Source organism: Heloderma suspectum, chromosome 4 (genome assembly GCF_057233095.1).
Source record: "Heloderma suspectum isolate Gila_16-S chromosome 4, 16-S_ref, whole genome shotgun sequence".
NCBI lineage: Eukaryota > Metazoa > Chordata > Lepidosauria > Squamata > Helodermatidae > Heloderma > Heloderma suspectum.
Genome location: NC_139461.1, coordinates 239,517,860 through 239,662,038, shown reverse-complemented (window position 1 = coordinate 239,662,038; position 144,179 = coordinate 239,517,860). Strand labels below are relative to the sequence as shown.

Genomic DNA, 144,179 nt, shown 5'->3' with positions numbered 1-144,179 from the left:
CATGTAATAACCTCCCCACAAATAGAAGCAACTGCTGGACATTGCCAAAACATATGTTTAAAAGAAGCATTAGCTGTATTGCACCACCAGCGATTAGCTGAATCAGACAATCCCTTGTTAAAGAGACACTGCAGTGTCCAGTAGACACAAAACACAAGATTTTGCTGAATAAGATGCAGCCTAAGATCCATAAACGTGACAGGTAGACCACGAAGTGGCGATCCATGGATTAGGCATTTTGTGGTGATGCCCACAGCAGTTTCTCAAATCCCCAAATGTGCCCACAGGTCCAAAAAGGTTGGGGACGCCTGGTATGGCCAGTGGCAGTGGTTTGTCCTAGAGCAGCCTCCCCCAACCTGGGCACCCCCCAGACGTGTTGGACTACAACTTCCATCATCCGCAACCAGCATTGGCTATGCTGGCTGGGGATGATAGGAGTCATAGTCCAACACATCTGGCAGGCACCAGGTTTGGGAAGGCTGTCCTAGAGCAACCATCTAGTCGCCTAGCATTTTCTCATTCATTCTTTCCTGGTTGCAGAAGTGAACATACAATCTTACCTCCATATGGGCCAGACCATGCCGTTTCAAAGCTACACAGAGCCTGAGAATAAAGGTCAATATATACTGATGGTGATATATCCTGCTGTTCTAGAACTGTAAAGCAGAGGTGGGGGTTGCTTTTTCTGGTAAGGGCTCTATTCCCCTGGGGGTAATCTGTCTGGACCCACATGCTGGTGGTGGGCCAGGCCAGAGCCAAAACTGGGCGGGACCACCTTTTCCTCTCTCACTCTTTATATTAATTAATTAATTAATTAATTAATTGCCCATCTGGCCGGTCACCCAGCCACTCTGGGTGATGTACAAGCATATAATAAAACAGTTTAAAACAATACAATTCTACAATAAAAACATTTTCTAAAATACCCTAACCCACCCCAAATGCCTGCCTGAACAACCACGTTTTTAATGCACGGTGGTAGCTCATTAAAGAGGGGGCATGGCAGAGTTCCCTAGGGAAGGAGTTCCACAGAGTGGGGGCCACCACAGAAAAGGCCCTCTCCCTTGTCCCCACCAGTCTAGCTGTCCTGGCTGATGGGACAGAGAGAAGGCCATCTTGTTAAGCGGCCTGTCTGGTATTGCTGCAGGCGCTCCTTAAGATAGGCTGGGCCAGAACCATATAGGGTTTTAAAGGTCAAACCAACACCTTGAATTTGGCCTGGAAAACAACTGGTAACCAGTGCAACTCCTTCAGAACTGGAGTGATGTGATCTCGCTGGCGGCTGCCTTTAATCAGGTGAGCCGCTGCATTCTGTACCAGCTGCAGCTTCCGAACCATCTTCAAGGGTAACCCCACATAGTGTAAATGAGAGGAGACCAGGGCATGTACTACCGATGGGAGCAGATGGTTGGGAAGGAAGGGGTGCAGCCGCCGTATCAGATGGAGTTGGCCCTTGTACCCTCCCCTTTCCTCTTGGTTTTGCACTCTCATCCTCTTCCTCTCTGCCCAACAGGTTGCCAGGGAAAGGACAGGTTGCTCTTGCCAGAGGTCTGAACTGACTGCTTGTAGAGGACTTCCCCCACTCCTTTCATCACTGTCCATTTTGGTGTTCCGCTCTCCCATTTTTCCTCTTCTGCCCTCCACCTCTCCCTGTAGGCTCCTGCCATATGGATGAAATTAGGCCAAGGCACACATTTGACCCTCAGTCCACAGGTTGCCCACCCCTGCTGTATAGGCCTTCTCCAACCTGCTGTATAGGCTTCATCACAGTTATATTCAGGTCAGACAGCAAAGCCCACTCCATTGGGTCAGCTTGGATCCTCCGCCATTTGGCTTTGTAGTTCCTTCTCAGTGTGGCTATTGCAGCTGAGCAGTTATAAGGCAAGTTCAACTTTATATAACTTTGGTGCCTGAGTTTTCTTGCTTTCCTCTTCCCTCCCCATTCCTTTTTTATATCATGTCTATTAGACTGCAAGCCTGCAGTCAGGGACCATACTGTTTTTTTAAAAAAAATCTCTGTACAGTGCATATATTTTAGGCAATTTATACAACAATAAAATAATCTCCAGCAATGACTTCATAGACTCTGATTCCCCTTCCCTTTCTGAACTAAATGGAAATTTGCTAGAGTTTATAGAATTGCCTTGGCATGGGAGGCAAATCACATTCCAGGAAAGATCTGATTGTGAATTCAGTGTAAATATCTGCTAGCTGGGCTTTGCTGTCTGCTTGTAACACTTTCTCATGCTTTTGTTAACCTGTTAATTGAATTTAGAGCTGGCAAAAAAGCCAATCTGGAAACCTTAGAGGCTGCTTTATAGTGAGAGTAACCTCTCTCTCCCCCCACCAAATCAGGGGCAATTCTAGTGTAAATGTTTTTACTGTTCACTATTTTGTTTTTCAGATATACATTTGTTCACCCAAATAGGTACTCAGTGTGTTTTTCCAGTTACTATGCACATCAAGCTTCACACAATTTATAGTGCAGCCACACACACAAATTGCATGTTGTAATAATTCTAGTTGACCTCCATCCTGCTGTCTAGCTAGGTGTCAAAGTTGGCTTCAAGGTCAGTTAACATCATCCTGGAAGCAAGAGCATCCTGGGAGGGATAATTAGAAGGACCAATGAAGTATCTTTGAATAACCCAAGACTTGTCAGATGGTGACGACATATCCACTAATTTGCCTCGAAGCGACAAACATGGGCCTTGGGCGTAGCCTTCATTTCTAGTTATGTAGCAGTTGTCATGTTCTGGTTTGAATATGCCATTTAACTTATAAGCAGCAATTCACACCATCAAAATGGCATGTTGTGGATGTGAGCAGTGGAGGCTGTTAGCTTCAATTTCAGTGAGGCTATGAATCCATTCTGGGTTTCAGCTAGAACCAGCCAGAACTCTAAAGGAGCTATCCAAATTGCCAAACCCTATCCCCCAAATAGGTTCAGCACCTTGGATAGCTCCATTAGAGTTCCGGCTGGTTCTGACCAAAACCTGGAATGGATTCATAACCCCACTGTCATCGGAGCCACCATACTCCACTGGATGTGAGTTGTGTATGGATTGGTACGGTATTCAAATACATGCAAAAGTAAACGTGTGATTGCTTTACAGCTCAGCCACATGACTCAATCATTCACCTGCTGAATGCTCTGTGCCATTATTCAAACCTCTTTCTGTAGGTTACTGTGTGTGCGTCCTGGAACAAAGACTCTGGCAACAGCACCACTACCACTCTGACAGCTTGCAAGGGGATAACTGCTGACTGAATCTTATATGTGCTGCTTTGCCATCACTCCAGCCAGCGTCGGGAGGGCAATACTCCGGAGGGCAGTATTGTGATTCCCAGCTCAACAGGGATCAGGTGACACAAGGAACCAATTGGGACCTCTCTGACCCTACAGAGTTGCTGACTCGGGTTGGCTTCTCTCAGTCTGAGCAACTTGTTGCTGAACTACAGGCTTGGCTCATGGATCACCTGTTCCTGGCTGAACCACCTGCTTGACCACCTGTGCACCTCCAGCTTCACCACTTTCAGCACCTTTGCAATGGTATAGTAAGCATGGACTGAATTGCAAATTGGGTACAAGGATATGTACTGAATTATGCACAGATCCCTTAGAGTTGCATTCACACATTACACCGCTTTGGCCTTGTGAGTTGGTTTTCATTCTCCCCAACTAAACAATGCATGGAGGATCCAAAGAATGTGACTCCCCCTTCACTGAACAGGTGGTGCAAGATCAGCCTTCTGCACCTCCTTCTGAGGCACTGAGCATTACCATTCATGACACGGGAAGGTTAAAAATACACCAAGGAACTGAGTGTTCATACACCCGCCACTCCTCTCCTGTTGCTGGGGTGGCAGTAGGTTCACCTTCTTCATCTTAGTGGCTGGATGGAACCTGCTAATTCTTTACGAAACCCCCACAATATTAAACTGGATCATGATTTTCTTAAACAACTGAGAGTGTGATTGTCAAGGTTCCCTTATGACCTGGACCCCCTGAGCAACTCCTTAAAGATCCCTTGCCACCTTAAGAGTCCCACCTTCCTTCTTTTACCTTCCTCTTTCCAATAAGGTGGGGTTTAGGCTGTAGGCATGGGGTGATTGACACCCTAGACACAGGGTTTAACCACAACAGTTTACTGGTAAATTAAAGCAAGCAAATACTAAAGGTATTTATACAATAGAGTTGAGTGATACAAAAAGCATTAAGAGAAAATAAAAGTTGCAAAGTGCAAGTTCCTTCACCCTGGCTGTACTTAGACTTCTCCAGGCTTTTTCCTGCTCTCTCTCTCTTCCTGCTCTGGTCCCTTTGACTCTGCTCTCTCTCAGGTCTCCCACTCACTGGCTCTCTCTCCAATTATATCCCCTCCTTCCCACAAACCAAAAGCATTGTTTCAAACCTGGAGAAATGAAACTTAACTCAGGAAAATGAAACCAACCAGGGAAATGAAACTACTCCTCTCAGGGATATGCCCTCCCCACAAAAAACTCCCCAGGCCTCTATGCCTGACCTTATTCTTTTCCTTGCCTCTGTAGGCCTCAAACTTTCACATTGATCTTCAAGAGTCAGCAATCAGAAATATTGTCCAAACTGTTGGAAGAAGAAGCCTGCATCACTCACAGTCTAAACAGCTGTGGTCCAGGAACTGTTGATGGTCATCCATGTCTGCCCATGGCTTTTTATTGACTCTCTGGCAGCCCTCTGATGTTGAGAGGTACTCAAGTTCAGAAAAGACCACTGTAAAAATGTATTTGTGTGTATAACTAGATAGATACATAGACAGACAGACAGACAGACAGACAGATACAGAAAAGAGTTCTAGGAAATATATATTTGTCATATGCAATTGGCTTCACCTTGCAGAAGAGAAGATAGAGTGGAAGGGAGGCAACATGAAGGTGGCAATAAAGAGTAAATAAAACCTAATTTTTCTGCAGCTGGTATCTTTATGAGTACCCCATTTAGACTCAAAATGCTGTGCAAATTATTCTTTGGCATGTGTCATAAGTAAGAAAGCAACTGATCAACTTAGGTGAACCAAGAATAATTGGGGAAACTAGGCTTTTGTCTGGGTGAAGCAATGCTTCCTTGGACACTTCAACCACCAAAATAGCTAAACAGACTGTAGGAGAATATACATGATGACATAGATATAAACCTCATATGGGCCTGTAGACCTGAGATTACTGTGTCTTCCAGTGCAGGCTGTTATTTTAACCCAACTCCCCACTTCCTTCTCAGAAACGTTGTTTAGGTTACCATAAAACATTTGCAATTATGACAATATATAAAGATAAGAACATAACATAAGAAGAGCTGTTCTGGATCAAACCAAAGGCCTACCTAGTCCAGCACTCTGTTCCCACAGTGGCCAACCAGGTGCCTATGGGAAGCCCACAACAGAATATGAATGCAACTCTCCTGCTCGTGTTTCTGAACAACTGATTTTCAGAGGCATACTGCCTCTGAGATTGGAGGCAATATATAGCCATCATGACTAGTAGCCACTGAGAGGCCTTTCCCCCATTAATTTGTCTAATCTCATTTCAAAGCCATCCAAGTTGGCAGCCATCACTACATCTTGTGGTAGTGAATTCCATAGTCTAACTATGCACTGTATGAAGAAGTACTTCCTTTTATCTGTCCTGGATTTCCCATCATTCTGCTTCATTGGATGCCCCTGGGTTATCTATCCACTTTCTTCACACCATGCATAATAGGTTCCTGGGGTTAAAGCACCTCTTATATGAGACCACTCACACTTTGTACAAACAGGATGGCATCTGGAGACTTCTTGGTGCAAAGCATGGCAGTGCCAAACTCTGCATTTTATCGAGATCTGAATCCTACATTTAGGTTAAAGGGAAGTCCTTGACCAAAGCAAACTGGAAGAAATCCAATTCAGTGTGATGATTGCTAAGAACTGAGATGTGTATACTGACCTCTGGTGGCTATACGGTCAGAAGAAATATAGATTTGGTACTCAATTGAAGTAGGAGAGAACATTGTGCTGGAAGCTGCTAGTGCTTTGTTGCTGATTGATTTGTGCATGAATAGGACTTTCCCCAGAATTGTTTGATGCTATCTGGAGCTCCTGGCTTGAGCCATTACTGTCTCCCCTACTTACCTTATAGACTCTGTAATATACACTCTATAATATAGAGCCAGTGGAGTTGGGGATAGTTGCTTGTTTGTAACAATTACTCACCCATCCTGATGTTAGCTCAGAGGGGCAGTTGTTGTTACCTAGGGCAGGATTTCCCATCTCATTGTGGAAGACACAAGCTGAGCATGTCAGTTTATAAGGCTCACATTCCATGATAGTTCAGTAGCCTGGTTTGTGTCAGCAAGAAGAGGATGGAGGGGGTGGGGAAGAGATGGAGTGGGTATATGGGGACACTAGCCTACACTGGCTTAAAACTGGGAAGTCTCTAGGAAGCATTAAAACTGGGAAGTCTCTAGGAAGCATGGATTTTAAGGAGGGCCATTTAAATTTGCCTTGATGATTGAGGGTGAAGCATGGAGCTCTCCCCATGTGCCACTCAAACTGCAGAGATTCGACTTCAGCAGAAAAATAAGATAGGCCATTTCATAGTCTTAGCTCTTGTGACCATGAACTTGTTCAGTTGCCTTGTGAGACAATCCAGGCAGAAGCCTTGCTTGCCAACACATATCTCTCACTCAGGCTCCTGGAGCCAGCTAATGCATGCAACAGAACCAAGTGACAAAGCTTTTGCTGGACTGTATCACTTTAAGCTGGAGATATGTGTCTGTGTGTGGTGGGGAGTTGCATTCTTTAATACTCTCCCATCATCAGCAATAGTTCACTCCTGGCAGCATGATAATTAAAGGTCCAGCTCCACACCCACATCACTAGCTGGCAATGTCTGCAACTACTTTGTAGTTGCTATAGCAAAGCCACGAGCTCTTAGCAACAGAAAGATGTGCCTTAATGTGCCGCTTGGATGTGCTTTCTTTTTGAGTCCTGTAGAGTGTGGATCTGGATGTATGTTTCTTTGCCATATGTTCATTTGATATTTAATATTAAAGTCTGAGATCTTCTGACTTGGCTGCCCTAAGTCTGATCTAAAGCCAGATGTTTTTCGTTGCACTTGCTGAAAGGCTGACAGGACATTGGAAGATGGAGGCTGCATCAAGTAAATGTCTACTGTTCGTTGCAGGCAAAGTTTGCTTTACATTTCAGGTACAGTTTGCTAACTGTACAATTTGCAGACTTCTATAGTTTCCATGAATACAACTGTCTTGGCTAAAAGTAGGAAAACTACCAGTTCAGAAATGGAAACATTTCCTGGGAAGCTCTGAATGTCGAGTCTGCTGTTGGTAGAATTAATTGGGAAAGATTCTTCTCAACTTTTGAAGTGTTCTTTATCTTAAAGGTTAACATAAGGGTCTTCTAGCTGAGGTTTAATAGGTAAAGACTGGGGTCTCCAACATGATGCCCATGGGCACCAATGTGCCCAGGGACACATGTCTTGGTGTGCAGCAGGCTCCTTCCCCTCCTGATATTCAATTTATTTCTTAAGATTTTTTTAATTGGGAGGCTGGTGTGCTGCAAAGTGAAGTTCTGCCCTTCAGCACTGTCTTTATTTGGGTTCAAAAGAGTGGTTTTGTGTTTTGGAGCTCAGATTTTACTTCTGCCTGGCACTTAGGATCTTGGGCAGGTTACATTTCCTTTAGTCTCACCAGTTTGTCTTCTGGGAAATGGGTGTTTTGTGACTGGCCAGGCCCACTGTGGCAGCTGTTTTATGCATGGGCAACCCCCTCATGGTAGCCATTTTGTGAGAGTGCCCATGACATTATCTCATTACAAATGTGCCCACTGACCCAAAAAGGTTGGGGACCCCTGGGCAAAGACAATTTGTTCAACATGGGATATATACACTTCTTGCTCAAGAGCCTGCTAATCAATGAAAAATATTTCATAATCTGTGTTTTCTATGGACCACATGAAATGCTGGAGATAGATGATTCAGTCTTGCATCTCTCTCTCTCTCTCTCTCTCTCTCTCTCTCTCTCCCCCTCTCTCTCTCTTTCTAAATTATTCACCGGGGGTGGGGGGATTTGGATCAGGACACAAAATTGCTATTTGCCTGATTAAGGAAAACATACAGGTACTGTACATTTTCCCATATGAGGTGAACAATGGCTTCGGAAGTGACTGATTTAAATCAGGAAAATGGTGTGGGTGGAGGGTAAAACCCTTCCATCCCAGGAGCCACTGTTTGATACTGGCTTCTGATTCCTGGCTCTCATGTCATTGCTGCTTACAATCCAGCACAGACACTGTGAAAGTGTGTTGCTACAGTCCGTTTTCAATTTTTCACCCCGGGGAGTGAGGCGTCTTCTCAGCTGGGCAGCTGGACACCTCCGCAATCTTCCCAGCAGCAGCAGTGAATGATGATGGGGTAAAATGTCCTCTCTCCAGTTCTTAAATGTTGCTGCTGCTGCTGCTCTTCCAAGCTTCTATAGCAGCCATGGGTAAATAGCCCCTCACCCCAGATGTATGCTATCTAGCAAGCAGAGCCAGGTAGCACTTGATGTTTTTGTCCCTAGGGGGCAGAGTTTCTCCTCACCTGGACAACAGGATGGTTTCTTCCAGCTCTTCCTTGGAATTGCAGTGACTGGCAAAGACACTAGGAGCACTAATTTCTACGTTTCTTCCCTGAATACCTGGATTTTGGAAAGTACACTTCACTGCGTTTAGCTTAATTTGCACAATTTACTCTGCATAATTTATCCAGAATGTAGAATTTGTTTTTTCCTTTAGTGTAGTACTTGCTTTTCTCATCATCTGCATCTATTAGGCCTCAAAGGTTGGCCTGGACAGGGTTACAAGTTACCTTGCAAACTCTGCATTCCAAAACCTCCAAATCTCCATATTGCTACAGCAGAGAGTACAGAATTTGCAGGCAGATGTTCAAAATGTACATCCCCAGAGAGACTGCCAGGTGGAGATGCCTGGGAAGCAGAACTTGTAAGTTCTTTGTTTTACCCCTGGGCCTTTGGCTTTTAGTCTCTCTATATATTTTGGTTTCCCCCATTGTGGCTAGCAAATGATATTAATGGACTGTTATGCATTCAGAAGCAAAAGTGCTATTATTCCTGTCCTAGAGAGGAAAATATTCCTGTCCCAGAGGCAAAGGAAGAAGATAGCCATTCATTAGAATGTATAGGACTGAAATGGCAGAAAGGCTGGAGAAGAAGAAGGGGATGCATAAGAGGTAAATGAAGCATTCTTGAGGAAATCCCTTTCAATCTCTGTCATTCTGGACCACATTGTAGAAGCTCACAGTGAACTGCAAGGCTATAGCTGATACCTGATAGGTTTAAGCTGCCTTGAAAATTCCTTGAACTATAATCTGCAATATAATTTTTAAAATAAATACATAAATCATAAATACCAAGGGCATTTCCACCACAGGCTCTGTTAACTACGAATCCCCTGAATAGTACGTCCTCCAAAACTATGGCAAAGTTTTTTGCTAGTTTTGTGCTCTTTTGTGCCACAAATCCTGAGATTTGTGCCACATCCAAAAGCATGAAAATGTCATACTCTGAGGTGGGTTTCTTGTCGACACTTCACTGGCAGTGGTTCTCTGGGTTTCAGGGAGGATTTTTTCCTGCCCCGACCAGAGATGCCAGGGATAGAACCTGGAATCTTCTACATGCAAAGCATGTGCTCTACCACTGAGCTATGGCCTTCTCCATAAAGATGAAATCCAGGAGTTGTTGTGCAGACTTAATCAGATTAACCTCTGCTAGGTGCTAAACAGAATTTCAAGTTGCACCAAGGGCAACTGGGACAAAAAATAAAAATGGTCAATTCCCCATTTTCTAAGCCTGGTGCCCAGGCTGTGGGGTAGACAGGGAATTTCCTAGGCTAGGCATCTGGTCTTGGAAAGAGGGCCCCCTCTGCCTCTGCCAGGGAGATACTTAGCTGAGAGCCAGAATGGCTCCAGCACTTTCAGATGCTGGCTGAAGAGTGACAGCAGTGGGCGGCAGGGAACATCTGGCGCGGGAGGGGAGCAGCCCTCCTGCTAGCACTGCCTGCCCAGTCTCGCTGGCTCAGCTGAGTGTTAATCAAGCACCAGCTGCTTCAGGAAATGGCAGCCCTGGCAAGCAGCTTATAACACAGACTGGTGCTGGTAGGCCTGCTAAGGATCAGCCGTGGTCCAGGATCAAGGGAAGAGAAAATAGAGGGGAAAGGACTGGGGAGCTGTCTGGCACAACATGGCTTGCTATCACCCAGGCTCCCTTGTTTCACTGAGAAATAAAACAGGGCAAAGGGGTTTCAAGAGCAAAGGAACTCCTGGAGGGGTAGCCAATTGCACTGGTCTTTTGCAGGAAAAAACATGGGCTCTACTCCACAAAAGCTTATGCCAGCCTTCCCCAACATGTTGTCCTCCAGATGTGTTGGACTTCAACTCTCATCATTCCCAGCTAGCATCAATGTGTTGGACTACAACTCACATCATTCCCAGCCAGCATTGATGCTTTGGACTGGAACTCCCATCATTCCCAATGGACATCAGGTTGGAGAAGGCTCGCTTATGCATTACTAAATCTGTTAGTCTTTAAGGATGGGGTCTCCAATAGGTGCCCATGGTGTCTTGGTGCCCACCAGGCTCCTGGCCCTCCTGATTTTCAATTTATTTCTTAAGTTTTTTATGTTGTTTTTTTAATCAGGAGGCTGGTGTGCTGAAAAGTGAGGTTTTGCCCTCCAGCACCAGCTTTATTTTGGTTCAAAGGAGTGGGTTTGTGTTTTGCAGCTCAGATTCCACCTCTGCCTTGTACTTAGGCTCTTGGGCAGGTTATGTTGCATTTTGTCTCACCGGTTTGTCTTCTGGGAAATGGGTATTTCATGACTGGCCAGGCCCACCATGGCAGCCATTTTATGAATGGGCAAGCCCTCATAGCAGCCATTTTGTGAGAGTGCCCATGACATCTCAACATTCCAAATGTGCCCACTGACCCAAAAAAGTTGGGGACCGCTATTTAAGGTCCCACAAGCCTCTTTGTTGTTATTTTTGGTGGGGGGGGGAATTGAATCTCATGATGGTCTCAACACTTGGCCTTCCTTTCCGCTGACTATTTTTAGAAGGTTTAGACATGGGAAAGAGGCAAAAGCTACCTTGGGCAGAGCCAGTATCCAGGTAACAACAGCAATAACAACAATACCATATACATCACTTTTCCAAAGTGCACAAAGGATGCCACATATTATCTCAGTAATCCTTACAAGGTGGGCCAGTATGATGATCCCCATTAGACAATTGGGCGGGCTGAGGCTGAGAGGTCGTGGCTTCACTAATGCCACTTAGTGAGCTTGTGGCTGAAATAAACGGGGCTCTTCCCGCTTGTTGTCATGCTCTTAATTTTAATTTTAAAGCATTAAATCTCCCTCTCTCCCTCTCTCTCTCTCTCTCACACACACACACCCATTGCAAATGAACCATTCCTTGCCCTAGATATTCCCAGCTAGGCTTGCAGATCCTGTCCTAGTAACACCCAGCTTCTGCAGCTGAGCCAGTAGTCTGGAGCTTAGCTCCTTGTGCTGCCAGCGATCTGGCTGAACTGTCCATCACAGGGAGACCACAGATGGCCATCCCAGTGTGTGCATGCCAGCTGCTTAGCAAAAACCAGATGGCTTGTTCGGGGGAAGTGTCCTTTGTGCCCTAGTGGGATATTTGAGGCTCACCAAACAAAAGGGTTCTTCTCTTGCAGGCTCAAGAGAAGCACAGTTCAACTCTTAATCCAAGGCCTGTCTGCAGATCTTGCTGTGTACAGCTCCTGATTCTGGATGAAGAGCCATCTGCAAGCACTGGCTTGAAGAAGGCCCACTACGTTTGGAGCCACAGAAATTAGCCAGCCAAGCACAACTGCTCGAGCTCTACGTTTGGTGGTAGCTGGTGTTGAACAGCTTTTACTTTACTACATCCCCTCATCCTCGTCTTCCTTACCACATGGCTGAAAAATATATTGAGAATGACTTCCTTCTCATATAGCCAAATTTCATCTGTATACGTGATGGTGAGCAATATATTGTGGTGACAAAACAGAGTCAATGTCACCAGTTATGTGAATGCAAATGAAGAAGGCACATAGGAACATAGGAAGCTGCCTTATACTGAGTCAGACCTTTGGTCCATCTAGCCCCGTATTGTCAACACTGATTGGAAGCAGCTCCCTGGGGTTTCAGGCAGGATTATCTCCTAGCCTTACCTGGAGATGCCGGGGATTGAACCTAGAACCTTCTGCATGCAAAGCAGGTGCTCTACCACTGAGCTACAGGCCCTCTAGGGTCACAATGACTAGTTATACTGTCAGAATTCATAGTGTGTATGTGTGTGTGTGTGTATGTATGCCTGAGTATATGACCATCCCAACCACCTGCATGCCCACATGCCTTGCTATCTTTGTAGAGTCTTACAAGCTCTTATGACTTACCTACTTATGGCATTTAAAGAGGCACAACAAGTGATATTGCCATTACAGAAAATTCACTCACCAGATAAGAACATAGTCTGACTGGCAAAGATCAGGCACTTTCTTATAAAAATGCTGTCTATAACTAAAGTACACAGAGAAATTGCCAACAACATCCAGTCTCTAAGAGCAAAGTAGTATTTAATTTTATATAAAATGAAATATCTACATGGTGTTCTGAAAAACTTAAACAAATGGTTCACTAAATTGTTCTCTTCATATCGTGTCACTTCCCAGTTTGTTGTTATTATATTATTTGTGTTATATCTTAAATTTTTAAAAAAAATAAGCTTAAAAGGAGGAAATGTTCTGGTTTAAAGCAGAGCTGAATATATGCCACATCACAGACCACAAGGTTGTCCCTACAGTTATGTTTGAAGAGTTGGCAAGGTTGTCTCCAAGAAAAATATGTTCTGGGAACTTTTCTTCATGGAGTAGTTTTGAGATATGCAGCAAAGAGTACACCTAGCCTCCATAACTCAGGGATATGTGTTGATGTATTCAAGATTATGGAGACCAATGTTATGATTTGTGTCTAGCTTCTCTGACTACAGAAAATAATCCATGTGCTTCTATCTTCTTCTTCAGGACATCTGTCCTTTCCATACCATGCAACTCCTGCAGGACATTGCTTGGAGACATTGGCCTGGTTTGCACATAACACTAAGCCATGGTTTATTTAACCCATGGTTTATTACCCTACCCAGGGCTTGTCTAGCAGATGATCGAACAAACCATGGTTTGTTTTTTCAATTCCTGGATTGTTTGTTTCCTCCTCTTTCGCCTGCTCCCTTCCTGTATCCCAAATGCATTTGCAGCATTGTAGTATTGCCATGTAGACTGGCTGGTGTTTTTTTTTTACCACTCTTGCCTACCTTCTCTGTAGCCTGGCAAAACAACCCATGGTTGTGGATTTACATATAATGACAGCCTGTGGTTTAAACAACCCGGTGTTCACAACCCAACAACAAACCATGGGTTCTCTTTCTGGATTGTTCATGGTTAACAAACCATGGTTTGTTAGCATGGTCACGTTCACACATCACGACAATCCAGAATTCAACAACACATACCTTGGGTTAGCATTATGTGCAAACACCAGCTGAGCATAGTGATATTTATTTGTTCATTCAGTCAGTCATTCTATACCCTGCCTTTTGAGCTACTACTCCCTGATGCAGCTGTATAATGAAATTCAGTTCAAAATTAAAAGCGTTAACAGTGAAATCCTATGCATGTCTACTCAGAAGTACATCCCGCTGAGTCTAGTTGGGCTTCCTCCCCAGTAAGTGTATACTATGATGATCAAATCCAAACTTAAAAGCAGGAGATGATATTAGCTCATATTGCTGCAACTTGCACCCTTTCCTGAATCAGGCCTTTGATCAATCAAAGAAAGGAAAATGTCCCCAAGATATTCTGCCTCCAGAGACTGAAATCCAGAGGTGCTAGCAAGAACATTCCCAAATGGCTTCAGTTCCATTGCTTGGGTTTGTAGTTTATGTACTAATTATGGGAACATTACCCCAGCTAAATCACAATAGTGCTTGCAGTACATTTAATGTTATTTTTATAATGCTAGCAAGGCCTCACAAGACCTTGGTGCACCACCGTGATACATCTGAATGCCAGTGGGAACAATGTTTGTAGATGAGGAGGAACTGGCATATACATCTCTCATAGCATTGCACTATTATTTCCCATGAGGCTAGAACAGCAGAGAGGCATGCTGGAATGGTCCGTTAAATATTATTTGCTCTCCTGTAAAGAAATTCTGGTGACATGTAGCAGGCTTGGGGTGCTGAAACTGCAGCAATGCTGCCCCCTCGTGGCTTCGATAATCAGGTGCAAGGCAAGAAATCTTCGCAGGAGCCTCGCCTAGTCATTTCAAACGCCAGGCATGCCCCTAGAGTTGTGTTTCCTCAAAAGCCCATTCCCAGCCACGTACAATAGGATGGTCGCCCCTCTTATGGAAGATGCGCCATCGCGCATCTGAATATTCCTTGTGTTGGCTCTCAATGGGTGAGAGGATTCATTACAGAGGCAGCCCACTGCTCAGTGGTAGAGCACGTGCTGTGCATGCCAAAGTCCCAGGTTCAACTCAGAGCATCTCTTCCTAAAGGCAGTGGAGGCTGGTGGCTTCTATTTCAGCAGGGCAGTGAATTCCCTCTGGGTTTCAGCCAGAACTCCAAAGCAGCTATCCCAAGTGCTGAACCCTATCCCTGGAATGGGTTCAACACCTTGGATAGCTCCTTTAGAGTTCTGTCTGGTTCTGACAAACCCAGAATAGATTCACCGCCCCACTGAAGCAGGAGCCATCAGCCTCCACCGGCTAAAGGGACGCATGTAACAGAACTAGGAAAGATGCCTGATGCCTGAACCCTCATGGAGTCACCAGCAGCTGATGTAACCAACCCGGTGCTAGATGGGCACAGAAGGCAGTCTCCTATGATGAGATGCTTATGCTGTGATACATGCTTGACTTGGTGGGTGTGCACGTGTGCTTCATACAGTTGGACTGCATACATACATTGCATGTGTATGTCTGAGAAGGGGAGGGGGGAGAGAAATGGGTTCCCTGCATTTTGTTGGAAACCTAAAGAGGAATAACTAAAGAGGAACGGACTGGACCTGGGCAGGAAGATCAAGGAGCAGCTCCTGTTGAAATGATATGGTGTGAGAGGAGGGCAAATATATATAAGTTACAAGCTGACTTGCTGAAGTTAAGCAGGTTTGTGTCTGGTCAGGGCCTGGATGGAACACCACCTGGGAACCACATGTATGGGGAGGGGAACAGATCTACTTAGATGGGGTGATTTAAAAATGGTGTACACATGCACATAAATACACTTTTATCTCCTGCTCGCTAAACCATCAGAGGACCGCCGATCTCACTCTCTTTCTCCACCCCAGTCCCCGTTCCTCCCTGCCACACACTGTTTTTCAGCACCACAAGTGGAACCCAATATAAGATAATAAATGGATAGGTTGCGGGGAGGTATCCAAGAACTCCCAGAGCTCTGACATATTTGTGAGACCCACTTTTAGCTATTCAGAAAGGATGGCCTTGTTCTCATAAGAACACAAGAAGAGCCTTGTTGGATCTACCTCACCTCACTTGGTCACCTCACTCCAGATCATTTATGATCATTAAAAAGCTCTTAGATCCCTTCACTGTGAGAACTATCCATTTATTCCTACTATCTACTTATTTATTTAGTACATTTCTAATCCACCCAATAACTAATGTTCTCTGGGCAGATTACAACCAGTTAAAAAACTAAAATGCCATTTTAAAACACAGTTAAAATATAAAATACAATCCAAATATTTAAAGGAATAAAATACAATATAATAAACAATAAACAGCACAGGAATCAATAAAACAGCCATAATAATCTAGAACTAGGTCTCTAAAATGCTGGAGGGAAAAGAAAGGTCTTTGCCTGGCACCAAAAAGATAACAACGTAGGTGCCAGGCAAACCTCTTTGGGGAGTCTATTCCATAAGTGGGGTGCCACCATTGAGACAGCCCTCTCTCTTATAGCCACCTGCCTAGCTTCCTCAAACTAAGTGTGTTTGTGTGTGTGTGTGTGTGTTGTTGTTGTTGTTGTTTTGCATCATTTATTGTCTGCTTGCATTTCTTTTGCCAAAGTTTGTGTTCCTTGTTCTTATTTGGAGCTGGTTGGCCCCTGTATGAACAGAATGCTGGACTAGATGGACCTTTGGTCTGATCCAGCAGGGCTCTTATGTCCTTATGACAAGACCTCCATTTTCTGAAAGAAGCTTTCTTACCTCTAATAACTTACTTGAGCCTGCTTGTTAAGCATGCTGGCATCCACTTGGACTTGGTAGTATCTTTCCTGATCTGTGGTATTCATTCAAGCTGAGCTTTTATTATTGTGGTTTTGATTAGCCACCAGGAATTCTGGAGAGATTTGACTCCCTTGACTTTCCCTTTCAACTTTCTATGTTTTTATGAATCCCCTCGTTTTTGAGAATTTTCCTCTTGTGAAGTCAAATGTGACTGTGTTGGACTTCCTAAGCTTACAAATGTGAAGAATTTGATAATACCCTTTCCAACTGGTTCAACAACACACCCCACATCAGATGCTGGGCGCCACTTAAGATTAAATGCAGGTTGGCCTCCCCTCTGGTCATTTCGATGAGCATTCTAGGGCAAAGTCATATAGGTTATCTAGACTTTTTACCACTATCCAGCAGAAGAGCTATTACCCTGCGAGTTGGATGCTGCTATTGCATCCTGAGGGCCACATCCACAAATGTCTCTGCCTCTCCCAGCTTTTCAAGGTCAACTAACTTGGGCTCAAAGGAATGAACTTGTTCCCTGAGAGCCAGTAGCTGAATATACTGAGCAAAGATATCAACACCTCCTGTTTAGCAGGCAGATAGTTCATTGTACATGTGACACTCTGTGTAATATACAGGATATCCACCCAACCCCTGCCGGCTTTCTACCTTCATAATGGTTTTTGTAAGATCCAGTGGAGGCTGGTGGCTCTGATGTCAGTGAGGCATTGCATCTGCTCTGGGTTTCAGTCAGAACTCTAAAGGAGCTATCCAAGGTGCTGAACTAGGGTAGCTCCTTTAGAGTTCTGACTGGTTCTGACTGAAATCCAGGGTGGATTATTTATTTATTTATTTATTTATTGCATTTATACCCTGCCTTTTTTCCTCTTGCAAGGAACCCAAGGCGGCTTACATTTTCCTTCTCCTCTCCATTTTATCCTCACAACAACAACCCTGTGAGGTGGGTTGGGCTGAGAGTGTGTGACTGGCCCAAAGTCACCCAGTGAGCTTCCATGGCCGAGTGGGGACTAGAACCCGGATCTCCCAGCTGGCAACATTGGTGTAATGGCAAGATTTACACCAGGGATTTACAGCCCCATGACATTGGAGCCACCAGCCTCCACTGGTAAGATAAAAAAGGGAGAGGATTAACAGCACTACCCTCCTCACCCTCATAGAATCATAGAATAGTAGGATTGGAAGGGGCCTACAAGACCATCGAGTCCGACCCCTTGCTCAATGCAGGAATCCAAGTCAGAGCATCCCTGACAGATGGCTGTCCAGATTCATCTTGAATACCTCCTGTGTGGGAGAGCCCACCACCTCCCAAGGAAATTGGTTCCATTGTCATATTGCTCTAACAGTCAGGAGGTTTTTCCTGATGTTCAGCCGGAATCTGGCTTCCTGTAACTTGAGCCCATTATTCCATGTCCTGCACTCTGGGATGATCGAGAAGAGATCCTGGCCTTCCTCTCTGGGACACCCTTTCAAGCTACTATAACTCCCCTCAGTTTTCTCTTCTCAAGGCTAAACATGCCCAGTTCTTTCAGTCTCTCCTCATAGGGCTTTGTTTCCAGTCCCCTGATCATCTTTATTGCTCTCCTCTGAACTCTCTCCAGTTTCTCTGAATCTCTTTTAAAGTGTGGTGCCCAGAACCGAACACAGTACTCAAGATGAGGCCTAACCAGTGCAGAGTAGAGGGGAACTAGTACTTCAAGGGATTTGGAAGCTATACTTCTATTAATGCAGCCCCAAAGAGCATTTGCCTTTTTTGCAGCCACATCATGTTGCTGGCTCATATTCAGCTTGTGATCTACCACAATTCCAAGATCCTTCTTACTTGTAGTATTGCTGAGCCAAGTATCGCCCATCTTGTAACTGTACATTTGGTTTCTTTTTCCTAGGTGCACAACTTGGCATTTATCCCTATTAAATTTCATTCTGTTGTTTTCTGCCCAGTGCTCCAGCCTATCAAGATCACTTTGAATTTGATCAGCATTCCCTGCACCTCCTCATCCAAGTCATTAATAAAAATGTTGAAGAGCACTGGGCCCAAGGTTGAACCCTGCGGTACCCCACTCGTTGCCTCTCCCCAGTTGGAGAAGATCCCATTGATAAACACTCTTTGAATCAGACTCTGTAGTCAACTGTGGATCCACCGGATCGTTGTTTCATCTAGCCCACTTTGAGCTAGTTTGCTCATCAGGATATCATGGGGCACTTTGTCGAAAGCTTTGCTGAAGTTGAGGTATATTATGTCCACAGCATTCCCACAGTCCACAAGGGAGGTTACTTGATAAAAAATGAGATCAGATTCTTCTGGCAGGATTTGTTCTTGACAAATCCATGTTGGCTTCAAATAATCACTGCATTGTTTTCAAGGTGCTTACAGACTGATTGTTTTATAATCCGCTCCAGAATTTTCCCAGGGATTGATGTCAGACTGACTGGTCTGTAGTTCCCAGGTTCCTCCTTTTTGCCCTTTTTGAAGATAGGGACAACATTAGCCCTCCTCCAATCATCTGGCACTTCACCCATCCTCCATTATTTCTCAAAGAGAATAGACAGTGGTTCTGAGAGTTCTTCTGCCAGTTCCTTTATTACTCTAGGATGCAGTTCATCTGGCCCTGGAGATTTGAACTCATTCAAAGTAATTAGGTGTTCCTTGACCATATGCCTATGGATCTCAAGCTGCAATCCTGCCCCTTCAGCCTGTACTTTGCCTTTGCCAGGGGGGTCATAGACCCTCTTTCGGGAGAAGACTGAGCCAAAGTAGGAATTGAGCACCTCTGCCTTTTCCTTGTCATCTGTTATCATTTTGCCATCCTTATTTAATAGCTGAACCACCATTTATTTCCTCAGTCTTTTACTGTGCACATACCTGAAGAAAGTATTTTTGTTGCTTTTAGCATCCCTCACTAAGCTCCGCTCATTCTCAGCTTTAACCTTCCTGATGCCATCCCTGCCATTCTGTGCTACCTGTCTGTACTCTTCCTTTGTAGTTTGGCCTTCGTTCCACTTCCTATATGTGTACATTTTTGTTTTCAGGTCATCTCTAAGCTTTTTGTGAAGCCACATTGGCTTCTTCTGTTGCCTTTATTTCTTGTTGGAATTGTTAGTAATTGTGCCTTTAGAATTTACTTTTTAAAAAACTCCCACCCATCTTGGACTCCTTTTCTCATTACAGTCACTTGTACAGGACCTTACTTATCATTGTTCTGAGTTTATTAAGATTGGCTTTCCTAAAATCCAGGGTACATGTTTGGCTACACTCAGCTTTTGCTTCCTTTAGAACCAAGAACTCAAGTATAACATGGTTACTTTCCCCCAGAGTTCCCATAACTGCTACTTTATCGACTAAGTCGTCTCTGTTGGTTAGGATCAAGTCAAGGAGATCCAATCCTCTAGTTCCTTCCTCTACTTTCTGTAGGAGGAAATTATCAGTAACACAAGTCAGGAATCTCTTGGAGGGGCCATGTTTTGCAGAAGTTGTCTCCCAACAAATATCGGGGAAATTGAAGTCCCCCATTACTACTACATCATGCTTCCTTGAAACATTGGCAGTATGTTTTCCAAAAGTTTCATCCTCGTCTTCTCCTTGATTGGTACCCAGGAGTAGACTCCAACCACCAGGTTCCTTTTATTCTTTGCTCCATTTATTTTAACCCAGATGCTCTCGATGGGGCTACCAAGCTCATCCTCCTGTCTTTCTGTGCAGAGATACGTATTTTTAACATATAGTGCAACTCCATCTCCCTTTCTGTTCCTTCTGTTCTTTTTAAACAAGTTATATCCTTCAATTGCTGTATTCCAGTCATGGGAGTCATCCCACCAAATTTCAGTTACACCTATCAAGTCATAATTTCCCTCCTGTATTAAGAGTTCAAGTTCATTCTGTTTGTTTCCCATACTCTCAGCATTAGTATATAGACATCGAAGACCATGTACTTTATAGTCTGGCTTTCTTCCTATGTGTTTCTGAAGACTATTATTGGGCTCTATTAGAGCTGTTCTCTCCATTGTGGTGCATGAGCCTTCATCCATTGTTACCCCCAACTTTACATCTCCCTCCCCCTTAGGATTTAAAGTGCTCCTGATGAAGTTCTTTGTGCTGTGGCCAAACACATTCTTCCCAGCCTTCGTGAGGTGCAACCCATCCCTGGAAGTCCATCTTCCAGGAAGTATAGCCCGTGGTCCCAGAATCCAAATCTCTTGCGCCAGCACCACCTTCGTAGCCAGTTGTTCCCCCTGAGTATTTTTCGTTCCCTTTCTATCCCTCTTCTAACTACTGGAAGGATGGATGAGAAAACTATCTGGGCCCCAAAGTACTTGAGTTTCCTGCCCAAAGCTTCAAAGTCTGATGTCATTGTAGCTCCGCTTGGCGGTATCATTTGTTCCCATATGGATGAGAAGAAAGGGATACCTGTCAGTGGGCTTTATGAGTGCAGGCAACCTTTCAGTCACGTCTCTAATCCGTCCTCCTGGGAGACAGCATACCTGGCGAGTCCATGGGTCTTTGCAACATATTTGGGTTTTGACCCCACACAGCAAGGAGTCTCCCACAACTACTACTCTTGTTGTTGTAGGCCTAGGTTTCATCGCCTCTGCTTGACTGATCTTCAGCCTCTTGCTTGCTCTCATGCAGGTTCCCCTGTGATTCTTCCTCTGCAGGCTGTCCTCCAGTCTCATCCTCAAATACCTGGAAACAGTTCCATAGCTCCACTGTTTCCACTGGTGTAGAGTGGCTTCTAGTTCTTCTGCTCCTAACTGTCACCCTTTTCCAAGGAGTATCCTCTACTTCATTTTTCCTCACCTCAGCATTTTCCTCTTCTGCCTCAGCTTGCTGTTGCTCTTCTAGCTTCTGTTCTTCACTTTGCTGCTGCATTTCCACCGTTCTGTCTAAGAACTCTTCGTGTTCTCTTATTCCCTGGAGGGTTGACACTCGCTGCTCCAGTCCTCTTACTTTTTCTTCCAACAGCGTGATCAACTTGCACTTGTTACACGTGTAGGCCGTGTTGATCTCAGGCAAGAAAACAAACATTGCACAGACCTTGCAGGTCACCACCCCTGGAGACTCTTTCCTTCCATAGTCTCTATTCCCTTTATGTTTCTAGCTTTCTGTTTGTACTGGGATAGCCTGTGCTTTGTCCTCTATTCACTGGAGGTTAAAAACACAGTTCCACTGCGATGGAAGTGTGTGTTACCAGAAAAAGAATTTTTTTAAAAATGAAAAAAATGAAAAAAAAATGTTAGGGGCCTCCTCCTTGACCTCCCCTTCCCGCTCTGATCGCTCTCTGGGAGCTTGCTTCCTTGTATAGCCCCTAGACCAGCTGGAACAGCTTCCTCTGCTCCTCTCAGCTAGGAGACAGGAAACAGACTGAAACTTCCTGCCCACACAGATGCTGGGAGTCTTTAGGCCACGCCCCTTCAATTCAATTGGAGCTCTCAGGAGCACATGGTGAGCACACAGCAACTCAGAATGGAAAGTCCCCTGGGCTTACTCCAGCCCTCTCACCACTTTGCCTTTGTCTCCTCTTCCACCGCAACTCCCCTGGCAAACTGCTGTTTGCTCGCCCTGATCGCTCATTCCCTGGGAGCTTGCTTCCTTGTATAGCCCCTAGTCCAGCTGAAGCAGCTTCCTCTGCTCTGCTCAGCTAGGAGACAGGAAACAGACTGAAACTTCCTGCCCACACTATGTTGCTGAACATCGGTGCTTAATTCAATGGCCTACATAACTGTTTCCTTTGACACTCTGTCTCTATGATGGTGGATGATGTATGGCCCTTTAGTCCCTCCACTGCCAGATGTCCCAGCTCAGGTGGAGGGATCACCCAAGTGGCGTCATATGACCCTCTCTTGTGAACTTGCCCTGCTGCTGTGAAACAACAGGAAGAGGTTTTAGAACCCTGAAACATGGAAGTGGCCCTGTAGGGGGCATTTCTACCCATCACTGATTGGCCCAATGAGATCATGTGACCACTGTACAAACTCACCCCATCACAATGGACCAATAGGGAGGGGTTTTAGAGCCCTAAGACACATGGAAATGGGCCCATCCTTCTTTGCATATCCATACACAAAGTGCACAGTAGTGAGAAGTAAGGTAGGATGTAATTACCCCCAAACTGGATCAGTCCATTAGTGGGCAGATTTTATACCTGCCTTCTGTACTGCTTCTCACTCTCTATAAGTGTGGATTCCCTCAAAGTCAAAGTCCTTCCAGCACTAGACAATAAAAAGCTGCTTTTCTCCCCCTGCACCGGCCCTTTCCCCATAAGATACAAAAGATAACATGTATATCAACACAGCTAATAAGAGATAAGGAGCATACAGCCAAGTGGTGCTATTAATGCCCAGGACCAGAATTATTGCCATGACAGGTATTCAGCAGTTGCCTTGGAAACAACAGATGTTAAGTGCTGCACAGACCCTCCAGAGGTAAAAAGATCCATCATTTGTGTTCTCCCACTCCATACAGAATTCTGCAACTGGCTATATCTGGCCTGAGAGGTAGCCCATGCATTCCCACTAAGATGGTAAACCTGTGTCTCTGTACCATTTCTGACTGCAAATGCGGGCCCACTTGACTGAATACTCCTTCCTACAAACACACACACACACAACAGAGAGAAAATTATCATGTTTGGCTAAAACTAGGCTAGAAACCTTCTTGACATCTAAGTCTCACTGGGGTGTTCTAATCCCACACACAATTAGAACTGCTTGAGGAAAAGTAGGCTAGAGGGTACTAGCCCCCCATCCATCACTGTCCTCAGCAGCCTCTATCTCATGGCCAGGCACCTGGGACACCAGACTGAGGAACCAGTGGTGCCCACAAAGGAGGCAACAGGCCCAAGCACCAGTGCAGAACTGGAAACTCCTGAGCTTGAGATACCAGAGCCCTCCGAGCCCAAGACCCCACAAGCCTGGACCAGCCACTGCGCTCCTTGAGCCTAGCTCCAGGACTAAGCCAGGACACTCACCTCCAAGAGTTCCACAATGCGTGGAAATGGTGCGCCAACAAACCTGGCATGAGTTCTTGGAGAGATGGAGGAGTGCTAGGCTCCAGGCCAAAGGTTTGTCCCTTTAAGGCTTCTGCTTTGTGGGAAGGGGCGGAGTCTGAGAAGGGGCTTGTGGGCTGAAGCATAAAAGGTTTCTGACCTCAGGCTTGTTGGAGGAATTTGCTCTTTGGGAGCTGTCCTTGGGGCTGCAACATCTGACCTGCCTTGCTGCCCTAGACCTCATGGGCTCCTGCATCACGCTAGGACGTGACGTGAGTCGGAGGGAGAATGTCTGTGGTAGGGAGCCAGGACCGTGTTGGAGCTGGTGGAGTTAGCACCCATATCCTTGCTCTCCCTTGCACAATTCGGATCGCATCCGGGATTAGAACAGTGGAGGCTGGCGACTCCAATGTCAGTGGGGCAGTGCATCTGCTCCAGGTTTCACTCGGCATTCTAAAGGAGTTATCCAGGCTCTGAAGGTTCTGGCTGGTTCTGACTGAAACTTGGAGCAGATTCACTGCCCCACTGACATCAGAGCCACCAGCCTCCAGTGCCCAAATAGGCCTCTTGTTTTTTGCATGGAGGCTTGTTCCGTGTTGGATTTTTTGTATGGAGTAGAGGTCCTGAGTCCTCACCTGTGTTTTGAACTGGTACAGCCTAGACACAAGTTTATCACCTCAGTGAGAAATACACCATCGACTGTCACTCATCCTCAAGTGGTTTGTTGATGATGCTGTTAAGTTGCTGGTAGAACAAATCCTTCTCTTCTTAGACTGGGGCAAAGTAGTGGACCTTGTGTACCCATAATGTCAATAAAGTCCCCCATGATAAATATTTCCAATGATAGGAAAACATTGAAGTCGGGCTGCTGCTGAATGTTAAACTGCAAAATCTATACAATGTCCACAGTGTTCTTGTACTCAGTCTTTTTTCATGCCAAGACAAATTATAATGCACTGCAACTCTCAGGGACAGCTCGTCTCAGCCGCATGATGGTTCCTTCGAGAGCAGTTACACCAGAGTCAAACTTCTCCATCTCTTTGTTCAAGATGAGTTTGTGTATCATTCAATATGTCTATGAGGTTTGCCCACACATTCCACTAAGAAAATCTGAGGGTGCATCCGTATTACACATCTGTACTATTAACAGCTTCCCTCAAACAAAATCAGTAACTGAAATTTTGTGTTGGTGCTGAGAATGTATTATTAAGAGCAGTATGCCTCTGAATACCAGTTGCTGGGGAACCTGAACAGGAGGGTGTTATTGCCTTCATGCCCAGCTTGTGGGCTTCCCATGGGCTTCTGGATGGCCACTGGGTGAACAGACCGCTAGACTAGATAGGCCTTCTGTCTAATCCAGCATAGCTCTTCTTTTGTTCTTAATTCTTTGTTAGGAATCCTTATGTCCCTTTCACAGAAGCAGAGTTTCTTGGTAGCAAGACCTGACATTTAAAGGGGGTTCAAACTGGTTCACATTGTTAGTGTAGACATGCTCTTATGGAGGGTTACTTGGCTGCTGACATCAATGGAAGCTCCCCTACCATGCCAAATAGCAAAGGAGGAAAGGGCTCCTATACCTTTAATAAGCGCAGCATGGATGGATTTTGTCAGGTGCAAGCTTGTCGTACAGGATTAGGGAAAGCAGCACTTTTGAAATTCCCACTTCTACACATTTATAGGAACCCTGTCTTCCTTCCCCCATGAGGACCCTAATATTGAGGAGCAGTGCTATGCAAGAACATACTGGACCATTTTAGCTTTGGAATCCAGTAGGGCAGGGGTGCAGACTAATTTATGCATGGGTGGCTGGGTGACCCCACCCCCATGGGCTGTAGGATGTCAAGTGGGTGTAGCCACACCCACTTGATGTGATTTGCTTCCCACCTGATGCACTGGGTGGATCCTCCACCCAGAGCTTCATCTGGGGACCAGGCTTTGCTGTGTAAGGGCTTTCCTGTTGAGGATTCACTGTATACTGGCTTTCCCATTGACTCTTCACTGCATACAGACTTTCCCAATGAGGCTCTGCTGCATATGGGCTTTCTGGTTGAGGCTTTGCTGTGTATGGGCTTTCCCTTTGAGGCTTCACTGCATACTGGCTTTCCCATTGAGGCTCTTGAGCTTACAGGCTTTCCCATTGAGGCTTCGCTGAGTATGGGCTTTCGCATTGAGGATGGCAATTTCAGGTCAGCAGTAGAGTATCCAGCAAGATTGAAATGTTCTCCCACTGCTTTCTGAATGTTGCCATTTTGGCGCCAGACTTGTATCTCCATTTATCCTTCTGCATACGGACTGACTTGTTTGTCCTATGTAGAATGCTATAGGGCATTGCTGGCAAATGATGGCATATATCATATTGGAAGATGGGTAGGTGAATGAGTACCTGATGTTGACAGATCTGGCATCTGCGAAAGCATAGTGTAAGAGCTCCCTCCACGGTGGGGCTCAGCTTGGCAAGAGGCAGAGCATTTCTAACCCCTGCCAGAGGCTGGCTGAGGAGGGCTAGGATGGGGGGGAAGTTCTCCTCTGATAGCAAGGTAGCATGTCTGCCCAGAGGCCCCTGCTATGTTCATGGAAAGTTCTGCAGACTTAGACCTACTGTATTGATCTAGGGTTCTGATTCCATCAGGTCCCAGCCAAAGTAGATTACTTTGGTTAAACATGACAGTTTATTTATAGAAAATGGATGCAGAATATCTATAAAAAGAAAGTTCACACCTCTTCCTAGTTAATCAAGCACTCATAGCTGGGTGTCTATTGGAGTCCCCACGATAGACAGAAGCCATCCCTTGGGCCACAATTTCCTCCAGGCTGCCAGTGCGCATGGCCCCCTGGAGCGAGACCAACTTGGCATGCTTTAAACAATGCTTATATACTTTTTCTTCCATACCCTAGTGGATGCAGAAAGCATCACACTCAAGGCAATAAATGGCCTTTTTCAAGAGAAAAAGGCCCCAACAATTGAATCCGGGCTCGGAAGCTTCCCAGCTCTTCATGGAGACATAAACGCTACACTCTTATCTGAGACAGACCAGAGCAACCTGGCAAGAATCAAACAGCTTCACACCTGCAGAACTGGCCTTCCCTGGTACCAGCTTTCCTGTGTGAGGCAGCCTACTTAATTATCTAAAAGCTGCTCTCTATTCTAGGTTAACACAGGCCTCTATGTGACTGCCAACAGCATATAAGACCTCTGAAAAGTCCAATTTTTTTTGCTCACTAACTCACTACACCTACCTCTGCCAGTGTTCCTGCCAACAGAAGGGGCTAAAACAGGGCATTCTAGGGGCAAAGTGGGGGATCTTTTGGGGGTAGCTTTGGATCCACATGGATCCAAAGCTCTCACACTCTCCAAACACTGGATTGGATTCCTTGAGTTTGCATGCTCTGCCTCTTCCAGGTTAGGGGGGACACTGGGGATGCCATGTGCAAGCCCCCCTCCCCCAATCCTGGAGGGACTGCTAAGCTTAATACTAGGGTGGGGGGGGGAGACTCCAAGAAGTTACCATGCCTTTGCTAGAAAAAGGACCCTGATTATTTTCATCAAACTGTGAAGCAGACAATGCTAGAGCTGCTTCTCCTTCAAGTACATCTGCTGCAAGACCAGTCTCTGAAAAATGGCTGGCGCAGCTGATGTACAAGCCAGGATGCCATTGCTATTTGCCAATGGGCAAGCATATAGGTCTCATTTAAAAAAAACAACAAACCACTATCTGTGTATGGATGATAGTTAGCACATCCTCTCCACATGTCCCAAGGAAGAGTTGCTTCTAAATAACCCAACATTTTTGGACAAAAAGAGTGCTTCCACATTGTTCTGATGGATTAGATGTGCTTTTCAATGACAGAGATTAATGTAGGACTAGCATGGTGTATGCAGCTGGCTTCTTGCAATGAGCGTAGGGGTCCTGGTGGAAAGAAGCTCCTTCCATTTCACTGGAACATCTCCCATGCACTACAGTGCCATACCAGTTACTCTTCAGGTGGGATCTAACACAGTAGCTCTTGAAGGTGCAGAAAGTCTGATCCAAAAGATGCCATCTGCAGGGCAAACAAACCCTGCACCAAAACGGGAGCACGGCAAGCCTAATTCCGAAGTGGTGTAACACAACACTAAGCTCTGGTGCCCTCTGCAGTGATAAGGAGGGCAAGGCACGGTCAGCTGTGTGAACACTGACTGCACAAGGAAATCTATGCCCCAAAAGAAAAATCCCTGAATCAGGGAGACCCATTCCCCATCGGGGGCTTCCCTGCGTCTCTCTTTTATTCTCCTCATTAATAGCCATGCTATAACTAGCTCTCTCTGTCCCCTACTACAGTGCCGGGAACACAGTTCATCTGAGGTCCCTCTGTTCTAATCTAGTTTGGAAGGATTTATTTTTGGGCCCTTGTAACCTAGCAATAGGCACACGTGACCAGTAGTGGCTGCAGCATGCATATGCATGGCCTTCTCCAGGCAGAGATCCTCTGCAAACGGATGCTGTGTGTGTTGGCAGCTACAAGGAGGCGAGGCGCACAGCCTCTCTCTCCTATGGTGTCAGCAGCTGCTCAGTGTCTAACCATGTGGGAAGGTATGGCGGAGGAGAGGCTCAAAGCTCAGCAGTCTCTGGCTGGCTACTGCTGTGGGAAACTGGCAGCAGCCCCTGGCTGGTACTATTTTCGTCATCTTAAAATAGATGATGCAGAAGAAAAGAAGGGACAGATATAAATAAACAGCAGCATACATCCCCCTAAATAGCAGCCTCTGTCCCCAGGGGAGTGGCCCTCGCTCAGTGGCACAGGGCATGTTTTGCATGCCGAAGCTTCAGTTCTTGCCAGTTCCTTAAGGAGGAGAGCTGCTGTCAGCCAAAATGCACAGAATCAATAGGATTATGCATATCCTGCAATTTTGTACTCATGCTACGCAGGCACAGAGCTTGGTAATGGTGGGCACAGAATCTCAGCTTTCATTTAATAAACAAAACAAAAACAAGTCTCTAGTCCTTATGGCTGCAGAGTTAGATTTCCAAGTATGTGACAATAACTGGGGATATCTCAGAAGATGACAGTGAACTGAGCAGGATTTCTAGTGGGCAGGAGGCAGAACTCCCACAACAAAGTCTGCACAGGCTCATAGCTTTGCCAATTGTTCAGGGAAATCTAGGCCTTGGACACTGCCACACGTGCCTGTAATTGCACAGGGTTGTATAGTCTTAAAGCTGTATAAATAGGGCATTTTCACACATGAGCCCTAGATTGGTTTTTGTCTAAATCGGCTTGTAATGTGAAGGTGGCCAGAATGTACATATGATTTAAAATCACTTTCTGTTCCACATTAATAGGATTTGCACCCAACACAAATAGTGTGAGAGAGGCTAAAAGGTATTCTGTGGGTGATTGTCATGTATGCATGTTCAGCTTGGGTGGAAACAGTGATACTGTGGGATTTAGGGAGATTACAAGAAACGGTTTTACCCTAAGTATTGTCTAAGCTGAACTTGAGTCTCTTGCACCCAAATCTAGGGTGGAATCCACTGCATCATCCTTGCTCCTCCAGTCAGCATCTTAACAGCTAAATCCTTATCATACAGATTTTCTTATGCCAGAACAATTTTTAAAAAGGTGACCTCAGATGCCAAAGGTACCTGCAGAGCAAGAATAAACTGAGAAAATAAATGATGCATGAGCCAAACCACACATCAGTTAGGGTGGCCAGGTGACCTATTTTTCAGAGGACAGTCCTCTATTTGAAGGTGTCCCCTATTTGATGGGCTGCCCAGTCTAAGCTTGGTTGAAAGTCAAAGAACCATAAGGAGGGACAGCAGCAGGGGCCTTGAAGTTGCCCATCGACAGCCAGCACCTAGACAGCAGATGAGATAGGTCCTTGTCTTCCCCACTATAGTGAGATGTATTGCTTTTCTATTTAAAATACAATTCTTTCTAAATTTGCACCTATACATATAACTTTGCATATACAAATGTTATGCAAATTGGTGTCTTCTTTTGTCCTCTTTTTTGGCAACTCAAGGGGCCACCCTACACACCATTGAGGGAGAGGCACCTGAGGATGATTTGTAGTGGTAAATAGCAGGGGAGGCAAGGATTACATCACCCCAAGTGTTTCCCACTCTACATTTCTCCCTCCCAGAGCTATCTTTTATTTTAAAAAACTGGAGTTGGGACTACATTTCATATATAACATGTGACGAGAAGCCACCATAGGTGAATATCCCCATGGGGTTTCTCGTGGTGCCAGCTGCCATTTTGAAAATCCAAGCTGTGGCAGGGGAACGCCGCAGCTTGTTGTTATGTGCGAACCCGGTGTGGGCGGGTTGTTGGGGTGGTTAACAAGCTACCCACAACTCTACATGAGGCCATGGGTTCTGCGTGGCTTGTTAACCACCCCAACAACCCACCCTTTGCCGGGTTCAGATGAAACAAGCTGTGGTGCACCCTCACCACGGCTTGAATTTTAAAAAAAGTTTTAAATGCACAATGGCAAGCCCCACAGGCCAATTCACCCACGGCGGCTTGCTGTTACGTGTGAACCAGGTCAGAGAGTCAGCTTGGCAGAAGAGGGAATTACTGACCTGCTCTCTGGTATGCTTAGGTACCACCACTACATCTGACCAGGGCCAGACCAAGATATTTTGCTGCCTGAGGCAGAGCAGCAAACAACACCCCTTCCCACCCCCAAGTCAAGGTGCATAGTACCCAAGGCCTGCAGGTTTAGCTTCGGAATGGCTGGAGACAAGCAACTGAGGACATTACTCATCAGTCTGCGTCCAGCCTGGGTCTGGGGCACAGCAGACTGACATGGGAGCTAGCCAAATAGACCTGACAGCATTGGTTTTCTTTGCCTATTCTGTAGATACTACGTTTCCCATTCTGTGTGAACTATTGGCAGCCGTGTTGTAGTGGAGCCGGGGCTCACTGTACTGAAGTGTTGGGTCCTTTTGATTAGTGGGATGATGATGTCATCTGCCACCCATCTCACAGACTTCCACATTCCCTCTGAGCTGAGCTGCAATCCTCACAGTAACTGGTGGGGAAAATGGGTTTTCCCAGCAATAATATGTTGTTGTGAGCTATCCCTGTTGTAATTCAGAGTGCTTTGGGGTGGCTTGATCTTGAATGGGCAACTAAGACCCATGAGCTTGGTTCCTGCCCCAGGTGGACCTGCTCCTGGTGGAGATGAAAACTACTAGAACTGGTTTGTTGATATGGATCAACACAGCTGCCTGAATTTTTGGACTCTCCTTGAGGGCGTGGCTAGGGGGACTGTCATGATGAGCGCCTGTACGTCCAAATTTAGCACTACACACAGATCAGCAGGTAGCATAATGTCTCCACAATGTCTTTAAGACACTTTGACAGGCGAGCTGCTAAAAGAAAGGCAACAAGACTTCAAGCAGAAGCAGTGAAGAAACATCCAAAACATTTTTAGTTTTTTCAGTGTCTCCTGTCTCAGAAAGCATACAACAGGCTGCTGAGAAGACTCTGTATCTCCTCAGGTTTCACCCCTTCGTCCCTCAAAAGCAGGTTTGTGCTGGTGGCCCAGAACTCTCAAATTCCAAAACCACTTCCAAGAGCCTATCGTGGAGTCTAATATACCTGCAGAACATCTCACCCCTGCCACCCTTCTTTATGTGGACAGAAATCCTGCTGAAATGGCCTTCAAAATATACTGAAGAAATCCACATTTCTCTATTAGCAGAGGGTCCCATTTTTTCTGTCTATATATGATTTTTGAAAAGATAATATGCATTTTTAGTTTTTGGTGATGTATTTCCTCATTTTTGGTTATGCTTAAGTAGCTGCTCAAGAAGCAATATTTCTCAACATCCCACATAGCAATGAATGTGCAGCCTGGGGAAAACACAACCCCCACCCCACCCCCCAGATACAACATACTGTTCTTTCAGCACTTGGGAAATAATAACAGAAGTTACTATTAATGGAAAAGGAAGACATGAAGATTGTACGCAGCAAATTAGAAACAAAGGTGCATTTATTGTGAGGATGGTGTAGAAAGGCCCAAGTCATTCTCAGTAAAGTTCCTCCTTCTCCTAAAGCAGGGGTGGACAACTGGTGGCCCTCCAGGTTTTTGGGTCTATAACTCCCATCAGCCCGAGTCAGCATAGCCAATGGTGAGGGATGATGGGAGTTGTAGGCCAAAACATCTGGAGGGCCACAAGTGGCCCACCCTATCCTAAAGCCAGACCTTGTCCTTTCCAGGAGTTTTAGGTTGCAATACTACATACTCTTCCTAGGAAATATGCTTTGCCACATTGAACAGAGTGGACCTATCTCTCAGTAACATGCATAGGATCTTGCTGCTGCACATTTCTGAAGTATATGGTCACATCCTTTCCTTTGGATTTGAGATCTGGTTATGGTTATCAGTCTGTGTTGTTAATGCAAATCTATTTTTCACCTGTTCAAAGGTACTCTCATCTTACATTACCTTTTTCGGGTGGAGCTCTTGTGGTAAGGAGACCAAGTCCTGATGACCCTGGCAAATACACTCTGTTCTCTGCTGCTGCTACTTCCAGAGCTGTTATATTAATGTGCTTTGGCATTTGACCTTGGAAGGGTCCTGGTTCGATGACCTGGCCATATGTCATCTCTTAACTCAAGAGTGCACAACCTGCTGCTTCTGAGTTTGGAGGCTTTTACTGCAGCCCCACAAGGATGCCCTGACCACCCCCCACCCCCAACCACTGCCAATTCCATGCTGCCTGTGTTCTCCACTCCTCCTCCCAGAGATCCTCACACATATTGCTGTTTCCCCGGCACTGCTAGCAGCGAGGGAGGAGCAATCTGTATCACAACCACTGGTGTGTGCATGTCTGTGCGTGCGCATGCACGTGTGTGGCCCCCAACCAGCCAGTCTCAGCCAACGTGTGTAGATTAGTTGCAAATTTGGATGTTCAACTGCCCTGTGTAATCTGTGCTGCAGACAACTGCAATCAATGTGTTGGTGCCTGTACTGTGTCAGGACCAATGTTCTGCAAGACAGCATTGCTCTTTAAATAGGTAATTCTGTACTGGAACAGTTCAGTCCATGACAGCATCAACATGGTTGCAAATGCAGATGTCGCCTTAGAGTGGAAGTGGCACAAGCTGGTATATAATATGGGTGCTGACTCTGCTGAGACCAGGACTGGAAGTACTGTGCAGCAACAGAAACATTTCCTTCAGATACCAGATTCCAGAGGAGGGGCCATTTTCCTGCCTCCAGTTGCCCTCTAAGACAGATGAGTTGTAAACCAAGGCACGGGAATATCATTTTACCTTTTCATTTCAGCCTCTCTTATTCCAAAACCAATTCCAAGAGCCTATCTAGGAGTCTAATATACCTGCAGAACCTTTTCATTTCTGAAACAAAAATGTCCAAGGACTGGCAGAGACTCTGGAGCAGGCGTGCTGAACCTCTTTCAGCCCAAGGCCTGGATTTAATTTTGGAGAAGCTCTCTGGAGCAATGCTCCAGTAGTGGGCGAGGCCAAAGGCAAAAGGGGCTGGGCTAAAATGCCAAAACTATTTTAGCTCAAAGCTCTTACTGCCTGTACTTAAGCCCTAGGAAAGACATTTCAATGTTTTAGAATGGGGGAGAACACACACAAAAGCTGGGAAACCACCAGGCACTTGGCGGACAGGATAACGGGGGTGGGACCAGGGGAAGGGGGTGTGGCCATCTGGGAAACCAGGGAGGGCCATATTGGGAACCTGAGGTTCCGCACCCCTGCACTAGAGGGAACGCGTAGCATTTGCAGTCAGAACACAATCTGTGACTCTTACCTTAAAGGTAGGACATACTACTCTCCTTGGAGGAGGTGCTGTCCTCAGCTGCATGTGCTGGACTGAATGGACCAAAGTGAAAATGGTTCTGATCTACTAAAGGCTTCGAAAGTTTTCTGTTTCTCTTTGCAGAGCAGTCCAGTCATGACTGCCAGGAATGCAGCCATAGAAGGAAGTAACTACTGACTTGGCACATCCTTGGCAGTGCTTATTGATTGATTGATTTGGCCTGATTTGATTTGTACCCCACCTTTCTACCAAGAAAAATGGCACTCAAGGTGGCTTATAATCATATATCAAACTTGATTAAAACAATAATAAAATAAATGCATTAAAACACAGTTAAAAACTCAACAATAACAGAATAAAAGCAGCATCCAACCCAACAGGCCCACTTACATGCCAAAGGCCTGCTTGAATAAAAAGGTCTTTGTCTACCATCGGAAGGACATAGAGGGCTCCTTCACACCAGGCTTTTATCCTGTGAATGAGATTGTTCCTTCACGGAAGTTTGTGGGCTTTTTACATGACATAGTGACCCTGCCATGACCCTCCTGCACTAAATGCCCTTTGTTCTGTTTTTAAATAGATTGTAGATAATGAGCTATCAAATTACCCGGTTGTGTTCCGCTTCACTTTCCGCTGTGAAAAGAGTTAAAGCAGAAAGAAGAGGAGCGAGATCAATGAAAGATGATGGAAGACTCAGATACATGAAAGATGATGGAAGACTCAGAGACAGGGAGAAAGGGGCCGGAGGAAGCGCATGTAAATGGAGTCAGTGGTGATCCTGCATTTAAAACAGAAGCAGAAAGCCCCATTTTAAATGCAGGATTTAACAAACTGTGGCAAATTCTTAAAGTGATGGGAGTACCAGACCACCTTACCTGCCTCCTGAGAAACCTGTACGAGGGTCAAGAAGCAACAGTAAGAACCAGACATGGAACAACCGAGTGGCTCAAAATCGGGAAAGGAGTACGACAAGGCTGCCTATTGTCACCCTGCTTATTTAACTTATATGCAGAGTACATCATGAGAAATGCCGGGTTGGATGAATCAGAGGTCGGAATTAAGATTGCTGGGAGAATTATCAACAACCTCCGATATGCAGACGATACCACCCTAATGGCAGAAAGCGAAGAGGATCTAAAGAGCCTCTTGTTGAGGGTGAAAGAGGAGAGTGCAAAAGCTGGTTTGAAACTCAACATTAAAAAAACTAAGATCATGGCATCTGGCCCTATCACTTCCTGGCATATGGAAGGGGAAGAAATGGAAGCAGTGACAGATTTTACTTTCTTGGGCTCCAAGATCACCGCAGACAGTGACTGCAGCCATGAAATTAAAAGACGCTTGCTCCTTGGGAGGAAAGCTATGGCAAACCTAGACAGCATAGTAAGAAGCAGAGACATCACCTTGCCGACAAAGGTCCGTCTAATCAAAGCTATGGTTTTCCCAGTAGTAATGTATGGCTGTGAGAGCTGGACTATAAGGAAGGCTGAGCGCTGAAGAATCGATGCTTTCGAACTGTGGTGCTGGAGAAGCCTCTTCCCCTGGACTGCAAGGAGGTCAAATCAGTCAATCCTAAAGGAAATCAACCCTGAGTGCTCATTGGAAGGACAGATACTGAAGCTGAAGCTCAAATATTTTGGCCACCTAATGCGAAGAGAAAACTCTCTGGAAAAGACCCTGATGCTGGGAAAGACCGAAGGCAAAAGGAGAAGGGGAGGACAGAGGATGAGATGGCTAGATAGCATCACCGATGCAATGAATATGGACTTGAGCACGCTCCGGGAGAGAGCACAGGACAGGAAGGCCTGGCGTGCTGGTGCATGGGGTCACGAAGAGTCGGACATGACTGAACGACTGAACAACAACAACAACAAGAAATGCCCAGAGAAGGAGCGAACCTAGCCTCCCTTGGCAGGGAGTTCCACAGCTTGGGTGTGGCCACTGAGAAGGTCCTCTTTCGTGTAGCCACCAAATGCACCTGTGAAGGTGGCGGTCTTGAAAGAAGGGCCTCTCCTGAAGACCTGAAAACCCAGGCAAGCTCGTATGGGAGAAGGTGGTCTTTCAGGTAGCCTGGATGACTTTCGTGTGGGTCTTTACAGGTCACAACCAGCACTTTGAATTCTGCTTGGAAAAAAACTGGTAGCCAGTGAAGCAGTTGTAACGAGGGAGTCATGTGCTCCCTTTAACCGGCCCCAGTCAACAATCTGGCCACAGCATTCTGGACCAGCTGAAGTTTCTGAACAGTTGTCGAAGGCAGCCCCACGTAGAGCACATTACAGTAGTCCAAATGGGATGTAACTAAGGCATGTGTGACCATGGCCGGATCATACATCTCTAGAAACATGCTTCACTTGAGTGCCGTGGCCAAAAGATGTAGGGATGTGCTCATGTGAATTACTGCCAGGAAACAGCAACTGTCACTGGTAGGGACAGACCTATGATTCCACTCCCAGAGATGCTTGAGTCAGTCCTCTGTGTGGAGAGGAAACCAGGAACATTTGAAAGAGCCCCTGCTCACAGCTTTAGGCAGTGGTCAAGTGTCCAGACTAGCAACACTCACTTTTTTAGAGCACCAGTCAGCTGCTACATTTTTGTGACTCTTAACTTTAGAAGTAAATCTGTAGCACTCATGGTTTGCAAAGAAGAAGAAAAGCTCTGATAGCCTCTTCTGAGTGTGCTCCTATAATCAAAAGAATGCAGAGAGAGGGAAGCACTACAAAAGTCTTTTAATTCACTATTAGATCAGCGTCATGATTTTTGAGGGCTGCTGCTGAATGGTGGGCTGTTGTTTTTAGCCATCCTGAGTGTTTTTATTAAAGTTTGAACTTTAGATCCTTTCCACCACTTGTGGCATATCAGGCTGTGCACATGGAAAACCTGGGATACTGAGCTGGGAATCAGAAGGGTTCTAGGACCCAGAAGCTGAGACACTCTCCAAGCTTCTGGCTGCCTCTCACCCTTCACTGCAGTGGATCTGTGCATCAGCTAAGGTGGAGGAGAAGCAGTAGAGAGGTACCCAGTATGCTGGAAACCTGCACAGGGAAGGTATGAAGTGAGCTGATGCTTGGATCACAGAGAAGGGGAGGGCCACTTGTGGCCAGGTAGCAGCATGCAGGCTTTCAGGGTAGGATATTGCCAGTGCTTTCCTGTCATCCAGGTGTAGTGTGTGTGTGTGTGTGTGTGTTGATGTGTATGTGTTGATGTGTATGTGTGTGTTGATGGGAGAAAGCACAGAGCCAGTCCCTTCTCCCAAAGAAGCTGAGATGGTTATGGAGATGGGCACCGAGGAATCTAAATATGGGGACCCGAGAATATGCTTTAAAGGAAGAGAGCAATGCAAGCCAGGACTGTGTAGGGAGGATCCTTTTTGCATCTGAAGTGGGGAGTTTATTCACCAGCAGCAGGGCAACGGAATGAGGAGGACCAGCCTGGAGACCCCTCTGCTTTCAAGATCCTTGCTAGTCTCCCCTCCAGAACAAGCTGAGGCCTGCTAGTAGGAGGCTGGGTCTCAAGGCGTTGTACAGGTGGGTAGCACAAGGTAAGGTTCCTGCAATAGGAGCAGGTGGTGGACTGGAGCAGTGGCATCTCTGCCAGGGCAGGAACTGCCCATTTATATTTCCATTAGAAAGGAGCAGTGGAAGAAATTAAAAGTCCAGCACTTGGGAGCTCTTTGTCTTGCTGAGGCTGGGAGGCAGTACAGTGGAATCCCATGTGAGCAGGCACTGGGGAGGAGGGTGTGTGCATATGTGTGTGAGTGGGTCCCTCTTGTAGACAGATCAGGTCCTGTTTACCTGCCTGCACAATCGCTTGTGAATCGGAAGGGTTGCCAGGTAAGAATTTCCGATATTAGAGACATTTTGAAGCTTGTAGTATGTGAAATACGGAGCATATATTTTGTTCTGTGGAAGTGTGAGGAGTGGGGACAAGGGAAATCCATGATGTACAATGATGAGATAAAGGATGACACTTTTAAAAAACAAACAGACAAGGAGCATTCTTTAAATGAACAGTCATCCAGCAATGCTAGCCAGAAGGAAGCTTGTCCATGGTTGGACATAAAGGCGCAATGGGATAGAGCCCCTAGTTTTCATGGTCTGATCAGGGCAGCAGAGGGCATCGCAGCTTCCATTCCTGTTTGCTCTGTGGATAGCAGCTGTTGGGATGAGAGGTGAGGATGAAGAGATTGTAAAAGGGTACAAAGTAGATAACAGACAAGAATCGATCTGATGTTATGTCCCACAAGTGGCCATGGTTGCTGTAGAATGGTTCAGAGGAGCACTGAACTAACGAGCTGGCAGGATATTCTTCTCCTATATGCAGTGTCACCACCAGACATGGTCCTACTTTAGCCATTGTGCCCATATGGGTATAACAGAGCCCAGAAGAACATAGATAGCTGCATTTGCTAACATGATTTGAGGCCAAGTCAAAACTACTATCACCAGACTGTGCTTTGCTTTCTACTTTTCTCCCAGCTATCTGTTTCAAGAATATCTTTGAATTGGTGTTCAGGGGGAGTATCTCCTGGACTGCAACAAGGTCATTTTTGAAGGAAAGATGGTCAGTCAGCAGTTCCCTGCTTCCGTGCAACTCAAGAGGGTAAGTCTTGCACTCTGTGGGTTCTTAAAGGTTGATATGGGCATAGAGAAAACCCAAGTGTGTGTGAGAAGAAAAACTGCTGGGGTCAAATGGAAAAGGAAATTCATGGAGTAGAACTGAAGATGCTTCCCAGTGGAGTGCTCCTAGCATTAACCATCAGGAGGCATTGTGTAGCTCTTCCGTCTTTGCTTCCTTAACGGATTTTCTGCAGTAAGGAAAAAGATAGAACTGATGGAAAAACATGGGAGAATTACAAGTAGAAGATGATATTATCCTGGGTCCCCCATAAAACTCTGTGAATGAGGCAGGGTCATGGTGTGAAAAAAGCCTGGCCTGGAAGCGTCCTGAAGGTAACTAAAGCTCCTCATCACCTCTTGGTCCAGATGCATCTCCTCTCACAATAGTTCTATTCTATAGCAGCTGTCCCCAACCTTTTTGGACCCGTGGACACATTTGGGGATTTGAGAAACTGCTGTGGGCACCACCACAAAATGCCTAATCAGTGGATTGCGGCTTTGGTGTCTATCTGTCATGTCTATGGATCTTAGGCTGCATCTTATTCAGCAAAAACTTTTGTGTCTATTGAACACCACAATGTCTCTTTAATAAGGGATTGTCTGATTCAGCGAATTGCTGCTGGTGCAATACACCTAATGCTTCTTTTAAACATATGTTTTGGCAATGCCCAGTAGTTGCTTCTTTTTGTGGGGAGGTTATTACACAGAAAAAAATTGTACTGGAACAGTCTTTAATATTCACTGATATACAAACTCTTTTAAATTATTTACCTGCTTCATGGAAATGAACAAATGATATTACAACATTGGAAGGATAAACATTTACCTCCTATAATGCAGTGGATTGAGGATGCTTTCAGTATTCAAACAGGTGGCATATAGATGGACACCTTCAAATGGATACGCCTCCCTTGAGGAGGGAGTGATGCCATCAGCCCTCAAGGAGGCAGTGATAAGACCGCTCTTAAAGAAGCCCTCCTTGGATCCCCAAGTTCTGAACAACTTTCGCCCAGTCTCAAATCTGCCATTTTTGGGCAAGGTGATTGAGCGGGTGGTGGCGATGCAGTTGAAGGCACACTTGGAAGAAACCGATTATCTAGACCCATTTCAGTCGGGCTTCAGGCTTGGGCATGGGACAGAAACGGCCTTGGTCGCCTTGGTGGATGATATGAGGAGGGCTCTGGTTAGGGGTGAATGCTCCTTCCTTGTTCTCCTCAACCTCTCAGCGGCTTTTGATACCGTTGACCATGGTATCCTCCTGGACTGCCTGGAGGGGTTGGGCATTGGAGACACCGTATCACGGTGGTTCCAGTCCTTCCTCTCCGGCAGGTACCAGAGGGTAGCACTGGGAGAGGAGGTTTTGGACCCGTGGCCACTCACTTGTGGGGTGCCACAGGGTTCCATCCTCTCTTCGATGCTATTTAACATCTATGTGAAGCTGCTGGGGGCTATCATCAGGAGGTTTGGGGTGCGGTGTCATCAGTATGCGGATGACACGCAGCTCTACCTCTTGTTCAAATCTTCACCAAGGTTGGCCGTAGAATCCCTGACCAAATGTCTGGAGACAGTGAGTGGCTGGATGGGGAGGAATAAGCAGAAGCTGAACCCTGACAAGACCGAGGTACTTTTGGTGGGAAACAAGAGGAGGCTGGGGGATGTTGACCTGGTGTTGAATGGGGTACGGCTACCCTTGAAAGACCAGGTCCTCAGCCTGGGGGTCATTTTGGACTCCCAGCTGTTCATGGAGGCTCAGGTGTCAGCTGTGAGCCGGACAGTGCTGTATCAACTCCATCTGATACGGCGGCTGCGCCCCTTCCTTCCTGACCATCTGCTCCCATCGGTAGTACATGCCCTGGTCTCCTCTTGTTTAGACTACTGTAATGTGCTCTACGTGGGGTTACCCTTGAAGACGGTTCGGAAACTGCAGCTGGTACAGAACGCGGCGGCTCGCCTGATTAAAGGCAGCTGCTGGCGAGATCACATCACTCCAGTGCTGAAGGAGTTGCACTGGTTACCAGTTGTTTTCCGGGCCAAATTCAAGGTGTTGGTTTTGACCTTTAAAACCCTATATGGTTCCAGCCCAGCCTATCTTAAGGCGCGCCTCCAGCAACACCAGACAGGCCGCTTAACAAGATCAGCCTTGGATGGCCTTCTCTCTGTCCCATCAGCCAGGACTGCTAGACTGGTGGGGACGAGGGAGAGGGCCTTTTCTGTGGTGGCCCCCACTCTGTGGAACTCCCTCCCTAGGGAACTCCGTCATGCCCCCTCTTTAATGAGCTTCCGCCGTGCATTAAAAACGTGGTTGTTCAGGCAGGCATTTGGGGTGGCTTAGGGTATTTTAGAAAATGTTTTTATTGTAGAATTGTATTGTTTTAAACTGTTTTATTATACGTTGTACATCACCCAGAGTGGCTGGGTGACCAGCCAGATGGGCGATTAATAAATTTAATAAATACATAGATACATACATACATATTTAGCCCACTTTTGTTGAAGACTATGTATAATTGTTAGAAAATTGTATGCATTTCATATAAATCCATGTATGTATATTGAAAAAATTGGGGAAAAATTAAAAATTCCAGTGCACACAGGTGTCATGGTGCCCACGGGCACTGTGTTGGGAACCCCTGTTCTACAGCAAAGGCAGGAAGAAGGTAGAACATAAGAACATAAGCAGAGCCCTGCTGGATCAGACCAAGGTTCCATCTAGTCCAGTATTCCGTTCACACAGTGGCCAACCAGCTGTCTCCAGATGTTTTGGACATCAACTCCCAGAAGTCCCTGCCAGCATGACCAGTAGCTGGGAATATTGGGAGTTGAAGTACAAAACGTCTGGAGATCTACTTTCTGCCCACCCCTGTTCTATAGTTCTTAACCTGCTAACCATGGCCCGTCCCACAGTCTCACTGCCTTGCTTGGAAACTAACATGATGGAAGTTTGTGATGAGATTGCATCAGCTGACTGACACTATCCACAGGATACTTCCCAATTGCAGATGTTTTTAGAGATACTTTAGATACTTTTATCGTTATTACCAAAGGCAGACTGATCCATAACCTGATTGCACTGAATTATTCCCACTTATTTCAGTGGGGTTAAATTGGCTGAAAACAACACCCTGAATCCTAAGTAGTCTGTGTTTCCATTACTGGCATGCACCAAATTTGTATCTACTACTGGAGCACATCTAATACATTTTTGTGAACCGCCCAGAGAGCTTCAGCTATGGGGCGGTATAGAAATATAATAACTGAAATGAAATGGAGCATATTCTCAAGAAGTAGCTGCTTGCCTAGGAAGAACACTCAGCTTCCTTTTTCTGCTGCTCTTTTCTAACAAACTCACTAGTAGAATATATTTCATTTTGAAATTCTGAAAATTATATTATTTGGGAGTAAATTTGATGATGCATTAACATTAAGGGGCGTGGTACTTAATATAAAAATAATGTGTTTTCTGGGTGATAGGGCCATTTTGAAACAAAAAAACATGGGTGAAAAATGTGGGGGTATTGGTGGATGTATTTGTGAAATAAGAAAAATCAATAAAATCATAAATGTGTTAAAAAATACCCGATATAATTTTGTGGGTTCTATGGTTGCGCAACCCTATAGATAACCCTATAGATAACCCTAATCACTTACTCTCTATGTTACAGTGAAGAGCTACTTTTTCATTTAATATAAAAAGTAGTGTACCTGTTTTCATCTAACAGCATGGAGCAAAGGATACAGGAAATGGTACAGCCCAGCTAGGAAGCTGATTTCCTGCTCTCAGAGAGAGCTAGCCCCTGCATCAACACAGGAAGGCCTGTACTGAAGGTGGAGTGTTTGACAGATTCAGAGGAGGTCAGTTCTCACAACTATTTCGATGGAGTGAAGCCACCAGAGGGGACACTGTGACCCCTTCTTTTGAATATATTAACTTATGTCAAGGTTATGGTTCACCACCTTCTGGACACTTCCACTTTGTGACAGTTGTCCAGGTCAATGTTTCCAAGCCACAATAGAGGGTGAATCTACCAAAATCGGATGCAAAGAAGACTATAAAAGTTCATGGAAAATTTAGTAACCCAGAAGAATAGCCAAATTCCCATTGTGTTTTGGGTTACACAGCTCTTCCTCAAGGAATATTTCTTGCCAAATGCAAAGAGAAATTGTTTCTTTACTAATGTGTGTCCCACCTTTCAACAACAAATAGTGCTCAAGACGGCTTACAAGAATAAGATGCAAGATAAAATGAAAAAGGATAACTTAAAACCTAAAAGCAAGTCAGTTTAAAAATACATCTTGAAGGAAATCCCCAATCCTGTTAAGACTTAGGGAGGACACTGTAGCTCCATGGTGTAGTACATGCTTTGCATCCAGAAGGTCTCAGGTTCAGTCCTTGGCATCTTCAGTTAAAAGGATAAGGTAGCAGGTGATAGATGAAGACCTCCATCCAAGATCCTGGACTGGAGAGCTGTTCCCTGCTGGCAATGAGCTAGGTGGAGAAATAGTCTCACCTAGTATAAGGCAGCTTTCTATCTTTCTATGACTAGAGCTCCTGTCAGGTAACGAATTACCACTGCTAGTGTGTCTGGGGCAATAGTGCCTTTCTCTCTGCCAGAGCTGTTTGGCAACAGCCCATTTGAACCTGTAAATATTAGTTCCCCACAGCTAATGCACAGAATAGCCATAAAATGCCAGAAATGCCCAAGTGTTGTATTTTTTTTTAATGTTTTCCATAATCCTAGTAATTATGCCTCCTGGTTCTGGTAGCCATCTATTTGCCCTTGCCCCATGCAGTTAAGCTAATATCTAGTCTGCCACAGCTTTGAACTGTTTGGTCAATTGAAACAAACATTAACAAATCTTTACCAATGAGCTTTCCTTTAAATCGTGGTTGTAGAGTCTCCTGGGGTCCAAATCCGGCCTTCAGGGATTCCCTAGTTGGCCACGGCCCTTCTGCGGTTCCCTAGTTGGCCACGCCCCTTCTGTGGTTCCCTAGTTGGCCACGCCCCTTTCCACTGACTGCCCATTGTTCCGTGGTTTCCCAGCTTTTCAATAGTTTTTTCCCATTCTAAAAGTGTGAAATGCCTCTCCTAAAGCTTCGTTACTGGCAGCTAAAATATGCTGGTATTTTGGCCTTGCCCCTTTTGCCTTTGGCCCCACCTCCTTCTGCCTTGCAGACCACTGGGATGCAGCCCCTGAGCACTTCTCTGAAATGGAATTCAGCTCTTGGGCTGAAAGGGATTCAACACCCCTGCTTTAAATGGAGGAGGCATTTATGTTGAAAATGTAAACATACTAAAGAATGAAGGGGTTCTGCAGGAAATTGCCCCATCTTATGTGCTGGAGAATCCCCCCTTGAGTATAATGTTCCATTTTTTTATCAGGCATTGGTGTAGCATTGAGGGGATTGAGTTTAAAGGTATATCTACCCAGAATTGTGTCGGTGCATTAATAATTATCTTAAAGCAGGAAAAGAATGCTTTATGCTTTGGGAACAATCTGAAAGAAACAGAAAATTGCTGAAGAAAATCTAAAGGAAGCTTGGTTTCTATATAAACCATTAAAGCACAGAATTTTATCTCCACTTTTGAGCAGGGTTTTTTTCCAAATAAGATTGTTAAAAACCATGCAATTTAAAGCAGCCTACCAAGTTTACATAATTGCAGTTAGAGAGGAAAAGGAGAATGGTCTTCTCAAACTTACAGTATTTATTAATTTTATTTATTTAAGTATTTATTGGCCACCTTTTAGGATACAATTCTTACAAGGCATCTCACATAAAAATAAAACATAAAATACAATTAAACCAAATGACAATCAAACCAGACAGCAGCATAAAAATCATTTTAAACATAGTTCTGTTAAAATATAATGAATGTCATACATAACAACTAAAAATGCCAACTCTTCCAAAGACTCGTTAATTTTAGAATTGCAAAGATAAGCGCGTAATCTTATGCATGTTGAGACAGAAAAAAGTCCTACAACTCAGAGTATGCCCCAGTCAGCATGGGTGGTTGGGGAATGCTTGGAGTTGTAGGACTTTTTTCTGTCTCAACTTACAAAGGATTGTACCCTAAAAGACCTAACTGATAAACAAGCGACCTAAAATAGATGGGTTTTTGAAACCCATTTGAACTGTCAGAGCTGAAGCCATATACACCTCACTGGGTAGGGATTTCCACAACTTGGGGGCCACCACAGAAAAGACCCTGTCCATTGTTCCTGCCAACCAAACCAATCTTACAGATGGCCTGTGAGCAAGGCCTCAGATCGTAATGCTTGGGCAGGTTTGTATTGATGTAGGCGGTCCTTGAAGTAACCTGGTCCCCAAACATATATGTCCTTTTTGTATACATAATTGTCCTTCTTGCAAAGGTAAAATATAACCTCCAAATGATTTCTCTAAAAATTCCACAGTAGGATCTGAAACCAAAAAAAACTAATAATAAGGCAGACTGCTAATGGAGAATATTTTAGGAAGGTGTTGTTAAAAGAACCATATTTTAAAAGTCACTAACCCACCTTGCGGCTTTATGTGTAATTCCAAAGAAAGCATAAACATTCACAATTACAAGCTGAGCCTGGGTCAAATCACTACCACCATTCACCTAAGGATTTCATTGTAGTACTGGGTAAACTGTTTCATGCGTAGGTATCTGTTCCAAGTAGGAACAGAAGAGGCTGCCTTATTCTGAGTCAGACCCTTGGACCATCTAGCCCAGAATTGTCAGTGCTGACTGGCAGCAGCTCTCCAGGGTTTCAGGCAGGAATTTTCCCAGCCCTACCTGGAGATGCCGGTGATCGAGCCTGGGACCTTCTGCATGCAAAGCAGGGGCTCTGCCACTGAGCCACGGCCCCTCCCAACCATTTGTCATAGGACAACACAGTGATCCTCAGTCCCGTTCTCTTTGAAAGCCTGAACGTTCTCCTCAATCCCATTCAGGCTTTCAAAGCATGAAACTTGGTCAGCCCAAGTTACAGTGTTTATTACTATGGATGAGTCATGTTTATTCACGATGCTTAAATGGGGGGGGGGGTATTTCCCACATCAGTAATGAAATGCAAGACCTGTATCAGGCAGAGTATGCAGCCTGTTTAAAATGTGCTCCCTTCTGCATTCTGTTCCACGTTAACAATGTTCACACATGCACACAAATAGAGTGTGACAGACTCGGACAGGCTTTTTAAGTGGTATTGTGTGAAAACACTCTTTGGCTCCTTTTCTGTGAGAAATTCTGGTTCCCAGTTTTCAGGGTAGCAGACAAAACTGAGACTAGAACATGTGCTGGGCCCAGAGTGTTTAAAAAATAATAATACTGCTGCCATCACTCTCACAGGGAAAGTGAACACCTTGGATCCCTCTGTCCTAGTATGTTCTGGTGAACTAATGCAACAGAGAGACTGAGAGTTGGACCAAGGTGACTTGACAAAACTCCGGGCATGCCCTTTGGCAGCTTGCTACCTCTCCCATTTTAGCACCCTACGTTGCAGTATGATTACATTGCAGAATGACTGAAGGGTCATCAAAAAGATAGATTAATGCATGCCCCACTAACATTTTACCATGAATGCAACACTCCCCCTGTTCCTTCATAGTGCATTTTTTAATCTACCTGTTATAGAAATCAGCTGTTAATCCACTGTATCTATTTTCATTTTTGTGGCAGAATTGAGATCTGAGCACTACACAAGAAGTGTGCCCTTTCCTGCTTTTCTGCTATGTAACCTCTAGGTGGCAATGTGGTATAGCAGAATAGCACAAATGCACAAGAGCAAATTGCACTTTCTTTTGCTTTCACAATTAAATACCACATTTTCCCTGCTCTAAAAAAACTCACTGAAAGTGCTGGCTAGGCAACAGAAGCTAAACTGGAGGGACATCTAAAGAACCCATAAACAGCTGTGAGTAGGGAATGATGAGCGCATGATAACTGCCTCATTTGGAAAAGCCCATAGAAGGGGTGGAATGGCTCTACTGCAGAGGAACAGTCATGTCTGTATTCCCCCCCCCGCCCCCACACACTTTGAAACAAAAGTACTATAGGGCTGTGTGTTCTGGTGCAGGAACGATGGAACCACAGCCCCTGGAGCTGAAGGTTGCTATAGTTCATACACATTGGGTGAATGCTCCCATAGTAGAACTATAAAGCAGCTGAGTGCTTATTCAGTAAAGAACTTTTAAAAATAGAATGTGTGAGCTGTGTCACTAATTATCCTTTGCATCACAGGCACTGTCCAATAGGCACCTATAGCAGGAGTGCAGAACCTCAGGTCTGTGGGCCAAAGCCAGTCTGCCTGGGGTCTCAGTCTGGCCCTCTGGGGGTCCCCAGATGGCCAGCCCCCTTCCTTTGTCCCTGCCCCTTGCTCATAGTCTCTTCTTGGCTTTTGCACATTTTTCCTCCATTCCAAAAGTTTGGGATGCCTCTCCTCCTAAGGCTCAGTTACTGGCAGCAAGAGCTTTAATCTGAAATATGCTGGCATTTTGGTATTTTGGCCCTGCCGCATTTTGCCTTTGGCCTTGCCCACTGCTGGAATGTGGCCCCCAAGAGCTTCTCCGAAATTGAATTCAGGCCTTGGGCTGAAAGAGGTTCAATGCCCCTGACTCATAGCATAACCATTCTCCTTAGCAATAGTATTTTTATTATTAACATTTATATACTGCCTTATTTTTAAAAAGCCATCTAGGCAGTGCAAATAAGTTTCCTGAAATGGTACCCTAAAACTTGGGAGCAAAATGTAAGTGTCTTCTTCATTATTTAGTACTGAATTCAAGCACCAATGTGTGAACCTTTTCAGAGAAAGTCCCTGGACTTGGGCTGACATGGTGATTAACCTGTACATATTTTTCTTTGTAGGTGCTAACCTTTCCCTGGGGAAAAGCATGTCCAGAGATGCAGTAAGGCTCTACACAGTTAGCGAAGGAAGGGCCCTTCTCCATAACTGGAACTGATCCCATGGTCTTTCTATATCACTGTGCTATTCTATACAGTGAAGGACAATCAAAATGAGTTGAAAACAGTCATGCTTAGTGAAGCGTGGTCTAAGGGCATAATGGCTTACAGAACTGCATGGGGCTGGAAGATATAAGAGCCCTCCAACTGCACAGTGGTCCTACTGGGCTTGAATGTTGGCAATGAAGATGGTGAGAATGTGATTCCTGGGAGCAGGCTTGCTCGTTCTCCACCGCCACCGCTGATTCTCTCTGATCACTCCCTGGGGACCCAGAATAGGATGGGTGATGGACTTGTGAAGGGAGCTGCTAGTCTCCATGGAGCCTCCTCTCCCCACCCAGTGGCTGCGGAATTCCGCCAGGGTAAGGAGGCTGCTGCAGACGTCCCAGAGCTCGGTGCTTCTCAATTCCAGCCTAGACACCAAGACCAGAGATGTGACCTCTGAATCTGTGGGCCTTTTCTTCATGCTCCTGATCGACTTGACTGCCATTGTCGGCAACGTAGCCATTATGGCGGTCATTATCAAGACCCCTGCGCTGAGGAAGTTTGTCTTTGTGTTCCACCTGTGCCTGGTGGATCTCCTGGCTGCCGTCACCCTGATGCCTCTGGCGATGCTGTCCAGCTCAGCCTTCTTTGATGGCACCGTCTTTGGAGATGCCATGTGCCGCACCTACCTGTTCTTGAGTGTTTGCTTCATCACCATGTGCATCCTCTCCGTCTCGGCCATTAACGTGGAGCGCTACTACTACGTGGTGCACCCCATGCGTTATGAGGTGAAGATGACCGTCGGCCTGGTGTCCTGTGTCCTGGTCGGGGTCTGGATCAAGGCAGTAGCCATGTCCATCATCCCCATCCTGGGGTGGCTTTCCCAGGACCATGCCAGCAGCGCCCCAGCCTACGGCGGACAGAGCTGCACCTTGCAGTGGAGCCGGAACGCCTACTGCAAAGTCTTTGTAGTTTTCTTCGCGATTTTCTACTTCCTCTTGCCCGTTTCCATCATCTTGGTTGTCTACTGCAGTATGTTCAAAGTGGCCAGGGTGGCTGCCATGCATCATGGCCCACTCCCCACTTGGATGGATACCCCGCGGCAGCGATCGGAATCCCTTAGCAGCAGATCCACAATGGTGACTAGCTCAGGAGCCCCTCGGACTACTCCTCAGAGGACGTTTGGGGGTGGAAAAGCTGTCATCATCCTCCTCGCCGTGGGAGGGCAATTCCTCTTCTGCTGGCTGCCATATTTCTCCTTTCATCTCTACTCTGTGCTGAGCTCCCATTTCCCTGGCCGGCAGACAGAGAATGTGGTGACTTGGATTGGCTACTTTTCTTTCACATCCAATCCTTTCTTCTATGGGTGCCTCAACCGACAGATCCGAGGAGAGCTCAGCAAGCACCTCACCTGTTTCTTCAAGCAGCCACCAGAGGAGGACCTCAGGTTACCAAGCAGAGAAGGCTCCATTGAGGAGAACTTCTTGCAATTCCTGCAAGGGACGGGTTCCAGTGCTGAGGCCAGAAACACTCTCACCCACCCGAGCCCCAAAAGGGACCAGCCTACCATTGATTTCCGGATCCCTGGGCAAATTGCAGAGGAGACCTCAGAGTTCTTGGACCAGCATATGAACAGTGACATCACTGTCTCTGACAGCTACATCAGGGCAGCATGTTCACCCAAGCCTGAGCTGTAGCTGGTTTTGCACTTGATAATTTAGTTTTACTGGTGTGTGAAATAATGCAGAACATAGCAGCTGATGAAGTGGTGGGGCGAGTATTTAATAAATACAGCCATGGCAATTGGAACGTTATCTCTCCAGCCCCCTGCTCAAGTCAAGAAACAGCTGCTACTAGCATCTGAGTCATTTCATTCAATTCTGACCAACGCGGGATGGTAATTGCTCTCCCCTCCCCTCTGCACTCCCAACTCAACACATTCTTAAGGTCTGGAGTTAGAAACTGACTCATGTTTTAAATCTTCCTGCAGTTTCCATCTATCCCATACGAATTTCCAAAATGTTATTGGTATTGGCCATTAAGGGCAGAGTCCTGTGGGTTGCAGCCTCATGAGACAGAAGCCTCTGAACTCAGAGACTTCCATGTATCCAGCACCCTGCTGGGCTGAACCTGGCAAGGTGGGAGGAGCGGCAGAGGCGATTTTCTCCTCCCTGTCCTCCAGTCATTGCATTTTTTGCTAGATGGGCTTCTTTGGCCATCTAGTGATGGTGCTTCAGAGGCAGAGGGAAGGAGGCTGAAAGAGGTTTAGGACAGCTCATATCCTGGCCTCTCCAGTCTCCTCCCCCGCCCACTGGAAGACTCCCTTTCCCCCCTCTCTGAGGTTGATTTTCTGATCTCAGAGGCCAGCTGGTGCAGTTCTTTCTGCGCCAGCTGTGAGGGGGCGGGGGGGGGGTTGGATCTCTGACTCCCCCTTCTCTGACCTTTGATGGGGGAAGTGTCCTAAGGCCCCACAGACCATGTCTAGAGCAACGCCATAGGGTTGCTCTCTCCATAATTTTTTTAATCATTTGCTTTCACCTTCTCTATCTGGGAAGTTAACCCTGTTAAAGCAGAGGAAGGATCCCTTCTTCTATCTGCCTTCTGGTGGTGTTCCTTGACTTATAGGACTGCGAATGCCCACTGCTGTTTGGGCTGGACATGGCTGAGCCACAAGAAGGTTCAGGGGTTGGTGGGAGCCACAGCTGTGGCAGAACAATAGATTTTTATGAGATAGGAACAGGCTTTAAAGATCCAGGTATGTGCCCTGCTAGCAAAGTGTCACTCTGAGGGGTTTTATTTTCTTTCTGCCACAGAAGTAAATGAGGCTGCTTTCAAATGGATGGCTCCTAGTGCTGCCAATCAAAACACATTGGGCGGCTACTCCATCTTTCCCCCGTAATGGATTTTCTCTGGTAAGAAAAAATGGTGGAGGAAGCGGGCTACAAATACAAAAACACAGGCGGGCCTGCAATGCCATCTGGAGTCCCCATAAAATTCTGTTTTAGAGGCAGGGCAATTGCACAAAAAAGGTCTCATCTGGAAGCACCCACAGTCCACAGAAGCCACATGGAGCGTGCTCTACAGTACTAAGTACATCAGACTTTGGTAATCTCAGGATTAGAGGCAGGAGCCAGATTTTGCCCCAGTTGGAGCTACTTTATTTTGCTCGATAAAAGCCATTGCCTTCTGTAGGGGAAAGTGAAAACAACCTGTCCTAGTGGCTTTGCTAGTTTGAAACTGAAAAGGGCCCTGCAAGGGATGGTTGTGGTGGAAAAGCAATAGGTCTTTGTGCAGGGAGCACACAGACCCACAGCCTTCTCTCCCTAGGATCCTGGAACACTGGGCTTCCAGTGGATTTGTGCAGGCAAAAAAGACATCGCATACTGGAAACTAGGGGTGACCAATTGGGCTTTCATAGATAAGGATGGAAGATATTTCATGCCCGCCCAGGATTAACAGCTGACCTCATCTCCCTAACTGCCTTATAGCCCTCTTCCTCCCACATAGCCCTCCCTAGGGATACCAGAGAAATCTGCAATGGATTCACATGAGTTCAGATTTCTGTGAATCCAACCTGTGGATTCTGCAGCAGACCAGCCTTTTCCAAGTCATATGGAGACTGTGGATTTGTAGACTGTTTTTTACTGGGGGGGGGGGAGGGGGATTTGCACAAATCCATACCTGTGCTAATGTGCATTAGCCCGAGTGGAACGAAATTCTCATACATCCCTAAAAAATTCCAGTTCCGTCAATGAGCAGATGATGGAACAAAAGACATCCAACAGTCTGCAAAACCCAAATGGAATGGATTTAATAAAATCCGTACATCCCTAGCCCACCCAGCATAATCTCTCCCTTTCTGGTTGCCTTCTAGCCATTTATTAAAAGTTGGGCCTAGGAGTCCAGCTAGCTCCAGACTGAATTGACTTTCCCACCTTATTTATTTATTTATTGCATTTATATCCCACTTTTTTTCCTCTTGCAAGGAACTCAAGGCAGCTTACATTATCCTCCTCCTCCTCTCCATTTTATCGTCACAACAACAACCCTGTGAGGTGGGTTGGGCTGAGAGTCTGTGACTGGCCCAAAGTCACCCAGTGAGCTCCCATGGCTGAGTGGGGACTAGAACCTGGATCTCCTGGCTCCCAGTCCAGCACTCTAGCTGCTACACCACACTGGCACCTTAAGCATTCCCCAACTCCGTCCCAGTTCTGTGAATCCAGCGGTGCCACATCCTCCACAGCTGCTGTAGGATGGCTGCTTATTAAGACAATATGGTCTCCCTCATGAAGCTTCCAGAGGAAGGGTTTTCTGGGTAACTGGTGTGCTCACTGGTACTCTGCTACCCATACAGAGGCTTCCCATTGGCACTTCAGCTGCAGTTCCAAAGCATCAGTAGTCATAACGCCCCCACCCGCCCCACACTTGTTAGGGCCTCCCTTAGAGCTGGCATTGCTGGAGGTTCAGCATCAGACTGGAAGACACCTCAGAATTGGAGGCCTTTCCCCACCTCACAACTCATATGAAGCAATGGCTTAAAACTGATTTCATCCCACTGCCTCTTTCCCTTATGATTGATTGATTGATTATTAGCATTTAGATGCCACCTTATCTACTAAAAAGCCATCAAGGCAGTGTACAACAATTTAAAACAATAAAACCTTAAAATGATAAAAAATAAGACTACTAATACCAGTAAAACCTTTAAAACTATGTATTGTAAAAGGCTAAATTGAAGAGGAGAAGGCCTTTCATGCATGCCCACCAAACAGGTCCCTGCAGGTAATGATGCTCTCAAAAGACTCCACTTGTTGCTCTCTCTTTCCTCCCCATTGAAGGAGCAATGCTGTTGTTAGCCCCCTGAGCTGTAGAATATTTCATTTTCAGAATTCAGTGGTGAGGACTCTTAATCCAGCTCCTCTGGTTTCTGACAATTGATCAACTACGGTTCTATATAGTCTATGTGCAAGAAATCTTACTTCTAAGCATAGCATTATATGGCTGGAAGAGAAGATTTCCCATCTCAGCCACGAAAACACACATGCCACATATATGTCTGTCTATCTGTTTCTTTTATATCCCACCATTCTGCCAAACAATAGCAGTCAGATCTACAGATAAGCTCTTAAACAAGCGGAATAACTGGAGACTCAGGGAGTGTGGAAATGAGGATGACAACCACACCCAAACTGTGCAATGCCTATGGGCATTCCCTGACTCCCCTGTAGCACCCCACAATGCAATGCGAGGCCCTGTGATCATCTCCAGCTGGACTACTTTGGTGGCCTAAAAAACCTCTGCATGGATGTGATTGTACTGTGAGATATGGCATCTTACTTTCTAGTAAATAATCTGATAGTTTGTTTTTTCCAGAATCTCTGCAATCTCAATGTTCTTAAAAAATAATAATAATACAGTCCTTATGGCTGTTGCATAGAAAACATATGGGTGGTGGTTACTAGAGGCTTAGGAAACAGAAGGTGACTGGATAGGGAACCCAAGGATCAGAAGGACTCTGCACATTACAGAGTCTCTACTGTTCACTATTCCCTTCATTTGCACAATTTTTGTCCCTCTACGACACATGTGGGTTCTGCTTTCATGTCTTCTATCACAGCACTTTCCCCCTCAAAAATAAATAGGCTGAAGCCGGTTGGGGCGGGGGGCGCAGGGGGTGGGGAGAGAGAGATCCAAAATCTTGCAGTTAGAAAACTGTGTCATTTATGTAAAGTTATGCCAATCTGTCCTATTTTCAGAATGTCTTTTAACTGCAAAATGTGGGCAAGGGTGTTAGCTTCAAAGTTTGGCTTGCTACCATGCAAAGTTCTCAACTTCTTGACTATGGTGTACCCTTGCCAGTCATTAAGCCAGTGGTGTAATGGAGCTAGGGCTCACAGGGCCAAAGCACAGGGACTTTTTGATTAAAAGGGAAGATGGCATCATCCTCCACCCCCAATAGGCTTCCCTGTGAGCTTAGCTGCCCCAACAGAAGCTATCTCTATTGTAACGCAAAGTATTTTGGGGTGGCTTGGTCTTGAATGGGCAACTAAGACTCATTAGCTTTATAAACGACTTGCTCCTGATGGAGATGGAAACTGCTGGAAGTGGTTTGTTGATTTGGATCAACACAGCTGCCTATGTGTTTGGACTGCCTTTGGGCCATGGCCAGGGGGACTGTCCTGGTGAGTGCCTCCCCTTCAAAATTTACCACTGCATTTATCCTTTCTCTACTGGGCTTTGATGGGCCCCACTTTTGGTTATGTCTTCTCTGTGCCATGCCAGTAGAAATCTTGCACTGAAATGGCTCTTCCTCTGACCTACAGAAACAGTGCATGATCACACATTTTGATGGGTTGACCTTGCAAGAAGAGGAGAGAGTTTTTATGTAGGACAGCTGGAAGCCTGAGCAACAAATAAAGCTATTATTTCTTATGAAATTTGCTCCCTTGCTGTGTGTGAGTAATAGGTTCTCAGCCTCTCAAACTAGAGCAAAAGGTTCCAACTAGGAAAGTGGTTGTCCCAATAACATTGTGCTGGTCTGATGTTGTTTCCTCAGCAGCCTGGCTTGAAATCGGGGAAGTGTGTTAGTTTCTTCTTGATCGGAAGCCTGTGGCGATTTATTCCAGAGGAAATTATGGTCTCTGCTGCCCTTTCTCTGTGCAATATTTTTTTTTTTCAAGCTGTTGGATCTTGAAGGAAAATTCTGATGTGGAGAGCAGGGGCTTGAGAGAGGAAGTGAGGTCTGGCTGGGCTCCTCTGTTCCTGTAGCAGGCTGAAAATGTATCTTAGCTCAGGACTGGCATCAAGGGTAGGCATGGTCAGGCACCCTTCGAGGGCCCACACCTCAACAGGGACCCACTGAAAAGAACCCCTTGGAGCTGCTCCTCCTCTTCACCACTGAAACTGCTTGTTCAGAGCAGTCTGCCTCTCGCTCTGGCCCAGACAGTGGTGGTGGTGAGGAAGAGCAGTCGATGCTCTGCCGACTTGCTCACTGGCTCTCAGCCTGTCAAACAAGCAAGTGGTAGCAATGATCATGAGAGAGAGTATGAAGAGCAGCAGCAGCTGGTGACAATGGCAGTGGCAAGGAAGACTCACTGAGGGTGCCTTGCCCAAGGGTCCTCAAAAATCTGGAGCCACCACTGTCTTGGGGCAAACCTCTTTCTACTCTGCTTTTTGCCTGTTTAGAATGTAAAGCTCTTTGGAGTTCTACAGCCAGCTCAGTTGGGCCACAGCAGAGAAGACAGACTTTCAGAAATCAAGTGGCTCCGCAAAGATGCAGACCTGGGATCCTGACAGAAGAACAAGGAGGTCCATATGTGAAGTAGAAAGTGGAGGGGAGAGGGGACCTCCAATATTACATTAACGTGGACTTCCAGTGCAATCCTATCCACATCTACTTAGATTCATGTGCCACTGACTTCAGCAGGACTTATTCCCAGATAAGTGTGCACAGCACTGCGGCCTTAATCCTGTAGAACATGAGGATTTTCTCCTTAGGGCGCTTCTAAGCAAAGGGCACCTAGCACTACTAATCAGAAGGCATGTGCAGCAATTCTGTCTCTCCCCCACCTCCAAAGGAATTTCCACGGTAAGAGAAAAGACAGAAGAAGCAATGGGAAAACATGGAAGGGTTACAAACGGAAGACGATGCCATCTGTATCCCCAGTAAATTTTGTGAATGAGGCAGAGTGCTGGCACAATAAAAGGCTCCTCTGGGAGCATCCCTATTCTAGCCCCTAAATCTTAGTCAGCTTTTGTCAGGCAGCAATAGTTGTATTTATTTTTTAACGGCAACCGATGGCCTTTCAGCATAATGAACCATTTACAGCCTTTGGGAGCCCAGATGCAATGAATCTACAGCAATCCACAATGCTGAAGTTGTCATAGTCATCTGAGGTCATCATGCATTAATGTGTTTTGCATAAATACTGCTTTTTGATTAGAGAGAATTGTTGTTCATCTTCAAGGGGACAGTCTCCCAGTTATGGAGACATATAATATGAAACAGCGCTAAGCTTAGTTTGGGGTGCAAGAACCTTTAAACGTTAGGTCCTCATTCAGTTTACTGACTGAGCTCTCTTTTGGTGCTCCGCACTATTTATTTATTTATTTATTTATTTATTCATTTCATTTCTATACTGCCCAATAGCTGAAGCTCTCTAAATAAGGAACTGGGAACTAGTAACCAACTTCAGCATCCAGTGCAGTACAAAAGCGGGGAAGGGAAGAAGCTTTCCAGAGGCAGTCTAAGTGGGATGGTCTTTTAAAAAAAAAAAGAGGAAACATGTTACCAAAAAAATAGTACACAAATTTGCATAACCTTTGCATATGCTAGCTAATTTATATGTCTAGGTGTAAATTTGGAAATAGTTACTATAATTTAAATTGAAATACAACACATCCTCTTATATTGGGGAAGATTGTGACCAGGTGAGCTATGTGTCTGCTCAGCCTGCAGTCCAGGTGCTGACTGTGGATGGAGAACTTCAAGGCTCCTGCAGTTGGGCTGGACAGCTTTTCAAACAGAGGACTGCCCTCTACATGGTCATCCTAAACCTGAGGGGAGCTGAAAGGCCAGTCACAGGTCAGAGATGGCCTGACTTCCTAATCAAAACACAATTAAGAGCAGTCAGGACAAGGCCTCCTCTCTCATTCTTCCTTGTATCGGAACTGGATAGAAAGTGAACTCTTTGCCCACTTTGGCAGGAATTACAGAGAGAGAAAGATCCAAAATCTTAATGAAAGCCCTGACTAGGAACATATTGCTTAGGTCAGTCTTCCCCAACCTGGTGCCCTCCAGATGGGTTGGACTACAACTCCCATAATCCCCTAGCCAGCATAGTTTCAATCCAAGGCATCTGGAGGGCACCAGGTTGGGGAAGGCTGATTTAGTGGTAAAAGGCTTTCCAGGTGGCAAAGACTTGAATTAAAATCTATCTCTTCCTTGCACTCTGATGTTAGCAATAACACTGAATATATGAGGGGAAAGAGGAAGCATTGTACTTGGCATCTTTTAAACGCCTCATTGATAAGGAGTGTATTTGGGCTGGCCCAAGACACTTTACTGCCTGAGGTGAAGGACAAAATGGTGTGTCTCCTGTCCTACCTTGTCCAGTTGCTTCTGACTTCCAACATTGGCAATGGGGCAGTATCCTCCACCTCACCTGAGGGTAATAGGCTAGCTTAGGGGTTGAGTGAGGCATGTGGCACATACAACTTTGTCCTCTAACAGATGGGATTGGCCGATGTGCTCAGGAAGAACAGCATGGGAGGGTTAATGCTGCTGCTACTGTGACAGCTGCCCCAGTCTGCCTAATGACAGGGCTGACCCTATGTGCAAACCTAGCAATGCCTGCCTGCTATATGGTGTTTCCTCTTTTCCTTCACTCTAGGTGCTCAGTGCAGCTGCATCACTCTGTTGTTCATTCAAATGCTTTTGGAAGCAGCTTCACATGTAGGAGTCATAATATAAGGAAACACGAGGGTTGCCAAAGAACAAGAAAATGAAAATGGTCTTCTGCAGCACACGTTTAATGAATCATTGGACAAGGGAATCCAGAGGCTATTTAGATTGATTTCATCTGTAGTTCCATTCAAGACCTTTGTGCTCTGTTAGCAGGGAGTCCAGCCAAAGGCCTTTGTTCAGGCCTTTGAGCCAGAAATAGCCCCACAGCTCTGGGTTCTATCTTCCAAAAGATAGAACCTCTTTCTTTCAGATTAAAATCTTACGGTACGCAAGAGGGGGAAAGTGAATGTCTGTACTTGTAATTTCAAGGCGAAGCCAGCAGATGGCAACTCAATCAAAAAGGAAACATATATTCTTACTATTTTCAGACAACTAGATTGATTTATTTCAGTGCTCTCTGTCCGTGGGTGTCAGTTCCAAAAGGTTCTTTTGTTTTCTCTCTATGGAACGATAAGCCCATATGCCTACATATAAAACACAGGGGAAATAATAACTTGCAGCTGGTTTCTCTCCTCTCTCCCTCCCAGGGTCAGGAGGCTAAGCTAACTGGGGCTGCATTCTGTGTTTGGCCAAAAGAGTCTGGGAATGTTTCAGCAATGTCTGTAGGCAGCATTTTCTAAACTAGCCTGAGACTAGCTGGGTATTGATCATGTCACAAAACTACTCTGTGGTTGGCCATACTTTGAGGGGCTACTGTGTATATGATGCGTAAAATCGGAGAACATCGCTGAGATAGCAATGAGGCGATAGCTGCCTGGTGGACTGAATACCAGGTTTCCCCAACCTGATGTCCTCCAGATGTGTTGGACTACAACTCCCGCATTCCCCTAGCCAGCTATGCTGCCCATCAATCAGGGTCGCATTGCCTTCCCTGGAGCTGCAGGGGCTGAAGGTCTGTAATCAGGGCTGGGTGTACTTTGCGTTCATTCAGCTCCATGTGATACCATATGATATATGGTAAGTATCTGCCTGTATTTTAAGGTCATCCACAGAAGCCCCTTCTTCAAGTGTCCCCACATTCTGAGGCTTGGAGGGTGGCAACAAGTCAGAGGGCTTTTTTGGTAGTGGGCCCCAGCTCTGGAATGATCTCTCAAAGGAAGCTCACTTGGTGTCCAGCTCCAGGCTAAAACTTTCCTGTTCTCCCAGGCTTCCAACAAAAAAAAAAATTCAAAGGCTTTTAAGGTATTTTTAGATATTTTAGGATTTGCGGGTTTTATTATCTTAGCCCCTGTCATGCGGTATTGTATCTTATGCTGTGTTGGCAAGTTTATTGGTTTTATATCATTGTTTTGTTTTTTTTTTGTAATTTCATTTGTTTTTTTATCATTATTGTAAAACATCTAGAGAACTTTATTTTATGAGGTGTTCAATAAATTTAATAAATAGCCACTTCTCATTTCAGACATTGTAAATACTACAGAAAGGGCACTAGAGGGCAACAGAAGGACATGTATAGCAACTTCCCTATTTGGAGAACAGATTGTGAAATAGTAGCAACCAACACAATTTCCTTTGTAGGGGCTGTTCTCGGAACATATGCAATAGAACGTATGCAATCCTTTCCCAGTGTTTTGTTTTATAAAAAGCTGTTGATATCCCTTGGGTTTTAGTAATGTATTTTATGTTGCAGCGTCTTAGCAGGATTAGAGGATCTTAACCAAGGACTAACAGCTAGTAAAAAGGTAAAGGTGTCCCCAACCAGTCGTGTCCGACTCTAGGGTGCGGTGCTCATCCCCGTTTCTAAGCCGAAGAGCCAGCGCTGTCCGAAGACGCTTCCGTGGTCATGTGGCCGGCATGACTGAACACCGAGGTGCACGGAATAATAGCTAATAGCCCCAAATGTTTGGGGTCTGTCTTGCCAGTGCAGTCCACATTCTTTGGAATTATATGTTTCGTGAATATTCCAAATTTGATGGGAAAGGCACAGTTTAAAGAGCCAGTGTAGTATAGTGGCTAGAGTGTTGGACTAGGAGTCATGAGACCTGGTTTCTAGTCACCACTTGGCCATGGAAGCCAACTGGGTGACTTTGGTCCAGTCACAGACTCTCAGCCCAACCCACCTCACAGGGTTGTTGTTGTGAAGATAAAGTGGAGAGGAGGGAGGATTATGTACCCTGCCTTGGGTTCTTTAAGGAGGAAAAAATGCGGGATATATTTATTAAATAATAAATAAATTTCTGCAGCATAGACAGCTTTATTCTTCCCCCATTGGAACTTATGGGTTTAGGTGTGCCTAACTCTGCATTCATTCATTCATTCATTCATTGCATTTATATCCCGCCCTTTTTCCTCTAAGGAACTCAAGGTGGAGTACATAATCCTCCTCCTCTTCCATTCTATCCTCACAACAAGAACCCTGCATGGGGTTACAGCATTACAGTACTAGGGCCAAATAAGCCAACCCCTGGTTTTGGGGTTTTTTTTTGCTTCCCTTAAAGTGCCCTTTTTACTTCTCAGGATGAAAAACGTGTTTTATGAGCCCAAATAACCCTGGTCATGCCCTCCTTCCTCTCCTCTTTGATTGGTTCCCTTTCTAGAATGAAGAAAATATTAAGAAAATAATATTAAGAATATTCAGAAAGGGAGGGAGCAATCCTGTGGCTGCTAGACAGTGGCTAGACGGCCATAGGATATGCTGTTTTCCAGGAACCAACCTCAGACCCCGCGCTCCGAGGTCGGTTCCTGGAAAACCGACCTCCCCCCACTTCTGCACTGCCTCGGAGGCAGCACGGAGACGCCCCATCCTCCGCGCTTGGAAGAGGAGCGTGGAGCGGCTGAGAAGGGGCGGGGCTGGGGGTGTTCCGGGGCAGGGAGAGCAGATCTGCCTGTATGACACATCCTATGTATCGTACAGCAGCATCCTTTCTCACACGCATGCCCCCCCCCCCCCCCCGCGGCAAGACAGCCAGAAACAGATGTCTAGCAGAAAAAGCAGGGCAGGAGAGGTGCAGAGGGAACGATCCCCCCTGTGCTTCTCCTGCCTTGCTTTGGATAGGTGGTCGCCTCTGAGTTCAGAGGTGGCCGCCTATCTATATAGGATTGCGCCCTAACTGACTACTGCTAGTTTTTAGTTTGGTTTTACAATCCGCCCCTGCAGCGACTGCACTAATGTAACAAGGGTGTGTGTACATGCATTCGCCTATCATAGATGCAGAAATGTAGCACCAGTTAGGGCCAAAATAGTTCACTCCTGGCTACCAACTAATATTTCAAGTGGGAATTGTATGCATATTGAAGTTTGCAAATCACCCAAGAGGCCCTCTTGCACACAGCCCAAATGAGCAGATAAGACTAGCTGGGCTCAGTGGGCCTATTCATGAGTACATTGGTATAATTCCAACTCTGTTGCAAAGGACCCATCAAATTTGCAATATTCATGTAACATATAATTCCAAAGAATTTTGACTGCACTTGTAAGAGAGATCCCAACAGTGATGGCATTATTTTCACATGTTTCATATTTGGGATTGTGGACATTCCCTTCAAATACTTCACAGCCTCTTGGCCAACTTTATCTTCACAAAGACCTAGAATGAATGCAAGAAGCTGTTCTTTCAGACTGGTTCTGTTTGTGTTGTTGTCTCCAAATCCAACCTCTAGAACAAGCCCTGCTCTTGAGCTGAGGGGGCCCTGAGCAAAGTGTACTCTCATGGGGTCCCCTCCTTTATCAGTAGGCTTACCTGGCCATGGTGGCAGGAGTCTGAGCAGAGCTGGGTAGCTGGCTCTAGCCACCTTTTAAATTTCCCACAATGCTCCAAAGCTATGTTAGGTTGGTGGCATTGTAGGAAATTAAGAAGGTGGCTAGATGCAGTCACCTGGCACTTCCAGAAAGAAAAATTAAGGGTGGGGCAGGTTGGGCTTTAGCAGTGAGCCCTGCCAGGGTGCTGGAGTCCTGGTGGCAGCTGCTTAAGGATGCTAAGTTCTGATGCCAGGCCTGGTGATAGCAACCTATTATTAACTCAAAGTGACTTCAATCCATAGGGCATGAGTATGGAAGGAAAGTGAGTCTTGGCCTTCAAGGAGTACGGAATCTCTCAGAATACAATGCTGCAACCAAAACCATTCCTTGAGTGGAGGATATCACCACAGAGAGAGAAAGATTAGAGTAACACAAGTTACTCTGGTCTTTCTACCAGTGGGCCATTACCTGTAGAGGCCTGTTTGTTGGGCACGTGCAAAAGGGCTTTCTGCTGTATTGCTCCCAAACTATAGAACACACTCCCTCAAGAGCTATGGTTGGCCCTCACTCTCTTGGCCTTAGAAAGGGTGGGATGATGCATCTCTTCAATTTAGCCTTTTAAAATATGCAGTTTTAATGTTTCAAGATGCACTCCTATGCATGTTTAGACAGAAAAAAAAGTCCTACAACTCTCAGCATCCATCCATCCATCCAGCCATGCTGGCTGGGGAATACTGCAAGTTGCAGCACTTTTTTTTGTTTAAACATGCATAGGATTGTGTCCTAAATGTTTTTACTCTTTTTAATGTTCATTGTTTTTTATTGTTTTTACATTTTATTGTTTTAAATTGTTGTACACCACCTTGAGAGCTTTTAAATAGACAAGGTGGTATATACATGTTAATACTATAAATTTATAAATACATAAGGGAGCAATCCTATGCATGTTTAAACAGAAAAAGTCCTACAACTCCCAGCATGCTGCCTGAGAATTTTTTCTATTGAAACATGCATAGGGTTGTGCCTTCAATAAATATGTTCCCCGATTACCTGCTTTACTTGGGATCTCCATGTTGCACAATGAGAGTGGTAAAAGTATGATGTGTCTTCCTGCAAGTGAATGGGGCAGGCGTTCACATTGAATGGAGTACAGATTTGCACGGGGGGGGGGGGGAGGTTAGAAGGTGATGTAGGTATAATTTAACTAGGAAGGTGTCTCCATGAGCGATTTACTCCAAGCTGGCTGCGTTTGGAGGTAGTTAGGGATACATGATGTGGCCATCCAGCAGCCACCCCGGGAGCTTATCAGGGAAACCCAGATTTCCTGAGACTGCTTAAAGTCCGATTCTTTTCCTTAAGTCAGGTTCTCCCTGGTTTAGTTGCTGTCTGCCCCAACCCTGGCATTTACCTCGGGTATGCTAGCCCTGCCCAGGGGTGTGCCTTTCACCGTGACTATGGTCAAGGGGTGTTTCCTGTGTGTTTCCCATCCTTGCACAAACCAATTAGTGTCTACTCAGAAGTAACTCCCATTGTGGTCAATGAGGCTTCTCCTTTGAATGCCCACATTGGAATTTACAGAGATCCCCTTCAATTGAAATGGCACAGTTTAAGGCACAAAGTCCCTAAATGCTCTAAAGCATGCTATCTCGAGGTGCCGATTCTCTGTTGTTTGGTTTATTGCCTTAGGAAGTAATTACTTCGCACCGTTATAGAGATCCTCCACAGCATCGGGGTAGAAAGGGGGCTGGTTTCCCATCCCTGTGTTCAGGGATGTGCTTTCCCAGCACAAGCATGTGTGTGTCTACTTGGAAGTAACTCCCATTGTGCTCAGTGAGACTTGCTCCTAAAATGCAAGCACCTGGAGCTTCAGGGGAAAGGAGAAAGGGGGGAAGCCTCTCTTATTGGTTGAGCATCTCCTGCCAGTCAGATGACGTTCACTCCAACCCCCTCCCCCGCCAGGACGTATGTTCTGTGAAGCGATTTTTACTGGTATGGAGCACTCGCTTGTGGAGCTCTGCATGGACCAAAGCTGATTCATTTTAAAAAATCGGGTACTCTCCCATTTGCTTCTCCTTTCGTTTTCATAGAAACGCCCCCTAGGTTTATTTTTTGCCACAACCTGAGCTACTGTTTCTATCCGATATCTTTTCCTGTGCTTTCTGTTTTCAGTATGAATGTATTATAATTTCAGGTGAAAGGTGACTCAGACACATGGACACTATTAGAGGAGTGAGGTGAGAGTGCTGTCTCTCTTCATCTTGACTGATAACCTGTGCGTACTCTGTAGTGTTGTGGTGGAAACCTGGTATCCGTGACATCCATGTATGACATCAGTATGTATGTATTATCACTATGGGCTGGGTGACAGCTTTGTAGTCAGCTATCAGCCCCCACTTGAAATGGGGAGATCATAATACAGGGTGGTTGTAATCAACACCATTTGGGGGATATTAAGAGTGATCGACTGCATTATACCATAGTGCTGTCATAAATCACTTAACCTCAGCCCCTCTTTTCCCCATCTGAAATATAAGGATAATAACAAGACTGGACTAGATAATAAGACTGGCTTATGACAGTAAGTCATAGTCTCTCAGCCTCCGTCCTTTTCACCAGCAATACGAGTATAACAGCTCTGCAGAACTATATTTACATTTGCAGTATAATTAAAAAAAAACAACTGCACATATTCACGCTTTTTACACACAATAAAGCTCGAATTTGGAACAGCCTGAATTCCTCTCTTTGCTTTTACTTTTTAGGGGGTGGGGTACAAAACACAGCGTCAACCCAACAACAACCTAGGAATTCCGTTCAGACAAAGCTATCGTCCCACGGACAACGCTTTGCGGGCACGGCAACTCCCAGCATCCAACGCGCCTTACGGCAGTCAAAATGATCGGCCCCCTTCCCCGTCTCGGGAAGCGGTAGGCTGAGACGTGGGCATCGACTGCATTTCCCAGGGCGCATTTCGACTTTCGTCGGTAGCGAGTTGAGAGGCGGAAGTGGGTAGGTTTCCGGTGGCTCTCTTCACCCCCCCCCTTTTCCAGCTTGTTCTCCTCTCGACTCTGCGGCCGCTGAGGAGAGCGAGAGGCGCCGCCCGCCTCTCCCCGTCCTGTCGCCGCGATGGGCTGCACGCTGAGTGCCGAGGATAAGGCGGCGGCCGAGCGGAGCCGCATGATAGACCGCAACCTGCGCGAGGACGGCGAGAAGGCGGCCAAGGAGGTGAAGCTGCTCCTGCTCGGTAAGGAGGAGGAGGGCGAGGCCGGGTCGGGGCCTGCTCCGCCGACGCTGTCCCGGGCTGGACTGAGGGGAACGGGCGCGGCAGTGGCCTGATAGGGCGGCCGGGCACGAGCACCCCACCAGCACCGAGAGAGGGGGGCCGGAGCGCTGCATCTGCGCCGCGCCCCTGTTTCGGACGTCCCGGAGGCTTTTGTTAGCCAGGCGCTGGGAGTCGCGCCTCCCGTTGCTGGCCAGCCTAGGCGGGCGCTCCCATGGCTCCCGGGCGCGTCCCAGGCCTCCTTCGCTCGTACGCACGGGAGGGAGCGAGCCGGCTCAGGCCCAGCGTGCCCTCGTTATCCTTTGCCACTTTCTTACCCTGCTGGAAAGGGCAGACTTCTGCAGGCTTTAGGCGCGCGGGCGGGGTGTCCCTCGTACTCTGTCGTGTATGAACTTCGAGGGAGAAGATCTAAGGCCGTCCGAAGACAAAAAGTACGTGCGAAGATGCACAGATCGCCTTAGTTTAAGGAAGTTAAGCTTGAGCCTTGAAAGATGATAGTTTGGATACTTGTAGAGGCCCGTACACCCACAGAAGACCTCGAGTGGGGAGATAATGAGCAATAATCTTTTATAGAAGTTGCCGCTTATGTGGTAGTTAGGTGTGAAGGTAAGGGCTCTTTTATATTTATGTTTTAAATACTCTTTAATGCCCTCCCATTGTTCTCCATTTCCAGTAGTACATATCTTTGAAAGAAAAGAAGACTGAACATGTATTTAGGCTGTGTGATACTACCTGCACCTTCTGCAGCTTTAGAAGCTAAGGGGGGAATCTTTCTTCATACAGCTCCTAGCACCTTGGACAGCAAAGGGGAGAGTGCGTGTTTGTCTCTACACAGCACAAGTGGCCTAACGTGTTTGTGGCCTAATTTGTGTTCTGCAGCGGATAACTACTGAGATGAGGAGAAAATAGGGTTGGCCTCAAGCTATGAAGGTAGCAATGGGATTGTTTTTCACTGGCAGAGAGCATGAGCATTAGCCTCCTTTCCAGTAGTGACATCTGGCAAGTGTACCTGTTTTTTCTAGACTAAACAGCAAAACATGTTGGAAGGAAACCCCAGACTAAACTTATTTTGTCTTGTAGTGCCTCTGAACTACAGTGCATCTGAACTACTTATGTTAGATAAAGATGACAGAAGCTGAAGTTTTAGAACGAATTGACCAGTGAAAAAGTGATAAGTCACTGGGGGCAGATAGTATTAATCTCAGTTCTTATTTATTTGCATTTTATTGGGTTTTTAAAACAAAACAACCAAGAAGCACTCTCATAAAAGTAATTACAGTGGCATTCAGCCTCAGTTCTAAAGAACACAAAATAGGAAATAGTTTATTTAAAAAACCTAAAATAAAAATCACAGCAAGTATAATAAGAAACAAACTCCTTAAAAATATGTATTTTATTACTAGAAGCCTTCTAACCAGGTTTTCAGAAATATTTTTGACCATGATCTCTCACAGGGTTTTCGACGGCAGCCTTCCTCAACCTGATGCCTCCAGATGTTTTGGACCACAACTCCCAGCATTCCTGACCAATGGCCATGCTGGCTAGAGCTGATGGGAGTTGAAGTCTAAAACATCTGAAGGGAATTAAGTTGGGGAAGACTGTTCTAAGGAAACATAACACTCATGGGATCAGATAGTGGATCATCATGACTCAGTAACTGGAGAAAAACTAAGCAGAACGCAAAGGATAAGAATAAACTTTGGTTTTCATAATGGAGGGAATGTAAATAGTGGGTGTCCCCTAAAAGCATGTGTTTAACTTATAAAATGACATGAAGTCTGGGATAAATTGTGAAAGAGCCACGTTTACAGATGATAACAAATGGTATAGTATAGTATAGTATAGTACAGTACAATTCTAACCATGCCTTGAAGAGCTTCAAAAGAAGTTCTCCAAATTGGTTGGGCAACTGTATGTTTATGTATTACATAATTTTATCGTGTGTCATGTCCTCTACTTTTTAAAATTTTGCTATTGTTTAACACATCTTCATATGTTTAAGTTTCTTGTCTGCATTTGACACAGAGCTTCTCACTTCATCTATAAATCCTTCAACTGCAGACTGAGACAAAACATTCTAAATTAGACTGAGGGGGAAGAGAGAATGTGATCAAAGCCCACTGATTAAGTCAGCTCAGTCTATTGTGGCAATGAAAAAAGCAGATTCTGCATTATTACAAAATATTTTTAAAAGCATGTTACATCCAAATAATATTTTGTACTATTCTAGTCGACCCAACTTCAAAAGATTTCCCGCGGGGTTGCTATGTACAGCAAAAACAACAAAGATTTGTGGCACTTTGAAGACTTAACACATTTATTATTATGGCACAAGCTTTCATCAGAAGTAGAGTATAGTTCATGAAAGCTCATGCCATAATACATTTCTTGGTCTTCAAAGTGCCACAAGACTCTTAGTTGTTAATCTTAAAAATCTTAGAGCTGGAAAAGACAAGCAAATCACAGTGATCACAGATATGAAGTATCTTTCCTATGAAGGAAGGCTTAAGAAGAAATATAACGAAAAGGTGGTGTGATAAAATTTTTTCTAAACCACTAAAATTCGGGCTCATTTAGTGAAATTGCTTGTTCATAGGTTTAGGAGAAGAAAAGGAAGCACTACTTCACCCATTGTGTAATTCATTGATGAAATTTGTTACTATAAGATGTCACTACGACTACTTACTTAGGCTGCATTCCTGGGAGGTTCTCAGAGGCCATAAGATAGAGTGGATCTCCCACTCTCAGGTTGGAGAGGGAGGTATGCCACACCTCCCTTTTGCAAGCATAGAAACTTCCACAACTCTTCCTTCTCTAACATCACTACTCCATCGGAGAAAGCAAAAGGAGGGCATGCTGGGGGTCTACAGTTCCCAACGCGTCACCAAACTGGCAGCAAAATTAGTCATGACTAGCTTGTTCTAGTGGCACTATGGCATGACTGACTTAGTCTGGAACCAGTCCAGTGGTGAGCCATGACAGCTAAATATGGGATTACCATGTTTACAGGCAGTATCATTGTGCTTACCAGATGATGAAAAGCATGGGGCTATCACTAGTATGCTATAGTTGAATGTTTACTAGGAGCATCTGACTGGACACTGTTGGCGACAAAACAGTGGACCTTTTGTCTGACCTGTGAGGTAGTTCTTATGCAGATGTTATGAGGGGAAATATATATGATTAAAAGATTGTGCACAATGGTTTGAACTTCCATTTTGAATATGGAGAATCGCAGCATTTTCATGGCTCAAAATTCCCTCCTAGGGCAAACTCTAAATATTTCACCTAGGAATGACAATTTTGATAACCTTATTCCTTAAGAAAGGACCCTTTGGCCTTTCTCTTCCATTTAATTTTTATTTTTGGAAGCATGGAGTTTGGAAACCCCACAACGTCCTAAAGCCTAGTGATATTGTTACTCCAAGTTCATTTCTTTATGCTTGCTGATCTTGCTCAAGAATGTAAAGTTCACAAATTGTTTTATAGGACCTAAAATACTTTGATGCTTGAAGTGTTGTACAAAGCTTATGAGGCTATTTAATGTGCATGTAAATAGTATTTTAAAATGCTGAAGGGAACCATGCAGTTTCATTGCAGTATACTTAGATGAAAAGAGAATTCCTAACTTAAAACTAAAATATTTGGTTAAGGAGCAATTTTGTGTTGGTTGAGTAGAAGGTGAATTACTTGATGACTCCTATTTAGTATTTTAAAGTTATAATTTCATTTGAAGGTGTGGCACGTTCTTAGACTTTACTGACCTACTTAATTAAATTTGACTGATCTTGGTAGGGTGTGTGTGCAAATTTGTGTTCCCTCTGTATTACCAAAGCAGCCAAACTATAGCCGTCTAAACTTGTCCATGGGTACATTGCTTAGGTTTTAGTACACAACTTTTTTACTCCAGAGCAAAAAAGTTCTGTTAACATTGTTGGTTTGATTTATTCATTTACACCATTTGCCAGATACCCAATAACAGTCATTCTCTGAGCAATGTACAAAAGAATATTAAAAGCAATTTAAAATCACCAAAATCTACAACATTCAAATTAATAAAATAAAAACCTGTGCTAAAAAATTATAAAATAGAGAGAAAACTAAACAAAAGCCCCGTACAGAGCAGTAGATAATACAAACTGAAAAATTCAAGCGAATAAGGCAGCCATATTTAAAATATAGCATATATCAAGCTTTAAAAGCCCATGAGAATAAAAAGTTGCCTGGCTCTGAAAGTATATTAAGGTAGGCACTAGGCTATCCTATCTGGGGGTGTGGCCTTGTATAAATTAGGGGCCTACTGAGAAGACCCTTTCTCTTGTAGTCACTTGTAGTATTTGAGCTTGTGGGGGTACTCAGAAAAAGGACCTCTGTTGATCTCACGGCATGGTCAGGTATATATGGGAAAAGATGGTCTTTCAGTTACCATGGCCGCAAGCTATGAGGCACTTTAAAGGTCAAAAACAGCACTTGAATTGAGCCCAGAAATGGACTGGGAGCGAGCAAAGGCTCCGTACCAGTTAGCACTGACTGTAGCAGCCATATTCTATACCAACTGCTGTTTCCAGGCTATCTTTGAACTGTAATACAATTCTGTATAGTAATCTAAATGAGCGCTTACCAAAGCACAGGTCACTGAAGCCAAAATATCTCCATCCATTTACTTATTTTAATCATGAGTAAATGGATTATAGTTTGCAGCTATTTTTGGAAGCCAATACCAGTGAAATCAACTTTGTCTCCATGTAATTGCAGGTAGGCAAATCTCCTAACTTCATATATACACTGATGGGGGCTGAACTGGCAGTGGCTGATTAGGCAAGGAATCTTCAGCTCATGGTGGATAGCTCAGTGCAAATGTTGATCCAGTTTGTGAGAGTTTTGAAAAGGCAAATTCTGTGTTAGGGATATTAGGAAAGGATTGAAAATAAAAATAGAAAATAACGTACCACCTTTACACAAATGTGTGACCACATTTAGAATACTATGTTCAGTTCTTGTTGCTTCATCTCCCAAAAGGATAACTGTAGAGCTGAAGAACGTGCAGAAAAGGGCATCCAAGGTGATCAGGGGAGCTGGAGCAGCTCTCCTATGTTTGGGGCTTTTTATTTTTTAGAAAAACATGTAATGGGGAGTGTGATAGAAGCCTAAAATCATGTGTGATGTGGAGAAAGTTGAGTAGGAAAAAGCTTTTCTCACCCTCTAATGCTAGAACCTGCAGTCATCCAGTGAAGCTGAATGGTGGAAGATTCAGGACAGGCAAAAGGAAGTTCTCTTCACACAGTACAGTTAAAGAAGACACGATGATAGCCACCCCCTTATATGGCTTTAAAAGGGAATTGGACAAATTCATGGAAGATAAGGCTATCAATAGCTACTAGTCATTATGGCTATATGCTGCCTTGCTGGTGAACAGCAGCAGGGGAAGGCTATTGTCTTCATGTCTTTCTTATGGGCATCCCATAGGCATTTGGGAAACAGGATGCTGGACTAGATAGGCCTTTAGTCTGATTCAGCAGGCCAAGCTGGATATTCTTATGGATGTTTTTTGGAAAAGAGAGAACTTAATAGGCTGTAAGTCCTATGCATGTTTACCCAGAAGCAAACCCCACTGAGTTCAATAGGACTTGACACTCCTAGGTAACTATGACAAGGATTGTAGTATAAAGTGTGTGGTGTCAGAACTCATAATTGATTGACTTCTTCTTTTGTTAAGAAAAATCAAGTGTATATGGGGAAACTTAATGATATTGTTGCAGTGAAGTTATAGCTAAGCCTTTAGTGGTAGAAGGGTGAACAGGTGATCTGTATGCAACAAATATATTCTTTTAATCACTACTTTTAAGAATTCAGTGAACATAAAATGCCTTGTGTTTACATAGTTTGTAACAAAACAGTATTTATTAACAAAGTCAGTAACTTCATTAATTTCATACAATGCTAGATAATAGTAAAGATCTTTTTCTCTCATCAAAATGACTTGACAAGTATACTTCCAGTTGTGTAGGTTTGTTTGAATAGTGCTTCTGGTATTATTATAGCTAGAAAAGATTTATTACATTACAATGCTTCTAAACAGAGATGTATAAAATTTCTGAGTACCCATTTGTATTCGTAGCCCCTCCCCAGAAAAGTGTCTGCTTTTCTGAATGATCGTTATGTTGCTGCTAGCAGCTTGTTCCTTGGTGTCTGCTATACTTTGTGGTGGCGATCTTTGAGCAGAATTCCTCAGAAGTCATGGGAAATGTGGTCCTTTGTTCTTGCTTAGTGAGATTTGCTTTTTCTTTTTGGTGGTGTTTTTTTGTTCTGGAAGCAGTTACGTAAACTGTTGAATGTCTGATAATAATTTCCCTTTCTTTCCATTTATACAAAGGTCACTTATTTCTCTACAAACAATACTCTAGTTTATCTCACAATAAGAACTGTTAGGCAAGCACGAAATTAACTTTAAACCTAAGTGTGAAGAAGTAACTTGGCATTTTACCAACATTCAAGAAGTAATAGATGTCTTTAAAGCAGGAGTGGGCAGAAGATAGATCTGGACCTACTGGGAGATTTCTGAGTGGTTTTAAGTAGAGCGCCCAGGATTTCTGACTCCCAATTGTTTAACAGTGGTAACAAAAAATGACCACCCCAAATTATACTGCTGAAATGAAGGGGGAGTAACTTGGAGTGGATTTTTGTGTGGAAGGACTGCGAGTTCAGTTCAGGTACTTAAAACAAATTCTTGGGCTCAGATTCGAAGTGTGTGCCTTTTCACCTGGTCTGGTTGGTCGATCTCAAGGTTCTAGTAAAAAAAATTGCTAGATCCTGCAAACCTGAAATCTGCCCTCCTCTATTTTAATGCATGTGAAAGACCTAATACTGTAGTTAGTTGAGTCAGCCTTATAGACCATTTTTTCAGCCCATAGTAACAGGTCAGTTACTTAGTAACAGGTCAGTTTTTGGATTATGCGGATACAGAGCATCTATAAGATTGAAGGAATGCTACAGTTCCCCCTCCCCTGTGCTCCTTGCTTTGCGCATTTCTGCTCTAGACAACCCTTCTATTGTTCCATTATTGCAGTGCCTCCAGGGAAAAACACTTTTGTGAAGGGCCACCCAGTTTAGCTGACGTATAGTTTTGTGTGATTTTCCTATTACAGCAAGTGGCTCTATATACAAAAGCAGTTACATTGATCTGCCTGTTCAGCTTAATTTCTGCTGTGTATGACTTGCCTGTTTGAGTATAACTTGGAAAGATCCTGCAGTCCAAAGACTATCTGAGCCACAGTACTTTAAGTGTGTTAGTCCCAATGATTTCAGTGGGGAGAAGTATAGCTAACTCCAATAATTCTGTCTGAATTTGTAGGCTGCTTCACACATTCACACATGTAACCTTGTAACATGTAATGGATAAATGTCATTTTTTAACTGCATGTATTCAAGGAGCCAGTGCATTTGCATCTGCATTTTTTCCAGTCTTGTCCTAAACATGGCTCTCTGCATTATATACAGTGGTCAAAAAGGCATGTAGCCTTGCACTGTAGGGCCATTGTGAGTATGAAGTCTCCTCCTGTATGTGTCTGTTCAGACCCTTAGGTCATCTTCAGAGGGCCCTCCTGAAAGAATTATGTGGGTGCCTACAAGAGAGAGGGCCTCCTCAGTTGTGGTGCTTCGTTTATGGAATTCTCTCCCCAAGGAGGCTTGCCTGGTTGCCAGCATTGTTCTCTTTTCTGCACCAGGTGAAGACCTTTTTGTTTTTGTTTTGTTTTTTAACCCCCGGCAGAGTTTAGCTTTCAGGTTTTAGGGGATGTTTTTAGATAATTTGTTTTTATTCCTGTGCTGTTTGTTTTGTGCCTTATTTTATTGTTTTAGCTATTTGAAATCTGCCCAGAGAAAGTCTGTTATTGGATGGATTAAAAATACAATAAATAATAGCCACAGTGAACCTGCTAATTTTGTGCTGTGGCCCTGAGTAATAAAATGTTTCAGTACAATACTACATTTTCTTAAAGGAATGGGGCATTTTCTAGCTAAAGTGAGCATACCTTTGTATAAACTGGCAACATGAGCCTTATCTAATTACTCTTTCTATTAGCTAAAGCGTCTTCCTAATTAGAACAAACTGAGTGTTAGTAATTTGTATTCCTTCTGCTTTTTTTGGTGGAACCTAAGGAACAATGTCAGAACTGTACATTATTAGGCCAGCTTGTGTAATAAAATCTCAACTACTGTGTCTTCTCTGCAAAGCAGCATCAGGAGGGAGTGATTGAATTGGAAAAGCAGCTGGCGTGAGAGAAAGTATTTAACTTTTCCCCTGCCTGCTGGTTTTCCCTTTCAAGCCCCCATCCCACCCCTTTTTCTGGTGCTCCCCCAGCTGGATCCCAGATCCATATTTGCAAAACACATGGAAAATTAATGTCTTGAAGCTAATTCCTAGGACTCTGAAATATTTTCAAAGCCTACTTTATCAGGTTTTTAAAACCAATCTATATAGAGCTGTCATTCCATATAAAAATGCTGCAGATCCAGGTTCTAGTCCCCATTCGGCCATGGAAGCTCACTGGGTGACTTTGGGCCAGTCACACACTCTCAGCCCAACCTACCTCACAGGGTTGTTGTTGTGAGGATAAAATGGAGAGGAGGAGGATAATGTAAGCCGCCTTGGGTTCCTTGCAAGAGGAATAAAGGCGGGATATAAATGCAATAATAATAATAATAATAATAATAATAATAATAATAATTAACTTTCTCGTAAAATACACTTTTGTTTGTTCTTCAGATAAAGAAAAGATCTGAACAAAATACCTAATTTTGTTCAATTAAAGTTTCAGTACAGCTTTGAGATCCAAAGCCACCTACTTACAGCACTAGTAGAACAACTATTTGCTTGCTTTGACAATGGAAGGACTGTCTTAAGAATGTAATGTATACGTGCTACTCAAAGTTATCCAAGTTGCAGTTTTATTAATTTACTACATGCTGTCCAGTGTTTCTCTATGTTATTGTGGTACTGATGACCTGGATCATGAAAATATTTAGACTGTGTGCATTGTATCATGTCTTATTACTCTCTTCTGACTTAATCTGGCAATACAGTTCCAGCGTAAATAAAATCCTGTTCTGCTTGTGACTGAACTTGAAGCATCTCAGTATCTGATCTGCCATCTGAAAGGCAGTTAATATTTAGTGGTATATTATTCCCACATGCTTAAGAGTGGCTTAGAGGCATAGCTGTTGAGAATTGGCTCTAAAGCAAAAGCGTCTAATGATGAAATCCCTGTCTTCTCTCTCATCCCAAGACTGACTTTTACTTGGTTTGCACAACATATTTTAGAGACAATCTTCTTGTCTTTTGGGAAAAGTAACTGCTAGGATTATTATTTCCAGACGATTCTCAAGTAGGTAAACAAGGAGCAACATTTGGTTCTAGAATATAAACATGTATTTGAACTATGAGCTTCTTAAACTGATACCTCTGTCTGCTATTAAATATATAGGCATCTGTAGTTTATTCATTATTTGAATAAATCTCTTTCTCTCTCTGTCAAGTAATTTCTCCCCAGGCCAACCCAGGTTTGAGTAGGGATGCCAGAGTTCAAGAGTCTTGCTGCAGCCTAGTGAGGCAGGGTGACATGGGAAGACAAGAAAAGAACTACAAAGTTGAGCCTGCTCAGGATGCTTCTCAGTATAAGGTTATTGGAGGGTAGGGACATGCAGACCTAGTTTGCAATTCATAACAGTTCATGGTTTGCTAACTGTGGGTTATTATATCATGTGAACTGGGCCACAGTCCTCTTCATTCTGATTATGGTTCAATCCTATACACACTTACCTGGGAGTGGAATTCAAAGGGGCTTACTTTTGAGTAAAAATATATAGGATTGCTCTGTAAGGGTAAGAATTCTGACATGGAGAAGGTTTCCTTACTCAAACTTCAGAAATGCTACTATAAAGTATACTTAATAGTCTGGAAGGTTGAACATGTATACATTTTTTGTCCTCCCATGAAATACGTTTTTGTTAAAGTATTGTTTGAATTAAAGATTGGGCACGTGGGGTAAAGTCACCAAGGAAGTCTCACTGACTAGGAATACTACAGAATAATTACTCATTCCTAGAAATGTAGAGGTTCTGTTATTAACCATTTGCAATCATAAGCATGGAGTCTAATAATTCGCATTTGATGGTTTAATTGTCGTTACACAGAAAATTGGTATCTAATGTATAATCTTGGGAATCCTTGGGTTGTATCCAGTGTCCCTCTGCTGATGGAAGCCTCTTTGATCCAGCAGAGATTTGAGTCAGCAGAACAGGAATGAGGTGATTTGGGGTGATTTCCCCCTGTGCCCCCCAATCTTAATGCAACCTCCCTGCCTGAGCATTCTTGCTTGCTAAGACCAAAGGTATTCTTGTTCCTGGCCTGTTGGCAGATGGGATTGTTAAAAGCTGTGTCTGTAGGAACTTGGATTCCACATTTTACGTACTGGCTATTGATGCATCCAGAGCACTATTTGGTCAGGTTTTGTTTGATGAGTTTTAGTTATTGAAGTCCAAGGATGTTGATTGCTTGGAGGGGTTTGTCCGAACCACCTTTATGTTCTACCATTGCCCATCTTGGCTTATAGCAACGTGGGCTAACCAGGGTCATGGTAATTTTAAATGCCTGTCTGCAGGAGGGGTTATTCCCACCCACACCTGAACAGGCAGTTATTTGTTTATCTAGTTATTAGTCCTGAAGAAAGCCATGCTGGACCCAGGGGATTGTACTAACTATTGACTGGTTGGCAATACTGTTTTTGAGGAGAAAAGGTTCTTGAGCAGGTGATGGCCAGGCAACTCCAGACACTCTTGGATAACACTGATTATCTAGATAGGTTTGAATCAATTTTCAGGTTGGGGTTTGGTACAGAGACAACTTTGGCCCTATGCCAGGAAAAAGGCATTGGTAGTGCAACCCTATTGATTTTCCTGGACCTCTTGATGGCCCTCGATACCATTAAATGTGGGATCTTTCTGGACCAGCTCTCTGAAATGAGACAGAAGGCACTGAATTGCTACAGTTTAATTCCTATCTTGATGTTTGGTTCCAGAATGTCATGCTCTACCCTTGCCCATCTTGGCTTATAGCAATGTGGGCTAACCAGGGTCATGGTAATTTTAAATGCCTGTCTGCAGGAGGGGTTATTCCCACCCACACCTGAACAGGCTGTTCTACTCCATGGCATGTATGCTGTGTTGTTCTGCAGGGCTTTATTTTGTCTTCCATGCTATTTAAGAGCTACATAAGGTCATCCAGAGTTTTGGAGTGAGGTATCATCAATATGCATTTTGAAACATATTTGGAAGTGTGCTTTTGAAATGAGGACAGTGTCATAACATTTGGAAAGTGTGAAAGCCGGTAGGTAACGTACGCTCTAATGTTCTGATCCACATAATAATCCATGCTATGTGTATCAGGTCAGTTTGTACTGGAATTTGCAAAGACTGAATTCCTTAAGCATCTGTATTTTTCAGTTGTAGCACCCCACTTATAGAAATCCCTTCCCTTTTAGGCAAACCTATCTTTGTCTTTATTTTCTTTTAGACTTCTTATTTGCCCAGGCCTTTTGATTTTTGTGATGTCAATTTCATAAGTTCATTAGTAACAATAAATGGATGCCAGTTACATATACAATATTAGGTAAACTCTGCAGTTTCAAAGTTGTAGATGAATGGTTGTCAGCACATCATGCACCATTCTTTAGGTTGTTAAAATGTATCAGTAGGTCAACAGTTTTCAACACCTCCCCTCACCCCACCGCCTTAAATTTAAACAATGTATAGGAAGTACATGCAGTCGTTTTTAAATTTGTACAAGTTTTCATATAACAATTATACATAATATAACATTTAAATCATGTTAAGTATACTTTAATTCCGTCATCCCGTCCCCCCCCGCCCAATATTTCAGGTCAAACATTTGTGGTGTATAGGGACAAAAAATTAACATGGGCTAGTTTTTTATCTTTGTTTATTAAATACAGGTAAAACAAACATGCTAAGTTAGATCACTCTCTAGGACAGAGGTGGGCAACTTGTGATCTGTAGACTGTATGCTCTCCCCCAGTACTATGCCGCTGAATTTGCTGCTAAAGTTCAGTGATGCAGCACCCAAAAAGCTGCAATTTTCCTTTTAAAACAAGGTATTCAGGCAGTGTGTGCTTTGCTTTGAAGGAAAAATTCAGGGTTTTTGCTGCCAAATTTGGTGTCACAGTGGCAAATTCAGCAGTAGGGGGTTGCCCATAGTGGGAGGAATTGACCCCAAGACCCCAGAGGTTGCCTACTCCTGCTCTAGGGCATCAGAACATTTTACAATGCAAATTGCCCTGTGACGAGGGTGGGGAACCTTTTTCAGCCAAGGGCCGAATTGGCTCCTGACAAGCATGCCAAGGGCCACATGCCAGCAGTGGGCAAGGCCACTTCACTTCTGGCATGTGGCACCCGATGCCCAGAATCCATTAACTCTCACCCCCTAACTCACTTTCACATGCACACATACAGACATGTTAAATGCACACAGATACTTCCTCTCCTGAAAATGCAAACCCACCCCCCCCACCCCCGGTTTTTGAAGTGCCTCCTATGAATTTCGTATGAGTATATGCATGGTGTGGCGAATGTGGATAGGGAGACATTTTTCTCCCTCTCTCAAAATAGTAGAACCTGGGGTCATCCTATGAATCTGATTGGTGGGAGATTCAGGACAGATAGAAGGAAGGGCTTCTTCACACAGCTCATAGCTAAACTATGGAATTCACTACCACAGGATGTAGAGATGGCCACCAATTTCGATGGCTTTAAAAGGGGATTAGACAAATTCCTGGAGGAAAAGGCTATCAATGGCTACTATTCCTGAAGGCTATGTGCGACCTCCAGTACCAGAGGCAGTGAGCGTTATGTACACCACTTGCTGGAGAACATGGGTGGGAGGGTGCTGTTGCATTTGTGTCCTGCTTGTGGGTCCCTGGTCGACAGGTGGTTGTCTACTGTGTGAACAGAATGCTGGACTAGATGGACCCTTGGTCTGATTGAGCATGGCTCTTCTTATGATATCCCTTCCATGTAGGAAATTGCATATAGCTAGATATACACTGTTCTGTGATGTGTGCATGCACTTGTCTTGTGACATGTATACATGATGGGAAAGAGAATGCTTCACCTGTTTAACACACTTAAGCACTTGGTATTTAGGTGCAAGATTAATAGCCTTTCTTTTGGAGACAAATAGTGTTTTCCTGCAGGGAGTATGAAGAACTCAGGTGGATGATGGGTAATCCTGCATGCATATGTAAGTATCCCAGCTATATGCATAAAGAATTCAAATGCATAGTTTAGAGGTCAGGATTTACAGTCAGGATTAAATTGTCTACAGATTGCTTGTAGCCTTTCCTAAGAAGCATAGGAATTTAAATTGTACTGGTGCTTGGATGTTTTTGGAACAGTCAATAGATACAGGAAAAAACATTTGAACGTCTGACATTTTTCAGTGAAATTTTGCTTTCCCAACTGCCACATCAAATTAACACCAATTTGTTTTTTATAGGTGCTGGCGAATCTGGTAAAAGTACCATCGTGAAGCAGATGAAGTAAGTAAAATGAAATGTATTTTAGACTGATACACAATATGGACCCAATCCACTTGCATTGCAGGCACAGTGTCTGTATCTAGAAGATCTTGTAAAGTGCCCAAAAGAGGTCTGTTCACCTCACCCAGCCTGCCATACAGGCAGTGTGATAGGACATCACGAGGAATGGAAAGCCTGTACGCACCTCCATTTCTTGTAATATCACAGATGTTGGTGTGAGGAGGGGGAAAACAAAAAGCAGCTGAGCTATGTCAAGATTCTTTGTGGGTGCTGTGCCCAGAGTGCATATGAATTGTGCTCATTTGCTGAGATCCAAAGGCCTTTTGCACAAGTGGAAGTGCCTTCTGCTTGTGCAAGCAGCCCCCCCCCCCATTTTTTTCTGGCTGACCCTTTGTGCTGAAGACCCTGTGCCACATTCTACACCATTCTGGAGCATCCCTTAATCTTAAGGAGCAACTTTTTGGAGGGCACAGGGGCTGCAGCAGGAAGCGGAGGCAAGAAGGCCCCAATCTGTGGGCAGTACCTCAAATCAAACCCAGTGGCTGCGTTGGAACATTACAATAACCCATGGTGGCTTAAGAAGCTACTCACAGTAGCTTATTTTTTAAATAGTCCATGATGCCCCACCACACGACTGGGCTACTAAGCTACTGTGAGTAGTTTACTAAGTTAATGTGTGTAATTTGACTCCCCCCCCCCCCGTCCTGATGCAGTCCTCCCACCTGAGCGGTGGTGCTGTTTCACCTCCAAAGCACTGGAAGTTTGCAGGATCCAGACAAAACTTCATACACAGCCTCCCCCAGTCAGGAGGCACCCAATCCACCATCAAAACCTTGTGCGGCCACTCATCAAGCAGCGAAAATCCTGAGTACAGCAAAGAGGGGATGTGGACCCTGGAGGTTCACAGGATTGAGACCAAACTTAATGCACAGCCTCTCCTAGTCAGGAGGCACCTGATCCAGCATCAAAACCAATTTTGGTTTTGCACAATTACCCCAGAGGAACGAAAATCCCAAGTGCTGCAGAAAGGCGGCGGTAGCTATATACTCTTGGGGGTTTGCAGGATCAGGGCCAAACATGACACACAGCCTCCCTTAGTCAGTAGGCACCCGATCTACCATCAAAGCCCTGCGCAATTACCCCAGGGGAGCGAAAATCCCAAGTACAGCAAAAAGGGGGTGTTGGCTAGAAAACCTTGGGGGTTTGCAGGATGGGGACCAAACCTCATAGTCAGTCTCCCGTACTCAGGAGGCACCCAATGCACCCTCAAAACCCAGTGCCCTGACACTGACAGCAGCAAAAATCAAAGGTGGCAATAAATGCTTGGAGATTTGCAGGATCAAGACCAAGCTTCATAGAGATGTAACACTCATGTGCTAAAGCGGAATTCTCCCCATAGCCATTGCTGACAGAGGCTTTAATGTCTTCCTAGTACTGCCACTGTGAATTTGTGAAATTGCATGAATTCACAGTTGCCATATTGGGAAGACATTAAAGCCTCTTCATCAGCAATGGCTATGGGGAGAATTGCACTTTAGCAAATGACCATAACATCTCTATGAAGCTTGGTCCTGATCCTGCAAACCTCCAAGGTGTTATGCTACCTTGGATTTTTGCTGCTGTCATTGTCAGGGCACTGGGTTTTGGGGGTGCATCAGGTGCCTCCTGGGTAGGGGAGGCTGGCTATGAGGTTGGGTCCCCATCCTGCAAACCCCCATGGTGTTGAAGGCATCTCCCCCTTTTTGGTGCATTCGGGATTGTTGCTGCTTAGTGAGTGATCACACAGTTTTGATGATGGATTGGGTGCCTCCTGACTGGGGGAGGCTGTGTATGAAGCTTTGTCCAGATCCGGCAAACCCCCAAAGTTTTCTAGCTACCTTGGATTTTCTCTGCCCTCAGGGTGCTGGGTTTTGATGATGCATCAGGTGCCTCCTGAATAGGGGAGGCTGGCTATGAGGTTTGATCCAGACCTGCTCATTTCGCCCTGGCCCCTTTACCCTGCTGGCTTGGTTGCTTTAACGTGTTCCTAAGCATTAAGCCAGTGAAGAGCAGAGCAGCAGTGATTTTGACTGCTCTTCCCTCACAGCTCTGTAGCTGGCCAAAATAAACCACAGTGACCGCCAGGTGACACGATAACCCACGATGGGTTAAATAACCTACTCTGCAGACCGTGGGTTCTCGAAGTGGGGTATTTTGGCCAAATAAGCCATCGTGGGTTAAAAAACTCCCACAAGAACACACACTAACCCATGATGGGTTAATTAACCCATCATGGCTTAATTAACCCATCGTGGATTACTGTGATGTCTGAATCCAGACAACATATTTATATAGATGTAAGAAATTCAAATGCATTTATTACAATTTTACCCTGCCTTTCCTCCAGTGAACTCAGGTAGGTACAGATGATTCTTTCCTCTTCTTCATATTCTCATGACAACTCAGTCACCCAGTGGGCTTCATGGCTGAGTGGCAATTGCTCTGCCCTGGACCTTCCACTTAACTGGTTAAGATTTATTTCTTTTCCAGAATCATTCATGAGGATGGCTATTCAGAGGAAGAATGCAAGCAGTATAAAGTGGTTGTCTATAGCAATACTATTCAATCTATCATTGCAATAATAAGAGCAATGGGAAGACTAAAGATAGACTTTGGTGAAGTTGCCAGAGCTGTAAGTACATTGTGTTGATTCAGTAGTATTGGAGATAATGTCAATGAAGTTTTGAAGTAGTTGTCTACCATGAAATTGGTAGTGGAAATACACATAAATACAAAATAGTGGTATGCATCTGATCATAATGTGAGAAGGAGTTAATACTCTGCTTTGAGTGTTTTGTTGCCATTACTTCAGTGTTGCCAGGAAACATGAAGGACTCTCATATGAACCTGCCCACACATTAAGATCTTCCTCTGAGGCCCTTCTCTGGGTTCATGCTTTTGGAGGTTAGGCAGGTGGTGACTGGAAAATAGTCTTCTTACTTCTAGTGCCCGTCCCTAGGGAAGTTTGCCTGGTGCCTACTTTATCTTTTCAGCACTAGGCAAAGACTTCTAAAAAAATTATACAGGCTTTTAATTAACTCTTTAATCCATTCTACTAGGCTCTTTTCAGCTGTTTATTGTTAATATTGTTTTTAGTTGCTTTTAAATTATTATATAATGTAAGTTGCCCTGTGTAAGCTTACTCAGAATGTTTTTTTGTGAAATCTTATACGGTTCAGGCAGTGCCTCTACAGTGTTTGTTGATTATGTAGCCTCTTGTCACTGTGCTTCTTTAATTAATGTTTCAGTGCCTTTTTGTATCATCAGTGGGCAAACACCTTCCTGTATATCAGTCATTTCTCCCTTTTTTTAGCACAGTGATAGGTTGTGACAGCTTTTGAGAGACCCTAAAACTTTATCCATGACTTTTGATAATGGCACGTTATGAAGGTTTATACAGCTTTTCTTTCTAAAATTCCAGCTTCATTTCTTTAATCTGCGGTTATAGCTTACTTGTAAATGCAAATATCTGACTTCCTGAAAGTCCATTTTGCCTGAATTTATTGTTTAACATGGTACTAAGCTACTAGCTTTGCAGCTTTTATTATCTGATTTAACTGAGCTTTTTATTTTCATAAACATCAGTTTTTATTTTTTAGCACTTGAAATTTTTATTCCAATGAATTTCATAGTAGAACTTGAATGAACTTATTTCTGAGCAGTTCTTTGAGAATATATTACACCACAATTTGCCTTCTTTCTGGTTGTTCAGACTAGCAGACCCTGTTATGTGAAGTATGGTTGTGGGGTGCATCAAATAATGGTTTTTGCAATTAGCAACTGGCTGCTTCCTTTCCTTTTGGGGAAGGGAAAAGTCCACTGGTTGTGGGTGGGAGGTAATCTACCAAACCCCTGCAAACTATAACTGAGCAACAATTCTTCCAATGCTTGTAGTTAAGCCATGTATTATGCTGCTGCACATGGGAACAGCAGTATTTAACCTATCTTTGTCTGCAGGATGATGCCCGCCAGTTGTTTGTACTAGCAGGAAGTGCAGAGGAGGGAGTCATGACTCCTGAACTAGCAGGAGTGATTAAGCGGTTATGGAGAGATCCTGGGGTTCAAGCATGCTTCAGCAGATCAAGAGAATATCAGCTTAATGATTCTGCATCCTAGTAAGAAGTATTTTTATAGATTTTAAACACTTTCACAGATGACCTCATTCTCTTAACCACTCTCATAAACATTATATTTGACTTTTCAGAACTGTTATTTATCTTGCAGAGTTATTGTGGCACGAATGAGTACTTCTAACGAATTTCTCAAAAGGCTGTGGGGAAACTCTTGGTGTGAGGATATAAAAATGGATTTCGGGAAAATTCCATAAGCTTGGTAAACTGGAGAGTTAATGGAGGCTTGTCTTTGAAGATTCCATGGATTATGCTTAGTTGATCTCAGCAAGCTCTGTGTGTCAAAGGAAAGGGCTGAGCTGTCAATCCCAACAATACTCACTTTCGCTATCTGCTAAAATGGACACTGGGCAATCTTGTTTTTAATGGCGTTTTTGAGATCTCCCTCTTGGAACTGAAGTGCGCTACAGAACAAAGTGGTACTGATCCTTCCCTTTTGATAAAAGTGTCATTTCACAAATCGTCCATCTTTGTTTTGTCTTGGCTGAACTTGAAGAGTTCCACATTGTTTTGATGTAACAACTTCCATAGGGGTAGCCTGCCAACTAAGAACAACGCTTCATGCATCTGATGAAATGGACTCAAGTCCATGAAAACTTAAGCCATAACAAATTGGTTAGTCTTTAAGGTGCCACGAGGATCTTTATACTTTTGTTCTCAGTTTAGTGAGGTTTATTAGAGCAGTTTGAAATCCATAGTGCTAGAAATAGGGCTGGGCGACTTGTGGCCTTCCCAAAGTTGTTTCCAATTCCATTCAGCCCTAGTCAGGGCCAGTGGTCAGGGCTGATAGGAGTTGTAGTCCAATAATATCAGGAGTGCCACAGGTTCCCCATCCCTGTATTAGAAGTATAAATGTGATACAGGATAACAAACAAGAGATGTATAATTATATTAATTACTAGAGGAAAATTTCCTCAATTGCTGTCCCCTGTGTCCCCCCTCCAGCATTTGTTAAAATGGTCATTTTCCTGCTTCAAGTAGCTTTGGTGGACACTAACTCAGCCTACTGTTTCATTCCAGAACTTCTATTAACATTGTTAGAATATTGGGCTATTGCTATGGGGTTGGATCCAGAAAAACAGCCCATGGCAGGGGGCTGATGGAAGCTGACTTCCCCACCCTCTCCCCCTGGCAGCCCCCCCATACCCTGCTAAATGGATTGGGCTATGGTACAAGGGGCTGAGGGGGAAGGGGTATCCCCGAAAATTGTGTGGAGACACCTTTTGGGAGTGAAAGCTCCACTCGAAGGTGCCTCCAGCAATTTTTAGGGAAACTTTTCTGGTGGCTTGGGTATGGGAAAGTCAACTTCTGCCAGCCTCCTCCCACAGGCTTTTCTTTGGAGCCAACCCATGGTTTATGCAGCACCTCTGTGCTGTCTTGAGATGATTTACATTTATTTAGCATGAAGACACAACAGTAGAAGCCATTTACACCTGTAACAGCAGTATAAGACTGTCTAGGATTATGGGGAATGTGTCCGCTGAATGTCTTTTCTTGGGCATTGCTGTGCAAGTGCTTCTTTTTACAGAGCAAACCACTTCTGTGTAGTAGTTTGCCACAACTGCTATGGTGGAATGTGTGACAGATCCAGACTCCCTAATTTTTAGGAGAAAAGCTGAAGTATTTTATATTTGTTCAACAATATTTTTTTTATAATTTTTCAGGGATTTAACCATGATTTTTGTGGAGATTTTTAGGACCTAGATTTTTTCATTTGTGGTGGATGAAGTTTCCTTTTACCAGCGGAGTCCACCAATGTATAAAAAACTTCATAGCACATGGACAAACAGTGTATTAATCTCTTGGTAGTAGATACTTGCTAGATCAGCTCTTTGCAGCACCGGATGAAGTAGCACTAACTCCCTCAAAGCTTGTTGTTGAAACCTGACAACACTGTATGCAAATAACTACACTTCCCCACATAGGGGAAGCATAGCATCTGTTTAAATAATTCACTGGTTCTTGTTATCAAACCGCTGTTAATGGCTCTTAAGACTTGAAGCACATCTTGCATTCTTCTTCGAGCATTTAACTTTAGAGCCAGTTGCCTGGAGTTGTCATTTAATTGACTTGCATTTTGGTTTTAGTTTGGTTCTCTATTGCCTAATCTAAAAGCAGGATACTGTGCTCTTCCTTCTAATGTGGTCCCATGTAGGCAGAAAGGCGAGGTATTAAATAAATGAAGTAACAATGTGAGCTACCATAAACCTCTAGTGCTATTTCACATAGCTGTAGTTTGTCTAGTATGGAGGGTTGACAGGATCTTTGTTTCCTAGCAGACATATTCTTTATCACAAGGAGCTGAGATAGTAAACTTTGCCTTCCCCAAATGGAGTTAGTTAACATCAAAGCCCTATTCAAGAATATGCCTCAGCAAAGAGATGGCATCTCAAACAACAGCTATGTTCTTCATTTAAAGTTGCCTTACTGATTGGGCAACTTCATAGAAACAAGAGGATGTGAAATGGAGTGGCTGTCTGTGAAAAGGTTGAGCTAAACATGTAGTGATGAAAGAAACTGCAGTCCTGAAATCCCTCCTGTAGTAGGAAAACATAGACTAGAGCCAGAGTATTATACAATGGTTAACGTGTTGGGTTTCAGTGTGGGAAATCTAGATTCAAGTCTTGTTCATCTTATAAAGCCTATGTTAGCCTAGACCAACTCCCTATCTCACATCATAATTTACTTTGCAGGGGTGTTATAAGGCTAAATAGTGTTCTGTTTGTTACATCTGTACCCCACCCAGCTGCCAGGCAGTAATGCTGAGGCTGTGAAGATAAAAAGAGCATGCAGGGAATCAAGTCTGCCATTATGGGTGGTGCTACTATCATTTTCTTCATGACTTGAGGTGTTATAGCATGACATAGAAAAGTTTCTTTCAGGAGATGGCAAATTGATCCTGACAATGAGAGGCCTAGGTGTTTGGATTACACTCTAGATACTGGATTGGATCCAAAAGTTTCCTTCCATTGGAGGAAGTAAACCCTTGGATTCAACCCATTATTCTTTTTATCACTATGGGTTGACACTCTGTTGGTTCTTTTGAGTATCCATAGAACTAGAGAGAGACTTGGATCTTGTTCTTTACACAGTGGTGAATAGGAGGTCTTCCTAATAATAATATTTAATATACATATAACATTTTCCCAAGTTTTCAAAATGCATATACACTCATTACTCCAGACAACAATCCTTTAATGTAGGTCTGTTATTAGGTGGGTTATGTCTGAGGCTGTTGGACAGTGGCTTGCTTAAAGCTACCCAGTCGGTTTGTGGCTGAATAAGATTTTAACTGGGGACTTTGACTCATCACTGATGTTCTTAACCGCTGCATTACACTCAACTCCTTCCTAGTGATCTCCAGGAAGTTTCTGTCATCATCTCAGCAACTCAGGCAGTGGTACATATCTCAGGCCCCGGATGGTGCTTGCAATTCTACCAATCTCTATCGCATGTTCTTCAGTTTGTGTGTGTTGTGTTTCATCCCTTTGCCCACCAATGTAGAGGTAACTGTCCGTTCTTTCAGTGTTGCATCTCTTCTATATCTTATAACTATTTATTATTATTATTACTTTGTATAGCACCATTGATATACGTGGTGCTTTATAGAGTAACTAACATAAGTAAAAAAAAACCCGATCCCTACCCTGAGAACGCTACACTCTAAAATTGTAATCGGATTAGGGACTACTTTGGATCAAGCTATTGTATTTACTGACTGCTCTAAAACTAGTGAATTATAGTGTGAGTGTTGCTAATTGTTTTGGAAACTATTGAGTCCCCATTTTACAAGCTACATTTTTAAGGGAGCTCTCAATGTAGGGCTCTCATAAAGAACTCAGAAATGTTAATTGGCTCCAGTTTAAGTTCAGCTGCAAACTAGGTGATGTATTAACATGGAATCAGTATATGCTATGTAAGAAAAGAATCTGGCAGAGGAGAATTTAAAATTTTTATCTGGTTGAGAATAAGGTAGTCTGAGGATAATGCCTGGAGACATCTATGTTCACAGGAATAATATATTCTATGTACTATCTTGAACGAAGAATGTATTTGTCTCTACTCTACCTCACCCCCATTAGCTACCTTAACGACTTGGACAGAATATCCCAGCAGAGCTACATTCCAACCCAGCAAGATGTTCTGCGGACCAGAGTGAAAACAACAGGCATTGTAGAAACACACTTCACCTTCAAGGAGTTGTACTTCAAGTGAGTAATGTGGACTGCAAGGTGCAAGTTATGTATTCTGTCGCACCACAATTTCTTTGGGGTATAGTGTAAGATTTACTGCTTTTTCTTTTATACATATGATGCAGGCTTAGTTTGACTCTGGGTTCTCATAATGCAATACTTCTGTCATTAAATTCTGTTCTTACTGGAGATTCTTGGTATCAGTTCACTTTTTTATTTTCATTGTTTTGTTCTTTCAGCTGCTTTTATGTTGGGATCACAGACACAGGTACTGAACCCTTGCTTTACAGGAGCATATATACTAAAAGGATATTGGCTACTGTTTTATATTTTTATTGGACGCTTAAAAGATAAAAGCCCACCATAGAGACTTTCCAATTTGCCATGCATTTATTTTGCTCTGTTGCAATTGGAGCTGAAGTTAACGTGGCTCTCTGAACTGTGCATGGCTTTCTCAGCAAAACTGTAGAGATAGTACTAACCAGTCAGTAGTACTGAACATTGGTAGGGAAGCATGCACAGGTGATAAAATGCTTGCCATTAATAGTGCTTGATGTAAGACAGGGCTGTGTATTTCCCATTGGAATACACACAGAGTGACTTAAGTGGGTGGGTGACATATAACCCATGTTCCTCCATGTAGCTTGCCACCTTGATGGATCCTTACAGGGATTGCAGTAATTTCATTAAGTGTAGCCTTTAAAACCTCTTGGCTCTGCAGTTACCATTAAGTGTCGATGTCCCACACCTTTGTAAAATATACCATGCAGAATGAGTGGGACTGGCAAAAGCTGACCTTCCTCCAGGTGCAAGACTTGCTACAAAGGTCATAGAGCTCAAAGGTTTTAGACACTTTGAGGTATGAACAAGGAAATTGTAAGGAGCCCTTCCCTGCAAGCATGTGCCCACCCCAATGTAATTAGCCTGACCTAGGCAGTATCCCCTTAAGTATGAATTCCTCACTATTCCCTCTTATCCTTCATGCCAGACATAAGGATGCATTGAAGCCCAGAACTCCCCCGCCTGCCACCATGCTAAACAAATGCTCATTTTAGATCATATGCTCCACTTTAGACTAGTTAACAGTGCTTGTTCTCAAATGCACTTTGATAAAAATATACAATTTATTTTACAGTGTTTTAATACTTCTGTATATGGCAAAATGAGTAACTACTTTTGCTTGGATTTCTGCTGACAAGACTCACTTGCATATGGCTTTTAATTGCACCTTTCCAGTTGATTGGGAGAATGCTGACAAATATTTTGTGAATATATTTTACAAAGATAGAGCAAAATCTAAAAGTAGACCAAAGGAAGGTGGGATTGGGTGGGGACAGTGTTATTTGGTTCTGGGCTTTAAATCCTAGTCAAAGCAATCACAGAATGACCTTCGAAAAACTACCATGGTTGAGCCTCTATTCCCAATTTGTAAAATGGGAATAATGATCCTCATACATATTAATATCAAGACAAGGTTTATAATATCTGTATGCTAAAGTATTGTGTGAATGCAGAATAATTTGTGTATTCCAGTGAATCAAGCATTGGACTTGGGTAACCAAAGTTCAGATCCGTCTACCTCCACTTTCCTTAAACTAGGGGTGGAGAACCTTCTTTCTCTCAAGGACCACATTCCCTCAGGGGTCAAAGCCAGAATGCCTCCTTTCCTTGGTAGGCCTGGGTCTTGCAATGTCCAGCTCTGTAATGTCTGTAGGTAAAAGAATACCTACTCGGTGTTCTGTCTTTGGTGCCAGAGGCTTTGCCACCTGCTGGTTCTATCCTCAAGCATTGAGACAAAGGGCTGTGTTGCCTTTTTGTTCAGTGCGTTGCTGCTCATGATGAGGCTGTAGCATGATATAAAACCTGGAGCCTGTTGAGAGGGGACTCCATTGGTTGCAGGGGATGATTTATAAGATTTGGAGATAATACATCCTACGCTGTGTTCCAATCAATCAAAATAGAGGACAACTTTAAAAATGCATCTGTGGGTGGGGCTAGGACCCCCCCCTCCCCGCAACCCCCATTCTCTCTCTCTCTCTCTTTGCCACTAGTCCGAGCAGGCTGCCATGGGAGAGACGGATCATTCTTGCCAGAGGTCTGAACTGATCTCTTGCAGAGGTCTTTTAAAGTTAGGCCAAGGGCCCAAGGCTGCTTATTCCTGCCTTAGCCACCCAGTGGCTCTGTGGTTATTTCAAGTCTTGATTCTTCATATATAAAATTTGAATATGCCAGGAGTTGCTAATACAGGTTTCTTATTAAAACAAAGAAGCTAAGCTTTGCCAAATATTTCCATTTTTTTCAAGTGCTATTTAAATGAGTAACTTAAATAATACGTTCTTTCTGAGCTGCTTGGCCTCTTGCCTTTCCCGTGTATGACTTATTTGCTACAAATTGCCTTAGTATGCAATATTCAAGTTCTGATGTAATGATTATTAATTAGTCTAGAAAATGTAGTAAATTGCAGTGTAGCTTGATACCTTGTTCTGATTTTTAAACTACCAGTCAGAGGAGTGTGTCATGTGTTTAAGACATATTTTTAAAGCAGTATAGTTATCACTTTTGTTTGACCTTTTTTCTATACCCTCCCCCTCCTCCCCCCGCCCCCCCCCCAATGAGCCTATCCAAGTTGTCCCTGTGGATGCAAGCAGACAAAAATCTGATCCATAACTAATAAAGGGCACATCCAAAATTTGGATGAGTTACATTAAGCTTCTTACTTTAAGCAAGCCTGAAATTAGCCAGTCTTAATGGAATAGAGTATCTGTTTGGCCTGGTGTGCCATTCAGGGAAGTGCCTTTTCAAATTACTCCTTTTCTACCATAAGACAAGGCTGTATACTATCTCCTATCTGGGTCTGTAGTTTTGTACATAATCCTTTAAACCAGGGATACACAACCTTTTTAGTCCCCAAGGGCCTACTTCTGTGTCAGCTGGGGGCTCAGCTGCTGCACTAGTGTGTATGTGCACATATGTGCATCCCTCCTCCACCCCCCAATGTTCCACACCTCAGTGTGCAGGAATTGGGAAGGTTTAGGCATTACTTCCATGCCTGTGGAGATCTAGGTATCACTGTGGAGTGGGGGAGGCGATCACCGCCAAGATCACTGTTTCTCCACCTCAACTAGTGATGGGAAAACAGCAAATTCCAATCACTGGAGTTTGGAAGAGGCTTTTGCCTTTCCCACCCCCCAGCAAGATCACTGTTCTGGCACTGCTATTAGATTTTTCTCCACGCAGTTCTGTGATCAGCTTGGCTATGGAGGAAAGTGGTGGGGTCCTGCTGGCTTCATCAAGATTCTCATGCAGCCTGCAATTTGTGCACCCCTCCTTTAAGGGAACTTGAAATACCAGAACTGCTTGCTGTGCCGCAGAGGTACGCAACCTGTTGCCCTCCAGATGTTCTGTAGTACAACTCCCATAATCCCTGACTACTAGCTATGCTGGCTGGGGTCTGTGGGAGTTGTAGTCCAAAACATCTGGAGGGCATCAGATTGCCTATCCCTGTTCCTCCTGTATTATTGCTTGTAAAAGTTTGGTGCAGGTTAGCTCGCCCAAAATAAATAATTTTGTAAGTGCATTATCTACTTATTGTAAAGTGATTATCATATGATCATATTTGCATAATCAAAAAATGTTGTTCAGAAGGAGCCAAGAAAAATGCTATTCCCAAGCAGCAGCAGATTATAAACAAGGTGCTAGCATAACGTTCCAGTTCCATGTTGAGCAAGGTGTCCCTCTGTGTTTGATAGCAGATGTCATGAGGCATATCCCTGTGTTTCTCATGGCATTATTGTCCTTTCTTTGCACTCCAACAGGAAATCATAGTGCTGAATATGATACTTGTGCTTTCCATATCATTACTGTCTACCATTTCAGAGTGTGAATTCACATTGCAGAATTGGGGTCTTGAAATTTTGGTTCCTTTTCAGGTGTTACCACAGCTAGAGGCAGGCTAATGGAATGTTTCGGTCAATAACATATAGTAGAGAATTCTCTCTTCCTAGTACACTTCTGGATGATACTTAAAAAGGAGGGTATTGTTGCCATTGTGATGCAGTTATTTTGTGTTTTCCTGGATCGTGAGCCCCTTACATCTCTACCAGGAGATGCTGACCATCATCTTCTAGCATGTGGTGGTAGGCTAGGCAGTCACGATTCAGTAAGTTACTAAAGATTGCTAAATTATGCCCTCTATTGTCAGTAGTTTACAACGTCTGCAATACATGTTTCAACAAAAGGAGATTGATAATACCTCCCCACCCACTCACCCTTGTCAAAAGAATCATTGCTTATATTCTAGCTTGGCTTCCATTCTAGCCTGAGTTACTAGAGAGACAACAATCTGTGGTGACTACTGCTGACAGTTCATATGATCAAGTGTCAGGATATCCATAATTATCATAACTGAACTTACTTTGTCTTAAGTTATTACTCGGTCTTCTCAAATTATGGCTTTTACTGTTTTTTGTATTAGCCTGCCAAGTACCATAGCCCTAAGTGAAGGATGAAGATCCTGGGAGCTTTTTATTCATGTAAACACACTAGTTCTACTGGAACGTGACCTAATAGTCTCAGTGACTCATCTGGCTCTTGATTACACTTTCGGTTATTAGAGGCCTCCTTGTGATTGCTTGTTGTAGAAAAGATTAGCATTTTACAGTTTTGCAATAAAACTTGAATGTCAGAAGAGTATCCTTCTTGCTGATTTTAGTATGATAGATTCTACTAATGGCAAGGCTTACTCAGTTTATTAAAGGACCCCCTATTGTGAGCTTTTGGTGGCACTGAACAGGCAACTTCACTTTCATTTTGGTGTAGCATCATTTTCAAGTCATTTATCTTTCTGTCAGGATGTTTGATGTTGGCGGTCAGCGTTCGGAACGTAAGAAATGGATCCACTGCTTTGAAGGAGTAACAGCAATTATATTCTGCGTAGCTCTCAGTGATTATGACCTTGTCCTTGCTGAGGATGAAGAAATGGTATGTTGCCATAGAGTTAAATATTAGTTACAGTCTGCATGATGTGAACTGTGGTAGGAATTAACCGTAAGCTTTGTGTAGCTTGTTTAAGAAAGCTTAGTCCAATGTTTTGCTGTTTGGCTGCCTTGAAAATTACGAATGGTAACCAAGTTTCAAAGTGGTGTAAGAGCAAGCTTTTCTTGTATGCATTCTCAAAATTCCTGCAGTAAAAGCAGGCAAAGGGATTCAGGGCTGCTTTGTGACTAATCTTTGTAGGAATTCTGATGTTTGCCCAAAGGGTTGCTGGTACCTTTTCTGTGATCATCAGCTTTAACTATTTACATTCTTTGCACTAGCAGCATTGTTGCAGTTAGTAACTAAATGAAGTTGCTCCAGTACTGCCTTTTCACTGTGGTGTTCCTGCTTTCCCTAGAATCGTATGCATGAGAGTATGAAACTCTTCGACAGCATTTGTAACAACAAGTGGTTCACAGATACATCAATCATTCTTTTTCTGAACAAGAAAGATCTGTTTGAGGAAAAGATAAGGAGGAGTCCACTAACTATTTGCTACCCAGAATATCCAGGTAAGGTAAAAATAATGGGAACAATAGGATGAAAATGGCAGATGTATAATAAATGCAGTAGATTGCTGGGGGGCATTTAATGTTTGTGCCCTCTGTATATGTACATTGTCTTCTCCCTCTGCTCATCCTGTATTCAGCCTTTTAAATATAGAGAGGGCTGTCTAGTAGTATTTCGATTAGGTGAAAGCAGAGAGGTCTTAGGCTACGATAGGCTCTGTTTTATTACTAGTTCTTCTGTCTTGAATATCTCATATTCTTTCTTATGGTCCAGGGTTGTATTTTCTGATGGAAGCAGATGTCTAATATTATGTTTACACCAAATTGTGCCCTTTTGTTTATTATATGTGATAAGAAACTCAACTTGTAGAGTTCATAAAAGATATCTGAGAGACCTAGAAGGGTTTTTTTTCCTCATCACTAAAACAAGATTTCCATAGCCCCATTTCTGAAACTGGTCCTGTGTGCACTTCATGCCATTGATTATGGGCTTCACCATGAGCTGCATACCTAGTGCAATCTTTCCCACCACCTGGCTGTGTCCTATTTGCTTGAATTCATTCAAGTTGTCACAGAATTTTTCCCACAGCACAGCAAGTATTGGGCATGTAATCAGCTGCTAACTACTGGTAGAAGGCCGAGTCTATGTCCCTCCATATAGGTCTCCACAAATTGTAGCTTAGCTTCATAGCCCTAATGAGATTACACTGTAACTACTGTTCAAATGCCCATGGGATCTCAGTAGAAGCATCTATGAAACAATGTGGAATACAATGAAGTTTTTCCATCAATGGAACTACATCTGTCAATGGGATCAGGACAGATGCAATTCTCTCTCCCCACTGTGTGCCCTCAAAATCTGCTCGGGAGGGTTGGAGGACCCTTTGGAGCAGATGATTGGGGGCTGCAGAGAAAAGGAGACAGAAAAAGTCCTGTTGCATAAGTGGAGTTCTGCTTGTGCAACATTTGATCCATGCTTTTTTTTTTAATAGAGGGGTTTAAAGATGTGTTTTGATGGTTTCTGAAGAATGGTCACATTCAGAATTATTTAGGTGTAACAACTTAGTTGGAGTGCTTTCATGAATAAAATGTTTTCTTCAGCATTTTGAGGTGTTTCCTTGTTTTGTTTTTTGAGCTCTCTGAGCATCAAAGAAATAAGGTGGCTTTTAGGGTCATTCTAGTTATGCCTAGTTCTTGCTAAGGGCAGCCACTAGCTGCAGCACTGTTTACACTAAACAAACTAAAGTTAAGAAAATTTACCCAGCAAATACCCTGCAATAACCTGCTGCTGGTAAACATTTCTGCTCTTGGAAGATTTAGGCTGCATTTAGGGTAAATATGCATAGGATTGTGCTGATGGGGAGGCAACTTAGTGCCTTTTCTTAAGCGAATAACAATCCTGCTATCTAACCCGACTTAATTACTTAATTCAGGCACCTGTAAGGCTCACCTAACTCTTTTGGAAGCAGCAAGTAAGACCCTGCTAGTCTTCCTGCTTCCTGTCAACTTATTGTATGGACTATCTACCCACCCCAGTACCAGACACACACTTAGTGGTGCTGGCACACATCTCTAGGCAGTAGAGTGTACTTGTGAAGTGAGTGTGTGCACTACAAACAATGCCTTTCTCTGGGTCCCTTTCCTACCTTGAATGCCTTCTGTTGCTACTACTTCTGTGCTAAGCCAAATAAGCTCCCTCCTGATGTGGTTCTTGATTCCTTCCATGCTGCAATGAGCTCCATTTTCCAAGCAGAATTCTCGCCTAAGCCCATTAAAATTAATGGGCTTAAGCTACCCAGTCACTTCATAAAGATTTGGCTGTAAGCCTACCAACACAATGGCTGGGTTCAAACAACATGATAACCCACACTGAAGGGTTGAGTGTGGGTTCATAGAATCACAGAATAGTGGGATTGGAAGGGGCCTACAAGACCATTGAGTCCAACCCCTTGCTCAGTGCAGGAATCCAAGTCAGAGCATCCCTGACAGATGTTAGGAGAATCTAGGAGTGTGATGACCTTTGGGTTAGAATTAAGAAACATTTGAAAAGGGAACCAGAAGGAAGATAGGGGAAAAAGAGCCTTTTAGATGGAATCATGTGTGCTATTTCAGATTGGCTTCTGGCCCAATGGACTTCATGGCCTTAAATTTTAAGAACAATGGGACTCCAGAAGGGAACGGATCATTTTTAGCTCATCTAAGACTGCAGTCCTATCCACACTTAACTTGGGTAACTCAATGAACACAGTGGAGCTTGCTTCTGAATAAACGTGCACAGGATTGTGCTATAACCCATACTTAGCTAAATTAAGTTTTCCTGTTACAAAGCCAGATGGGTAGTTATCGCCCCCAACAGCTCAAAAAGTGTTATATGAATTTGTATAATTTAGACAATCCCTCTAAAAGGTTAGTAGAGCTATTTATAACTTCCACACGAATTCTTAACATATTAGTCTCCAATATGATGTATGTGGATGCCTCTATTATAAAGTCAAATGATTGAAACACCTCTTAAAAGGTACAACAAAGTTCCATCTTGGATTGCTGTGCTACAGGGTTTCTAAAAAATGTATGAAATAAATCCCAAAACGCATTGGGTTTTTCTCATTCTGCATTTTAAAAACAACAACAAGAGCAGTATTTCATAGTCTTGGAGTGAAGTTAAGATAACCATTATTCCTAAGCCTGGTAAATACTTATCTAAAGTCAAATACAAGAATCCCATTTCCCTGACATAGAGGATAAACTGTTAATTTCAGTCCAAGCAAGTCAACTAAACAGCATTTTGTGCAAGTATATACCCTTTGATCCATCCGGCTTTTAGAAAGGACAGAATTTTAATCAAAACATTTGTAGTATCATCAACCATGATTAAGAACTCAGTCAGAATGCCATCACCAGGTGCTGAAAATGCCCTTGATAGCATAGAATGGACTTGTGTCTGTTCGAGTGTGTTAAGTGCTAAAACAATACTATTTTGACTGTGCTTTGGCACATGGTTTGATCTGCTTTATCACCTGGAATCTGAGAGAAACAAGTCTGGGCCTGGAGAACTGAACCCACTTCCCACAGCAGCTCTTCTGCTTTGCACCACATCACCCCAGCTCTTGATTTTGCTCACCACCTTTTCACCAGAAGGAGCAAAGGATCTTCCAAAACCTTGCACCAGGCAAGAACTCAAAATCCAGGTAGTGCAGAGCAAGGAAGCAGAACAAGGAAGAGACACCTAGGCAAGAATGCTGAACTGAACCAACAATTGACCAAGAAGCTAGAAGCCATTTCCTACTTATTTTATTTATTTATTTAATACTATTTTTAGACCACCTTTAAGGGTGGAACCCTTATTGATGTAGAGTTCCTTGAAGGCTGGGACCAAACAAGATCAGACAATGTTGCTGTTGGTGGTTATCAACTTATGACCCAGCACAGAGGAAACAGAGCAGGGCTGGATACAATTCTTGGCACTTACTCACTGCTATATTTTACAATGTGACAAGCCAGTGAATTAGCTAGTGAAAATCAGTTGGACACAGGACCAAGGTCAAAGGCAATAAGGAGTGCAGCCAGTTGTATATTGATCGAATAGTTGTATATTGATCATGATGTAGCATATGAATGGATTAAACAAAAGATCCTAAAATTCCCTAATAAGTTCATGTACTGACAAGTGATTCCATTAACATTGGAATAATCTCTGATGGCGTCTGCTGAGAAATGAATGGCTGATGATTTTAATACTTTTTCAGGACTATTTTCAGTTTCAAGCCTGAATGGTGTATAAAGGGCATGTACAATAGGCAAGCGTGTTCTGATATCCATGGATGAAATGGGATCCATTGTATTGTACACCTGACACTAAAATTAGCCCTTACTAATGCTGTTTTTTGTCATCTTCCATAGCTTCTTAATTATCTGCAAGACTTTTGTGTAATTTTCCTCAGAAGTATGGTAGAAGATTTTCTTAGCCATTTGCCAGTTTCAATGGTACAACTAAGTCATTTTAGACCCTTGGACGTAGTGGTCTTCTCCCCCCTCCCTTTGAACTGTGTGTCTTGTCTGAACCCAGCCACACTAACAAACCATGGGTTGTTAATCACAAGCAACCTATGAAGAGAACCCATGGTTTGTTGTTGGGTTGTGAACAGCGGGTTGTTTGTGATTTACAAACCTTGGTTTGTTAGCGCAGCTGGGTTCAGACAACATGATAACTTACAGTTCAATGACAACCCACACTCAACCTGTACTCAACCTTGAGAGTGGGTTATTGTGTTGTCTGAAACCAGGCATAGTCATCTGGTACCTGCATTGCACTTGCCAGGTTTAAAAAAATCATGATAGTTGGTGAGAGCATTTGTGGATCATTGCCCACATACCTTGTCAGTAAGTGAGTAGTGGTAGCAAGAACCTTTCAAGGCTATTTCACTGGAAAGCCTTTGTATACATGAAAGCAATTATACGAATTGTCTGTGTGATAGTGTTTGCAGTTAAATCATAAAACTGGGCCTATGTGTCAAAGAGAGCTGATACTTTACACTGAGCGATGCTTGGCTGTAGAGCAGAAAGCTTAGAAGTGTACATGCCCATCAATGTTTTCTTTGAAGAGCAGTGCTGCTCCCCATGTCACATTGCAAGTTCTTCATGAAATTCTCCTGAGTTTCAAAAATGGTTTTGCCATGCACTGTGGGATTCTGTTGTGTAGAGAAAAAGAAAAACCCAATTGGGTCATGGGAACTTACAGCTTTCTGGTTGGCAGCCCTTGTTTTTTTTAACTCTCTATTAAAGATCCCTATCCTTCTTTTCATCGCCATGGCTATCTACCTCATATCATGATTAGTTCATCCTATCATTTTCCCCTTTTTTCTAATATGAATCGGTCCCTTATTTTGTGGTTGCTGTATCCCATTCTTCCTCCAAGGAGCTTAGAATAGCAGATGTAGGGTTCCCAGGGGACCTTTCACCTAGGTATTAACCAGACTCAGATCTCCTTAATGTCAGAGCTACATCAGGCATCTTCAGACTATTCCTTAAGCCCAGGAGCATTTCTTTAGCCAAAAACGTTGGCAAGAGATGTATCTAATCACCACTAATATGAAATACTGCAGTTGGAACAAGTGTGAATGCCAATAATTCTTTCTTTCTCAGAAGAGCTATGCAGTCAATTAAAAGTCCTTGAAAAGTGGCTTAGGTTTGCATAAGGTGTCTACTAGTCATGATGGCTGTATGTATATCTCCAGAATTGGATGCTTCTGAATACCAGCTGCTGGGGAACAACAGCAGGAGAGAGTTGTTGCCCTCTTATCCTGCTTTTGCAGGATAAGCATCTGCTGGCTGCTGTGGGAAAAAGGGTACTGGACTAGATAGGCCTTTGGTTTGAGCCATCTGAGCTGCTCTTACGTTCTATGTCCTTCTTTTTTCTAGGTTCGAATACATATGAAGAGGCAGCTGCATACATTCAGTGCCAGTTTGAAGATCTGAATCGAAGAAAAGACACCAAGGAAATCTACACCCATTTCACCTGTGCCACTGACACCAAGAATGTGCAGTTTGTTTTCGATGCTGTTACAGATGTAATAATTAAAAACAACCTGAAGGAATGTGGACTCTACTAAAACAAGAGTGTCAGAGAAAGGTACATTATGAACTTAGCAAGCTACTCTGAGCTTTAGCATTGTGTAAACATTTGCCTGGCTATAACATGAACTTCAGCTAATGGTTTTTTTTCTTTCAGATTTCAGGATGTGGTGTTTTAAGAACTGGACTGTTTAACTGCTGCCTCGTGGGACAGCTGCAAGCATGAACAGGACTGGGGAATGAAAACAGCATGCAAAATCCTTGCATTCTTTAGCACAATATTCTGTACTAGGGACCTTTTTATTGATATGGGATGCTGAAGTTAGACTTCAAAAATGGAACTACTGTTAAGTGTGATTTTTTTTTTTACCATCCAGGCATCACTTGGATTGCATAGATTCAGATGTGTACAGCTGTTATGTAGTTGAGATCCCAGAACTTCAATATGTAGCTTTCTTTCTTTAATAAGCCACAACTGCTCTGTTTTTAAGGTTTTCCATCAAAACTATATCTTGACTAAATTTTATTTCCTTATTTGCAAACAATCTTGTTTTAAAAACAAACAAAACACTTAACTATGCACATGATGTGACCAGATCATGCAGAAAGTATTCCTCTTAGCAGGAACCTTTTGTTTTTAAAACTTGGTATGGTCAGAACTTGATATTACTGCAACTACTTAAAAGGGCCTTACAATTCTTATGGCTAAAGCTATGGCTTCTTCTAATGTATACTTTGTTACCATTCTGCTACGTACACTGTAAAGCTTTCTCTTTCCTCCAAAAGATAAATTTCCTGTAGCAGGGTAACATGTTTTGTCTTGCTTATGGGTTGGGGAGGATTAGCCTGGATTATGCTGATTACCAAATCACTGAGTGTGCTACTGGTGTAGCAGGTGGAAATCTGTTTCTTATATGAAATGCTTGATGTGGCTTCCAGTTAGAAGGCTGAATTGTAAAATTCCAAACTGGAGGGGAGAGTACTGCTGCCACAAAGCTACTTAATCAACCACTTAATTATTTGTGTGTGTGTTTGGTCTTAAACCAGTGGGGAGTTTTGTAGACAGTGCAATTTGTTCTGCATTTACCAAGGCCTTTTATCTTCAGAAGTTTCAAAAATGTATCAACAGCATGCCTTTACTTTGTAAATGTGGTGCCAAGTTCCTGTTTGCCATTGTTTTTACTGTTGTGATGTTATTAAGCAGAGTCAGTACATTTCTTTGCTGAAACCATTACATTGAAACTCTTTCCCAATTTGTCATGTACAGTTTCAATCTGATGTAGTTATTGGCAATATTAAAATGGTAAGTTAAAAATATTAACGTTCTTAACTTTATTGGAGCCACCTCTAGAAACATTCTTGAAATCTTTGTTGGTCTCTTAATTGCATTTCCAGTTTCTGCAAATAAAGATTTTAGTTAGATGGATTAGCTATTTGGTATTGCTAAACGTTATGTCAATCGATGTAGAGCTTTTGTATCTTAGTTTCTGAATAATTCTGATGCCAGTTTTCCATTATATAGGCACTGATAGCTTATACAAACAAGGCTGAGAAAGGTGGCAAGGTGTTTGTTGGTTCTTACCATATAAGTCATATCAACAAGATACTATAGTTTCTATCTAAAATCTTGTGACTACTTGTTACCAATTGTGGTGATTATAATCACAGTAGAAGAGTGATAAAATTCTCATATTCTCCTCCTACTAGGCTGTTAAAATGACGGCCTTACTAAAATACTCTGTTTGCAGATTATAGTAAGTTACTCTAATGAATTTTTGCTCACATTAACCCTGTAAGGCAGGTGTGAGCAACTTATAGCCCTCCAGATGTTCTGGCCTACAACGTTGATCATCCTCACCATTGGCTATGCTGGCTAGGACAGATGGGAGTTGTAGGCCAAAACATCTGGAGGGGCACAAGTTGCCCATCCCTGCTATAAGGTGATGTATTCACTTGTCAAATGGGGAACTGAGACCATAGCTTGCCAAATACCACTAGCTGAGACCTGGTTTTATACATTCATGTTTAGTGCACACTGGATAGGTTTGCATGATTGAGGAGGGAAAATAAGTCGCTGGTCATGCACCGCCTAATTACTGTAATTACCATCCCTGGGCACAGCTTGTTGTGACATCAGAACCCAGCGAGAGTGGGTGGTGGGGGTGGTTTACAAGCCACCACACAACCCTAGAACAAGCTATGGGTTCTGGGGTGGTTTGTAAACCACCAGCATCCACCGTTGCTTGACATCATGACAAGCTGCGCCTGGTGAGGGTAATTATGGTAATTAGGCAGCGCATAACTGGCACTTGCAGGGTGGAAAATAAGCCATGGTGGCTTGTTGTCCCTGCCCAATTGTGTAAACCTGGTCAATATCTCACCAACAGATAAATTGCAAGCTAAATGTCTAAATGGCTTCAATTGAAATGGATTGTTAGAAATGGTCTGTAAATTCTGTCTTGGGGTTTGCTCTGAAAATTTCACACATGGAAGCCATCCCTTAGTATTGCAGTCACTGAATACATGTGTGAGCCTCCGACTTAACTGAATTTTTAAATTCAGGTTTCTTGGAGTACAACATTATCGATTGAACCATATTGGTTCTTATTAGACCTGTGTACACTGCATGGATAAGGATGAGGTAGCTTTTGAAAACAAAAATAAAACTTGAATTTCTTAAGAGTTATTTTTCCAAATAACACTATATCCACATTTTAATGCATGTTTATTTTTTGATGTTCTACATTTAATTGAAGCTGTATAATCAATTCTTTGCAGTATATATTGATACAAAGAGAATCTTGTCGAGAAACATGAGACTTATTTATAAATGGTCAAGAACAATACAGCTCTAAATAGCAGAGTGAGAATCCTGACATAACCAATTTCCACTTTGTATCTTTTCTCTATTTCCTATGTGTGTGGAGAAGTTCTCTAACCCTGTAATTTACATGGCTTTCTTTTGTATGCTGCTGTGACCTCTTTACCACAGGAGCCAGTGGTAGCTAGAGCAATAGTCTCCACAGCAAGAGGTAAAGCATTGGGCTGGGATCAGTACTGCTATATTCCATGAGGTTAGTTGGTATGGAGAAAAAAGAATCTGTCTGTATTCACCAGGTTTTCTAGTATGGAAAGAGTTGGATACTAGAAAGAAAATAAATTATCTACTTAAGGTTGTGGGGGCAAATTGTACCAGTTTCAAAGAACTGCAAGTCGAGGGGTGAGTGTGTGTTTACTTGGAAGGTTTGAAAAAATCACCCAACTTTCTGGGCTTATTTACAAACTGGTAATTTGATCACATATATGATATAGGAATTTTTGGACATTCAACCCATTAGGATCTCCATGTTGAGCAGAATCACAGTTCAGACCATGTATAAATTAAGGAAGAGAATAGTTCTATCGAAGAATCCACAAAAAGATTTCCCCCACAGGTCATGCTTTTTTTAGTTCTTGGTTGTATAGAAGCACAAAGATCCAGTGTTTGTCACATGATTAGTTGTTTGCAGACAAGATTGTGTTGGCTCTCTTTCATGTTGTCATTTCAGGGCTTACAGATTGCACAGTATTTCAGAGGGGAAATTACCAAAGAGAATGGCTCAGAGAGATGGGAGGCTTTTAGTGTTTTGTTTCTTCATGCCTTTCTGATGGCGTGTTCTTGGAAGTATACAGTTTGTATCATGTGTGGGTTATAGAAAAGTGTGGACTCTTGAGTTACCTTTGTTCACTCCATTGGCTCTGCTCAGCAGAACACTGAAGCTAACTGGAAGTCCTTTTTCATTAATGAAGGTGAAAAAGTATTTTGAGAAATGAAATCAAATTACATTATAATATTTTGATTGTAAAACAAAGCATAGGTATTTGCAAAAGATGTGAAATATAAACTGAAATATAAACCCGAAGTGCTTGGGTAAACAGCTACAGCAATGTTGAAGCTGTAATGTTGAGTTTAGTGTAAACAAAACAAAACCAAGCCCATTGTCAAATACTAGCCTTGAGATTGAGTTGTACAGCACAGTTCTGAGTGCAGCAAGCAACAGAGTGGTTTTCGTAGTTTCTGTAGCTCACATATAATGGGTTCTGTGCCTGCATAGAGCCTCACTCAACATTCTGGAGCTGAGCAGAATTTTGGCAGGAGCTCATCCCCTACCCTCGGCACATACGCTGAAAGGGCATAGCTCCTGCTCTTCTTGCTTAGTTCCTTTTCAACTGCAGCTGCAGCATGTGACTATAGAGAAACTACTTCACTGCATGACTAGCTTATTACTTTCTAATTGTGATCACATCTTCAAACCTGCTTAGGAATTAAACTCATAGAGAAGAAACTAGGCATGATGCTACCTACCCCTGTTGATGTAAAGCAAAATATGTTTTTGCAGAAATAAATATATAAACCCATGAAACAAATTATAATGTCAGGTAGTTAGAAGATCTGAAAAGTCAGAATACTTAATGTACAATTTGTGTCTACAGGAACATCCTATTGCAGATTAGGATTTCTGGTAGCTATTAGGGATGTAGCTGAGATCACTTGACTAGTGTTCTTGTATATTACAATCTTTCACAAGTAGCTAATGCATTAGGAAGAGTGGACAGTTTGCGTCATCTGCATGGGAACTGGGAAAACTTGCCTCAGAATTCAGGGTTAGCTCGCACTTTTAATTCAGCACCATTTGCCAAGTACTTGTAATACACAGGGCAAGTTCTTCCTAAAATGAGTTTCTGAACTTGCTGAATTCTGAAGGAAGTGAAGAATACTGCTAAAATAAGTGGTTCAGGTTTTTGTAGAAGTAACATTTGCAAATTTGGGTTGCTGGAATAAATTTAAATGCAAGTTCAGGTGTAAGGGTTGCTTTGTTTAAAAATTCTAAGCAACTGTTAGAGTACACTCTTTTACCAGTCTTCCACAGGAGGACTACTAGAGCAGATATGTTCCTTAGAATGGAGATTGCCTTTATAAAACACTGAAGTCTTAGAAGAGACCACAGTCCTTGAGGTTCTCTTTGATGATGACATCCGTGACCGCATCAAATACAAATTTGACGTTCTGTGTGTCTGTGGCACAAGTCATGTGACTGTAGATTTCTTTCACATCTTTTCTCATGTTCAGATCAAGGAACTGAAGTTTGATGTAGTTCCCTGCATCTTCAAACGTATTGGGACCTGTTCACAAAAAGGAAACAAAGGAAAGGATGGAAATGTTGCTGAAAGATACATAGCTTATTTTAAAGTTTATGGCTTGAATCCTGAGTTGCTTTCTCACAAAAGATCCTTTGATCCAGGTGCTTCTCCTGCTGGTGTAAGGGAAGGGGAGGTGATTTTTGCAGATACCTCCCCACCCCCCTGTGTCACTTCCTACACTGTTCTAGAGAGTCCCCAACCCTCTGGAGGAGATTTTCAGGGAGCTGCAGAGGGAATTGGCAAAAATCTCCTTCCACCAGTGGGAGCATTCTATGAACAGAGTTCCACACACAGGATCTTAGAATCCAAAGCCATGCATTTCTCTCCCTCTCTTAGAGTTTGATCTGTTGCTTGGCAAGAACATTTATGTAAATATAGTGTGACAATCCCAAACACACTTTTTCCACCAATTGGTAAGAAACAAACCAGTAAAAACACTCGAGCTCTTCCAGTTCCCTTCATATGAAAATAGGATAGGAAGTAGCATTCATAATAAACATGATGTAAATTGAAATGGATAGTTACCTTTAAACTCAGCAACTTTTGGAATGTGCCTGTGTGTGACTTTTGAAACCTATGCCACTTTAAGATACCCTTTTTCTACCTGTGTTGACTTTGGTGCAGCAAGGTTTTTTTTTAATCAAAGGCTTGTCTCTCCTGAATGGCTTGTTCATGCATTTGGAGTTGAGTTTCAAACTACTGAATGTGTAGCTCAGTTTTGGCAGGAAAATTAATACATAACACTATTTCCACAGTGGATGATATAAACGGATTAGAAATGACTGGTAAGACCTTTTTAAGCATGACAATGTTCACCCATGTATAGTGTGTGTTCCACCACAATTATGCATCCATGTAGGGAAAAAGTCATTTGTGTACCAGCTCTTGGATCTAACTACTTTGGCTTCCATAAAAAGGAATGTTTTGACCAACTCACCGTCATAATCTGGGAAACAAATGCTGAGATGTACTTTCTTGATCTTTACCTCAAAGAGGTCCTTCTTGTTTAGGAATAGAATAATGGAGGTGGCAGCAAAGAACTTGTGATTGCATATGCTGTTGAACAGATGCAAAGATTCGTGCATGCGGTTCTAGAGAGAAGACCACACATTTTAAAAACTGAAGCTCAACGATTTTGTGTATCTGCTCAGTCTGTCTTCAGAACATGCTGCTAGACACCTTCATTAACAAACAAAAGATGTGACCATTACCCCAAATGCATCTCAATTTTTACTCCAGGATTTTCCTACTTATTAAAAAAGTACAGGCAGGGTAGAGTGACTTGAATGACACTTGCCATTCTCAAGGTCTGAAAGATTAAATTTTACCTTGACTTATTCATTCCCATCTGTACAGCACAAATCACTCTGTATATTAATAAAGTGGGTATGCTGCATGTGGACATGAGAGGACAGGACTGGATCCCTATAGTTGTGAAAACTCCCTGAGATATTTATTTAAAATCTTGATTTTTTAAAAAGAGATCCCATGCATTCCATTGCAATAATGAAAAGACAAGCAAAAACACTTCTAAGGAATAAACAATAACATGACCAATACCCTTGGTTTTTCAAAAGAAAACGAATGAGTGGATGTAAGGTAATACAACATACATCAGGGGTCAGCAATGTGGTCCCTGCAGGTGTACTGACACTCCCCAAGATCCCTGCTGGTGCTCTCCAAGACCCCCTTGCACTCCCCCAGCCCCTAACTGCATTCTTCCACACACCTCACCTCTGCACTGCTGAAGCCCTAAGGTGGAAGCAGGAAGTCAGCATATCAGAAGAAGACTTGGGTGGGAAAGGTCCATGGTGGGGGACAGATTCCAGCTGAGGGCGGGGGATGAAAATGGAGAAATCCCACATGCGTTGCAGGAAGGATGAGCCAAGAAGAGAGGGAATCCTCCCCCCACCAAATAACAAATGTGCTAATGGGAACCCCCAAAACTACAAATGTCCCTGCAGGATGGAAAAAGTTGCTTACCCTTGTCATCTGTAATCCCTAGGGGTAGTATCCAACACGACCACTCCGCCTCCACTGGTTCCAGGGCGCTTGCAGGGCTTGTGCAACAGGGCTTTCGTGTTTCTAAAATAACCCCGGAAATGAGTGGAGACACTCATTTCCAGAACAGGGCTGGTCAATGGGGCTCCCTTCAGCGAGGTTTGCTGATCTGCACCATTGCAGAAATGAGCATTTCACCTTGTTTCTGATGGGTTTGGGAACTGCTCAGTTCCCACTGCACTAGCGGGATGTCCCACTAGTGCAGGGGCAGTATTAGATACTGCTCTAATGTTGTAAATTTTTCAGACCTCAAATAAAAGTTCTCCTTTGAACATCGTTAATGAAAATACAGTGGAAACCTCATGAGGGAAAATACCACTTTTAATCAAATAAAGGGTTGTTTTCAGATTTCTCTCTAGTGGAATTCTGCTCAGGGGATGTACCTGCTGGTGGAGTGGGGGTGAGTGTTGTTTCCCAGTTTCCTGTGCAACCCTATCTACACCTGCACATTATTCCATGGGGTTAAGGGACCATCCAGAAAAGGGGGGGGGGTTGCAGGGGAAAGGGAATTGGTGAAAATTGCCAGCTCCTTTCCTTCCAGTGGGGGCCTCTGTAAACCAAAGAAACCCTTCTGTTCAAGGAAGGACAAGCCTAGATCCAACCCATGATGTTTTAAATAAAGTGTTTAGGTTATACATGTAAAGTTCTTGTACAGGATAATTTTGACAGACTTACATTTAAAATTTATTATGAAGTGAAAGGTGTGCTTTTGGTCACAACAAATGCACTTTTTCAGAGTTCCCCTCTTGATTTAATTCTAAGCAATTTGGCTCAGTAGTTGATACATCTATGAACTCTCCCTCTTTGGTCTAATTGCTGGTACTTTTCTGAAGTGCTGTTTTGCCTTTTAGTTAAAAAAAAAAAATCAGGTCTCACAGCGGAGTTGACAGATTTCAATCTGTTGTTTTATCCCCATCTGCCTACTGCTCTTAGCCAAAGTTTTTACTCCTCTGGTGGCATTTTCCATAGTGAACTTCTTCAACCTGGCACCCTCCAAATGTGTTTGATTAAAACTTACATCATCCCAGTCAGCTCCTATGCTGACTGGTGATGATGGGAGTTTTAGTTCAATGCCTCTAGAGGGTGCCTGGTTGCAGAAGGCTGCTCCAGGGGCGATAAACAGGCCTTACAAAGTGGCGATTCTAAGGGGTTTGTTGCTCCTAATTCCAGAGCGTGGAGAGAACACTGCAGGCAAATCTCCCCACTCCAAGTAATAATCTCTTTTAAGTCTAAAAGAGAGCTTCGCACGCTACACTTGAGTGGAATTTCCCAAATGCCTCCCTTATTTCAGTAGAAAGTTGCTGCAGGCTTGTTTGTTTTCCTCTATGCTTGGAGACCAGATGTGCTTATGTTGGACTATGAGAAAGCAGCTGATGGTTTTCTGCCAAGTCATCTTTAGCTTCCTTCTCTAATTTGATTGGTCTTGATGGAGACAGTGCAATCAGCTGTAGGGTCAAACAACTGAAACATGCACATTTTAAAGAATTTTGCACAACTTGCTAGGTGTGCTGCTGTGATTCCATGCCCACCCCTTCTTTTGTTAGATTTTCAGCAGCCTAGTCCTATTGGTGAAGAACCTTGCTATGCTTTCGTAGGGTTCAGAGGAATAACCTCCCCCAGTGTGAGACTTACAGATCTTGCAAGATGGGGAAGTCTTCACAACCTACACTTCCCTTTTTGGAATCAACAGGGTGTTCCTGAGACTCATTTTTTAAAAGGAACTGAGCAGTTGGCCTTCCCACTCTGGCCTGCAGGAACCCTGCAAAGCCAGGAATGGAGTTCTGCTGACTATTCCTGTGCTTTTCAAAGCCTGCCCTGTCCTATCGATGTTGATGTCACCTTTGATGGAGGCTGATGGGATTCTTCCCGATCTTTATAGTACACATGGAGAATTGGAATTAACTGATTCTAGGATGTTGCTGTTCTACGCAAATTAATCCCAGCTCCCAACTCTTTAACTGCTTATAGAGAAACATTTAATTTCAGGTAGGGCTTAAGCCAGTGTCAGGCGAATATTGTTTTGCTTCCTGGACTTGCATCAGAGCAGCACAATGTGGCAAATGAACCACTAAGTGCCCTCAAGGCTCTGCAATTTCCCTCTCTCTGTTTTGCTGCCTTGGAGCATGACTTTCAGTGGGCTGTTTGGGCAAAGGTCAGCTTCGGGCATTGCTGCTCCTTCTGTAGGACAAGGGGGCTGATACTGTGCTTCTGTGTGGCTGCTGGATTTCAGCATAAAGGCAGACATGTTTGGCAGTGGAACAGTCCCTGAACCCCCTAACATTTGAGCTAGAAAACATACCACTTCATCATCTTCTACCAACACCATGTCATAAGCACTGAGAGCTCCACAGAAGATGATGCAGGTCACCCCTTCGAAGCAGTGGATCCACTTCTTACGTTCTGACCTCTGCCCGCCTACATCAAACATCCTGCAGAAGAAAGAGCCATGGTTTGTGGCATTCATTCAGCACCTTTTGAAACAATGCAGCAGAGGGGAAGCATCATTCTGCAGAATTGTAGCTGAAATGAGCAGTTGTTTGGAACTGAAAATAGGTGTATCTTTTACTACCCATCAGGCCAGTTAAAAGATGTATAATGCAACAGTTTAGAATGAAAGTGTCAAGATTATACTCTGAAATGTAAAAGCAATGCAGGTTGGCAAATAGTTATTTAGGAAATAGATGTCCCAGTTTTTCTTTGATGGAATAAAATAGCCCCAGCAGCATAGTCAGTAAAATGCTGCAGCAACAGAAAAACAATAAATTAAAAAATACATTCCAAAGGCCTTCTTGAAAAGCTAGGTTGGTTCCCTGTTGCCTAAATGCTGTGGCGGCTGGAGGCTTGGCTGTCAGTGGGGGCTGTGTGAATCCGCTATGGGTTTCAGTCAGAACTCTAAAGGAGCTATCCAAGGTGCTTCCCCACCTTGGATAGCGCCTTCAGAGTTCTGGCTGGAACCCAGAGCAGATTTATCGCCCCACTGACATCCAAGCCACCAGCTCCCCCTGCCTGAATGTACTCCATGTTGGGGCCAAGCGTGTTTCTCTGGAGACTGGGGCCAGTACTAAGAATGGCCTAGTAGTAGTGGACAGCAGCTGTTCCTCATCGGCAAGGGTGCATTGAGCAGGCCTCAGATGCTGGGATGGAGTGTACAGAGGCATATACAGGAGAAGGCAATCCTTAAGTAGGCTAGAATTAAGAAGTAAAATGTACCCATGCCGAAAACTGGCTGGAGCAAAAGGATTAGGTAGAGGACACTTTGAAGGAGTTTTGCTTACCTGAAGTTGAGGTCTTTGACAGAGAACTTTGTCTCTATGATTCCTGTGGTCTTGACTCGTGATCGCAATACATCCTGTTCATTGGGGAGGTAGTTGGGGGCTGTGATCCTATCCAGTTGGTCCAAGTAGCTGCAGAAAAAAATGGAGAAGTAGTTTATAAGAAAGTTTGTTCACCCTCAACAGTAACTCAGTTTGGAAATTAATTTTATTTATTTATTCATTCCTTCATTCATTTCATTTCTATACCACCCAATAGCCGAAGCTCTCTGGGCGGTTCACAAAAATTAAAACCAAACAACACACAATAAAACAATTTAAAATATATAGAACATTAAAACCAATATATAACAATAAAACCACAATAAAACCTAGCAGCAGTGCAGGAGTTTAAAATACAGATTTAAAACAGCAAAGCTAAAAATTTAGAAAGCTAAAATGCTAAAATGCCTGGGAAAATAAAAAGGTCTTCACCTGGCGCCAAAAGGAATACAATGTAGGTGCCAGGCGAACCTCATTCCAGAGCCGGGGTGCCACAGCAGAAAAAGCCCTCCTCCTAGTAGCCGCCTGCCTCACTTCCTTTGGCAGGGGCTCATGGAGAAGGGCCGCTGAGGATGATCTTAAGGTCTGGGCAGGCACATATGGGAGGAGGCGATCCTTCAGCTAACCTGGCCCCAAGCCATTAAGGGCTTTGAATGTTAACACCAGCACTTTGAATCGGGCCTGGAAATGGACAGGCAGCCAGTGCAGCTGGAAAAGTACTGGCGTAATATGAGCTCGCAGGCCAGTCCCTCTTAACAATCTTGCTGCCCTATTTTGGACCAGCTGAAGTTTCCGGACCATTTTCAAAGGCAGCCCCACGTATAACGCATTGCAGTAATCCAGATGAGAAGTTATCAGAGCATGGATAACTGTAGCTAGGCTATCTCTGTCCAGATAAGGGCGTAGTTGGTATACCAGCCTAAGTTGATAAAAAGTGCTCCGTGCCACTGAGTTCACCTGTGCCTCAAGTGACAGTTCTGGATCCAAGAGCACCCCCAAACTATGAACCTGATCCTTTAGGGGGAGTGCAACCCCTCCAGAACAGGTTGAATATCACCTAGCCGGGCAGACAAACCACCCACTAACAGTACCTCCATCTTGTCTGGATTGAATTTCAGTTTACTGGCCCTCATCCAGTCCATTACCGTGCCCAGGCACTGATTCAGAACAGCCACTGCCTCACCTGGTTTTGATGAGAAAGAGAGGTAGAGCTGGGTGTCATCCGCATATTGATGGCACCTCAGCCCACACCTCCGGATAACCTCCCCCAGCGGTTTCATGTAGATGTTAAACAGCATGGGGGATAAAATAGAGCCCTGTGGAACCCCATGGCATAATTGCCATGGCACAGAGCAATAATCCCCCAGCACTACCTTCTGGAATCAGCCATCCAAGTAGGAGCAGGACCACTGCAGTGCAGTGCCTCCAACTCCCAACCCAGACAACCTATCCAGAAGGATACCATGGTCGATGGTATTGAAAGCCGCTGAGAGGTCCAGGAAAATCAACAGGGTCACACTCCCTCTGTCCCTCTCCCGGCAGAGGTCATCCCACAGGGCGACCAAGGCAGTTTCCATTCCAAAACCAGGCCTGAAGCCTGATTGAAATGGATCTAGATAATCCATTTCATTCAACAGTGCCTGGAGCTGTCCTGCAACCACCCACTCAGGCACTTTGCCCAGGAAGGGGATGTTGGCCACTGGCCTATAATTGTTAACATCCTCTGGGTCCAGGTTAGGCTTTTTCAGGAGTGGTCTAATTACCGCCTCTTTTAAAGTGGCAGGCACCACTCCCTCTCTCAAGGAGGAATTTACAACCTCCTGGACCCAGCCAGACAGCCCCTCCTTGTTTGATTTAATAAGCCATGAAGGGCAAGGGTCAAGCACACAAGTGGTCAATCAGACTTGGCAAAGCACCTTGTCCACATCCTCAGGCCTCAGTAACTGAAACTCATCCAATAAAACTGGACCAGACGGTGCTCTGAATGCCTCTACCAATGGAACTGCATTAATGGTGGTGTCCAATTCATGACGAATCTGAGCGACTTTATCTTCAAAGTGCCGTGCAAACTCGTCACAGCGTGCTACTGAGGGTTCCACCATCTCTCTCCCTGGCCCAGAATGTAACAGGCCGCGAACCACTAGGAAAATCTCCACTGGACGACACTGAGAAGATGCAATGCTGGTGGAAAAGAACTGTTTCTTTTCCACCCTCACCGCCACAGAGTAGGCTTGATAGTGGGCTCTTACCTGTGTTCGGTCAGACTCAACACGAGTTTTCCTCCACCTGCGTTCTAGCCGTCTCCCCTCTTGCTTCATTGCCCAGGTGTATACCAAGGAGCTGGCCAGGCTCTGCTCAGAGGGAGAGGGCGCTTGGGCGCAATCGTGTCAACCACCCGAGTCATCTCTGCATTCCACAGAGCGACCTGGGCTTCGACCGGAGCACCAGCCATACCAGCAGGAAAATCCCCCAGAGCACACTGGAATCCATCAGAATCCATTAATCTCTGGGGGCAGACCATTTTAATAGGTCCCCCACCCTTGCAGAGGGGGAAGGCTGCCATGAGTCTAAACCTCAGCAGGAAGTGATCTGTCCATGACAAAGGGACAGATGTTAATTCCTCCACTTTCAGATCACCATCCTCCTGCCCAGTCGAGAAAATCAGATCAAGCGTGTGTCCTTTTATATGCGTTGGGCCGATAACATGTTGGGACAGCCCCATGGTTGTCATGGCGGCCATGAAGTCCTGAGCCGCCCCGGATACAGCGGCCTTGGCATGGAAGTTGAGATCCCCCAGGACCATCACCCTAGGGGTCCTCAACACCAAGTCCGAGACCACCTCCGTCAGCTCAGGCAGGGAGTCTGATGGGCACCGGGGTGGGCGGTACACCAACAGAATCCCTAATCTGTCCCGGGTACCCAACACAAGGTACAAACACTCAAGATCTGCACTCGAATGAGCAGGAAGCCTGGAGAGGGAGATTGAATTCCTATAGACCACGGCAACCCCCCCTCCCCGACCCTCAAGTCGGTGTTGGTGCTGCACCGAGTACCCAGGAGGGCACAGCTGGGAGAGAGTGACCCCTCCCAGTTCCCCCACCCAGGTCTCAGTAATACATGCCAGGTCAGCCCCCTCATCCACAATCAAATCATGGATGAGGGAGATTTTATTTTGGACCGACCTGGCATTCAGCAGCAGCACCACCAGACCCAAGGGCAGACTGGTAAGGCTGCCAGGAACCATCAGGTTGGGGGAAGAACCAGAAGAGGGGACAGCTGTAAGGTGTCTAGCCCCTCTTCTTTTCAGCTGGCCTGTTAATCCCCCAATGCCATACCTCCCCCTGCCCATGACCACAGTTATAGTGGCACCTCCCCGACCCCCTGAGTTGCCCAATAGTCCTCCCAGGCACATATTAAAATGTTAGGGTATAAAATTTGTATTTCCAGTTGAAAGATGAGGTGCTGAGCTTGCCCAAAGCTACCTAGTGCCTTAATGGCTGAGGAGGTTTTTGAACCCACAGCTTGCAGGTTCAAGCCATTGCATCATTTTTGGCTGAATGCTGTCACCCTAACAGCTTGGGCATAGAACCAAATGGCTGAAAGTTCTGGCTGCTGTGCACAGTCAGCCATACAGGAAATCATATGAGAGCAACTGGGAATTGATCTCAAAACATTTTTCTACTTGGGTTAAAGAGGGCTCATGAGCAACTGTTGACTCTTCACTTAGGCAGTGACTGCAAAGACATGCAAGTATTTGCCAGGGGCTTTGCTTTGAGGTATCAAAAGGATCAGTAGTGTAATGGCAAATTCAGAAGTGCAGGGTCCCTTCATGATCATCACACCCCCTTCTAAAATTATACAACCTTGTAAGATTACACAATACAAATGAGCTTTCAGTCACTTACTTTGTTTGGAGTATCTGGTCACCCTAATTCAGAATTATTAAAAAGTCCATTTGAAAAGAAAGAAAAACACACACACACAAAGTCATGTCCAGCAACTTGCTAGAAAATTTTGTTTGGTTAATCATAGAATAGTAGGGTTGGAAGGGGCCTCTCTAACGCCATCAAATCCAACTCCCTGCTCAATGCAGTAATTCAAGTCAAAGCATCCCTGACAGGTGGCTGTCCAGCTTCATCTTGAATGCCTCCAGTGTGGACTAAAAAGGTTAGTCCTTTTTAATTCAAGAAACGTGTAACAGTAAAATAATAATAATAATAATAATAATATAACCATGGTATATTTATTATTAATTAATATTATGAAAAGCCATTGCAACCAGGTGTGAAGCAATGCCACATTAAAATAAATGGAACTCAGTCTGCGGTGACCCACAACTCCTTTAAGGCTGCAATCCTATACACACTTATTCGGGAGTAAATCCCATTGAACATAATGGTACTTCTGAATAGACGAGTAGGATTGCCCTACAAGGTTACAAGCATAACTACACTCACTATGGGAGTAAACTGAAGTCCGAATCAGCCCCCCTGCCCAGTAGCTATGGATGTAGACAAAACATACTCAAGTGGTGGGTTAGGAACAGACTTTTACTGGAGAGATGAATCTTACCTTTTCTTCTTACCTTGAGATGAAATTTACATCTCAAGGTAAGTTGGCTGATTTCAGCCCCATGGTCAGCATCACTTGCAAGAGGAAGAAGGAAGAAGATGGGAAAGTAGAGGGAGGAGACAAGGAAAAGGCGGAACGACCTCTCAGAGATCCCCTCCCATCTTACTTATATGAACCCTTCAAGTTCAGGTTAAGTGACTCATGTGTCCAACATAGACTCCATTGAACACATCGGGACTTACTTCCGAGTAAACAAGCCTAGGATCCTACTGTCAACCTGAGGGGTTGGATTCAACCCCAGGTCCCCTCCTGCACCTTGAGGGACAAACTCGATGTGCAAACAAACAGCAGGTGAAAACCTTTCACTGCATAGCGCTAAAACATGGTCCCCTGCTAACCTCTGCACATCAGGCCCACTAGAATCCCTCTCCCGCACACAGCAAACCTCACGCATAAGCACGAGCGGCAAACAGCAGCGACAGTGCCCCCCCCCCCCCCGCCGTGGCCCGCAGCAGATGCAGCCCTGAGCGGGTGGCTGGTGCTGCAGGATGACGAGGGCTGGGCCGGGCACGCAGGCACGGAGCGGGGATGGGCGGCAGAGTGAGGACAGGGTCAGGAAGCTGAGGGGCCTGGCGGCTGCTCAGGAACTGGAAGACGGAGAAGCCAAGAACTGAGGAGAACAAGGAGCGCGTGGCAGGTGAGAGGCAGCCCCCAGTCGCGCTCCCTTCCTCTGCTCCCTCCTCCTCCCACCGCATCTGCCCCCGCCGCAGCCAGAGCAGACTGTGACCCAGCCGAGAGCCGGCGCCAGTAAAAGGGCAGGAGCGAAGCCCCGGCGCGACCCCCCAGCACTACCCCGCTGAAGGATTGCGCAGTTCTATTGCAAGTTGCCATTTCGCAGTTCATTGGACCGTTTGGCTTGATCTATTGAACTGTACAGCTTTTTTGCTTCTTGCAGAAAGAATGCAAGCCCCTTTTAACAGATGCAAGAGGTCTGCGTTTCAAACCTTTAATGCTGATGATGGCGAATAGCGAAAGGACAGCTCTTGTACCAGTGGGGAGTCGGAGGAGATGATATCGGTTCCTGTGGCCACAGCTAGGACAGTTGGCTTCCAGGGTCCTAAACTGCCTCTGGAAGTTGGGAGTATACGGTAGAACAGAACAAGTGCGAGCACAGCTTATATCATGTGTCGTTAATATGATCAGAAAACAGCACGCAAGTATTAGAAACAGCATTAGCTGTTTAAGTCCTAAAACATGTGGGAGGGCATTGTTTGTTTGTATCCCAAAGCCATTTACACAGTAAATACAATGACCTGATATAATCAGGATCTGCAGTCTGAGTAAGGTATCTATTGATGATGGACATTTTGTTTAAGCTTTGAATTACAAAATACACAGAAGACTAACAGGATGTACCTGGTTTGTTCTCTTTCTCATCCTTAATCAGTTGTAAGACGTGTCCCTTTGGCTGTGAGTTCATTCAAAAACGTTCACTGACTTAAGTGTCCCATTTGTACCTATTGAAGGATATTAATCTGGAAATGTCCATCTCCATGTAATCTCTTGACTGGTTTACTTAAAAATGTAATCTCTTGACTGGTTTACTTATAAAAATGAGTTTCCCAGCTTTTAAAGCAAGATTATCTTTGTAAACCTCCCAGAGAGCTTTGACTATTGGCCAGTATAGGAATGTAAGAAATGAAATTATTCCTACCCATTGTGTTCAGTTTCTAGCCTGTCTCTTCCTGAAGAATTTGGGAAAGCAACAATTTAAAACTGAAACTGTATATGAGGTAGCAGTTAACATCAACACAGCATATGTGCTAACAAATTGACATTTGCACCATGGGCTAAATCCCAAATTCAGTCCAACTTAAAGTAGACCATTGAAATCAATGGGGCTCACATTAGTCATGACTAAGTTAAGTCCCATTTCTCTCAATGGGCCTATTCTAAGTATGACAAAATATGGATCCATTCCCTTTAGAAGTCGCTTTAGACAGATGTCCAGACCTTGATGTAATTCCCGTGCCTTACTCTACTCCAACAAACCCTAGTTCCCATGCCTGCTGCAAATAAGGGCACAATCCTATAGGGATAGGAGGCCACCTCTGAACTCGGAGGGGACCGCCTATCCAGTGTGGAGAAGCACGGAGGGGATCATTCCCTCTGCGCTTTTCCTGCCCTGCATTTGCGGCTAGACAGTCAATTTCGGCTGTGTAGCCGCAGGAAGGCAGAGCAGGGGAGGAGGCTGCCGGATGACATATAGGATGTGTTGTACTGGCATTTCTGCCCTCCGCGCCCCAGAACGCCCCCGGAATGCCCCATTTTGGCCGCTCCACACTCCTCTTCTGAGTGGGAAGCGCAGGGCTGTTCCACGCTGCCTGTGAGGCAGCGCGGAGGCAGGCGGGGGGAAGGTCGGTTCCTGGAAAACCACATGTCCTATGCCTGTCTAGCCACTGACTAGTGGCCATAGGATTGCTCCCTCCATCTGTAACCAAACTTAAGCAGGTGTAACTGAAACAATTGCATATTCTTTCTCTGCTTGTCCTTGCCTTTGCTTCCCTGCCCTTCCTAATTTCCCCTATGTCAGATTTTAGAATGATTAGCTCTTTGGGGCAAAGGCTTGCCTTCATGCACTGCAATGGCTCTACATAAATAATGCTGATGTGCCCTAGCAGAAGAGTGTTTAACTACTGAGGGCCAGTCTCTGAGTTCCTCTCTGAATGAGCTCTGTATACAGCTCGTGTAACTGTTAATCTGGCAGGGCAGAGGCATGATGGGTTGCATCTGCACTTCTACAGATCTGCGAGTCCAGTGCACATCTGACTTGCACCATTTGCACTGGGCCTCTCATTCAACTGCACTGTTGGCTTTGTTTGTGTTGGATGGCACAACTGTAGGGCAATCAGGACCTGTCATAATGTGGCATTGAAGAGTCTGTGCAACAGAGTGTAACTGTTTTTATTCTTTTTTATTCTTTCTAATTGTTTTCTTTATTGTTCACTGCACAGGAATCTCTCTCTCTCTCTCTCTCTCTCTCTCTCTCTCTCTCTATATATATATATATATATATATACATACATACATACATATATATATACACACACACACACACACACACACAGAGAGAGAAAGTGTGTATATATATATACACACACACACAGAGAGAGAGAGAGAGAGCAGTTTATAAATAAATGAATGGAACCATTTGTCCTGCTCCTTGTTTTCTTGTTCATTTAAGGCAAAGTGAGGATACAACACACATGCTGTGTATAGAGCAGCTCCTCCCATACACACCCACCAGTTGGATGGGAACTTCTTTCCTTTGACATAGCTGGGAACCCTGCCCTCTGCTCTCTGCTGTGTAATCAGACTGTTTTTGCTGTACTACCTTTATTTTAATTGTTTACATTTTATTTATCCCCCATATGGAATTTAACAGATTAACTGTTCCTTTCTGAAATTGTACGATGGCTGATTGCTAATGCAATAAATTACCATCCTTCCTTCCCTTGACATAATACCACACTGCTGGGGAGGCCAACCCAGTGGGTGGGTCTGATTGCATGGGTCATCCCCACTGACCACCATCCCTCATGGGGAGAGAGACTGCCAACGAGGTAGGAAAGATTAATATGATCAGCCCTATCCAAGGTGCTGGAATATTCATACACTCTTGCCAGAACTGTGCAATCCCACCACAAAGAAGCAGCAGCTGTGAGAAGGGGACCACAGTAGGACACAGGGAAGGAAATGGTCTCTTGGCCCCCAAATATCAGGAGGATGCCAGGTTGGGGAAAGCTGCTCTAAAGTCTCCTTGTCACAATCCCTTGGGCTGGCAATATTGCCTCTCCCCTCCCCAATATGATCTCCAGATTGATGCAACTGCAGGGACAGACTTACTATGCAGCAGAGTCATTGAGCTGGTACTCGGCTGCTCGCTCCAAGCAGGCCTGAACGCCTCCATCTTTCCAGAGTTTCTTTATACAGTCCACTAGCTCTGGAGGCATGGTTCCCTCGTCGATGGAGTCAGCCAAGTTGAACAGCTGTCGGCCATCATCCTGTAAAGAGAGAGAGCCCATAAGATGACTGTGTTGCCTCAGTGACTAGAGGGGTAGCTATATGTGGGATTCAAGGGTTGAATCTCATCTGTGTTTGGTCTTGAGGACACACACACAACCCCCCCCCCCAATAACTGGAGGTTCAACTTTTTTCCTTGCTGGCTTGTGGAAACAGGTTTCCTTACAGGTCATGCATCAAATTACATAAAGATGCAGACAGAGAGAAAAGGGGAAAAAAATACTGGAGCTTCTGAGAAAAGGATAGGAAGTAATAAGTACAAATGGCTATAAATCAGCTTTGAGCTCAACATAGGAAAACTCCTATGGCTGATCAGAGGTTTGTCCACTGAAGTTGTGGAATCTTCTTCCATGGAGTATTATGAGAAGATGGATATTAGCATCTGTAGGAGATGCTAAAGTCAAGGGAATCTCGCCATAGCAGCAATGGTGGACATGGAAAGTGCCTGCATTTCCACACTGCAGCTCAGAGGGACACAGGTTTATGCATTACCATCTTGCCATGGGCTCTTCAGGTAGTCTACATCTTTCATAACATCTTTCCAGTACCATCAGGTGTTGGATGGTGGCTCAGCACCCTTTCACCAACACCGCACTCTGTCTTGCAAAATAAGTACTTTGCTCCCCACTATTAGTTGTGCCAACTACAAGTAAGCGAAGTGTAGACAGGATGCCATTTGAGGTCTTTCCTGACATACTTCTGTGGATGGGCTCCTGTGACTCCATGACTGATAATGCTCTCAAAAGGTTTTCTTTAACCACCAGGTGGCACCATCCAATAGCTGCTTCAGCCTGAGGAAGGAGGAAGCTATGAAACCTTGTTTGGGTTTTCTCACAGGTTATAAAATAGAGAAAGTGTGCAGCATTGTCTATTGAGATCACTGCTTCACTAAACTTTACTGTTCTGGTGCTGGGATAGTCTTTCCTTTTTATATCCTTTTTTTCTTTAAACATTCCATGGAACTATAAATAGGAGGCTATCAAGTGGCAGTGACACACCAGTTTTATGGGTGTGGCAAGACATATATTGGCCTTGAGAGTGAATAAAGAAGCATTAATAGTAGTCTTTCTTTCTCACATCAGATTAACCACAGTGTGCACAGCCTGATCAACACACAATCATGTCCTGTGCAAGAATGAGGAATTGTTTCCAGCAGCCTTCCCTAAGCTGGCACCCTCCAGATGTGTTGGACCACAACTCCCATAATTCTGGGAATTATGGGAGTTGTGGTCCAACACATCTGGAGGGTGCCAGCTTAGGGAAGTCTGGTTTCCATAGTTACAAATGCTCTGTGTCTATCCACCCCACACTCCTAGCCATCCTCAATGGTTTAAGACTGACCCCTCGGCTTGTGTCAGCATAATCTATCCCCAGAGTGGACATGGCTCTGATGATGGCTAGGATGGACTGTAGTATGTTGCCATATATGACCGCTTTGAACTCCATACATTCTTCTTCTGTGTAACCATCTTGATGGATAATCCTGTGGTAAGAAGAGAGAAACACAGTCCCCTCATGTGAAATACCACTGTAGATTTTATTTTACACATATGCCAGTTTCATAGAGGCAGACAAGAATTAATGGCAGCTCTTCACCTACATGGAAGTAAACATACCTAGTCTATGACACCATAGAAGGGGGAGTAAAACCTGCTTTCAACCCTGACACTTAGATCAGCATGTCTTGGGTGAAAGGCAGATTTTAGCCTCTGCCTGAATTGTGCTCTTGAATGCAACTGTTTTACATTTTCCCATGGAAGTGAATCTCTCCCATAAATTGTGTGGCAGGAAGTAAACTCTGTCCATCTCACTGCTGTAATCTGCCTTGAGCTTCTGGAATCCTGAGAGATATAGCTAACCTGGACAGACATTTTCAATAAGATGATGGTATATATTTTGTAATGTAGGGAAATGTATCTCTTGCCAGGATGCCTCCTTCTTACAAAAGGGAGTGGGGAAAGGAGCATATCGACTTGGTTTGTATGATCGAACAGCCCACTGTGGCTTAAGCCACAACAAGCTGTGGTGTGTGTGGGCGGCCATTTTGAACGCCCGGCTATGGCTTGTCATGTCATGTGAACCTGGGGACCATGGGTTATGCAAGGGTTAAACAACACTTACATAAACCATAGTCTGTTGCTGGGTTATATGAGGGTTGTTTAATCTTTGCATAACCCATGGTCACCAGGTTTGCATGAAACAACAAGCCGCAATCAGGCATTGAATGTGCAAAACCCTCCCAGCACACACTGTAGCCCACTGTGGCTTAAACAACCTATAGTGGGCTGTTTTGATCATGCGCCCTGGCCCATTGTTTTTGCCCTTATGGTGTTTCCTTTTTTTCTGAGATGAATTTGTAGCAGCAGGTGGCTTGCTTCCCACTATGACCACTGCTGGACTATACAATTATGGCAACTAAAATATCAGTTTTGCAAGTCCATGTTATATCATTAAAGCTCATTTGGTGTGGGAAGGATATTAGTAGGAGTATTTCAACACTGGTTACTGACACAATGAATATCCCTCCTTTCTTCCTTTATCAGTTGCATTTTCCTGGTAGTATTTTGGTATTCAACCCAATTTAATTTCCACAAAGTAAAAACTATCCCAGGGGAAACAGTGCTGAAGGAAGAATAACTGTGTGGTGCCTGTCTTTGTTATACTTTCATTTGCATACACATTTCAAAGGGCTTAGAAAACTGCTATTCTTGGACTTATTATGGGAGTTATTTAAACCATGTGCAGGGAAATTGATGTTGATTGGTCAATACATATGCTGTAGTATGAAGAGGAATTTCCTCCTTATCCTGCTCAGGGTCTGTTTATGAAGCAAACCATTGCTCCTTGTTGTCTTAGCTTGGTTTAACTAAATACTATTTTTATTTGTGTTTTAAGCCTTCCATAATCTGTTAAGGTTATTTGCCTCAGCTCAATCCTGTTGCCAGCAACACTATGAAAGTGCCTAAAAATGTTCTATGCTGGGCTGATATGAGATAGCACCTGGAAGAAAAATGCTCAAGAACACAATGCTTTTCTGGGCTCCTGGTCCCCAAGATGGTACTCACTTCATTTGTTTGACAATTGTACTCTTGCCTGACTCGCCCGCACCTGGAAAGGAGTAAAAGGAAATGGATTAATGCCAGAATATGGGGAAAGAAGGACATACAGACTGATCACTTTGCAAACATGAGGAGTTTTGTGTTCATTCTTAATTATTTATTGTTTTCCTGCTGGAATTACTTTCCATTGCTAAGTTCACTGTTAGCAACAGATTCAGACATTATATCACTTGGCTTACTTGAGCTAATAAATGTGAGTGACCTTCTCATACGGGTGGTATAGAAGCATAGGTGGAGATTTGTGGCTTCCTGTTCTGTGAACAAGGAACAGTCTGTCATCTCAGAAAAACCTCCTCCTCCTCTGATGAGTATGTGAGCAGACACTCGCAGGGACAAGTGGCTTGAGTAGGCTGGTTGTTATATCGTCTGAAGCACCACCAAGGGTGACCTATTAAATATTACAGCAGCAGCACAGGAGCCTTGAGAGTTGTAAATGTCACTAGATGTGCTAAATTAACATACTTTATTTGTGTTTCTATCCAGTGAAACATCTGAAAAGTGGAGAGTGTGAGATCTTGTGTACATTCCGACTTTTGATTTGATAGTCTAGTCATGTTGAAAAAGACAAAGGTAGCAAGCTGGGATGTAAGGTAGGTAGCAAGAAGAAGAGGAAGGAGGAAAATGGATAGCAATAGGAGTGTAATCTAGCCAATATAACCATCCAAAGGGTTTGAGACATACTTCTTGAAATGTTATGGGAGATCTTTCAATCTACTGTGACCCTGAATTTTGGCAATGGCTCCCTGGATGTTGTGTGCAGTAAGTGGGAGTATGAAGGCTCAAGCCAGCTTTAAAGTCCAGTCTCAGATATCTGTGAGGACAAAGGCTTGCACAGAAGTAAGAGCAAGCCAGTCTGCACATGGTTGGAGGTATTCTTCATATCACCACTTCACATATCCCAAAGTTGAACCCTTCCATTAAAAAAGGTTCCAAAGCTCTTTCAAATGTAGGTCCTGTCTGGAACTTTATTTATAACTCCAATAAAACCTGTTGCTGTTGGACTTGACTTGTTAATACACTGTTGCTACATCAAGCAGTAATATGTTCTGTGTTAATCATCTTTCTCTCTACATCATTCTTCTTAAGGGCTGCTTCATCTATTAGGCCTAGTCTACATATGCGGCAGAATGAAGTGGTAAGTGTTTTGATGAGGTTGAAAGGGCTGTACTACTTGAGGCTGTAGGTGGGAATTCCATTTTTTAAATGCCTTCCTATGTTAAAACCAAGTCAAATAATTCCAACCCTGCCCCCCTGGAAAACACTGTCAGATTTGGCCTTTAGCTATATGAATTTTAGTGGGGTATTTCCCCTTGTCCAAAACAACAGCAACACCCACCCCACCTGCATATTTATTTCATTCCTGTAGCCATGCTGGCTCCCATCCTGCATCAGTCCTCCTGTAATGGAATAGCTGGTAGCTTTGCTGAAGGAGGGTCTCCTTATTTTGGGGTGGCTTGGTCTTGAATGAGCAATTTAGACCCATTAGCTTTACAAAAGACCTGGCTCCTGGTGGCAATGAAAGTGGCTAGAACTGTTTTCTTGATATGGCTCAATACAATTGCCTGAATTTTGGACTCCCCTTCAGCTTGTGTCTATGGGGTTTGTCATGATGAGTGCCTGCACTTCAAAATTACCACCACACTGCTGGCTGGTACACAATCCTGGGAGGAAGGGTCAAGGTAGGAGGAAAGGTGAAGAGCTTCATAAACGGAAAACCCAAGAATTAAAACAGACAGTGGATACAGAAGGGCCTGTTGTATGGAAGAGGCCATGTGGTTGCGGGCTAAGCACAGCACGGGAAGGCTCCACACAGTGATTTGCCCTGCATCCAGTTGTATTCCCATATTAACTTACTTCTTTGTAATTACTTTGCCTCTTTCTTTTATTGCCTCTTGTAGCCACTGCCACAGCCATTCCTCTTCTCCTCTCTTGTACTTCATGCTGGGAATAACATGACCCATACTCTTTTGCAAGGAACAAAGGCACATAAAGAATGCTTCATTTCGGAACATTTTCTGTTCTTGAAGATAGCAAGAACGACATTGCCCTGGGGCTGGAGAGCAGAAGGGAAATACACTGGCTTCTGCCATCAGCCAGAGGACCTAGAGCCACTGAGAGGCTGCACCCCTACTTCCCAGGAAAAACATCAAGCCATGGTCATTGTACATGTTACTTTTCTTTTTTTATAAAGAGGCAAAGAAGCCTGGCAAAGATCCCGCCTGACCTCCTCCACCTGGATCTTGTTTACTCTTCATCGGTGTATTCTTTGTGCCGACTCCCTCCTTGGTCCCCCCCTCCCCACCGCTCCCCCAATACTGGAAGCGTGCATGCCTAACACACTTGAGAGTGTTTTGTGGAATACGACTGAGTGAATGTCATGGCACCTATTGGGTAGTGCCCATGACATCACTAGGGACAAGCAGCACAACTCCACCGCAGGAGACCTTTTCAGATTTCATGAAGAGGGCACCGGAAAGAGGAGAGAAGGTTCACAGCAGGTTTCAAAGGGGGCAATCCTCTGCATGTTTAGACGGGGAAAAGGCCTACAACTCCCAGCATTCCCCAGCCAGCTTTGCTAGGCCTTTTCTCCATCTAAACATGCATAGGATTGCACCCAAAGTGTATTTTAAGAGCAGTTGTCATGGTTACTTTTTTAGACTTCAGTAAGCACAAATATGGGTATAATCACATGTCATCTGGAATATGCTCCCTATGCTTCCCTAAATAGCACTGCTATTCACTCCCCCCATTGTTTGCACCTTGTGGCATGCGTTTTGAAAAGTTTTAAATTTTATTTACTACTCTAGAGGTTCAGCACTCCCCTGCTGTACCAACTAGGGGTGGGAGTGCTAACCTCCTCCTGCCCCCCAATCAGCACACAGGAGCATGGAGATCCTCCTCCAGCAAAGCTACCGGCTGTTCCATTACAGGAGGACTGATGCAGGATGGGAGCCAGCATGAATACAAGAATGAAATAAACATGCAGGTGGGGCGGGTGTTGCTGTTGTTTTGGCAAGGGGAAATAGCCCACTAAAATTCATATTACTGAGGGCCAGATCTGTCAGTGTTTTCTGGGGGGTGGGGGGTGGACTAATTTCCATAGCTACAGTCATTTGTAACAGTTCATTGGAATGGGTTATTCCTGTAGCTTGCAACAAAGACAGTCCTATAAACTGGTCTGCCCATGCATCCCCACCACGACATGGAAGATTTATTTCTGTAATCACTGTGAATCACACATTTGGGAGAATTATTTCCGCATGTACTCATCCATAAAAATAATTCCAAAAGCCAACCCAGTGATGAAAAATGCTGTGGTAGAACTGGCCCAGAACTGATCCATCTTGAGAGCACCCTAAGTCAATTTTTGATCGTACAGATTTCATAGTATTTGGCTTTTTGCAAAACATGGCACTACTGTGAATAGGAGCAAGCAATACTTTTTAGACTGCAGTCCTATCCCCACTTGCCTGGAAGTAAGCCCCATTGAACCCAATGGGATTTACTTCTGTTTAGAGATACATAGGATTATACTATAAACGCCCCCTCCCTCACACACCATGTATTCAACCATACCTAAATCAGCAGTTCCAGTTTTAGTAAGGGCCAACAGGCCTAAGCTGAGATGTGGGCCATTAAAATAGTGATCTCATGTTTCTATTTTTATAAGTCTGTTTAAATACTGTGATATTCTTAACACTGCAACACTGATTCATATCTTAACTTTACCAGTGCTGGTTCATATTTTACTCCAAATCAATAGATCTTTGCATCGTAGGTGTGCTAGGCTGGATGCTTGGATTCATGAGGCTCCCTCTCTTAACTGTGATTTCTTCTTCTCTTGCCCTTCAGTCTTCTTCAGCAGCCATGGTGACATTTCCTCATCTCATCACTTTGAACTGCTTATTCCAAAACAGGAAGCTGCTTAGAATTAGGGCTTAAACGCCCTGATTCCGACGTCCTTGCAGTCACCTGGATGAATCCCTGTTGCACAAAGGCAGGAAACATGCTATTTGCCTGCACAGGCATCACTGTTTGATCTATGCCGCGGTAGCTATTTGATCCTCACTGTTCTTGTTCCTAGGGAAGTGTTATCTCAAGAAGCCATTCTGTAGGAGCAAGGGCAGAAGAACGTGTTTCCTTCCCATGTGTGAAGACACCTCCAGCAACCCATAGCTCCTCGTACCTTTGGTTTCCGATTTTTCCAGTTTAGTGCTGGCTTTGCTGAAGAGCACCAGTGACAACACTATTTCCTGGTGTATGGAGGATGCCAGGAGTGTTCTTATCTTGGTGTCTGAATCCCCCATGGTGGGGTGGGTGAATAGATTCTCTGGCCTTGGAGTGAAATCTGTGTTCATGTATTCATGTATAGCCCATCTTCCAGGAAGTATAGCCCGTGGTCTGACGTGATTTCTTCGTAGCTCCGCTTGGCGGTATTATTTGTTCCCACATGGATGAGAAGACTTCACGTCAGACTTTGAAGCTTTGGGAAGGAAACTCAAGAACTTTGCAGCCCAGATAGTTTTCTCATCCATCCTTCCAGAAGTTAGAAGAGGGATAGAAAGGGAACGAAAAATACTCCAGGTGAATGACTAGCTACGAAGGTGGTGCCGACGAGAGCTTCTGGGACCACGGTCTATACTTCCTGGAAGATGGGCTGTTGGCAAGGGATGGGTTGCACCTCACAAAGGCTGGGAAGAATGTGTTTGGCCACAGCATGAAGAACTTCATCAGGAGGGCTTTAAACTGAATCCTACGGGGAAGGGAGATGTAATGTTGGGGGTAACAATGGATGTAGGCGCATGCACTGCAATGGAGAGAACAGCTCTGATAGCACCCAATAATAGTCTTCAGACACATGTAGGAAGAAAGCCATGTCTTTCTACACATGGTCTTCGATGTCTATATACTAATGCCCAGAGTATGGGAAACAAACAGAACGAACTTGAACTCTTAATACAGGAGGGAAATTATGACTTGATAGGTATAACTGAGACTTGGTGGGATGACTCTCATGACTGGAATACAGCAATTGAAGGATATAACTTGTTCAAAAAGAACAGGAGGAACAGAAAGGGAGGTGTGGTTGCACTGTATGTGAAAAATACATATCTCTGCACAGAAATACAGGAGGATGAGCTTGGTAGCCCCATAGAGAGCATCTGGATCAAAATAAATGGAGCAAAGAATAAAAGGAACCTGGTGGTCGGAGTCTACTACCGACCACCCAATCAAGGAGAAGACGAGGATGAAACATTTGAAAAGCAAATAGCCAATGTTTTAAGGAAGCATGATGTAGTAGTAATGGGGGACTTCAATTTCCCCGATATTTGTTGGGAGACAAATTCTGCAAAACATGGCCCCTCCAGGAAATTCCTGACTTGTGTGGCGGATAACTTCCTCCTACAAAAAGTAGAGGAAGGAACTAGAGGATCAGCTATCCTTGACTTGATACTAACCAACAGAAATGACTTAGTGGATAAAGTAGCAGTTACAGGAACCCTGGGGGAAAGCGACCATGTTGTACTTGAGTTCTTGGTTCTAAGGGAAGCAAAAGCCGAGTGCAGTCAAACGCGTAACCTGGATTTTAGGAAAGCTGATTTTAATAAACTCAGAACAATGATCAGTAAGGTCCCATGGCAAATGACGCTAATGAGGAAAGAAGTCCAAGATGGGTGGGAGCTTTTAAAAAAGGAAATTCTTAAGGCACAATTACAAACAATTCCAACAAGAAGAAAAGGTGGAAGACAACAGAAGAAGCCAATGTGGCTTCACAAAAAGCTTAGAGATGACCTGAAAACAAAAAAGGACACATACAGGAAGTGGAAAGAAGGCCAAGTAACAAAGGAAGAGTACAGGCAGGTAGCACAGAATTGCAGGGATGGCGTCAGGTAGGCAAAAGCTGAGAACGAGCTGAGGTTAGTGAGGGATGCTAAAAACAACAAAAAGGCTTTCTTCAGCTACGTGCATAGTAAAAGGCAGAGGAAAGAAATGGTGGTTCAGCTATTAAGTAAGGATGGCAAAATGATAACAGATGACAAAGAAAAGGCAGAGGTGCTCAATTCCTACTTTGGCTCAGTTTTCTCCCAAAAGAGGGTCTATGACCCCCCTGGCAAAGGCGAAGTATAGGCTGAAGGGGCAGGATTGCAGCTTGAGATCGACAGGCATATGGTCAAGGAACACCTCATTACTTTGAATGAGTTCAAATCTCCAGGACAGATGAACTGCATCCTAGAGCAATAAAGGAACTGGCAGAAGAACTCTAAGAACCGCTCTCTATTCTCTTTGAGAAATCATGGAGGACGGGGGAAGTGCCAGATGACTGGAGGAGGGCTAATGTTGTCCCTATCTTCAGAAAGGGTAAAAAGGAGGAACCTGGGAACTGCAGACCAGTCAGCCTGACATCAATCCCTGGGAAAATTCTGGAGCAGATCATAAAGCAATCCATCTGGAAGCACCTTGAAAACAATGCAGTGATTACTTGAAGCCAACATGGATTTGTCAAGAACAAGTCCTGCCAGATGAACCTGATCTCATTTTTTGATCAAGTAACCTCCCTTGTGGACTGTGGGAATGCTGTAGACATCATATACCTCGACTTCAGCAAAACATTCGACAAAGTGCCCATGATATCCTGATGAGCAAACTTGCTCGAAGTGGGCTAGATGAAACAACGATCCGGTGGATCCACAGTTGGCTACAGAATCGGACTCAAAGAGTGCTTATCAATGGGACCTTCTCAAACTGGGGAGAGGTAACGAGTGGGGTACCGCAGGGCTCAGTCCTGGGCCCAGTGCTCTTCAACATTTTTATTAATGACTTGGAGGAGGAGGTGCAGGGAATGCTGATCAGATTTGCAGATGACACAAAATTGGGAGGGATAGCTAATACTTTGGAAGACAGAAACAAAATTCAAAGTGATCTGTATAGACTGGAGCACTGGGCAGAAAACCACAGAATGACATTTAATAGGGATCAATGCCAAGTTCTGCATCTAGGAAAAAGAAACCAAATGCACAGTTCCAAGATGGGCGATACGTGGCTCAACAACACTACAAGCGAGAAGGATCTTGGAATTGTTGTCGATCACAAGCTGAATATGAGCCAACAATGTGATGTGGCTGCAAAAAAGGCAAATGCTCTTTGGGGCTGCATTCATAGAAGCATAGCTTCCAAATCCCAGGAAGTACTAGTTCCCCTCTACTCAGCACTGGTTAGGCCTCATCTGGAGTACTGTGTCCAGTTCTGGGCACCACACTTTAAGAAGGTTGCAGACCAACTGGAGAGGGTTCAGAGGAGGGCAACAAAGATGATCAGGGGACTGGAAACAAAGCCCTATGAAGAGAGACTGAAAGAACTGGGCATGTTTAGCCTTGAGAAGAGAAGACTGAGGGGAGATAGGAGAGCGCTCTTCAAGTCCTTGAAAGGTTGTCACAGAGAAGAAGGCCAGGTTCTCTTCTTGATCATCCCAGAGTGCAGGACACGGAATAATGGGCTCAAGTTCCAGGAAGCCAGATTCCGACTGAACTTCAGGAAAAACTTCCTGACTGTTAGAGCAATACGACAATGGAACCAATTACCTGGAGAGGTGGTGGGCTCTCCCACACTGGAGGCCTTCAAGACGAGGCTGGACAGCCATTTGTCAGGGATGCTCTGACTTAGATTCCTGCATTGAGCAGGGGGTTGGACTCGATGGCCTTGTAGGCCCCTTCCAACCCTACTATTCTATGATTCTATAAGAAAGGGATACCTGTCAGTGGGCTTTATGAGTGCAAGCAGCCTTTCAGTCACGTCTCTAATCTGTCCTCCCGGGAGACAACATACCTGGTGAGTCCACGGGTCTTCACGACATACTTGGGTCTCGATCCCACGCAGCAAGGAGTCCCCCACTACAATCACTCTTCTCTTCTTGTTGTTGTAGGCCTGGGTTTCATCACCTCTGTTTGACTGACCTTCAGCCTCTTGCTCACTCTCATGTAGGTTCCCCTGTGATTCTTCCTCTACAGGCTGTCCTCCAGTCTCATCCGCAAGTACCTGGAATCGGTTCCACAGCTCCACTGCTTCCACTGGTGCAGAGTGGTGTCTAGTTCTTCTTCTCCTAACTGTCACCCTTTTCCAAGGAGTATCCTCTACTCCGTTTTTCTTCACCTCAGCATTTCCCACTGCCTCATCTTGCTATTGCTCTTCAAGCTTCTGGTCTTCCCTTTGCTGCTGTAGTCCCCCATTCTGTCCAAGAACTCTTCGTGTTCTCTTATTCCCCGGAAGGTCGACAGTCACCGCTCCAGTCCACTTACTTTTTCTTCCAGCAGCGTGATCAACTTGCACTTGTTGCAGGTGTAGGCCATATTGTTCTCAGGCAAGAAAACAAACATTGCACACACCTTGCAGGTCACCACCACTGGAGAGTCCTGTCCTTCCATTGCCTGTTTTCCCTTTTTGTGTCTAGCTTTGTGATTGTTCTAGACTAGCCTGTGCCTGCTCCTCTACTCAGTAGAGGTTAAAAGCAGAGTCCCACTGGTGTGGAAGTGTGTTACAAGACAAATAAATGAAAAAAAGTTAGTTAAAAAATAAAACGAAAAAATGGGAAAAAATGTTAGGGGCCTCCCCCTGGCCAACTCCCCTGGCCAACTCCCCTGGCCAACTCCTGTTTGCTCCCCCTGTCCACTCGCTCTGGTCACTCGCTCTCTGGTCACTTGCTTGCTTCTGTAGTCCCTGGAGCAGCTGGAGCAGCTTGCTCGGCTCTGCTCTGCTCAGCTGGGAGGCGGGAAACAGACTGAAGCTTCCCGCCCACTCAGCTGCTGGGAGTACTCAGACCACACACCCCCAATTCAGTTGGAGCTCTCAGAAGCACCTGGTGAGCTCACAGCCACTCAGAAAGATAAGGGGCAGCCCCCTGGGCTTCCTGCAGCCCCCTTACCTCTTAGCCTCTGTCTCCTTTGTCTCTTCTACCACTGCAACTCCCCTGGCCAACTCCTGTTTGCTCCGCCTGTCCGCTCGTTCTCTGGGAGCTTGCTTGCTTCTGTAGTCCCTGGACCAGCTGGAGCAGCTTGCTCTGCTCTGCTCAGCTGGGAGGCGGGAAACAGACTCGGTACATTATCCTCCTCCTCTCCATTTTATCCTCACAACAACAACTCTGTGCGGTAGGTTGGGCTGAGAGCCTGTGACTGGCCCAAAGTCACCCAGTGAGCTTCCATGGCCCAGTGGGGACTAGAACCTGGCTCTCCCAGCTCCTAGTCCAGCACTCTCGCCACTACACCACGCTGTCTCTTATCTTTACACTGGACTCCTTAACTGGACAGTCTTCTGGCAAGCCTTCAAATCAGACAACTATCCTCTGTAAAAAAAGAACACATGGCTACCCTGGCTCCAGATGTGTTGGAATACAACTCCCATCATCCCTAACCAACACAGCCATTGGACATGCTGGCTGGGGGATGATGGGAGTTGCATTCAAATACATCCAGATGACACTACGTTGGTCAAGGCTTAGGCTTTTCTGCCTGGAGGGCCTGTGTTTTTCAAACCACTATCAAATGTGCTGTCACAGGATGTTTCCTTTCCTTTGCCCAAGACTAAAGTGTTCATTGCTGCTTTTTTCTGCTTCCCAGTTTCACTTAAAGTCATCCACTACTTTAAGGTGGGCACTAAAATGCTAACTGCAGATGGCTGGAAATGGTTCCTTAGCCATGGATTTTCTCTTGTCTCAAACATCCTTTGTGCTGCCTCTTCTTATAAAATTTTCACTGGCAACTTTCTTCCCACTCATTCACTTTCTAGATTAGTTTAAGGAAACTGAGCTCACAGCTAGGAGGCAGCCACAGCTGGGTATCATCCAGATGAGTTCCTACATGCTGCAGTCAGGAGCTCAGGAGGATGTACACGCATAAGGGCTGCTCACATCATAGTTAATGCTTGGAAGGTCAGTAAGCCATACAAAGAGCTGATCCGCAGGACCAGTGAGGAAGCAGGAAAGAACTAAATGCTGCAGAAGAGATCCAAAAGCTGGAGCCCTTGGCATCGCAGGGAGTTATAACTCAAAAACAAAACAACCACTGGGTTGAATCCAGACTTGGTGATACAGATCCATTGAAATCAATGGGACAATCCATTGAAATCCCAACTAATCTGCCCAGAGAACATTAGTTATTTGGTGGATTAGAAATGTAATTAATTAATTAATAACTTAAGTCCCACTGATTCCAATGGGTTTACTCTATGTATGACTAAATCTGGATCCAACCTACTGTGTCTCCCCAATAAGACTGTCTTGAATTAGAAGTGAAGCAGTGCTCCTTTCATTTTCTCTGCAGTGAGTAGTGATTAAAAGGACACACAGAGAGAGGAACCATGTAGGGAGGAAAGTCCCAGCTCGGAATCAATCAGAGTACTTGGAGTTAATCAATGCATTTTCAGCAAAGAGATTACGCCAAGGACACTTTCCTCTAAAGCAACACCAAAATCAAAGGAGAAAACACTGCAGCTGTTGTCAATTAAGGACTATTTTTTAAACACACCAGCTTTTAAAGGCCCTATAAGAGGGCAAGGCAAGATCAATATTAATATACTTTTCTTCTGCACCACAGACCCAAGGATCTGGAAGGGTTTCACTGTTCACTGATACAAACTGTACCTATATCTCATTACAGCCTCAATCTCTTGAGCCTCACAACTGCCCTTATGGGTTGGTGGCAAAAGTAAGGCTAATATTGGCTAAATAACCAGCTCAGGGCACATTATTTTGGCAGAGCCAATTGTGGATTCCTATGGTCCTTTATACTGGATGTTGAGACTATTTTTCTGTATATGAGAGGGTAGGGAATTATCCCAGGATAAATCATTCTATTTTGCAAGACAGATCAATTTACCACCTCTTTTTGGAATGGGACATTTTTGTGATGAAGTTTTGCAGATCCTAATACAAAAGCATAGGCTGTAGCTTCCCTCACTTCTCCTCTAGCCATAAGCCCTTCTTGGAGATGCTTAATCTCTTCTAACAACTGTGGCAGCCCTGGACTGCTTTGCTGGAGAGGGTGTTTGTGACCTCTTGTTGCATCCAGTGTGCTGAGATATCTGTGCTCTTGCTAATCGGCTCATTTAGGAAGTCATCAAGATAATGAGAAACCATCTGGTGCTACTTAGGAAAATATATTCTTCAGCATTTATTTTTAAATGTTTCTTTTTATGTGCTGAAATAAGCCTGGATCAATGTACTTCTCTTCCATTCTCTAATGTCTTTGGCCATCTACAGTGGTCTGTTGCCTGGCAGCAGTGTCAACCACGGGGTGTGTGTCTTCTGGCCCTGGGGCAAGCTTGCTTTGGAAAACAACATACCACTGTGTAGCTGCCTTCATGCTATCTGCTTCTTGGCTAAATTAGAACTGAAAGACACATCACCATTTATTTTCTACTATGGATGCCCTACTGAGATCAAGTGCTTTCCCATCCCATGTGCTGTGCTGTCACTGATACAGAATGGCTGAAATCTCATCCCAGAATTGTTCATGGGCTGTATGTACATTAAGAAAATGTGCAGTCAGGGTAGCTCTAAACACAGCCATCTTCTACCACTCATTTTGCTCATCTGTGGTGGGATCCACCTTCAGCCCACCTCCCCTAGAACAGCCAAACGTGCCCCAGCAGCCCGTCACAGAGCACCTACCTAGCAGCAGTAGTTTGACTGTCTTTGCCTCTTTGTCTCCATCTTCTTGTAGCTTCTTTTCCAGTTCCTTGGACCTCTTGGCAAGTTCCTTGTCCTCAGCACTTGCTCCACTCCCCATCTCACCTTTCTGCTCCTCCCCCAGTCCCTCTAGCTCCTCTAACTCTTCTGTTTGTTCCAGCTCTTCAGATCGGTTGACTCACCCTTTGTTGGGTGGGGAGAAAGAGAGAGTCGAGACAAAATATCTATGCCGAACCCTCCATGGTGTGGTAAAGAAGGTGCTCCGCAGAGCTGCCTTGCTCCAGAGCTGTACACATGAAGGCTGCTGGTCCAGGACCGCTAGGAAGGTAGCATCAAAGCCCTTCACCTTGCTCTGTGCTCTTTCTCCCCTTCCCCCTCCAACCCTTAAGTCTTCATGGATAACCCAATTTTGTTACGCTGGATTGAGGACTTTTTATCTCACCATGTGACCTGGAGAATCCAATTACAAAATGCCCAAGATGGCAAAGATTAATGATTGGTAAAGAAGAACACTGAACCCATGCTCTGCGGTGTGGAGAAGGTGCTTATGTAACATGAGAATGCACTGACAGGCCTCTCCGCCTACGTGCAAGGCAAGGACTGCTATTACTGACAGTGTGCTGAGTCCCAAGGAACGAGGCCCAGTGTCTGCTCCTCATCTTGCTGTTCCTCTGGAGGCCTGTTAGGAAATGCTTAGAGCTGATGGGGAGGGTAGCCTAAGCATACATTATTAGTTGAGGACTAAATGTATATGTGCTAGTCTCTTCATTTTGGCAGCTGCAACCCAGTAAACCAAACAGCAGTTATCCCCAACAGGTGCCACTTGGGGACTATGTAGATGGCATCATTGCAATGCATGTGTAATTGGATGCAGCTATTTATGTTCCCTTGCTATTCTCCCCCCACACAGTCAGGAAGAGTATAGGGTTTTGACAGTATTCTCTCTCTCTCTCATCTGGAAAGGATGGCAGGGCTTTCTCCTCCTTCCCAACGTACAGCTGGATGAGTATGGCAGGAGAACCATGCATATGCAGCAGCCGCAGGGAAGGTAAGCATTGAAGGCTTTCGTATGGACTGGCTCATGGGCCTGGCTTTGCCATCCTCAGAGCTTGTGAAAAAGTGAGCTTTTTCCAGAGGTGCAAAGACTAAAATAGACATTCCTGTTTATCATGTTAAGGAAGATGGAGCCGTCTGTTTTTTTGTTTGGTTTGCTCTTTGCCTGCCGCAGGTTGCATAGAGGAAAGGAAGCTAACTTCTGTCTTAGCTCTAGACAGGGAACCTGTAAGGAGTAGGCATGGTTGGGCACCTGCCGAGGGCCCACAAACCAACAGGGGCCCGCTGACAAGAGTTGCTCCTCCTGTCAAGCCAGCAAATGGTAGCAATGGTGAGAAAGAGGGTGAGGAGCAACAGCAGCTGGGGACAAAGGTGGCGAGAAGATAGCCTCACTGAGGGAGGGGTGCCTTGCCCAAGGGCCCTCAAAAACATGGAGCCAGCACTGGTCCTAGAAGCAAGCAGCGGACTTTGAAACAGTGTGGGGTGTGGCTTGTGCCTGTGTATTTCTGGTTGCAGTTGCTGGCTGGGATAAAGTAAAAAGAAATACAGGCGGCATTTCTCTCTCTTTTTTCTTTTTTCTTCCTTGCTGCTATGTTCCTTATGAGGAATAGCATAATTTGCTGAGGTGGGCAACAAATGAATTTAATCCTTAAATGTCAGCAAGAAGAATTGCACACGCTAATCATGCTTCTCTCCATCCTGCCGCTTAAGCTCTTTAAAGTGTTAGCTTGGCTCACAAAATCCTTCCCTTCCCCCTCCTGCAGCAAACTCCTACATTTTGGGAGGCTTGCGACTCTGAAGGATCAGGCGATCTCTGCGCTGGGGTGGTGCCTGTTGTGGAGGAGGCCTTCTCGGAGCTCTCAGCACGGTCTGATAACCGCACTGCCCAGTGTTCTCTCCAGCCACTTTCCCCACAGCTGCTATTGGATGAGTGCCTTTTCTCTCTCTCTCTCCAGTAAATTCATCTGACTGTAATTCAAAATGGTTAAGATTTGGACCACCTCTCTGCAGACTTTTCTCTTTTACTTCCATTTTCTTTGAGAAAGACACCTGAAAGTGGGTTTATGATAAAATGCCAAGATATGTAGGAAGCAACCTTTGTGCAGATCTGGGTATGTATTTATTGTTTGTGCCAGCAGGATGGTCAGTTTTCCTTGGTGAGCTATGTGTAGTGGGGAAACCCTTTCCTTGAAATGTGGTCGCACAAACTCAGCTAAACTGGACTTCAGTTGGTACTTCCCCCTCCTACCACTCCCCCTGCAATATAGCAGCACACCATTCATAAAGAATGCAAAGATTCCTTTAGACTCACTATCCTAAGTTGTGGAATTTCCCCATCTATGTGCAACATACTAACACACAGTAGTTTACATTTCTCAGTTGGTTCAGTATCCAGCCTTCTGTTTTTCCTCCTCCTCCTCCTCCTCTTCTTCTTCTTCTTCTTTCTCTTAAAGCAGGACAGCATAACAAAAAAGGTGTCATTAAGGACCAAAGTTTAAGCGATTTTAAATGCATCTATGCATTTAATATGTATGCTTTTAAAAAATGGACATTGTGTCAGCTGGAGGGATGGGCAGCAGGCGTGGAGGAGGAATTTAACCCTTCCCTCCCTGCTGTGGTCCTGAGGAAAATCCATCCTATTTGTGTTGGGAGGAGATTCCCTGATGGCACTAATGTCATGTCTAGTTTGGCCCTTAGCCTCGCTGAAGTCCAGAATTGCAATCTTCCCCATACAACAGGGTTGGGGAACCTGTGGCCCTCCAGATATTGTTGGACTACAACACCCATCTTCTCTGACCATTAACCATACTGGTTGGGGCTAATGGGTGTTGGAGTCTAACAACATCTGGAGGGCTACAGGTCCTTCACCCCTGCCATAGAAGGACATCCCTCACCTCAGTAATACTAATTCAATAGTTCCTGCTCTCCTAAAGGCCTGTCTAGCTGTTATCTATCTTGCCATGACCGCTGGTTAATTGCATGCTTGTCCTGAGATGGGGTTCATTTGGCTGAACACCTACAAATACACACTAATGTCCAACCACCTCAAATAACTTTTGTGCTAATGAGAGTCTGAGGATATGGTGCCAGTAGCCTAATTAATATAATAAAATGCTTGCTTTGTGTTGCAGTTACATTTAAGCTCAAGTAGTAAAGGGCATATTCATCCCTGGAATGACCCTCTGGTTGTCAAATCACAGTAAGCCTCCAAGGCATAATGTTTGAAAGATGGAAAACCACCCAAAGATTGGTGGCCAGGGGGAAGGGGGTGTGGCCAAGGAAAGGGGACATGGCCATTAGGGGAACACCTGAAGGCCAGATATAGGCTGCAGACCTAAGGTTCCTCATCACTGGGCCAGGGAGTGGGATCATGAGTCAACAGCATTAGGATGCCTATATTTGAAAAGGGGAAGGATTCCTGTCACACTAAGTGCTGTGAGGAAAATGCAAGCTCCAAAGATTCCATGTATCCCATCATTGCAATTACAAGAACAATGGCACTTGCTGAAGGTTGCTTTGCTTCAGAGCTTTTAAAAGGGGAGAAGCCCTTTGGCTTTGAACTGTGGTTAACATGTGTAGCAAAGTTCTTAGGTGTTGTAATGGGACCCAGGGAAAAGACAATTTCTTAGGGCCTTCTGCCCAAATGGTGTGGGGTTTTTTGCACCTTAACAGTGCATTTCACTTGTATTTGTTGCACACAAGTCAACATGCCTTCTCTCAAGTTGCACTTCTACTGCAAGGATATTGTATTTTCCTTGCAGTCGAAACACAATTGCATTGGGAAATGCAGTACTCTCCAATAGTGCACCAAGTGCTCTTGTCTTTCCAGTATGGTAACCTTCCCCAAGCTGGTGGCCTCCAGATGTGTTGGACTACAACTCCCAGCATCCTCAGCAAGCCATTGGCCTTTCCATTCATATGGAATATAGTTGTGAAAAAGTCATGGGCAGCTACAGGATGTTCCCAGCCTATGTTGTTTAGCAAGGTAAAAGGTAAAGGTGTCCCCAACCAGTCCGACTCTAGGGTGTGGTACTCATCTCCATTTCTAAGCCGAAGAGCCAGCGCTGTCCGAAGACGCTTCCGTGGTCATGTGGCCGGCATGACTGAACACCGAGGAGCATGGAACGCTGTTACCTTTCCCGCTGAAGCGGTACCTATTTATCTACTTGCAATTTCTTGCTTTCAAACTGCTAGGTTGGCAGAAGCTGGGACTGAAGACGGGAGCTCACTCTGTCTCGCAGCAGTCAGGTCTCGAACTGCTGTCTTGCCGACCTTCCGGTCTGCAATTCAGCGTCTTAAAGTACTCTAATGACTATATGATCCCCTGTTGTGCAATCCCAGTGCTGGAGCCTTCATGCATAGAAGAACAACGGGACTACCCCCTCCCCCACCACTAGCGCAGTATTTTGTAAACGTTTAATGTTTTTAACATTATTATTTGTTCTGTCCCAGCAAGGGAGAGCTATGCATTGCTCAGCAATCACAAAATGCATTTTGATGCAGATGGGAATGCTTCATGGAGTCGTTACATGCAACTAGTAGCTGCCAGAGCTGGCCCAAGATATTTTGCGACCTGAAGTAAAGGACAAGATGGTGCCCCCTTCCCATTCCATGTAGAGAAGCCAGCTGGACTGGCAACTGAATTTTATGTCGGCTCTGGCAATGGGATAATGTTCTCCACCATATCTGAGCCAGCAGACTAGTTTAAGGGGCCCAGGAGAGGTTGTATGGCATACATAGCTCTGTCCTCCAGCAGAGAGGAACTACCAGAGCCCAGAAAGAAGAGCTGCGAGTCTGCTGCCACAGCATCTGCTCCCTGAGGCAATCACCTCACTTTGCCTAATAGCAGGGCTGGCCCCAGTAATTGCCCTCAGTTAGAGTTGAATGGAAGTCAGTGTTGTTGTTTCTTTGGGGACTCTGCATCCCAAAACAGATGTTTCTTGAACTGATGGGGAACAGCAGCACAACTGTCTCTGCAGTACTTCTCCTTCTACCTCCTTATATGGTCAGATACTGTGTTATTGTCACTGGACTGAAACTCGCAAGAATGGTAGCATTGCACAAAAGATACCATGTGGTTAGGGCACATTCTGATGGAAGAAAAATAGCCTTAGGCTACTGCATAAGATTAATGTTGAGGAAATTGTGGTGCCCAGTAGTTGTAGCAGCCTCATCTACAAGCTGTGCACTTGGAACACAATTCTTGGTAGCCCAGACAAATTGTCCTCATATTAGTCTATATTGTTTTTCTCATTGGAGAACAGCTGCGGTTGAAAGACTAAAATTATCCATAGGTTACTCACTCAATTTTCCAGCTTTCAGATTAGCATAGTTTTAATGCAGAGTTGGAAAAACTGCTTTCAGATTCCACTTCAACCATGGACGCACTAGTTGGTCTTTTGTATATCAGAAACTGCCAGCCTTGGGGTTTGTATGTTTAAAATGGGAACGACAATTACCTACTTCACAGAGTTACTAAAGAAATGTGCAAGGCAGCATTATTCCGAAATGGAGAAATATGGTGGGCTATAAATCTAAGCACACGATAGCAATGACCAATTCAATGGAAAGACCATCTGGGTGGTGGACAGGCTCATAACTAAGCTGTGTTTGGCCTTGGACAAGTCATCTTCCCTCTTTCCACTGGAAAAATGGAGATGACCAAGTTTTGCAAAACCTGTTCCTATCTACAGATGCAAATACGATGGATTAGAGCAGGGATGGACAACTTGTGGCCCTCCAGATGTTTTGGCCTATAACTCTCATCATCCTCACCATTGGCAATCCTGGCTAGGGCTCATGTGTGTTGTAGGGCAAACCATTTGGAGGGCCACAAGTTGCCCACCCCTGGATTAGAGGTTAGATCAGTGTTGCCAGGTGAGGGGTATAGTAGAGCATGGCTGGGAAGTCTGGGATACAGAACTGTTTGGATCTTTCTAGGCTTGCTCTGTGATCTGTTCCCAAAAACAGTGATGGCCCAACCTCCAGCTGCTTTTTCATGCTCTCCCACTGGGCTACTGAATATCTTACCGTTTAATGACAGTACCTTCCTCTATATTCCAGTCAATGTTAAGGTTGCAATCCTATGCATGCTTAGACAGAAAAAGTCCTACAACTCCCAGCATTCCCCAGCCAGCCCTAAATGACTGTTTTAGCTACTCCCCTGGTTTTGCTGCAGAGGTGTCCTGCCATCAAATAGCCACAAGAGTGAGTAGGTGGAATTCCCTTCACTCAGAGCTGGCTTTCTAAAAATACCCCATTCTCTGTCCAAGGATTAAAGTGATTTTGCAAAGCAATTGCTTAGAACAGGTTTCTAATCCTGACCCTCCTTATAGGTCTTACACATCATCCCATGATTTCTATGAGGATCATGTCAGGGGTGGAGACAGAAACAGGCAAGGGGGGAAACAACTAGCAGGCAGCAGTAAAACAAACAACAAAAAAACACAACACCACCACCACCAACAACAACAAATGGAGCAATAGAGTGGGGTCACAAGTGATCTCATAAATATTTTAAATAAAAACGATTTTCAGAGGGATAAAGTTTTTAACTGTAAACTGCCTTGGAAGCTGTAATTGCTGAAAGGTGATTATAAACATTGGAAATATATTAAAATAATAGCTAGGAAAAGATCAGGATCAATGGAGAAGAACCAGCATTTAATAGAAATGATTGAATTTTGGACGCAAGGTCTGTGGTGAATGGCTGTGTGATGGAATGGCACAAATGGTCCTTGAAATGTTTGTCCATTGAGTTATTGCTCACATTGAATGAAAGATATCTCTATCATTGATATTAGCCATGATACCTAAAAATGGAACCTCACTTTTGTGTTTCTAAATCTCCAACTTCTGGAAGCAAACTCCATGGAAAAGTACGATGTCCAGGTTATTTGGTAGTTCCTCCGAATGATTCAGAACTGGCATCTATTTAAACTACTGCTCCTGATAGGTCATTGATCTAGTCTGGCCTTCCCCAATCTAGTGCCCTCCGGATGTGTTGGACTGCAACTCCCATAATTCCCAGTCACCATGGCTTTTGCAGTCCAACACAGCTAGAGGTTGTGGGAAGGCTGGGCTGGCACAACATATAGGGCTACCATCTGTTCATATCTTGTTCCTTTGTTAACAGCCCGATACACAAAAATTTAGCAGGCAAAATTTTCCTGGCATGGAAATAGTAAAGAAAGCTTCACATGCTAAATGTTGGTGTTAGGCAGAAGCACAGGAGTGAGGCCCAATAGTGTAGTCATTCCTTTCAGAAGTGGTCTAGTTTCTTGGTAATCCAAAGAATCTATTTTGACTGACTCCTGAGTAGATCAGGCCTCCAGATTAATACGAATAAAAAAAGTGCTCTTTCTACTTAGCACAACCTGTGTGCCCTGTTAGGACTATATTCATAATAAGTGTGTGTAGTATAGGGCTTACTCTGTCTTTCTGAAAAAAATATGTTAGTCAAACATATCTTACTAGGTAGGAAATACCCTCTAGCCCCAACTGGTGGCTAACCTTTATATAAGAGAAGCTAGGAATCACTAGCTATCTGTGAGGAGAAACAATGATGAGTGAAGAGTTGCTGAAAGGTGTATTGCAGTCAAGAAAACCAAAAAAACCTAGCTTCCAAAGGGCAGAGTTGTTATTAGTGCTATGTATTTATCATGCTCAATCATGTATGTATGGGACAATCCTAAACATACACATTTTTTGTAATTAAAACCAATGGCACTTTGGAAACTACAGGTAAACAAGATTCCAAGTCAAACTCCCAAGTATTTATTACTCAGTCATCCATAGTGTCCAATGTGTTATTTTTCATTTTAACTGATATACTAGCACCAGTGTGGCCATGCTAGCTGATGATGCTAGAAGTTGGTAGCCCCACACTTCTGGAGGGCACCAGGTTGAGGAAGGCTGGTCTAGCATTAACTCCTGGTCTAGCATCTTCTTTTGCTAGACAAGAAAGCACACAGCATAATTACATAGTGTAATGAAATCCAGTCTTAATCTTTCTGAAAAATTAAACAAATTGGGCTTCTTAAAATGAAGTTATTTAACATGGCTAATTTCTAGGGAATGCAGGTTAATAGCTCCTCTATAGGTATAGAGAACAGAAAAAAGTTTGTCATAACTTTTTAATGTTGCAATTCTTTAAAATTAAAAATGTAAAGGCTATGTGGAGATCTTCAGTGTCAAAGGGGACAGATAACCTATCCCTATGAAATTTGTAATAAGGGATTGCAAGACAAGACAGAAAAGCTCTTGAACTGATAGCGGTAATGGGAGCACTAGCTGCTAGTTTTGGTTTGCTTTAAGGCATGAGTTCTGAATAGATGTCTGGAGGCAGTTTTGGGGGGATGGATGAAGGTAAACCAGCAGAAGCTTAATCTTTATAGAAGTCCTGGGTTAGGAAAACTGTTGATCTGGATAGAGGTGTTCAACTGGCCAGTCTTGCATGGGGTTGCAGTTCCCTGAAGTCAGGTATTCACTCTTGGACTTGGTTCTATTGATGGACATACAGGAACTCTGGGGGAAAGCGACCATGTTGTACTTGAGTTCTTGGTTCTAAGGGAAGCAAAAGCCGAGTGCAGTCAAACGCGTAACCTGGATTTTAGGAAAGCTGATTTTAATAAACTCAGAACAATGGTCAGGAAGGTCCCATGGCAAGCGATGCTAACGAGAAAAGGAGTCCAAGATGGGTGGGAGCTTTTAAAAAAGGAAATTCTCAAGGCACAATTACAAACAATTCCAACAAGAAGAAAAGGTGGAAGACAACAGAAGAAGCCAATGTGGCTTCAAAAAAAGCTTAGGGATGACCTGAAAACAAAAAAGGACACATACAGGAAGTGGAAAGAAGGCCAAGTAACAAAGGAAGAGTACAGGCAGGTAGCACAGAATTGCAGGGATGGCGTCAGGAAGGCAAAAGCTGAGAACGAGCTGAGGTTAGTGAGGGATGCTAAAAACAACAAAAAGGCTTTCTTCAGCTACGTGCATAGTAAAAGGCAGAGGAAAGAAATGGTAGTTCAGCTATTAAATAAGGATGGCAAAATGATAACAGATGACAAAGAAAAGGCAGAGGTGCTCAATTCCTACTTTGGCTCAGTCTTCTCCCAAAAGAGGGTCTATGACCCCCCTGGCAAAGGCGAAGTACAGGCTGAAGGGGCAGGATTGCAGCTTGAGATCGATAGGCATATGGTCAAGGAACACCTCATTACTTTGAATGAGTTCAAATCTCCAGGGCCAGATGAACTGCATCCTACAGCAATAAAGGAACTGGCAGAAGAACTCTCAGAACTGCTCTCTATTCTCTTTGAGAAATCATGGAGGACGGGTGAAGTGCCAGATGACTGGAGGAGGGCTAATGTTGTCCCTATCTTCAAAAAGGGTAAAAAGGAGGAACCTGGGAACTACAGTCCAGTCAGTCTGACATCAATCCCTGGGAAAATTCTGGAGCAGATCATAAAGCAATCCATCTGGAAGCACCTTGAAAACAATGCAGTGATTACTTGAAGCCAACATGGATTTGTCAAGAACAAGTCCTGCCAGATGAATCTGATCTCATTTTTTGATCAAGTAACCTCCCTTGTGGACTGTGGGAATGCTGTAGACATCATATACCTCGACTTCAGCAAAGCTTTCGACAAAGTGCCCATGATATCCTGATGAGCAAACTAGCTCAAAGTGGGCTAGATGAAACAACGATCCGGTGGATCCACAGTTGGCTACAGAATCGGACTCAAAGAGTGCTTATCAATGGGACCTTCTCAAACTGGGGAGAGGTAACGAGTGGGGTACCGCAGGGCTCAGTCCTGGGCCCAGTGCTCTTCAACATTTTTATTAATGACTTGGAGGAGGAGGTGCAGGGAATGCTGATCAGATTTGCAGATGACACAAAATTGGGAGGGATAGCTAATACTTTGGAAGACAGAAACAAAATTCAAAGTGATCTGGATAGACTGGAGCACTGGGCAGAAAACCACAGAATGACATTTAATAGGGATCAATGCCAAGTTCTGCACCTAGGAAAAAGAAACCAAATGCACAGTTACAAGATGGGCGATATGTGGCTCAACAACACTACAAGCGAGAAGGATCTTGGAATTGTTGTCGATCACAAGCTGAATATGAGCCAACAATGTGATGTGGCTGCAAAAAAGGCAAATGCTCTTTGGGGCTGCATTCATAGAAGCATAGCTTCCAAATCCCGGGAAGTACTAGTTCCCCTCTACTCAGCACTGGTTAGGCCTCATCTGGAGTACTGTGTCCAGTTCTGGGCACCACACTTTAAGAAGGTTGCAGACCAACTGGAGAGGGTTCAGAGGAGGGCAGCAAAGATGATCAGGGGACTGGAAACAAAGCCCTATGAAGAGAGATTGAAAGAACTGGACATGTTTAGCCTTGAGAAGAGAAGACTGAGGGGAGATATGATAGCGCTCTTCAAGTCCTTGAAAGGTTGTCACAGAGAGGAAGGCCAGGTTCTCTTCTTGATCATCCCAGAGTGCAGGACACGGAATAATGGGCTCAAGTTACAGGAAGCCAGATTCTGGCTGAACATGAGGAAAAACTTCCTGACTGTTAGAGCAATATGACAATGGAGCCAATTTCCTACGGAGGTGGTGGGCTCTCCCACACTGGCCTTCAAGACGAGGCTGGACAGCCATCTGTCAGGGATGCTCTGACTTGGATTCCTGCATTGAGCAGGGGGTTGGACTCGATGGCCTTGTAGGCCCCTTCCAACCCTACTATTCTATGATTCTATGACATGAAAGTGTTATCTGTGGCTATGGGTGTGTTTTTTTAGCAACTTTGATTGGTTTGCCAGCTGCAGCCCTATCTAGAGAAAGCAGATTTTGCCTTGATGACACATGGTCTGGTTCCATCCAGGCTAGATTAATGTAAAGTGTTCTACACAGGGCTGCCTTTAAAGACAGTTCAGAAATATCTGTTGGCACACAGTACAACAGTAAGAATGGTTGTAAGGGCCTGGCATATCACACCAATTCTGTAATGGCTGCCTTCTTGATTCTGGGTCCAATTCAAAGTGTTTAAAGCCCTGAACAATTTGGAACCAGATTATCTGAAGGGCTGCCTACACCTTTATGAGCCTGTCCAAACTTTGAGATTGGCTTCTGAGGCCCTGTTCTCTGCCCCATAGATAATATTTGTTAGATTGATGGGTACCGGGAACAGGGCCAATTCACTGATGGCCCATTTGGAATTCTCACCCCCAGGAAGTACATATGGCCCCATCATTGTTAGTTTTTAAAAGAACCCTTAGCACATTTTTATTTCAAGCTGTTTTTAATTAAATCACTATGCTCTTGTTTAATGGTTATTGTTCATTGTAAAGAGGTGTAATGGGATTTTAATTATGTGGCTTCATACAGAATATGGTTGCATATGGAATTATTGTACACCACCTGGTGAGGCCAATGTGCCCTGAAAGGTTAAAAAAAATCTTGTAATACTATAGGTATAGCAATGGCTTGCAACCTGGTTAATGGAAAGACTGCTTTCTTCTGAATGAACTTTCTTAAACCCTCCTTTGATTTATGGGACCAGACGAATAATCTTTTTTTCTTATGAAACCAGGTGCTCGTTTATTACATTTTAATACCAAACCACATCTGTGACTTCATTACTTGGTTTCCTCCCCATTTAATCTTTATTGTATTTGAGATCATCATTTAATAAAGTTTAATTAATGTTGTCCCTTCATATATGGGATTTACAGCTGTGGCTTGATATTGCCTTTTGCACAGACAATGCAGATTCCCCCCCCCCCAACATTGAGTCTTTCAAAGAGTATGTTGAGAACAAGGATTGTAGTCCATTCTAGTAACTATGATGCATTAAATATGAGGTATTTAAATTCTGGATTAATTCAGAATGCAAGGAAACCATGTGTATTCAAAATGTATGAACTAAAGCAGCAGCGTTAAAGCTCAGGGCAGGCCAAATTCAGCCCTTTGGAGTTCCCCAGATGCCCCACACCCCGCCTTCGGTGGCTTCCTGGCCTCTACACTTCCCCTCCCCTAAAACGTTGAAATGCCTCTTTCTACAGTTTACTTATGGGGAGTAAGAGCTTCAAACTCAAATATGCTGTGCCTTTTGGCCCCCACCAGCCACTGGAATGTGGCCCCCTAGAGCAGCCTTCCCCAACCAGGCGCCCTCCAAATGTGTTGGTCTACAACTCCCAGAATCCCCTGGCTGAGGGATTTTGGGAGTTGTAGTCCAACACCTCTGGAGGGTGCCAGGTTAGGGAAGGCTGCCCTAGAACTCTCAGAAACTGCATTCTGCCCTCCTGCCTGTGAAAGGGCTTCGACACCACCGACCTACAGGAAGAGGCCTCAGCAACGAATCTTAAGACAACGCAAGCGCTCACTCTGCGGTTTTTTTTTTTAGACTTGTGTTAGCAAGCATTGCGGCGGTGGGGAAATACTACCAGATGAGCAACTTCTCAAAAGTCCCTGCATTTGCCCTCGATTTCGAGCTGCCTCATTCGCCGTCTTGCTCAATCCTGGCGGACAACAGTGCCGCCTGATGGCGCTCTCCGAGGAAGACAAACTCCCTTGAAGAAGGTGAAACTCCTTGCCGGCTGCTGCTGCGCCACCGCTGCCCTCTGCCGGGGGGCTCCCGAACGCTCTACCTGCGCGCCGCGATCCAGTCTGGCAGCGTGGGCGCGCCCAGGGGGTGTCACGTCTCGCGCATAGCCCGCTTCTCAGCGCAGGCTGGCGGCCCCGATGGCAGTGGGGCTGTGCCTCCGCCCTGGGTTTCAGCCGCACCTCTAAGAGAGCTCTCCAAGGTGCCGGGCTCATATGGGGATAGGGTCCAGCACCTCGGATAGCTCCTTTAGCGTTCTGGCTGGTCCTGGCGGGCACCTAGCGCGGATCCACAGCCCCACTGGCATCGGAGCCACCAGCCTCCACTGCTGCTTCCCCTCCACTCCAGCAACAGCTCTTTCCCCATCTTAGCGGCCAGCGCTGTGACCGCCCTGAGTCCGGGTGTCCGGGCGTGCGTGCGGGAAGCCTGGCCATATCACGTCCAGGCTGGGGTACACCTCTCAGGCAGAAACTGAGCGGCTCTTCTGGGGTGGGGCCTCGGGCCGGGAAGTGCTCGTGCGACCCCGCTCCCGCGCTCCGGCGGGGCTGCTCCCGCCCCCGGCTTCCTTTCTAGCCGTGAAGCGCCGCGGCTGCGAGAATCGCTCGCTCGCTCCCTCTCCCATCCGAGCGGCCGCCGGACGCCTCTGCCAGGATCAGCATGGCTTCAGGTAGGGGAAAGAGGGTACGGCCTTCAAAACAAGCAAGCCCGGGGCTTCTTCGTGGCTCCCTAGCTCCATCCCCCCGGCCCCCCCTTCGTTATCTCTGTTCTCTTTCTAGCCCAGAGGTGGCGACGCCGGGGGCTTTGTCGTGCTCCGTGCGGCCAGACTGCGCCTCACGAAACTTGACGAGCGCGCCCACCCCCGTCGCTAACACCCGTGGGGGGCTGCGGACTACAGCCTCTTGCGGCGTTCACGCCCCACCATTCCTGAGGCGGAAGGACCCGGACCATCGAATGTCAGCGTCGTTGGCCAATATCGCGGGCGCGGGGCTCGCTAGCTAGTCGAGCCCGGGGCGCGGGATGGCGGAGTCGGGGTAGCGAGGAAGCGCGCGCGTGTACGCGTGGGACACGGATGCAGCTCGCTGAAGAGGCTTTCCCACTTTATGGTCTGCCCGTACCCGCTCTTGTGCAGCGTCGGGAGCTTCCTTTGAAACAGAAGTAAGAGCTGGACATGACGGCGGGCTAAGGAGCTGGGAGGCGCTTTGTGATCTCGGCTTGCGGGGAGTCATCATCAACCAGGAACTCCGCACAAGTGGCTGCGGCAGCCGCCGTCTGCTTCCCGTCCGCGGCGCCATTTCCCAGACGCAGCTGACTTCCCCTCCCCCTCTGGCCTCGCG

At 44.4% G+C, this 144,179-nt stretch overlaps 3 protein-coding genes, 1 long non-coding RNA gene and 1 other non-coding gene across 6 annotated transcripts; 4 read left to right on the top strand and 1 right to left on the bottom strand.

Annotated features, from left to right (window-relative positions):
• The first annotated feature begins 36,080 nt into the window (after positions 1–36,080).
• On the top strand, positions 36,081–48,482 carry GPR61 (G protein-coupled receptor 61). Of its 2 annotated transcripts, XM_084852868.1 has the most exons (4): positions 36,081–36,163; positions 37,594–37,717; positions 41,454–41,586; positions 46,590–48,477. In XM_084852868.1, exon 4 carries the CDS (start codon positions 47,003–47,005, stop codon positions 48,365–48,367), a length of 1,365 nt encoding a protein of 454 aa, XP_084708994.1. In that variant the 5' UTR covers positions 36,081–36,163; positions 37,594–37,717; positions 41,454–41,586; positions 46,590–47,002; the 3' UTR covers positions 48,368–48,477. The 2 variants fall into 2 exon arrangements, with proteins under 2 accessions (XP_084708994.1, XP_084708995.1); XM_084852869.1 differs by lacking the exons at positions 36,081–36,163; positions 37,594–37,717 and having other exon boundaries at positions 41,397–41,586; positions 46,590–48,482.
• Positions 48,483–61,784: 13,302 nt separating this feature from the next.
• LOC146348334 (uncharacterized) lies at positions 61,785–62,649 on the top strand. The gene is made up of 3 exons (XR_014790595.1): positions 61,785–61,866; positions 62,007–62,049; positions 62,578–62,649. It is a non-coding gene; the product is annotated as an uncharacterized LOC146348334 (long non-coding RNA).
• A 236-nt stretch (positions 62,650–62,885) lies between these two features.
• On the top strand, positions 62,886–97,498 carry GNAI3 (G protein subunit alpha i3). The gene is made up of 9 exons (XM_084852865.1): positions 62,886–63,059; positions 76,663–76,705; positions 79,235–79,376; positions 80,702–80,859; positions 84,957–85,085; positions 89,918–90,047; positions 90,460–90,613; positions 96,029–96,239; positions 96,339–97,498. The coding sequence occupies exons 1-8, from the start codon at positions 62,942–62,944 to the stop codon at positions 96,217–96,219; spliced, it is 1,065 nt and encodes a 354-aa protein (XP_084708991.1). The 5' UTR covers positions 62,886–62,941; the 3' UTR covers positions 96,220–96,239; positions 96,339–97,498.
• LOC146348333 (small nucleolar RNA SNORA57) lies at positions 86,726–86,866 on the top strand. Its single transcript, XR_014790897.1, has one exon. It is a non-coding gene; the product is annotated as a small nucleolar RNA SNORA57 (small nucleolar RNA).
• A 1,391-nt stretch (positions 97,499–98,889) lies between the features above and the next one.
• On the bottom strand, positions 98,890–130,288 carry GNAT2 (G protein subunit alpha transducin 2). The gene is made up of 8 exons (XM_084852866.1): positions 130,171–130,288; positions 118,458–118,500; positions 116,734–116,875; positions 115,216–115,373; positions 106,699–106,827; positions 105,723–105,852; positions 102,300–102,453; positions 98,890–101,344 (listed from the first exon to the last, which is right to left on the bottom strand). Exons 1-8 carry the CDS (start codon positions 130,286–130,288, stop codon positions 101,154–101,156), a joined length of 1,065 nt encoding a protein of 354 aa, XP_084708992.1. The 3' UTR covers positions 98,890–101,153.
• Positions 130,289–144,179: the final 13,891 nt, after the last annotated feature.

Excerpts from the sequence above, each read along its gene's own strand:
- GPR61 (XM_084852869.1), top strand. The coding sequence starts at position 47,003 with ATGGAGCCTCCTCTCCCCACCCAGTGGCTGCGGAATTCCGCCAGGGTA.
- GNAI3 (XM_084852865.1), top strand. The coding sequence starts at position 62,942 with ATGGGCTGCACGCTGAGTGCCGAGGATAAGGCGGCGGCCGAGCGGAGC. Across the intron at positions 76,706-79,234 it reads ACCATCGTGAAGCAGATGAA|AATCATTCATGAGGATGGCT; the intron begins GTAAGTAAAATG and ends TTTCTTTTCCAG. Across the intron at positions 85,086-89,917 it reads TTCAAGGAGTTGTACTTCAA|GATGTTTGATGTTGGCGGTC; the intron begins GTGAGTAATGTG and ends TCTTTCTGTCAG.
- GNAT2 (XM_084852866.1), bottom strand. The coding sequence starts at position 130,288 with ATGGGGAGTGGAGCAAGTGCTGAGGACAAGGAACTTGCCAAGAGGTCC. Across the intron at positions 106,828-115,215 it reads CTCAATGACTCTGCTGCATA|CTACTTGGACCAACTGGATA; the intron begins GTAAGTCTGTCC and ends TTTTTTCTGCAG. Across the intron at positions 102,454-105,722 it reads TGGTAGAAGATGATGAAGTG|AACCGCATGCACGAATCTTT; the intron begins GTATGTTTTCTA and ends TCTTCTCTCTAG.